Genomic DNA, 144,179 nt, shown 5'->3' with positions numbered 1-144,179 from the left:
GGAAGAAAGAATTGCACTGTTTTTTCTTACAATTCCATTGGAGAAATGAGGAAAAACTCATTTTCCCCTAATTTAAATAATCCTTTGTAGGAAATTGTTTAAGAAATGCATAAAAGGTTTCAAGCTATTCTGAAAATTAAGGTATTATTTCATCTCTCTTATCCTTTCTGTATTCTTCAGTTTACTCCCCTATCCCCAAAAGACAGGATTAAGTGCTCAGTGAGGGTAAAGTAGAAAATGCAGAGAGCCTGCATTCAAAAGGTTTTAATCTCTTGCAGCGTAAGACTAGACTCTATATTCTTGAATTCTATAAATAGTATTGGACATAATTCCATGTATTTTTTCTAGGTGCTGGGGATATAGTAATAACCAAGAGCTGTTGCTATTAGTCAGAGGAAAGACAGACAACTAGTAAACAAATAAATATGTTGCCATGTGCTTTCAAGAAAACGAAACAGTATGTTATAATAGTGAATGTAGATACTGTTCTAGATTGACCAATTAAGGAAGGTGTTTTTAAGGGTAATTTTTGAGCTGGTGCCTAGATCTGAATGAGAGCCCTATAAAAATCTAGGGGAAGGGTATCCCAGACAGAGGGGAAAGCTAGGTAATGACCCTAGCTTTCCTAAAGTAAAAGACCCTAAAGTAAAAATGACCTCGGTGTGTTAAGAGAAAGGAAGAAGGCTCATGTGACTGGAAGCTAGTAAGTGAATAAATTGGTGGAAGGGGCCAGGTCATGTAAGATCTTGTAATACATAGCAAGGATTTTAGATTTTATTTTAAGTGAAAATGGAAATTATTGGAGAGTATTAATCAGAGGCACAATGTGATTTTATTTAATAGTAGAAAGGGAGAGCCTTATATAATGCAAATGTTTAACACTGGGAGAGAAAATTTGACACTTATTTAATAAGGAGCCTTGGGTAGTAGATACTTTCTCTCATGAAAACCAGTTTCCTCATCTATAAGGTGAGGATGATAATATCTGTGTACCTTCCAGGGTTGTCAAGAATTTTATAATTGGAAAGAAATCCTAGTAAATCTCTAAGCTAAATAAATCCTCATAAGGAAACTGAGGCTCAGCCAGGTTAAGCAACTTGTTCATCTTCAGATAGCAGGGACAGAGCCAGTGGTAAGTACTGGTATATTTTTTTTTGTTTTGTTTTCCTAAATGCCATACTGCATATCCAGCATGCCAAGTGAAGTTAGCAATAGAATGAAAAGGGATTTTGTAAATGTTCAAGTACCATATGTAATGATATGAGACATAATTGTTTTCACTCTACCCTGGGAAGACAAGCTGTCATAGGAGATTGTTTATTTAGGAAGAAAGTTCTGGTAAACAAGTTGTGCTGGTTTTTCTAACACTTCAACCATGTGTCTTCAGTGGAAATTAGAATTGAAATCCAGTGAAGGGGAAATAGAAGTTATTGTGAAAATGGCAAATAGCACGAAAGATTTTGCTCTGTTTTTGTTATGTACTGCATATTTGTGACCCTCTAAAATTCATCTATCGAATCCCTGATCCCCACTGTGTTGGCATTTGGAGATGGGCCTTTGGGAGGTGATTAGATCATGAGGGTGGGGCTTCATGATGAAATTAGTGCTCTTACAGGAAGAGAATGAGACAGTGCCTTTCTCTCTGTTCTCTACCACTGGAGCAGATACAGTGAGAAGACTGCTGTCTGCAGACCAGAGAGCAGGTTCTCACCAGATGTCAGATCTACCGGCACCTTGATCTTGGACTTTCCAGTCTCCAGACTGTGAGAAATAAATGTCCATTGTTTCGGTCCCCCAGTTTATGGTAATTTGTCAGAGCAGCCCAAGCTAAGACATTCTCCTTTAGTGTCTTTACTAGGAGTGCCAAGAGGCTTTGTGCTCTTCTCAACATTAGAAGAGAAACTCTTTTGTCATTTAATTATGCTAGCAAAAGTTTCCAAGTAGGGAAATGAAGCTATAGTCTAGAGACAACATTGAGAGCACAGTCCTGGCATTCCTACTTTTTAGTAAACATCTTCCTGGAGTAGAATGAAAAGGGCATCACAGTGGGACTTCTAGTGGTATTGTAATAATCCTAGAGGGTTGAAATCTCACTGCTTTCTTAGTAGCTTCTGGATGGAAAAGAGTATTTTCTTCCAAAGGTATTCAACTAAGTAAGCTGGCAATAGAAAATACTGATATGTTTAAATGAACAAAAATGTGTATATTTGGATCAAAATGAGGAAGTTTAAAAATACTTTTTCCTGAAACTTAAGGAAGACAATTTTTCTTCTTTTTTTTCTTTGATTTTTAAAAAAACTTCTAGAGGAGGTTTTTCAGAAGGCCTGAAGGAAGTCCAGGAATGTCCTGCCATCTTGGGTCTCCCTCTTCTAGCCCAGGTTTTTGTTTTTTGTTTTTTTTTTAAAGATTTTATTTATTTATTTATCTTTAGAGGGGAAGGAGAGAGGGAGAGAAACATCAATGTATGGTTGCCTTTTGTGCGTCCCCTGCTGGTAGTTAGCCTGCAAGGAACCAGCCTGCAACCCAGGCATGTGCCTTGACTGGGAATTGAACCGCGATCCTCTGGTTCGCAGGCCCACGCTCAATCCACTGAGCTACGCCAGCCAGGGCCTATCCCAGGTTTTAGGATATTTGACCTTGGGTATAATGAAAAGCAAAATGGATTAGCTTTAATAAACATTTTTATTCATACATTATCCTCTTCTGTAGCAACATCAAAACCCTAAGGAAGTAATGAATATTAGAATTTAATGTTATAGTAAAAGCTTAAGTTGTCATCTTGGCTTGTTTCATCAGAGAGGATGTACAGTGTCTTAGCTGGCTGAGTGTGTGTGATTCTTGGCACCTCCGATGGGTCTCACACTGTTTTCGGGTCTAGTGAGAGTGTGGTTTAAAGAGAGAGATGAGATACAGTGAGGTGGACTCTATCAGTAGAAGACATGCTGAGACCTTGGCTTCTAAATCCGCGTCCTCCTACCCCTAAATTACTGTGAAACAGCATATCTCATTGCCTCTTTTGAGTCTCTATTCCTGCGAAGGAGTGGAGTTTACAGAGCGGGGAAAGGGGTCAAATTCACTGAATTTGAGAATGCAATTTTCTGTGTAATGGCTACTGCCGAATGACATGGGAAATTATCTCAAAGTACTGGTACAGGAAGGAGGCGTGAGGCAAATGATCAGTCAGGAAATGATCATGGGAACAAGTTATGGTCTTTTTCTCTAACATCTATCAGATCAAACTGCAGCTCAGTGGAAACTAAACCAACTGAGTGACTGAACAAAAACACTAAAAAACAAATTTGCTGGGAAACAGGAGAAACTGGAAACAATTTAAATGCTTTCTTATTAGTTCTCCATTTTCTTTCCCAAGGGATTTGCAGTGACTTCAGGGAATTGGAATAAGAAGTAAAGAGAAGATCCAGGCAATTATCTCATTAATTATACATACAGTATTTGCTGGATACACAGAGACTTCAGTTATCGACACTCATGAATGCTACGGCACATATTCATGCTTGCCCACAACACATAACCAGGAGCTTTGCTGTGTTAAGGCACATATGAATGCTTTTGAATATTCATTCACACTCTAAAGCATACAAACACTGAGGTTATTCTCTTACTTTCATGGTTCTCCACTAATTTTTTGGTCTTCAGACTTAGAGCGCTAGCTCCTCGCTCATGAACAAACACAATACTCCTCACATTAACATCACATAGGGGGAAATTAAGCATAATAACAAAAGTCTATAACAAAATCCAAGGTGATCATTTGTTGCAAAATATATTCACTACACTAACACCAAACCCTACAACAAAATTGATCTTCTGGGGTTTATCCTTTATCTTATTTCATTTATAGAGGCAATTCCCTTATGATATAAACTATTTCAATGTCAGACTCTACAGAGGAAAGAGTCTTTTTTCTGCTCTGATAGGTAGTCTGGGCTGTATAAAGGTTGTAAACAAATTAACTTTACCTTAAGCTGTTTCCTTAAGATCTGTTTTTTCCCCTTGTCTTATGTAAGTTTGCTGAGAACTTAGGAAATGGGAGTTTAGTAGAAAAAGAAAATAAATTTGCTATAGGCTTCATAATAGTTTATGTATTAAATGATAATGAAAAAGGTGACTGCTTCCCCAGCAGTATTTAGGTTTTTTTCTTTCAGAGTTATCTGAAAACCTACCAGGTGCTCCATTCAATCAAGGAGGAAGCTGCAGGAGAAGGTAGAGAAGTAATATTTATCTTATCTATTATATTAAGAATGCGATTACAGACATGTAGGTCAATTCTAGGAAGTGATCCATTCTGTAAGCAACAAATCTCTAGGATTAGAATTTTGAAGAGAGAATAGTTCATCTGAAGTAAGTGGTTGTTTTAGTCAGCTTGGACTGTTATAACAAAGTACCATAGACTGGGTTGCTTAAACCACGGACATTTATGTTTCACAGTTCTTGAGGCTGGGAAGTTCAAGATCAAGGTGCTGGAAGATTCAGTTCCTGGTGAGAGAACCTTCCTAATGGCTTGTAGACAGCCACCTTTGCATTTTGTTCTCACGTCTGGCCTCTTCATAAAAAGACACTGATTCCTTCCCTAGTGAGGGCCCACCCTAATGACTTCATTTAGACTTAATTACCTCCAAGAGGCCCCATCCCCAAATTCCATTAAAGTGGAGGTTGGAGCTTGAACATAAAATCTGGGCAGGGGGCACAAACATTCAGTTCATAATGATGATGATAGAGAGGGTATAAGGAATAAGTGTTTGACCGTGACATTGGGTCTCTTCATTGTTTTTTGCATCTTTCTTGCTTTTTTCATCTTCAATCTCTTTCTTAGAACCTGTTCAAAAATTTCTTGGATAAAGAGTTTTACTGGATTGGTCTCAGGAACAATTCTGGCTGGAGGTGGGAAGATGGATCAGTCTTAAACTTCTCAAGGTAAGGGGCTTCAAAGGAGAAAGAGAGAGATATTATGTGAATTAGATCACAAATAGTGGCTGAAGAAAGGGAAGAAAATAGGGAGCTGGGAAGGAAATGAACAGTGTGGATAAGGACAAAAAAAGATGACATTTAGGAAAAAAGTGTTATTTATTAATTTTTCAGAGAGAGGGGCAGGGGAGGAGAAAGGGAGAGAAACACTGATGTGCGGTTGCCTGTTGAAGGCCCCTCTCTGGGGACCTGGCCTACAACCCAGGCATGTGCCCTGACGGAGAATTGAACCAATGATCCTTTGGTTGGCAGGGCCATGCTCAATCCACTGAGCTACACCAGCCAGGGCAAAATATGACATTTTAAAGAGAGGCTAATGAGCATTTTTTTATTCTGCTGTGTTTTGGTTGCTCAGAGAAATGGGTTCTGAATAGGGAGAGAGAATTTGCTTATTGTTTTATTCTTTCATGCCTTCCAACTCCTTTACTTTGTAATTTACAATACTTTGTATGTCACCTTGATTGATTTTTCTGATTTCTTTCAGGGTTTCCTCCAACAGCTTGGTACAGAAGTGTGGTACCATTGGCAAAGATGGTCTTCAGGCCTCTAGCTGTGAAGTTCTTTTACAATGGGCCTGTAAGAAGGTCAGATTTTGACAGATTGTCAGATCTGTCACTAAAAAGAGGGAGCCACCTCTGGGATCCTCATGGATAGCCATGAGTGTATATTTAGTGAATGCTGAACCTTCTAGAATATGCCACTAGATGTAAGATTAATGCAGCTTCCTGGGATTAATGGTTTATTGCTGTGTGCTCTTGGGGAGTAGTTAGATATTATCTTAACAAATGCATACAGTTTGTTTTTAATATTTCTCATTCAAGTGACTAATGCTGCCTTCATCTCCACATCCACCATTTTGTCAAAAATTTATCTCTTCTATGTCGTTTTCTGATCTGATCTGATGAAATCTGTGCAAATATGTACTATAGCTAACGTTCTAGAGAGTTTTTATGTGTGCTAGTGGGTTGACATGTTACTTTTCCCTGGTAATACATTTTTATGTCAAGGATGACCTTTTGCAGATAAAGCTTTATTCTGAAGAATAATGCTAGAGAGGATGAGAGCAGGGTGGGGCTTTCTTCACACTTACTTAAAGATCCGCCTTGACCTAATTTAGTCTTGTTGAGTATGCATAAACCAGTATGTGACTATATTTTCCATGCTGTAAGTGTATGATTTGTATGTTAATTTACCACCGTGGTCTACAAGATAAGCCATTTTTATAGAAGAAAATTTATAGAAGCAGTTTAGGTGGTTGATCCTTGAATTATTTTGTGCACCAGTGGCTCAAAATTGAGAAAAAAAGTTATTACTATTTCTTAATAGAATTTAGACATAAATAAGTGAGAAGGTGCTGTTTAAAGATATAGAAGTGAGTGAGGAGGAAGACCACAGTCCTGTACTGCTGATGGCACTGTATTGTAATCTGTTTACTCGTCTTTCTCTTTGTAGTTTTTTTAGGACATGGACTCTATTTTATCAACCATTGTATCCCAAACACCTACAATAGTGTTTGTATCAGTGAATATTAAATAAAGGAATTAATTTTAAAATAAAGAAGAATTTAAAAATTCTTATTCACTCTGGCCTAGTGGCTCCGTTGGTTGGAGCGTTGTCCTGTACACCAAAAGTTGCGTGTTCAGGCCCTGGTCGGGCACCTATGGGAGGCAACCAATAGATGTTTATCTCTCTTTCTCTCTTTTCCTCTCTCCAAAATCAATAAAAAACGTATCCCTGGTGAAAATAAAAAAAATTAAGTATATTTTATTGAATATGCTATTACAGTTGTCCCAATTTTTTTCTCCCCTTTATTCCCCTCTGCCTTCCCCCCTCCCTCCAGCATCCCCCCTTCCTTAGTTCATGTCCAAGGGTTCTACATATAAGTTCTTTGGCTTCTCTATTTCCTATACTATTCTTTAATATCCCCCTGCCTATTTTTTGCTTACCAATTATGCTTCTTATTCCCTGTATCTTTCCCTCCATTCTCCCTTGCCCCACCCCCCACTGTTAACCCTTTATGTGATTTCCATTTATGTGATTTTGTTCCTGTTCCAGCTGTTTGCTTAGTTTTTGTTTTTTGGGTTCAGTTGTTGATAATTGTGAGTTTGTTGTCCTATTATAATTCATAGTTTTGATCTTCTTCTCTTTCTTAGATAAATTCCCTTAACATTTCATATAATAAGGGCTTGGTGATGATAAACTCCTTTAACTTGACCTTATCTGGGAAGCACTTTATCTACCCTTCCATTCTAAATGCTAGCTTTCTTGGATAGAGCAATCTTGGATGTAGTTCCTTGCCTTTCATCACTTTGAATACTCCTTTCCAGCCTCTTCTTGCCTGGCCTGTAAGGTTTCTTTTAAGAAAGCAGCTGATAGTCTTATGGGAACTCCTTTGTAGGTAACTCTGTCCTTTCCTCTTGGTACTTTTAAGATTTCCTCCTTATCTTTAATCTTGGGTAACTTAATTATTTTGTGTCTTGGTGTATATATTCTTGGATCCAACTTGTTTGGGACTCTCTAAGTGTCCTAGACTTGCATATTTAGTTCCTTCATCAGATTGGGGAAGTATTTCTTCATTATATGTTCAAATAAGTTTTCAGTTTCTTACTTTTCCTCTTTTTCTTCTGGCACCCCTATGATTTGGGTGTTGGAATGTTTAAAGTTGTCCCACAGGTTCCTAAGCCTCTCCTCATTTTTTTGAATTCTTGTTTCTTCATTATGTTCCAGTTGAATGTTCATTTCTTCCTTTTGTTCCAAATCATTGATTTGAGTCCTGGTTTCTTTCCCTTCACTGTTGGTTCCCTGTATATTTCCCTTCATTTCACTTTGTATAGCCTTCATTTCTTCCTTTATTTCGTGACCATCATTGTTGCGACTGTTATTTTACTCAATCATTTTTGTGAGCATCCTGATTACCAGTGTTTTGAACTCTGCACCTGGTAGGTTGTCTATCTCCTCACCGATTAGTTCTTTTTCTGGAATTTTGATCTGTTGTTTAATTTGTGCCATATTTCTTTGTCTTGTTGCACCTGTTACATTGTAAGGGGCAGAGCCTTAGGTATTCGTTGGGGTGGGGCAACCCACTTTGCTGTGTTGTGGAGTCGTATGTGGGGGAGGGGTTAGAACAACATCACTCACTAGGTTGCTTGGTCCTCACCCCACTTTCTGTCATTTCCCTTGCTTCCCACAAGCAGATTGTGTTCTTTCAGGTGCTGATTCCCAGGTGAGTGGTTTTGTGTATGTTCTAGGACCCTGTGGGTTTCTCCAGCTAACTCTCTTGTGAGGCTGGGAGTTTCTCCCACCCCCTCAACCCCCACAGGTTTTTGCAGCCAGAGGTTTTGAGGCTTTATTTCCCCATGCTGGAGCCTTGGTTACGCAGTCTGCCTTGCTCCTTTGTGGTTCCTCCCAGCGTATCTGCACTCAAATGTAGGATATCCCAGTTCACCAGCTGCCACCTTGCTATGTGTCCTCTCCACCCTGGCTTCCTGACTCCACCTGTCCTACCTGTCTGGATGAATGTCTCTTCTTTAACTCCTCGGCTTTGAATTTTCATGGGGTTTGATTTTCTGGTGGTTCTGATTGTTTTTTGTTTTTAAATTGGTTATTATCCCTCTTTTGGTTGTGCAAGGAAGTGAAGTGTGTTTACCTATGCCTCCATCTTAGCCAGGACTGTATTATCAAATTTAAAAATTAAAAAAAAATCTAACTCTAGTTGTTTCTGTTAGTACATGAATTAATTAGAGGGATTAAGGACAAGAAATACAATACAGTCAAACCTCAGTTCTTGAATGTCTCCCATCTCAGACAATTCACTTTTCAACCAAGTTGCTCATAGGGAAAATGTCTCGGTTGTTGATCAAAACTTCGGTTCTCCACCTGACAACTCTTTCGTGCTGATACCTGTACGGTCAGTCATGTGTCTCTCAGGTGACAAAAGACATTCGATTTTTGAACAAATCATTTCTCAAACAGCCTTCCGCAATGAATTAATTTGGAGAACCGAGGTTCCACTATCTATCCTAATCTTCCCTAGCCCCACCCATGTGAACATTCAATAGCTGACTCTACAAAGGCAAAGCATCAGCTTAATCCAGCTATAATGTTCATAGAAGGAAGTAATAGAAACTAACTCCCATTTCCTTATGAACTCTTACCTTTGGTTCCAGGGCCAAGGGGTATCTCTTGGTTATGGATGTGATGGTAGTGATTCCACTTGGACCATGGCCTGGAGGCTACCAGGTGTACAGTCATCTTGACTTATTCAAAGAGAAATAAAGGTGTACAGTAGCCTCCCAAATTCTCCTCCGAGCAGGCGGTATATGTGCAGCTCTTCTCTGTGACTAGGCTCTGTCCTCTTGTAAGGGTTTTCACCACCTGTCATCAGAATCAGATCAAGTTCTTTGATGCTTTGCTTCTTTAAGGGTGTGGCATTAGACATAGCATGTTTCCTACTAATTTATTTATTTCTTTAGATTTACTTATTAGGGGCTAGGATCAGCGATTGACTCTATTCATTTACCTTTGCCTTGTGACAGAAAGTTTGGTTAAACTGAACACTAACCTTTTTCTATCAGCCCTTACACTCCACAGCTGACCCTTTGGTGAACATTATACCCTGAACTTATTTAGAACGTGCAGTGTTTGGAATAAGACATTTATTAAAGATAATTTTAAAAAGCGGTAACAAAAGCAGAATGAAGAAAATCCAGAGAGGGAGAGAGCTCCTTGGAACTTACAGCCCTGAGGGCTCAGCCGGAAAAGTGAAAATAAGACGACTGATTAATCCTTGTGCTGTGGCAAATCCTTGGCCTCTTATCCATTTTGTCTTTGCTATTTTGTTGTTCTTTAGTCAGCAATCTCTGGACCTCAGGTACAGTGACTGAAGTGAATCGGACTCCTCAGGTCACAGGGTCACCATCTTTATGATCTGTGAATGCCTCCCTCAGGCTTATTTTCCCTTCCTCTTCTTCCCGTTTCCCTCCTTCCATTGCCCTTCCCTCTACAGCACGGGGGTCGAACTCATTTTCACTGGGGGCCACATCAGCCTCGTGGTTGCCTTTAAAGGGCGAAAGTAATTTTAGGGCTGTATAAATGTAACTACTCCTTAACTGTTAAGGAGTTGAAATTACATTCAGCCCTTTGAAGGCAACTGTAAGGCTGATGTGGCCCCTGGTGAAAATGAGTTTGACACCCCTGCTCTACAGGAACATACTTCAATGTTTGATATATAACTTGAGTTTATTCGTATCCTTATAATATAAGTAGTTTTCTTCTTTATTTGTTTCATATTTAATTAAATGCTTTTTCTATATATCTCCCTGTTTTACTTTTTCTACTAGCATTATGTTTTTGAGATCCGTCCGTGTTGTACTATGTGTATGTACCCATTCTTTTAGCTGCTTCGTAGTCTCCGTTTTGTGTATCCATTCTCTTGATGTTGGACACCTACTTTGCCTTTGTTTCCCACTCTCCCAAACAATGACGGATGAATATTACCTTCTGTATCCCTACTTCCAAGCCTTCCCCATCTCAGGCAATGGCCCCACCATCCACTCAGTTGTTCAGTTTCCAAACTGACGTATGCTCTGATGCCTCTGTTTTTCTCATTTCTAATACCAAAACACATTCTAAAGCTCACCACCTCTCTCCCTCTTCATCTTGATCTCTAGTCCAAGGCACTGTTGTTCACCTAGTTTACTATGACCACTTCTTTTGTTATCCACCCCCTTTAAAGTTTTACTGAGGTGCAATTGACACACAGTGAACTGAATATATGTAAAGAATAAAATTTGTTAAGTTTTGACGTTTGTGTATATGTCACCTGTGACTCTGTCACCACTGTGAAGATAGTTAGTACATCAATTCTTCTGAAAAGGTTTTTTATGCATTTGGTGATTCTTCTTTCCCTCTCTCTTCCTTGTTGCCCAATACTCCCCCCACCCGCAGGCAACCTCTGATTTACTTTCTGTCACTATAGAGTAGATTTCATCTTCTAGAGCTGTAGAGTGCACATTTTTACAGAGTCATTATGAGGATCACTGTTTCGAGATCCATCCATGTAGCTGTGTGCATCAGTAGCTTACTCCTATTTATTGCTAATATTCCATTATATGGGTATGTCACAATCTGTTTATCCATTCACTTTTTGATAGACATTTAGGTCGTTTCCAGTTTTTGCCTACTACAAATAAAGTTGTTACGAACATTTGGGTACAAACCTTTGTATGGGCATAGGCTTTCTTTTCTCTTGAGTAAATACTTAGGAGGAAGAATGGTGGGATCATATTGTAGTTGTATGTTTAACTTTATAAGAAACTATGAAGCTCTTTTCCAAAGTGATTGCACTGTTTTGTGGTGGACTCCAGCCAGCAGAGTCCGCCTGTTGTGGCTGACGACGAGAATGCAAAGGTGACAGCAATCCTGTGGAGAAAAAGGGAACAGCATAGCCACTCTCTCAAGGGGAGAATGCCAATGGATGCCTTTGAAAAAATTCAAATCCGTGTGAATTTGTCGCATCCACTCCCTCAAGAGGAGAGTGCCCTGACCCTTGCCTAGACATAAAATGTTTTCCTCTGGTCTTACATCAGAGAAAGATTTATTACCTGTTACATAGAATATTGTTGTCTACATTTTAGGGACAATCAAGGAAATGAAAATAACATGTAGAGGGGAATTGAGATGAGCTGATTAGCTCTGTCCTTGGGAAAATTCACACAGGCTTTGGATATTACCTTGAAGAGAGACAATACACATTTATTGTTTTAGACCAGGGTGATGGAGTTTTAGCCAGAGCAAGCCATAACAGTCTGTATGCATTTTCTAGGCCTGATTTCCATGGGAAAACTCAGTTTGAAGGTCTGGCTCCTGCCCACCACTTCGCTTCTGTAGGTTTTCCATACAGAGCGGAGTCACATTTGCCAGACCAAAACAAACCGGTCCCCTACACCATTTTATATTCCAACCAGAAATGTGTGAGAGTTCCATTTCCTTCACATCCTCAACAATACTTTGTATAGTGAGACTTTTTAATTTTAGCCATTCTATTAGGCATATAGCAATATCTCATTGTGGTTTTAATGACCATTTCCTTAATGATTAATGATATTTAGCATCTTTTCATGTGCTTATATGCCATCTGTATATTTTTCTTTGATGAAAGATTGTTAAAATATTTTGCCCATTTATTTGTTTGCTTATTCACTTGAATTTTCAGTGTTCCTTATATTCTGTATAAAAGTTCTTATCAGATATACACATTGAAAATATTTTTCCCAGTCTGTGGCTTGTCTTCTTGTCCTCTTAACAATGTGTTTCAAAGAACAGAAATCGTTACTTTTTATGAAGTCTAGTTTATCAATCTTTGTTTTACAGTTTGCACTTTTCTGTACATTGCCTAAGAAATCTTTGCTTAGTCCAAGATCACAAATATTGCCTTTGTTTTCTTCTAGACATTTACAGATTTGGGTCTGTGATCTACTTTGATCCAACTTTTATATATGGCATGAGATATGGTTTGAGTTCATTTTTTTCTTCTTACAGATGTCTAATTGTTCCAGCACAATTTATGAGTATAATTAGCCTCTCTTCATTGAATTCCCTTGTAAGGATTGTTGAAAATTAATAATAATATACATGTAGCTCTATTTATGCATTTCCTCTTTTTATTTATTTATGTGTCCTGTCCTTTCACTTCTACCTCAGTGCTTTATAGTGAGTCTTGAAATCTAGTAACATAGTCCTCCAAGTTTGTTTTTATTTTTCAAAATTGTTTTAGCTGTTCTAGGTCTACAGGGGACTGGTCCGAATGGCAATGGTGAATGTAGCTCAGCCCTGATTCAGGAAACTGACAGGCATGAGGCAGCACATGGGAGCCAGGCTCATAGGTTGGCTTTCCCATGGGGAACCAGGCCTGTACTGTATCTAAGCTGCTTTAAGGCTTGCTTTTGCTAAAACTCCATCACCCTGAATTAAGGCAGAAAATGTTTAATGCATATCTTTGAAGCAACTTCCTAAAGTATGTGCTAAACCTCCCAAGAACAGAGTGTAACCAGTTCAACTGCTTTTTCCCTTGCATTTGCAACATCCTTTCTTTGTTATCTGTAAAAGGTAATCACCTAAAGCAAATCTTTGCATATGAGGACCTCATTCAAAGATTGAATGAGCACCTTCCTTGATGTAATGCTCCCAGAAAAGCAATAAAAGCCTGTCCAGGCAGGGTTTGGGGCCTCTCTCACTCAGACAGTGGCCACACTGTCCCTTTTCTCCGCAGGACATCTGCAGTCCATGTGAATTTGTTTGTCATGTCCACAACACTGCGGACACCACTGGCCAGAGTCTGCATCATAGGTCCTATGATTTTTTTCAATAGATTTTAGATAAATGTTTATATGTTATTTTGTACATTTATGAATATATCTGTGGGAATTTCTAGGTCAGTGGGTACTTTCAAGTAGGCCTAGTTCAAACTCTCTAGCAATAAATATATAATTTAAAGTGCCTCTTTCTCTAACTCTCATCAAATAAAGGTGAAGGGAGCCACAGGCTCCTGATGTTCATGAAGACTTTCCACACCTGGCTCTGTCCTTGAAGGGTGATGATGAGATTTTACTCAGGAGAAGGTCTTTCAGGTGCTTCACATTGAATCAGCTCGAAGACAGATCCTTCCCTTGCTAGTTAGTGACACTCTTGTCTCATAGCAAACCTTGGAGGATGAGAAAATCTCCATTTCCATATTAATACCGAGATGGTGAAAGAAATAAAGAGGTAAAAAATGATGTGATGAAAGCTGAGGAGGGACTGATTTTCAAGGTGAAGGGAGCATTCATCAATATAAAATGCTAAAGAGAGGTAAAGTAACATAATGAGAGAAGAGTATTCAGTAAAATGAACCATATAGAGGTTGCCGTTCATCAGCTTTCATTGGTATGCTGGTGACAGATGTGAAATCAATAGGAGGTAAGGAAGTGGAAAAAATGAGCTTAGAAGTCTTTTTTAAGAATTTTGTTATAGCAGGAAGGAAAGAGATAATATCTAAATAGAGGGTTATACTCAGGGTCAATATATTTTCACATACATATGAGAAAATAGCTCATGTTTATAGCTTGAGGTGAAAGGTTCAGTTGAAAGGGAGAGATTAAAAATACATGCAAGACCAAGACCCTTGAGGCAGTGGATGAATGTGAGACCAAAGCAGACATGGAATAAATAACCTGGGGTAGAAAGAGCGTCTTTTTCCCAGGGAACAGGGGAGGATGGGTAAAGATTCTGATATATTTGAAAGTAATAGGGAAGAAAATGTAGACTGTTCTTGCCTGGCAAACTCCATTTTCTCGGTGAAATAAAAGACAAAGCCACATGCTACGAATGAAGGGGGAAGTGATAAGTTTGGGATGTATAAAGGTCAGAATTTTGGAATTTCTAGAAAGGGAAAAGAGAGACATCTGCTTAGAGGCATAGTATTGCTGGTCAGCACGGAGAGCTCAGATGCAGCAGGAGACCTTTATGTGTTCAGTGATTTCCGTCTGTGCAGTTGCATGATTATTGGCAGCAGCCTGTGTCAGATTAGTTGCAGTGACAGTGAAGTCAGATGGTAGGAATGGTGATGGGTGCGTATTTTTTTCTGTAATAAGAAAGGTACTTGAAAAAAAGATTTTGTTTATTTATTTTTTAGAGAGAGGGGAAGGGAGGGAGAAAGAAAGGGAGAGAAACATTGATGTGTGGTTGTGTTGGGGACCACTCTGTGTGGCTTCAGAAATTGCAGCCCCGTGAGAGCAAGCTCTGAAAGGGGCTGGTAAGTCTCCCTGGAAAACCAGGTAAAAACGCAGGTGGCAGGCATGATCTGACTCTAACACTGCGGGTTCTCATGGGAATCAGGCCTGAGACGTACATTTTATTCTTTGAAGCCTGCTCTGCCCAGCGATAAACCCTGTTGGTATAACCCAGATGTCTGAGTTCAAGGCATAAGGAGTGAAACTCCCTACTCCACGGTATACGCCTTTACAACCATCTGGTATCTGCACGTCTTGCATGATCCCGACCTGAAAAGATTTCTGTTTCTTTAGTTGTTATCGATAGATAGTGTCCGATTTTTATGATTATAGCCTTTTGGACATTGATTGATAAGCTATACATGCGTGCTATATCCCCCTGCACTTCCCAACCCTAATAAAAGATGTTTCAGAGAAGAGCTTGGGGCATTCTCCACTAGAGGGAATTACCACCCCTTTTCCCGCCAGGAAAACAAGATTGTGCCTGGGAAAACTCTTTATTCTCATGTGTGTCAGCTGGGAGGACTCTACAGGATGGAGCTCCCCCACATGGTTGCCTCTCATGCACCCCCAGCCCCCACTGGGGACCTGGCCTGCACCCAGGCATGTGCCCTGACTGGGAATTAGACTGGTGACCCTTTGGTTTGCAGGCTGGTACACTGAGCCACACCAGCCGGGGCAAGGGCGCACTGAGCCACAATCCACTGAGCCACACCAGCCGGGGCAAGGGCGCACATNGAGAAGAGCTTGGGGCATTCTCCACTAGAGGGAATTACCACCCCTTTTCCCGCCAGGAAAACAAGATTGTGCCTGGGAAAACTCTTTATTCTCATGTGTGTCAGCTGGGAGGACTCTACAGGATGGAGCTCCCCCACATGGTTGCCTCTCATGCACCCCCAGCCCCCACTGGGGACCTGGCCTGCACCCAGGCATGTGACCTGACTGGGAATTAGACTGGTGACCCTTTGGTTCGCAGGCTGGTACACAATCCACTGAGCCACACCAGCCAGGGCAAGGGCGCACATTTTACAAGGTGATTTCAGGGGAGAAAAAACATGTCAGGAAATAAAATTAGCCAGAAGTAGATAAGAAACCCAAAGAGAAGGGGACCTTGAAGCGAGGAACATACCCTAAGAACCCTGAAACACCAATTCAAAGGTACCTATGCACCCCAATGTTCATAGCAGCACAATTTACAGTACCCAAGTGCTGGAAGCAAACTAAGTGCCCATCAGTAAATGAGTGGATCAAACAACTATGGTACATTTACACGATGGAATTCTATGCAGCAGAAAGAAAGAAGGAGCTCCTACCCTTCTGGAGAGCATTATGCAAAGTGAAGTAAGCCAGGCTGTGAAAGTCAAATACCATAAGATCTCACCCATAAGTGGACCTAATCAACAAAACAAACAAGCAAGCGAAACATAACCGAAGACATTGAAATAAAGAACAAACTGACAGTAACCAGAGAGGTGGGAGGTGGGGTGGCAGGATAATGGGGGAAAGAGGGGTAGGTTTTTCAAGGAACATGTATAAAAGACCCATGGACAAAGTCAAAGGGGGGTAGGATTGAGGGTGGGGAGTGCGGGTGGTTGGGGTGGGGAGACTGGTGGGGGTTAAATGGAGACAACTGCCCTTGAGCAACAACAACTACAGTGAAACTACAATGAGAATGTTACCAGATGCTACCTGATTATTTACAAAAAGACTGCAGCAATTTTACCTCCACTAGCAATGGATAAGAACATTGGACCTCCTCTGCCCCTCTTCTCAGTTCCACATGTTCTCAGTGTTTTAAAGTTTGGCTTCTTATTATTACACGAGGGCGGGGAGAAATGCTATATCCCAGTTATAGTCTGTGTTTTCTTAACTTCTGATGTGTTTGAGTCTCTTCTCAATTATCTCTATTTTCCTCTGAAATACCTGTTTTTGCAAGCATTTTCCCTCTATCATTTGTTTTTAGATGTTATATTTTTTCTTTCTGTTCATACATTTCAAGTTTTAATAAAGTCAAATCTCTCATCCCCGCGCCCCCCCCCCCCCGCCATTGTGGATTCTGGTGTTCCCCACAGAATCTCCTATCTAGGATCATACACACATCTTTCATATTTTGTCTAATGTTTATAGTGTTACTATTTTGTTTCACTATTTCGTTACTATTTTTGAATCCATTTTAATCATGGATTCATTGTTGCTGTTTTGAGTGTGGGTCTAACTTGGAGTTGAGAAGATGACTGGGCTCTGGACGGGAGTCCTGGATCGTTGTGAGGGAAGGAGCAGGTGTGAGGATGATAGTGGCAAGCAGGAGCAGAGTCTGGGGTGGGCAGATGGCACAGGCCTCAGAGGAACCTAAAATACATGACATAAAATTGATAACTTTAACCATTTTTAGGTGTACAATTCAGTGGCATTAATTACACTCATAATCTTTTGAAACCCTCACGACTATTTACTTAAGGAGCCATATTTTATAGAAGGTTTTAAAAAAGATTTTATTTTATTTTCAGATGGAGGAAGGGAGGAAGAAAGAGAGGCAGAGAATCAGCAATGTGTGGTTGCCTCTTATATGTCCCCTACTGGGGACCTGCAACCCAAGCATGTGCCCTGATTGGGAATCGAACCTGCAACACTTTGCTTCACAGGCCCGTGCTCAATCCACTGAGCTATGCCAGCCAGGGCACCAATGCAGTTCTTCATCAAACATTTTTTTTTTTTGCTTTTAGACTTTTTTATTCATTTATTTGTTTATTTCACATAGCTAATGCATTCATTAGGGTTTAATTTTTTCTTTTTTTTTCTCTTTAAAATACTTCATTGATTATGCCATTGCAGTTGTCCCATTTCCCCCTTCATTCCCCTCCACCTGGCACACCCCCTCCCCCACCATTCTTCCCCTTTAGATTATGTCCATATGTCACAAGTTCTTTAGAATCTATATTTCCTATACTATTCTTGCCCCCCATCTATTTTCTACCTACCGTTTATGCTACTTATTCTCTCTACCTTCTCCCTCCTTCTCCTCCTCCCACTCCCCTATTGCTAACCCTCCATGTGATCTTCATTTCTATGGTTCCGCTCCTGATCTAGCTGTCCTCTTAGTTTGCTTTTGTTTTAGGTGTAGCTGTTAATAACTGTGAATTTGCTGTCCTTTCACTGTTCATATTTTTATCTTCTTTTTCTTAGATAAGTCCCTTTAACATTCGTATAATAAGGGCTTGATGATGATGAACTCCTTGAACGTGATCTTATCTGAGAAGCACTTTATCTGCCCTTCCATTCTAAATGAAAGCTTTGCTTGATAGAGCAATCTTGGATGTAGGTCTTTGGATTTCATGACTTGTAATACTTCTTTCCAGCCCCTTCTTGCCTGTAAGGTCTCTTTTGAGAAATCAGCTGACAGTCTGATGGGAGCTCCTTTGTAGGTGACTGTCCCCTTATCTCTTGCTGCTTCTAGGATTCTCTTCTTCATTTTAACCTTGGCTAATGTAATGATGATGTGCCTTGGTGTGTTCCTCCTTGGGCCCAATTTCTTTGGGACTCTCTGAGCTTCCTGAATTTCCTGAAAGTCTATTTCCTTTGCCAGACTGGGGAAGTTCTCCTTTATTATTTGTTCAAATAAGTTTTCCACTTGTTTCTCTTCCTCTTACCCTTCTGGTACCCCTATAATTAGGATGTTGGAACATTTAAAGATGTCCTGGAGGTTCCTAAGCCTCTCCTCATTTTTTTGAATTCTTGTTTCTTCATTCTTTTCTGTTTGGTCATTTCTTCGTTCCTTCTGGTCCACTCCCTTGATTTGAGTCCCAGTTTCCTTTCCATCACTATTGGTTTTCTGTGCATTTCCCTTCAATTCAATTAGTTTAGCCTTCGCCTTTATATGTTCGTCTAATTTGTGACTAAGATCAACCAGTTCTGTGAGCATCCTGATCACCAATATTTTGAACTGTACATCTGATAGGTTGGCTATCTCTTGGTTGCTTAGAAGTATTGGCTCTGTGGCTTTGAGCTGTTCTTCTTGAGCCATAATATTTTGGTCTATTTGCACCTGTTATGTATGAGGGGCGGAGCCTTAGGTGTTCACCAGGGCAGGGCGATCCAGTTGCTGGGTTGTGACACTGTATGTGGGGGCGGGGTTTGAGAGGGGTAATGGCATTTGTTTCACTCTCTCTTGGATTTCAGTCTCCTCTGCTGCTTCCCACAAGCAAACTGGCCCCCCCTGGTCCCGGTGCCCAGGTGTGTGGGCCTTGTGCACCCTCCAGGACCCTGTGGGTCTCTCCGACAAACTCTCTGTGAGCCTGGGAGCTTCTCCTGGCACCTTGACCCTGAAAGTTTTCCCAATTGGTACTTTTAGGCTTTAATTCCCATCTCTGGGGCCCTAGCATGCGTGGTCTGTCTCACTGCTCGCTCCTTTTTCTGGTTTATCTGCATGCGAATGTGTGACTGCAATCAGCCAGCTGCCTTGCGCCCTCACTGGGTCCGCCCATTGCCACCCAGTGCCTGGGATTGGCCAACCGTTGCCAGCGGTCTGGGTTGGTCCGGCAGCTTTTTCCTGCCCAACCCTGCTCCACCAGCCACTGACTCTGCCCCTCTTACCAGTCTGGCTGAGTGGTTTGTTGTTGGACTTACATACAGTTTAATTTTCTGTGTTTTTGTTGCGTTTTTGTTACTAAAACTTTGTTGTCTTTAAACTTGGTTGTGTGAGAAGGCACAGTATTTCCACCTACACCTCCATCTTGGCCAGAAGTATCTCATCAAACATTTTGATTTCTGCTGTTGTTAGAGGTAAAAATTGTTTTCTCATTGTGACTTCAATTTGTATTTTTCCTGTTAAGAATTATAGCAAGCATCTTTTTACATACTTAAGAGTAATTCGTATTTTCTTTTCTGCGAACTGACAATTCATAGCCTTTATCTTTTTTTAAAAATGGGTGATTGATCTTTTCCTAAATAATGCATAAGAAAAAATTTCTTCATGCATTAAATACATTATCCATTTGAATGTGATACAAGCTGAAAATACATTGTCTTAGTTTGTTATTTTTCTCTTAAGTGTACTTGTGTATGATGATTTTCTTTTCTAGGTAGAAATTTTGAATTTTCCATCTCAAATTCATTATCTTTTTTAATGAATTCTTAGTTTTATGTCATGAAATTCTTCATTCTCCATTCTAAAATTAAATTAGCTGGGTGTGGGGGTGTGTGTGTATAAGACAACTGACCTTAGCGAAAGGAATAATCTTAGAAGCATCAGGCACTACCTGGAATTGGCATTGTTGTGGGAGGAAAGATGAAAATCGGCGCATCTGCTGGTGAAACACTGAAATGCGTGCAGTGCTTACATCTACATGGGCCAGTCCGGAGGCTTCACGAGCCATGCACCGCAGTGACAGGCTCGTGACTCATCAAGTCTCCCTGGACTCAAGAAGCAGAGCCACACACACAAAACATTGTCAGGAGACTAAAACACCTGGGGGGTGCTCTTTAAGACATACAAAATTCTGGATGGAAGCTTTCGTGTGAATGACCAACTTTGTAAGAGGACAAAACCTGACCAGGGGTGACAGTAAGAGACTGTGAGACAGACTTGACTTCTGTGGTCACAAACTTTCCACTGAGACCTACAGCCAAAAATAGTGGGTGATAAGAAGTCTCATATTCTAAAGAGAGTCCTTGTACATACTGCACGAGCCTTTCCAAGCTGATTTAGGGACAATTACCAACAGCCCAAAGAAGGACAAAATAAAGACTGATGACAGGCGAATGCTGTGAAGGACTGTGGAAGATGAGTGGGGTGTCCCACTTGCCCACCCCCTGGCAGGCCAAATGAGAGGTGCAGCCAGAGGGCACCTGGGAGGCTTGGGACACTGCTTGCTGGAGGTGGACCCAGAGTCTTACTCCCTGACTCTGTGCGGCTCCGCTATAGGAACTGGTAGATTTGAGGCTGACTGGAGAACAAGAGAGTGCTTAGAAGAACTTGACCTAAGTCCCTGATTGTGGAAGGCATAAACCTTTTTTTTCCAAATGTTGCTCAGGGAGGTCTAATCGTGGGAAGCGAGTAGAAATTGCCCCTAAAGATGGCGTAAAAAGGCGTAGCAGCGGTGAATGTTAGCTGCCTTTTCGTTATTGCTGAATAGGTGTATGAGCTCGCATGACCCCAAAGCAGCACAAGGTAATGGGGTTTGAATGATCGACAAAAGTCTTCATCCAACATCACCTCCTGCCAGGCGAAGAGATCCCAGAAGAAAGAAGTCCGGTGTGAAATATTCCACCATAAATTGAGAGTTAAGGTACAGTTAAGAGGCCTTTCAGAGGGAACATCAACTGTATCAGGAAATGATGCTGTGCAGAAATTTCTCAGTGCTGTATCTGTGTGTGGGATCTCCTAAAACCCACAGAAGTGCCTCATGAGAGATAATTAGTATCGAATATTGTATCAGAGTTCAACAAGAGAAGCAGAATCAGTAGGTGGTAGATAGAGTATGAAATTTGTGGCAAGGAGTTGGCTTATGCAATTATGGAATTCATTAGGCAAGTTCCAAGTCCAGAGGGCAGGCTGTCAAGAAGGCCAGGTTAGAGCTCTCCAGCAGGGGCGGAAGCTGCTGTCCACAGGTGGAAATGTTTTTTTTTTACCACAGAAGCAACAAGTTTGCTCTTCTGACCTTTTGACTGATTGAATCAAGCCCACCCACATTTTCTATGATAATCTCCCTTACTTAAAGTCAACTGCTAATAGATTTTATTCACAAAATACCCTTAAAGCAACATCTAGATTAGTGTTTGAATAGCAGGGCTGTTCCCTAGTCAAGTTGACATACAAAATAATAGCCAGAGAACAACGGTCGGTAGGCTTGGTCCCTGTCTTCTAATCTCCGATCTTCTGAGGTTGGAGGGCTCCCTTACTTTCCATCTGCTGGTCTGTGGAAACAAGAACCAGAATTAAGGGAACTACAGGAAGAAACTTTGAATTGGTTGTAAGATTGACATTTTTTTATAGTTGACAGGTTTTGTTTTATTTTCTTTTTTATGGATTTCAATTACAATTGTCCCTATTTCCCCCCATTGCTCTTCCCTGTCCTACCCACCTTGACCTCCCACTTTCAACCCCACCCCCTGCCCCATTGTCTTTGTCCATGGGTCTCTTATACATGTTCCTTGACTTGGCTTTTCCCCTTATTTCCCCTACTACCTCCTCCCCTCTCCCCTCTGGTCACTGTCAGTTTGTTCTTTGTTTCCATGTCTCTGGTTCGATGTTGCTCACTTGTTTGTTTTGTAGGTCAGGTTCCACTTATAGGTGACATCATATTGTATTTGTCTTTCACCACCTGGCTTATTTCACTTAGCATAATGCTCTGTAGTGCCATCCATGCTGCCACGAAGGGTAGGAGCTCTTTCTTTCTTTCTGCTGCATAGTATTCCATTGTGTAAATGTACCACAGTTTTTTGATTCACTCATTCCTGATGGGCACTTAGGTTGTTTCCAGCACTTGGTTATTGTAGATTGTGCTGCTGTGGACATTGGCATACATAGGTTCTTTTGGATTGGTGTTTCAGGGTTCTTAGGGTATAATCCCAGCAGTGGAGTTGCTGGGTTGAAATGCAGTTGCATCTTTAGTTTTCTCAGGAAATTCCACACTGTTTTCCTCAGTGGCTGCACCAGTCTGCATTCCCACCAACAATGCACTAGGGTTCCCTTTTCTTCACATCCTCGCCAGCACTTGTTTGTTGATTTGTTTATGATGGTCATTCTCACTTGTGAGAAGTGGTATCTCATTGAAAGAGGAGAGATTACAATTGATACCACAGAAATACAAAGAATGATAAGAAATTTCTACAAACAACTATATGCCAATAAATTTGAAAATCTGGGCGAAATGGACAAATTTCTAGAAACATAAAATGGGATCAAGAAGAAGCAATAACAGTCAGTGAAATTGAAGCAGCAATCGAAAAACTCCCAGCACATAAAAACCCTGGACCAGACAGTTTCACAGGAGAATTTTACAAAACATTTAGGGAAGAGCTAACCTCTATCCTTCTCAAACTATTCCAAAAAATCCAAGATGAGGAAAGACTCTCAAACTCTTTTTTTATGAGGCCAGCATCATCTTAATGCCAAAAGCAGATAAAGACACAACAATAAAAGATTGACATTTTGGATTGGATTAAGCTTTTCTGGTATCAATTTGTATACCTAGAAATTTGAATTAACCAAATGATCTTTTTTGGTTTATGCACATGTATAACTTTATGGTTTATTTTTTTTTTAAAGATTTCCCCCCTATCACACTAACTTTTCTTCTGGTTCTTCTCTTTCCTTGAGTCATCACTTTAAGAACTGGTGAGTTGTAATCTCATTACTGGATTTAACTGCCATCCTGTGGTCAAAGCCCATGATTGCAGGGATAACATTACAGGCTAAACACTCTTCCCAAGGCTGTTTCAGAGGGTACTGAGTTAAAGACATTCTTCAGTCTTTTTCTAAAGAGCCACCGAAGGGTTCTTTCCTCTATTCAGTCACTAGAGGAAAGAACATTTTCTTATTATTTTGACTCTAGAAAAATTCATGCATTATTTGTACCTTAGATATGAATAGTTCATTTCTGGCCTGTCATTCCTTTGGTCATTACTTTTTCAAGATAGAGATGTATGATCATTTGATTGGCAAGACTTCCGAGGCACCAAATTCAAGGTCACTACCAGTTATGCACACTAGCTTTAGAATGATAGTGGGTGGGTGAGAAAGAAAAGAACCTGTTAACATTGAGTAACAAGGAAAGTGGAAATATTAGTAGTAGGAGCCTCATTAGTGAAGAAAAGAGCAAAAGAAGATAAAACAGAAACATATCATATTCTTAATAAAAAGGTGACATTTGACTACAGGGAATTAAACTTTCTGAAAAGTAGGAGAGAAAGGAGAAAAATTAGGGTAGAATCTAGTGATAATCTCATCATTTTGGAATGGTTCATGATCACACATACATACCTTCAGTACACAGCACAGAGTCCCAGACACAGTGCTGGGTCCCCAGGTTATTTGTGTCTTTAGAGAATAACATGTGACTGAAGTCCCCCCACCCTAGTGACAAATGCCATGCTATCCATTCTTCTGTTTGTTTAAATGCCTCCTGTTTTAGGGTACCCACGTCAGGAAATCTTTCCTTGGTGTTGTGTAGGAAGCATTAGATTGGAAATTGGGAGATTTTTCACTGTTTGACTGTTTTGGATCTACAAAAATAATACTTTTATACGGTTCAACCTAAATATTTATTGTCTTGTCATTGAATAGCCATGATCTATTTAGAATGTCAGTTAGCTTTTCTGTTCTGTGTCTGCCTCCCATGCTCCCCTCTGGTACTCAGTGTTCCTAAAACTTCTTTCCATGTGGAGTGAAATTCTTCTGAGTCACTTTCAGACTCTGTGTTCTAATGCACAGTTTTGTGGCCTGTGACATCACGTGGCTGTTGGTGAGACCCCGTGTCCTAGAAGGGCCTCACTATTGTCTCTAGGATTGCCGGCCAAGCTGACAACGCTGAGCAGGGCTTCATGCTAACACTTTCTCTTACCAGAAGTTGTCAATTGAGGGTTTCAAATGATAACCAGAATTCCAATTCCAATTTCATAGGTTATTAAATGATTTGGTGACTGAAACATGAAGAGATTGAAGTCATTCAATGGCACATGTCAGGGTACTCAGAACATTTCCCAAACTGAAAGAGAAGACAGACTGAAAGAAAAAAATAGAACAGGATATCCAAGAACTATGGGACAATTACAAAAGGTGTAACATGCATGTTATAAGAATACTGGAAGGAGAAGAAAGACAGAAAGGAACAGAAGAAGTACTTGAAGTAATAATGACTAAGAATTTTCCAGGAACTAACAGACACTGAGCCACAGATTTAGAAAGTTCAGAGTGCACCAAGCAGAATAAATACAAAAAATGCAGAAAAAGCATTTGAATAAAATCCAACATCATGATCAAAACTTTCACCCAACTAGAAATACAGGAGAACTTCCTCCACTTGATGAAGGACATGCACAGAAAAAGCCTACAGCTAACATTATATTACTGGTAAGAGACTAGACACTTTCTCATAAAATATGGAAGACAAAGATATCCTTTCTCTAACCATTGCTATTCAACATCATCTTGAAAGTCCTAGCTAATGCAAATAGAACGTATACCCAACAGTAAAGAAGAAATAAAACGGCCTTTGTTTACAGATTACACGATCATCTATGTAAAAAATCCAAAAGAATTGAACCTCAAGGGAAGTTTGGGGCAGGGTTCCTGGTTTCTGATTAAAAAAAAAACAAACGGGAATAACAGAATTTGAGAAGAAAAAAGCCAAATAAGAGACTAAGGCTTATGATTAAACTGGCTAAAAGATTCACATGGGTACTTGGTCTAAGACAGTGTGTCCAGGCTGGGCAGGAGGGGATCAGTGGATTCCCTGGGGACATCAGAGGGAAGGTCTGCCCGGAGCACCTGGAAGGCTAGATGCCAGGCCCAGCCACTTGTGTTTGCTCAAAGGTTCCTGTCACCAAGAATGACAAGGAGGCCACGGAATGCGGGATATGAAAGGGTCACGTGGACTACAGACTGGTGATGGCAGTGGGGTGGGATGAAGCACCCTGATCCCCTATTAGGTCACCAGGTAGGAAAACCCCAGGATATCTGAGGGGAATTTCCTGTAGTCCCACGGTGCTGTTTTAGAGTCACAGTTCGTTTGTAGAAAACAAAGAATGGGTTATTTCTTATAGAACACGCTGATTCTAAAACAAAATAACAAAACAAAACAATTTCACCTCCGCCCCTCGTCAGCCTTTCCCAGACTTGTGAGTACAGTTCTGCCCACAGGTAAGGACAATTTGTACTAAGTACTGTATTCTGTTATCTTCTTTTAAGTTTCCACGATTATTTTATTCCTCTCATTCTTTCCTTTGCCTAACTTTTTAAATTTTTACAAGTAAAAAAAAAATAATAATAAAGCAGCAGCACTCTTATTTTTAACTTTTGCTGCCATCCTCTGGCTATCTTTCATTATTGCACATGAAAAGGGCATCTCAGAACTGCTAAGTCATCAAAACAGGGGCAAGTGTAGGGAAAGCACATTAAAAAAAATTGCACAACATTCAAAATGGTGCTTAGGATCTTAAACACGAATCTAGTACATGCTATGTGTCTCTTATGTATCAGTGTTTATGCTTTAAAATCTTACCAGTCTGTGTCTCTGCTTATTTTAGTAGTTCCTCATTTCTCACCCTAGTTCCCGCTCAGATGCGCACTTACTCTGGGAACACCTTAATGTTGACCCGACTTGCCGGTTAGTGTCCATTAAGGCTGATTCTGTGGACACTTGAGTTCAGTGGACTCCAGAATCAAAGGTGCTCAGGACACTGAGCCTGTCTGCAGCAGGCCCGCAGCTTAAAATTTCTTCCTAAAATTTCATTTTGGCCTAGAACTTGTCATATTGGTGCAAAGCGTTTTGACTTTTCCTTAGTGGTAAGAATGAAAGAATACAGCTTTAAGAGGAGTAATATACTCACAGCCTATTTACAGGGCCTTATTTTTTGATGAGAAATATACGTAATCATCTCCTTGCCACCTGTCTCTACCATTCTAGCCCTTTTCTGTTACTTGTTTCCACCTTGAATCAAATCTGATCATTCCACTCTTTTCTTTCTAAATAGTTCCATCAATCATTGGTTGCTCTCGGTTTTATATACAACATAGGAGTGAAGTCACATGGTCCTAAACTTTTTCTGCCTGACTTATTTCACTTGGCACGAGAGTCCCAGCCCCATCTGTGCCGACCGACTGGCAGCGTTTCACCCTCTCTTGTGGCTGAGCAGTGTGCCATTGTCTGTGCACATCGTCTTCATCCACCCATCTATCAGAGGTCGCTTTGGTTGTTTCCATGTCTCGGCCACAGTGAATAAGTGCTGCAGTGAACATAGGAGTGTTTATATATTTGTAAATATATGTTTTCATTTTTTTTGGTAGATACACAAGAAAAACAAACCAACAAAAACTGGATACAGACAGTGGTATGGTGGTTACCAGAGGGAAGGGAGTGGGATATATAGTGATGGAAGAAGACTTGACTTTGGAAGGTGGGCACACAATGCAATGTACAGATGATGTGTCCTATGATACATTGTACACCCGAGACCCATACAGTTTTATCAGTCAATGTCACTCCAATAAATTTAATTTAAAAAATTGGGTAAAAATATTTAAAAAATTGGAAATAAAACATTGGGTTCCTATGACTTATAGGTTAATATGCAAACTTGTTTGAAGACCCTTGGTGAACCAGTCCCAACCAATCTGTCTGTACATTAGAATCAATTTCAAGATATAGGGTGCTGTTTAGATCCCATATCAGGGCACGTAAACCAAGTAAATAAGAGTATCTGGACATGGAACCATGGGGGTAGTGAAATAAAACAAACCAAAACCTCCTTAGGTGATTCTGATACTCAGTCAGTGCTGTGACACTCAGGCCTAAGGTGTAGCTCATTGGTTCTCCTAAGGTGCATGCGGAGCACATGAAGAGCTAATGAAATTAGATTGCTCAGTTCTACCCATAAAGTTTCTGATTTAGTAGGTTTGGGATGGGCCCCTATGATGAGCCTTTCTATCAGGTTCCCAGGTGATGCTGAGGTTGCTTGTCTGGAGACCATTCTCTAAGAACTGGCTTAAAGAGTGGGTGAAACTTGGCTGTGCTTTGAAAGTATCTGAGGCCCACGTTCCACAGCACTAGCTTCTGCTGATTCAACACACTTACTAATATCACACTGTCTCTGCTAAATTATTTAAAATAAATGACAGGTATCATAACAAGACTGCGAGATCTTAAGAAGACGTCTTGACCTATGTCTCAGGATGTTGACTTAATACTGTTACTATCTGCCATCACCTCTTGGATGTCCTATTTCCTTTGTAGAAATATTTGATGGATCAGAGTAAACGTGTGCTATTTGATTTTAAAGAACTTATTGGACAAAGGCTGAGGAAGAAGAGATAGTTGGGAAAAGGAGGAGAATCAAAGAAGACTCAAAAGAGAATCAGAGAAGGAAAAAGAGAAGCAAGAGAAAAATACTTTTCAAGAAATAAAACATGAAGAGTTTGGGATTGAAGACAAAGTGAAGATTATGAGGTAAGATTATCTTTAAATGTACTTTATAGAGTAAGTATTCTTTCTCCTTGTACAAATTGGCAGGTACTGAATTCAGTATTTCTTCTTAGTCTAAAGCTTTTTATTAATTGGACTTTAGTATAATTTTCAGAATAGTAAATATGTTCATATGTCTCAGTAGTTAAATAATTTAAACCAGTATTTAGGAAATAGCATTCTTCCCATCATCAAAAACTTCCACTTACTTTTCCCTGTTCCTAGAGGTAAGTACACACTTTCCAGTAGCCTTTTTTCTGGGTAGGTATCCTTCCAGACCCTACTTTATGTAAATATAAAACACATGGACACGTTATTTCTGCCTCCACCCCTTTACTGCATAAAAGAGTCCATAATCTGTACCCTGTTACGTGCTGTACAGTTTTCTCATAACATAATCTTAGATATATTTCTGTATTGGTATATAGTATGCTTTCTCATTCTGTTTCAACTACGTATTTCGCTATTGTTTAGAGGCTTCCTGATATCGTATCCTGAATTCTTGCCACCCCTTTCATATAGCAAATTGTTATCCTGTCATCTGTGTAATAGATTTTGGTTTATCAGTTGGATCTAAGTAGATTTAAGTCATTTATTCTTCCCAGGTAGATTCAAGTGTTCTACTTTTTTCTCTTTGAATTTCTATCATAACCACCAAACTCCCCTGAGGCAAATGGGTGCCTCTGACCAGCTGGCCCAAAGTGGTGAAAGTTAAATTTGGTGACAAGCCACATATAAGCAAATGCAAGAGATGATTATATTCCAAAATAAAATACAAATAAAATATAACATTTTTGATAAACTGACCCCCACACATCTCTCTTATTCCTTGTCTAGCTTCCATGTACTTTTATAAAAAGAATTTGCATAAATTCAGAAAACTAGATTTTGTTAAGACATATCACTCTTTATAATCCTGCCTAATTTTAGTTACAACATTCCCATGCCACCAGGTTGGTGGCACGCCCATTTTCAATTATAATTAGGCCCCTTCCCCAGGGTCATATCAGAATGAGTGTGGTACCTCAAAACTTGAGGTCATTTTAACTTTGGTTCAGGGTGGTAATAGATAGTTGTAGTACTTATCATGTAATATTATAATATTATAATGATCCATTACCTTTTTTTTTACTCTGCAATGAGTGTCTCTAAGGGAGGATTCCTACATTATTCAATTCTGTATCATAGCATGAAACATAAATGTTTTGGGAATAAATCTTGGTTCAGGAGATATAACTAATGATTTGCAACAACTATACCATTTGCAGTCATGATTTCCATATGAACACAGAAAAAAAAGTAACAGAATATATTATAATTCTTTGGCTTGTTTCCTTTAGCCTTACCCCTAATTTATTTCTTATTTCATGTTCTGTACTGATGCTTAATTGGCACTGATTATGTTTATTCAGCTCTGAGACATGTCTTCTCAGAAAAAAGATGCTCCCGCGTAATGCTCCTCTTTGGGCTTTGACCACCACGTTTCTCCTAAGAAAACTCTCTTCTATATGCATCACCCCTTGGACATTTTCAATCTACCATCCTTTACTGAATCCGAAACCCAAGGTTAACTGACTGATTATGTATATTAGTCAATGATAGCTTTGGTTCTAACTGAGGACACATAATTCCCAATTCAGATCATGTCCCAGTTAATTATGCCGTGTCCCTGATGTAACCAATTCCATTTTGTAGTTCATTACTTCCCTTTAGTGTGGAAAGTCTTTTCTGGTTAAGTCAGTCTTTCATTTTCTTATAAAATCCACTCTTTGACTTTTTCCTAGGGTATTCCCATAACCAAACACATTTTACACCCTTTTAGTACACAATTTAATCTTTTCTTCTTTTCCCTATAACGCCTACATGAAGCCCACTCAGAGCAACCTCACTGTAACAGTTTCAGTTCTCAAGTCTCTCAGCCCTTGAGTGCTATGAAACTCTCTTTCAGGATTTTATTTCATGAACTTTATTTCACATAAAAATGTTATAAGTGTTTATTGAGTGGCTGTGGATACAGGGATAGAGATCAACTAGAGAAAAAGGTTTATTCTTTAAGATTTTGGAGATCCAAAAACTATTTTCCTCCATGGAGACCTGAGTTTGTGGATCAGGGGCTCCAGCAAATCAGTTTTCATTGATGTTGTCTTCAAGCGTTTCCTTGATCTGTGATAGTGGAAAGAATAGAAAATTAAGATGGACTTGGTTTCCTGAGCAGTGATGATTCCCTCTCTTAGATGTGGGTAGTACAGTGCACCTATGAAACCAATCAGTATAGTGGGAAACAAGAGCCATTACTTATGATTATCAAATGAGCAATCCTATGAACTTTCTGAGGTTTAATGGTGGCCCTCTGCAAACAAATGCATTTTTCTATAATAAGTTGTACTAAGAGCAATATCGTGTCTATGAAGAATATTGAGCTAGAATTTTATGGAGGAGGTTTGAGGGACAAGACAAAGGGGTTCTGACTGCATTTGGGAAGAGTGTGAATTGCTTACCTTTGCTGCAAGGAGCATTGTACTCAGCAATTGCAAATTCACCTGAACAAAAAGAAAATTAGGTGAAGGAAGAGGGCTAGCAAACATTTATGGGATACGGGGCAGTGATAGGATATTGTGGGAAAAATTGTATTGTGTCAGAAACATCAGCATCATTCATTTGATATATTGCTGGCTGCCTTATATTGTTAACTTTTCAAATATAGTTATGTTATGTTTCCTCTTACCTTATACTTCTGAAGAACAGTTCAGTGTTGTACTTATTTAAATCTAACATTAGATTAGTTGTATAGTTGATTTAGTTCAAGAAAAGGGCACTAAGTATCCTATAGGTGTTTCGTATTAGTTGATATATTTATACTATAGGCAGTTTCTACAATGTATGGAGAGAGGACAAAAAGAGGAGAATCAGACTTGATAGAAACAAAACAAAGCTGTGAGACCTATTAATACAATAAATTGCCCCTACAGATTTCTGAAATCTAAATTTTTGTTTGTGATCAGGATTTAATTTCTATGTGAAAATTGCTCACACTCACCAGTCTCATAGTAATCGTAGACTTTCACTATGGCTGGTTTCAGATCTCTTACTGGGATATCTTGCAGAACTATGAAGGACAAGCTCAGTGTCTGATTTGTCACCTAGAAAGCAAAAGGGAATTAAATGAGCTTCATTTTCTCTTCTTGGGATGAGTTTAAGTATTCATTTGCTTTTTGAGGAAAAAAAAACTTTTTACAAATTAACTAGCAGGGACCTTAAATCTTCAGAGAGCTCCCAGAGTAAAAGAGCCCCCCTAAAAATTGCTTCTTAAGTAACTAAAACAATTCATATATTCCCATCAAAGCCAGTATATGACTTTGTTCATAGGGGGAGAATGACATATGATTTTTATTGGTTAAATAGCTATATTCATTTTCGAATTTCCAGAGATTTGGCATAGTTTCGTTTCTTTATCTTGTAGAAATACTTGTGTGTTGACTCAAAAAGGAAGATAAAAGGTCAATCATTGTAGCCTTGTTTAAGTTTCATAAAGTTGTAAACTATAATGTATTCATCAATCTCTAAATGAATAAACTCTACTACAGCGCATAACTATTAAATTACATTACCTTAATGGTAGTCTGGTCTTAGTACTTTATGACCTAAGTCCTTGTTGAGATTGACAGTATTTTCCCCTTTTATATTGTTGATGTTATTGATATAACAATTGACTAATCCCATGTTACTGTCTTACATTACTCATTGTCTTCAAGATAACTTGAGGACATAGTAAGCACATTTTCTGGAGAATTTCTTGCTGGCGGGGTCCTAGAAATATTCATACTCTGATATTATAATAAGCCACTTCTTAACATAGTCCTAGGTGAAACATATATGAAGAAGGAGAGGAGAACATTTACGGGAATTAATATTAGAATTCTCAAATATTTAGCATGGAAGTAATGCCTCCAGAATGCCTTTCTTCACTTCTCAGATCCCCTCCTGGTTTTTTGCAACTAGACTGACAGGGCTCTCACCTTATCCAGGTAAACCAGGACGTGGCTGCTGCTGACTTCTGTCCGGCTCACGTTGTTGGAGCTTTCAAGCTAAAGAAAAGTAAGACATTACAGATGAGAATGAACAGAAGGAAGCTCTGGGGAAGCTCAGAGGGAAGAACTTTTGTTACCAAATTAAACCCAAGGGTCACGTTTATTCCAATATTTTTGTAACTAAAGGCAATAATGTGGTAAAATGAAAAATAAAAGGTAATTGGGATGCAGGGCTTAATATTAGTAAAAATCATGGCCTATGAGTAGAGTTGATTTATTTGAAGAAAAGAGAACTAAATATTCTAAACTTGGGAGTTACCTCTATTTCAAGGTATAATTCACATTTTATTTCTTAATAAAGGAGATTTTTTTCTTCGTTTGCTTGCTCAAACTTAAAGCAATCTCATTTTGTCCAAACTTCTGTAATACTTATAGTTTATATCAATCTGTTGTCTTCATATTTTTTCACTGGTTCATAGGTAGATGCTGTACTTTCAAGATAAGGAAAGTAGGAACCTGCTGACCTTTCCCCCCTAGCAGGCGTGGCTTCCAGCAGGGTGTTATGCACATGGTGGGCACCAATAAAACACGCCATTATATTTCTGCATTGGGGGAAAGTGCCAGTCTTTCACAGAGGCCGATTTAATAAGATTATAATATTTACATTGTCTTAGTTTGGAGATATATAAAACAGTAAATAAAATAGGGAATCCTAGGCTCATAATAAACCTACCATCTTCACTGTTGGTTTCAGGGGAATGAAGCCAGATACCATCTTCACATCCACAATCGCCATGTTGGAGGCAGGACGTTTCCCAGTGTAGCTGAAGATCCAGGGGGAAAAGGGAGAATTGGGATTTTGTTATTAAATAGTCTTTAAAATTTTTTTCTACAGTAAGCACTCAGCAGCCCTGAAAGGTACATGGGAATTTTCCTACGTATCCTACCCAAGTGGTTCAGAAAACTGGCTCTGCCTTAGAATCTTCAGGGATCCTGTTAAAGCCACAGGGAGCAGGCCTACTTTAGATGTGACAAATTAGAATTTCACAGGCGTGGACTCTGCGGATGTGTGTTTGATGAAAGCTCTGCAAATGATGCATAACTGTGCATGAAACCTCTACTCTATGTCAGTTTTTGGTTACATGTACATTATCTTAACTTTTTACCTGAATACTGTCTCCAACCTGGCTATAATATTCTTGGGAACAGATACTTTTTTTTGTCCATTGAGGCATTTTGTTTCCATGTATGTATTATATCCCTACAAAAAGAATCCCAGGGTTTTCCTGCCTGTGTGTGTTCGTCTTGCTTCTTCATGGTCCTTGATGCCCACTGAGGTTGTCAGTATAACGAAACCAAACTGACGGGACGGAAGCAGGTTGTTCTGCCATTTTTCTGGATCTTTGAGTTGCACATCAGATCTGGGGCTGATTACTCCACACTTGTTTAACCTGCCTGTGCAGTTCACAACAATTTTTCCCAGCTCTGTGGTCATCAATAATTTTAAATTTGTCCATGTATCCATGCTTCATAATCACAGTTAGAAACCAGACAATGACTTTGGAGCACAGCCTAGTAAGAACCTGGCATTTGCCTCTCTTTTCAGCATTGTTGATACTCAGACAATATCAGCCAGGACATTTATGCACACCATTATGGTGGCATGAAAAGATGGTGGAAAAATAGACATATTTTTCTAAGTCCTGTAGCTATTTGAATGTTGTTGTATATATATTTTTTCCTAAGCTGATTTTTGGGTATATAATCTGATATTTAATTACTGCCAGTAGAAATTCTAACTAAAGAGTCATGACTAGCTTTCTATTCATGTGTTTCAAGAATTCCTCGTCTCGCTTTTCTTCCCTCGCTGCTTAAAGACTGGCCTCCATCACGAAGGACACAATATCCAGACCAACACATTACTTCAGCAGGAACAAACGGTCACTGACATCCCGCACCCTGGGAAGGCAACAGTACCTGAAACAGAAATTTGGGAAAAACTAGCCAAAATGTGTAAGACCACACCAGGTGTCATCCTTGTGTTTGGACTTAGAACCCATTTGGGTGGTGGCAAAACAATGGGCTTTGGCATGATTTATGATTCCTTGGATTGCACAAAGAAAAATGAACCCAAACACAGACCTGCAAGACATGGCCTGCGTGAGAAGAAGACCTCAAGAAAACAGAGAAAGGAATGCAAGACCAGGTTGAAGAAAGTCAGGGGGACTGCCAAGGTCAATGTTGCTGCTGGCAAAATGGGCTGGAGACTGGACAACAGAAGGAGTGAAAGTCATCGGTGACTTGATCTGTGGTGATGATGGTGCTGTTTTCATGAGAGGATTCATAAACTGAGAACTTTAAAAAAAATGAAACAAAATTCCCCATCCCTGTTCTGGATAGGGCAAGAATAATATAGTATTTCATTAATACAACAGTATTTGATTAATACTACTATAATAATATAGTAGAATAAAATTAGGGTGAATCATTTCATTGTGTTGAAATCAGAAACTCAGGTCAAAAGCAAGGAGGATATTCTTTCTTTAGTTATTATTGAGGGAAATTAATAACCTTTAGATACTGAGGTATGACAATAATAAATTCTGGATGTAAGGGATGTAGAATATAAACCTCATCACAGAAATCCTGTATCAATGTGAGAACACACGACTTTTTTGATAAATGTAGTGCAAACATTTGCCACTTCAATGCTCTGCTTAATGAGGAGGTCTGGGAAGAAGACTGGTTGTTATACTCAGAACTAAGTGATTCAGTTAAGCCAGTCTTACCTGACATTCAGTGAGATCTGGAAGCTGGTGTGGGCTTGGCGTCCATCACAAGTTTGGGGCAGAGTCTGCACCTCCAAAGCAAATGGGAAGTCTTCTCTTTCTGGGAGAATATTGTATTTCAAGGATGTCTGTGGAAGATCAAAGACAAAAATCTTGTTTCTCCCTTCCCCAGTATTTCTCCCAACTTCCTCACCTCTTTTTGGGTTGTTCCATCATTTCCTGAATTTTCAGTGAGAATGGTTATTTTGAAAAAATATTTTATTTATTTGCTTTTAGATCGAGGGGAAGTGCAAGAGAAAGAAAAGGAAGGAAACATTAATATAGGAGGGAAGCATCAAGCAGTTGCCTCTCACATGCTCCCCACTTGTGACCTGGCCCACAACCCAGGCATGTGCCCTGACCAGGAATTGAACCGGCGACCTTTCATTTGCAAGCTGGCGCTGAATCCACTGAGCCACACCAGCCAGGGTGAGAATGGTTACTGTTGACCCTCTGCCCTCATTAGAGTCTCACCTGCAGGTAGACACACCCTTCTCCTGTTGCTGCCACGCTGTATTCTCCAGGCACCTTTGGCAACGCGATCTGCTGTAGTAGCAAGCGGTTGTTGTTGTCTACTTGGAAATCTGTGGAAAATGTCCCTGAAGATCGGATGGTTACTTGTACAGCCTTCCCAGTCCTGGTGAAAGTGGCGGCTCCATATTTAGACAAAGCGTGGAGAGCCACCACTGTGTCCTGAGGGAGACAAGTGAGGAACCACTTAAGTATGATGAAGCTTCCAGGCCTCAGAGGCCCATGTTAGTGGCCACACAGGGGCTTTGAGTTCCAATTTTGGATTTTCCTCACTTCTTAAACATTGGAGTTCTAATTTCAATATTGGTTATAATCCTCAAATAGATGACAGCACTGTAACATTCACATATCTGCCTTGGACTATACGCCCTAAAGCTTGTTTTATTCCCCAGAAAATTGATCCTTTTCTCTGTATAAATATACATGGGATATAAATGTAGAAGACATATGTGAATGGGAATCATTTATTGGCATTAGCTGTTTGCCTGATATATATATATATATTTGGTGAATAATGATTTTTCTTCATCAGACCAAAAGTTTTTTGGGTCAGAAATATTATAAAGCTTAGTCATAACTGTGCTGTGCATTTTTCTTTTGGATAATTCCTAAGTATTAATTACCTTGTATATTAAAAATCTAGATTACCTACACAACAATTTTCTTTTCACTTTCAATATACATATTGAGAAAAAGAACGAAAACAGGTTCAGCTGCCAATCTGTAAGCACTTGAACACTGCACAGCTGTGGTCATACCTGCCACCACCCAGCCAAAGGTCAGCCGGGCTCTCACCCTCAAATTAAATTCTGCCCTGCTGTGGAGGTCAGTGCCCTGAAAGAGCCCACTGTTTTTTGCAGCCATGATCAAGATCATGTTTCAGTTTCCCCCAAGAAAATAATAATTAACAATAATTATAATGATCTCCTTGGTATGTTGACATTTTTATTTGGCTTTTCCTTTTTTACTGGAAGTTTGAATTCGTCTATTCATGCTCCTACTTTCAATTCTCATCAACACTGAATGTATATGACATCCTTTAAATAACATATTTATAAGAAATGAATGCTAACTATTCTAACAACATTATTCAGTTTTTTTCCCATTCATATGGAGAAACAAAACATCAAGTACAATGAAGAAAGGATGGAATGCCATCTTTTCATAGGTGTATAGGCTAACGCCTAAATTCCCTGAAGATAAATTCCACATATTGATGAATTTTTTAGGTATAAAATTCATACCTAAAGTTAGGCTCAGGAGATTGGGTCAACAAAGACACTTCTTTATGCTTCCATGAATAAGTAGACAGAAGAAGCATGAAATGTATCTGTTATAGAAGAAACCAGTTAAAGGAGACCTAAGAATGAAGGGATTTTCAGGGAGAGATTATTGGGAATAATATTTTGAGTAGTATTCCTGGGAATATTTTGAAAGAACCTCTTATAACTTCCAAAAGATTGATAGATTTTAAAATTCATTCTGCTATGGCTACTGATAGAGGTGCCCTGTTATTGCTATAGGGGGTAGAGTTGTTACTGGGAAGAAGGCACTGTGATAGTAACACAGGAATGTGCACAGAATTTTTGGCATTTTCTTTGTAGCTCTCTTTGACTTTTACTTTTCTTTACTTTTTAAAATTGAAATATAATAATAATAATAATTTTTTAACTTGTTAGAATATTTTTAAAAATTTTAAATTTAATTATTGTTCAAGTACAGTTTTTTGTCTTTTACTCCCATCCCAGTCCACCCCCCTCAGTGCTCCCCACCTCCCTCCCATTTCCACCCCTCTTAGTTGTTGTCCATGTGTCCTTTATATTTGTTCCTGTAAATCCTTCCTCTTTTTCCCCTGAAATTCCCTCCCCTCTCCCCTCTGGTCACTGTCTCCCTGTTCTCTATTTCAGTGTCTTTGTTTTTATTTTGCTTGCTTGTTTGTTTTACTTTTCTTTATTTCTTACTCTCCCTGAATTCTAATAATATTTTCCTCATTTCAAGTTATTCTCACCTTTACGTTTTATTCTTAGGTATGTTTTTCTCTTGTTCAAACCTTCTTATATCTAAAGTAAAGTAAGATGTTCTGGGAAACTGTTGTACTAACCTGGGTGGAGGAGAAGCCCCCCTGAGAGTTCTGTTGCTTTGTGATCCACTTTACAATGCGCGATGCAGAAGTCAGGTCCTCCGAGGTTGGGGCAGGGTTGGCCAGTAGGTGAGCGAGGAGCACGTAGGACGTCATCTCCACCTCCGCAGAGGGAGCCTGGGGTTTGTAAAAATACTCCGCTGGTGCCTGGGGTTTCTGAGGGCGTGCCCAGTGAACAGAATTATCTGGGGGTGAGAAAGATAGATTTATAAAGGACTACATATTCACATTTGATTTAAGGTGAAAGTACCTCAGCCAGAGCTGAAATGAGGGCTGCATTGCTATGATCCCCTCTTGAACTTTATCTAAATGATTTTCTTCTCTGTAAACACGAACATGGCTTGTTTCAGCCAGGCAGGTTAAGGAAGAAGATGTTGCTGGAGTCAGAAAGCCCACAGCCACCTAAGTTTTCAAACGGTTGCAATCGCTGGGTTGGTGACAGAGCAAAAGAGCAGAGCAAGTTCTCTCACTGGTGGTTGTGCTTTCTGATTTCTGACATTTCCCAGACCTAATCTGAGGTTCATTAAGTTTTTTATAAAGCTTGCCTTTGCAGGGGTGTCCAACCTGGGCTGCACGTGCCCCAGGATGGTAACGAATGTGGCCCAACACAAAATCGTGAGTTTATTTTAAACTTTTTTTTTTTTGCTCACCAGTTTTCATTAGCGTTTGTGTATTTAATGTGTGGCCCAAGACAACTCTTCTTCCAGTGTGGCCCAGAGACGCCGAAAGGTTGGACACCCCTGCTAGAGGCTTCCTGTGAAGATTACAGATCACTTGAGGTAATGGAGTTCATGCTCATTAGGTTGGAAAAAGATGGAGTGATTCTTAAAATACCAAATATTGACAAGGGTGTGAAATAATGGAAAGCTGTTTAACTGCTGTGGGAAATAAACTGCTCTTTGGAAGGCAATATGGCAATATCCAACAGAGGGGAAGGTGTGCTTAGCCTACCATTCAGCAATTGTGCTTCTTGAAGTATGACTTTGAGAAACTCACGTGCATGCACAAGGAGACATGTATGTAGTCATTGCAGCATGCCCTGTCATAGCAACAAATAAACAATAGCCACAAGGAGAGACTTCATATAAATTATGACCTTTTATATCTGGTAATATATTATGTGGCAGAGAAAGCTAATTAACTAGAGTTACAGGCACCCGTGTAGGGGACTTCTGGTGGCATAATGCTGAACTTAAGAAAAATAAAAGACAAACAAACAGATAAGAAAACAAGATGCAGAAATACTCAGAAGTATGATGCTGCTTTATCTAAAGATTGAAAATGTAAGAAATCGGAATATGATTTAGGGATACACACACAGTAAAAATATTAAAGAACTCAGCAGAAAGTGTGATGACCAGTTCAGGATAATGGTTCCCTTTGGGAGTGGTACACAGGGAATTTTTCCTACAGTGGTAATATTTTATTTCTTAGTCGGGAAGGGTGGATTAAGAGGTTTGTTAATTATTCTTTACACAATTTTATGCATCTGAAATATTTTCCAGTGCGCTTTTAAGAATAAACCATTAAGGGCACTTTCAAGGGAGAAAGGCAGAATGTTTCACTGGGTCTCTTATGATCATTTGCATCTTATTTCCCTTTTTCTTGGACCCCTGCCTTCCACATAGACTACTGTTTACATAGAAGTATTATGTGGATATGAAAAGATTTGTCAACATCACCTGTATGATAAAATGAGCATAAAATACCAGGATTTTTTCGTGGGGTTACTTTCTTCAACACTTTCTTCTATTTAAGATGATATGATGCATTAGGTAAGGGTTTTGTGTATATTAAGAACTGATATCTTAATCTTAGTAGCTCGTACTTTTATAACACCTACTATGTGCCATATACTCTAGCCACTGCTTTACACGTATTCTCTCATTTAACTCTGGCAACAACCCTATGAGGTATTATCCCCATTTTACCGGTGGAGGAACTGACACACAGGTAAGTGAAATGACTAGCTCAAGGGCACGTGGGCAGTATGTTTTGGAGCTGTGTCCTGAGGCCAACCTTCTCACTACCATTTACTGCCTCTTATCTTTTGACATGTGACTTGACTGAGAAATGTTGGAGTTCATAATGACATAGACATGAGAGGGGAGAAGAAAGGGATCACAGGAGGTAGGCGTAGGGGATTTTTGCAGTGTAGTAGTGCGTGGTACGGAGAATGTGGGATGGGGGTTTCAGGTTCGCTCTCACCTTCCTCCACTGCTTCCTCATTAAGTGACTTGAGTACTTCGCTCCTTTTTTCCTGGTTACCTGCCAGGGCAAAAGCATAGGCCAACAGTGCCTTGGTATAGACATGGCTTCCATGGGGTCCTTGCTTTGCTGAATTCCAGGCTGACTCCAGGCAGAACAGGGCATTGCGGACAACAGGGTGCTGTGAAAAGTGAACAAGAAGGGAACTGAGTTACATGAACAAGAGACTAGCCTTCCCATGTGAACACACGGATGGCAGCGCAGGAGATAAAAAAGGATTCCAAATGCATTTGTCCATCTATTCTCATTCTTATAGAGAGAATAGTATTTTTTTACCTGTTATTCTCAGACTTACGAGGCAGGAATATAGCCATATCTGTAGAATTTATTGTGTGTGTGGGTGTTTGGGGGGGGGATGCTGTCAGGGAATCCTAGGAGTATCACTGGAAAAGTCTAACGGGTGTCCAACAAGTGGCCCATGGACTGCATGCAGCTCAGGATGGCTATGAATGTGGCCCAACACAAAATCGTAAATTTACTTAAAACATTATGAGATTTTTTTGTGATTACATGCTGCAATGTATATAATGTGTGGCCCAAGACAACTCTTCTTCCAATGTGGCCCAGAGACACCAAAAGGTTGGACACCCCTGGTAACGGACTGACCAAATTCTTTATTGATCTGGGAAGCACTGCATTGCATAGAAGGAAAGCGGACGCTCGGCTTCAGCAGAGTGACATTTCAGACAGGAGGTCAGCAGTTTCATTGCAACCGGAATTATGCTTCAGCAGAGAAGGAGGTGGTACCTACAGTGATGGGAAGGGGGATCTCCAGGAGGGCGATGGTGATGTAGGCAGAGAGGGTCTCTTCATCTTCTACTCCACCCTGTAGATGTGAGTGGGAGAGAGATCTGAGTAACTGAACTGCGGTTTCACGGAATTTATCCTTGCCCATACTCATCCCCAGGGGGCAAATTACGACAGTCAACCTAAATGCCATCCCCTCTTTCTTGGTGCTCTCCAGGTTTTATTTTTGTTCTGATACTTTCCCCAGAGAATTTCTTCATTGTTACCTCCTCTTCTCACCCACATACACACCATAACTGACGAGTCAAAGCTCTGAGAACACTTCACCTTAATGGCATTGTTGAGCAGTGACCCAGAACTTCTGAAACAGCCATTGTCCTTCTGCTTATGGGACAGCCAGGTGAGGGCTTCCGTAATGTGTGCTTCATCAATGAAGATGTAAGTTCGAGCCTGGGCCAAAGTCTTCAGTACAAAGGCGGTGAGCCTGAGGGTGGAAGAAGGGATGATAGTATTTGTGTTGTCCCATAACGGGTTTTACAAGCACTTTGCAGCAACAGGCTTCACAGGACACTTCTTACATTGATATGAATCATCTAACAGGAATTCTTGTGTACATACAGCTCCCATCTCCTTTGGACTATTGGATTAACTTGCTAGATGTAAAATTTCTTGGTGGACTCACTTCCTCTCTGCTACAAAGAGTCTAAGTACTTCTACTGTTACTTGAAATAATTATTTAAGTTTTAAAATCTTCTCTGTACAGATTTCCTCCTGTAGATGGAAGAATCTCCTCACACAGCTGTTACATGCAACAATACCCTCTAATATTGGATTGCCTTGGAGATTTTAAAACTGTTTCATATTACTGGGCCCTCTCACTTCTTTCCTCTTATTGGTGAATTTATTCTTAGTTAAGTTGAACATGATCTAAAAAACATAACCTGAAGTGAACATGGTTTATCTAGAAGTTATATGATATGTTCATTGGCCAGATCATTAAAATGCTCATGGTAATGGGAGTTATTTTAGGGAGAAAATAGCCATTTTAGAAAGAAGAGCTTGATGGGTCATTAACGGGATGAATTTTGGGAATAAATATAACATACATGTATTTGAACCTCAGCTTTTCTGACTGTTACCTTCATAATCTTGTGTATGTATCAAGTATAACCAACTATATGCATCTGTTAGGGTTATGGTAAATATAATTATGCTAATATATGTAAATGAGCTGGTACATAAAATAGGAGCTGCAAAAACTCTCTTTCTGTTACCAGGTGTTGCCCGCAGTCCTGCCATGTTTCTCCCCAAAGGTGCTGTAGGAGCCATCATAGTGCTTGTAGTTCAGCTGTCTCTGGTAACCTGCGATGGAAGGTTAATGAGACAGCATGAAAGGTCCTATATGCTGCAGCCAGGGAAATACTGAAGTGCTTGGCTTCTCTTGTGATATTTCCTGAATGATGCTGTCATATGTTGGAAGGTTCTGAGTCTTCAATATTTTATTGGAGATTGGACGCTGGGTAGTTATTGTAAAATTCACTGTCTTATCGTAAGAACAATCATAGTATGGCAAGCATAGTATTGGTAAGTAACTCAAGCCTATTGGGGAATCCAATCTATTGTTAAAGTAACACTGAAGTTTTCACTCACTCAGTCCATCACTCACCAGTATTGAGGTAGCCAATGGCTTTGGACTTGAGCTCTGGAGTCAGTTGTTGTGTTTCATTCAGATAATTCAGAACATAGATGTTAGGAGCGAAGAGGACCATATTCTGTTCTCCACAGCCATAGGGCATTTGGAGGAGATTCTGTGTGTTTCTCATGGCAGAAGCTAATATGTCTCCTGGGGAATAGGAGAGATTATAACCTATCAGAATCGTTAAGAAGAGATAAATTATTAGCTGAGGTAAAGAAATGAGGATTTTTAGGAAAGGTGAGTCTTCCAGGGACAAAAGTATATTGGAATCAATAAATAAGCCTTAAAAGGGAGAGAAGAAAGAAGTTTCAATTACAGTTGTTATTTTGAGAAAGTCGTTATGGAAAAACATAGTAGAAACTATCAGGATAGAGTAATCTATGGGGCTAGAGGCTCACCCAAAACTGAGAAGGAGGCTCGGGCAGATTCTTCTACCACATTTGGCGGCAGCTTCAGAGATAATTGATCAGGCACCTCAGCACCTAGAGAAAACAACAAATAGCCAGAGTTAAAATTATTTCTGCTATATATCTTCCTGAAGATCGCTAAGACCAAGAAGTCAGAACTATGCCTTATACTTAAACTTCTGAAAAGTTGTCTCTCAATATTCCAGATTTTTGTATCTTAAATGTGTATGAACAGGATTCAGAGATTTCCAGAACTTCTCCTTCCCCAACCACGTTGTTCTCCCTATGCACAGAGTTGCATTCCAAAAGAAGTCTACACATTTACCAGTGCCCCTGATGTCATCCTACAGCTCACACGAGATGATTATCACAAGATGATATATTTAATGCTCATCCCCAACCTCCTTACTCAACAGTTGTGTGAAAAAAACACCTTATGTATACAGAAGCAAAATTAAAATATCCCACAAGTTCCTGTATTCTACAATACATGCTGTCTTAACTTCTATCCAATTTCACCAAATACAAAGATAGTATTTTTATGGAGACTCTAAATATGTGGGTGAAGAAGAACAGTATCTGTCTCATTGAAAATTAATAAAATAATTGCTGCTGATAAGCGTACATTTATTGCCATTTTAATGTTTGTGAATTATATGAAGATAAAAAAAGAGAAATGTTATATTTATCTTCATACTACATCTGTTGCTCATAAAATTAATACGACTTTTGTCAAAGGGTATAAAGTTTTGGTTATGCCAGATGAGTAAGTTCTAGAGATGTATTGTACAGCATAGTGCCTACAGTTAACAACATTGCATTTTGTACTTAAACTTTTGCTAATAGGATACATCTTATACTTAATATAAGGTATTGTAAAAAATAATAAATAGAGAGTGGGAGGAAACTTTTGGACATGCTGGTTAGGTTTATGGTGTAGATTATGGTATATACATAAGTCTCCAAACTCATTAAGTTGTATACATTAATTCTGTATGTTTTTAAATTATATTGGTTACACATGGTTATGCAATTAAATTTAAATTCAATCATATAATTAAATATATAATATAATTATGTATTAAATACCATATTTTGCTGTGTATAATGTGCACTTTTTTGCCCACATTTTTGAGGGAATAATAAGGATGCACAGTATACATGGGAAGTACCTGAAATACCTTGTGTCTGTTCTTGTGTTTTGTGATCATTTGTTACATAAATTTCTTGTACTATACTATGTTACAAAATAAATGCTAAAGTTCCTTTATAACACAAAAAACAAGTATCTAAATATAAGTAAATAAATAATTGAATTAAAAAATTAACACAAAAGATTTTTTTTCCTGAAGGTCTGGGCCAACAACATGGATGTGCATTATACACGGGAGTGTGTTATACACAGCAAAGTATGGTACATACATGTTATACTAATTATAAATATATTACTCATATGTCAGATATGTCTATTACCTTGCAAAACACATTGCTGTAAGAAAACAGATGCCATAAATAAAGTAAAAAGACAAATTACCATTTGAAAGGAAATATTTGGTAAGATATTCAATAGATAAAAACTCAGTGTCGTATAGTTGAATCAGAGAAAAGACCAACTCCTCCAACATGGATGGTCAAGGATATAAAAGCAATTCATAAGCCCTGGCTGGTGTAGCTCAGTGGATTGAGCGTGGGCCTGTGAACCAAACGATTGAGGTTCAATTCCCAGTCGGAGCACATGCCTGGGTTGCAGGCCAGTTCCCAGCAGGGGATGCATGAGAGGCAACCACATATTGATATGTCTCTCCCTCTCTCCTTCCCTTCCCCTCTAAAGATAAATAAGTAAAATATTTTTTTTAAGATTTTATTTATTTATTTATCTTTAGAGGGGAAGGAGAGAGGGAGAGAAACATCAATGTATGGTTGCCTTTTGTGTGTCCCCTGCTGGGAGTTGGCCTGCAGGGAACTGGACTACAACCCAGGCATGTGCCCTGACTGGGAATCGAACCGCGATCCTCTGGTTCGCAGGCCCGCGCTCAATCCACTGAGCTACACCAGCCAGGGCTAAGTAAAATATTTTTAAAAAAGCAATTCATAAATATGAACAAATAAATTCACCCTCATTTGTGACTATAGAAATATGTTAAAACAACAATATATTGTTTCATCTAAATATTTGGTTAAAATGAAAACTTTCATGACAACATGATGGTGATCATCACGGGGAATGCAAAGTGGTAGAAATATAAATTTAGGTAATAAAAAGAGAGAATGTTTTAATTCCATTAAAACTAAGAATATATATATATATACACTGCTTTTAACAAGAAAATCACAGTTTGGTATCAGCTTTAGGTGTACTTGTGTGCTCACACAAGGGCCTGGCTGAGAAACCAGGAAGAACTGTGATACTGACAGTGTGGAATGAAAGGGAACTAGGAGGAATTACTCAGAACTGGAGGAGAAACCATGATAAAAGGCTTTGGTGATAACACTAAGTCCACTTAAATGTAGAAAGAAAGCTAAACAACCAGGCAGTCATGTGTTTGGAATGCTTCATGTGTTTGAAGTCTTGACAATGTAAAAATGACATTGGACAGAAATTGGCAGGTAGAGAAAGGCCAGGAACGCATATATGCTGTTTTGGCATTGGCTTGAGGTAAGAACACATCGTGTTGATAAATTTCTTAGTGTACGAAATTTCTATAAAAGTTTCCGTTTAGACTAGAAAATTCTTCACCAAGATAAAGTTATATCTTTTACTGTAAGCTTCTTCAGTCCCTGGCAAATGACCGAGAGAGCATCAGGTATTGGCTTGGCATCAAACAAATACTGACATGACAGTAATGGTACAAGCTGCCACAGCTTTTGGTTTGGGGAAATAGCATGGTCCCATTATCAAATGCTGTTGGTTCTGCATGTATAAGGGACACATGGACAAAGCCAAATGGGGTAGGATCAAGGGTGGGAGGTTGGGATGGCTGAGGTTGGGGGGAAATAAAGACAACTACACTTGAACAACAGTGTGTGTGTGTGTGTGTGTGTGTGAGAGAGAGAGAGAGAGAGAGAGAGAGAGAGAGAGGTGAGAAAGGTTCTTAGTTTTTTCCAAGGAAGAAAATAAACCATAGTGAGAGTGGATCAATAAAAAAAACATACTGTAGGTTCTGAAAAACTCAGTGGTGGGCTAACCTGAATTTAGCTATCCATATATTGTATTACTAAGTATTCAAGGAAATATACCATTGGCAATATTCTGATTCCACCCACTTTTTACCTATAACCACATCATATATAACTGGTCAGAAAGACATTTTGGTGGTTGCATAGATGCTGAAATAGAAAATAGATTCATAATGCATGAGCTAGGAATATTCTCCTGATCAAATTACCTGGCCTCGCTAAGACCAGTTTTCTCATTTGCCAAATGCGAACCATCAGGTTCTTTGGGTCTTACTGGCCTTAGAGGGTTGTGTGTAGATATAATATATAAAATTCTTTGATCTTCATATGTTACCCAAACTTTAGTCAATGTTATTTTAATTATTAAGGCTGATTCTTACCTGATGGGCAAAGCAGGGAGTTGAATGTTATTTCCTTCTCTAGTCCTTCAGGCTTTGTGTGGACAAAAAAAGAAAAGTCAGAGGTGAGAATGGATTCACTTTCAGAAAAATTGTATTGATAGGGTAACCACAAACTTGTTGATAGTAAACAGGAGAAGTGGAACTGATTTCTCAAATGTAGTATATAAATAAATTTTATAAGTAAAACAAATATGAAGGAGACAGGTCAATAGATGAAAAAGTGAGGGAAAAATGAGAAAATAAATTAAGAGGAAAAAGAGATGGAGAGACAGAGGTAGAGACATGTACAGATATTGATATTTATAAAGTAAGATTATGAAATATCTTACAATCATATATTATTTAGCCATTCTTACCTAACATTTATAATCTTAACTGTCTTCACTGTTGTTTTTATGAACTCATTGCGGCCTATTAAATGGGTAGGCTTACTCACTTCAACCAAAAGAGGCTTGATGATTTTGTCTCTCATTCCATATTCAGGGACCACAGCCACCTCAGACCCACACGGTTCTGGAGACTCCACTGCTTCTGCACTCACGGTGAAATTCACAAGCCCTGAAAAAACGGGCCAGTAGAGATGAGCACCGTCCCCTCTTTCCTCCATACCTTTAAGCTCCAAGATTTATAACTGTTCTGTATCCCCCCTTTTTTTGGTTATATAAAAACACAAGACCAGAAATGGAAGTGGTATAAATTAGAGAATAATGACACTGAGTATCCAAGGTGGTAAGGAGGTAAGGGAAATAGGAATATCCTTCTAGACACCCTAAAATAAGAAACAAAACAATTCTACTATCTGGGAGAAAAGGCATCCCTGCCTGAGAGAAGTAGAAGTGGATATAAGAATCCCACTGCTATGCAAACTTTGAGCAGGATTGAGTAGTTCCTAGGAATCTGTCTCTTACCTAATGACTTGGGGGTTACTGCCCAGGATATGGTTTGTCGTCCACTCTTACAGATGCAGTAAGAGTCTTCTCCCTTCTCCACTGGGACAGCTTGGAACGCAGGAGAGGCTTCTAGGTGCACACTGACCTGAAACCACATGTGAGACCGAGACAAGAGATCAGAGGAGGAAGAAGGGGACCGAAGTGAGAATGGCTTGGAATAAAGCATTTTGGAGATGGGGTTAGATTTCAGGTTGTTTAATTCTGAAGATCTTATAGGTAGATTTGAACCCTAAATATTAATATTTTGGTATAATCTGGTCTTTCATGTGGTGGGACCAGAGGTGAGGAAATGTCATGATGACGAGATTCCTTTGGCCAGGAATCTTAACCATTCTTCAAGCTTTTCCAGCAGAGTGTATAAGATTTATAAATGGTTATTGTTTCAGCAGCAATAAGATGCTCACAAATACTTTTTAATGAATGATACATGAAAAGTTAAATACATGAAAATATAGAGGTTGAAAACTTGAAGACTTTAAGACATATAAATGGAACCTAATAATTTCGATGTCCATATCAGAACTCTTCATAAGATACAAACTTCCTAACCTTAGAAGATTGTGATAAGAGCCAGTAACTTGTGACAACATGAATGGATCTGGAGAATAGTATGCTAAGTGAAAAAAGTCAGTCAGAAAAAGCTAAGAACCATATGATTTCACTCATTTGTGAAAGTCATGGACACAGACAATGGCATGGTTGTTTCCAGAGGGAAGGGCAGATGGGGTGGAAGCAAAGGGTAAAGGGGGCTAAATACATGGTGAGGAAAGATGATCTGAGCTTGAGCAGTAGGTACAGAATGCAATATATAGATTATGTATCATAGGAATAAACACACGGAACCCATAAAATTGTATTAACCAATGTCACCCCAATAAATTCAATAAAAAAATCTTAGAAAAGAAAAAGAGTCAGAAACTTATTTTAAGTTGCAAGCTGGTATTTGGAGATAACCGCAGCTATAGTGATGAATATGCATATGTTATAAATATCTGATAGTATTCTTCCTCTGGTGGGCACATTTTACACATAGGAGTTTGTTAATATTCCTGGGATAAAATTTATAATTTAAGTAACCTTGTGTTTAATTTAGGAGAGAGAATCCTTACCCGAATGCATTTGGAAAGGTACTTTAAAACAGTGGCCTTGAGTGTGAAGGCTTCTCCACGGACCACAGAGTAGGGCATTGTGAGCTCCACAAAGAAGGGCTGGAAGGCTCGGAGAGAGGCGGGAAGAGAGAGACCAAGTCCAGTGTCATTGGACAGGCAGAGGGCCCCTGCCTTCCACTCAGTGATGGTATCAGGGACTGTTACTCCTACTTCAGCCACACCCGATGAGCTGGGGAGGACGGTAGGCAATGTGAAGAACAGAAAGTAAGCAGTTAAGTAAATCCTTTCAAGGAAGAGAACTCTATAAATGATTCTGTTATCATAATTTGTATGCACTCAGAAGAAATGCCAATAATGAGTATAAATAAGGCTTAATATAGGAATATATAATTACTTTTCTTCCAACTCCTGTTTTCCATTTCAGTCTATATCTGAATTTCCTATAGACATATAGCTATAGTAGAATCTATTATAGACAATATCATTATAAGCTAAATTTGTAATTTGAGATTGTTCTTATATTTTCCTCTCTAAAAATTGTTCTACTGAGGGCAGATTTATACTTTTCAGCTCTATTACTACTTTATATCACTGGTCTGACTGATTCTGTGCTTAATTCAAGTCTGTTGACCCATGAAGGATCACTCCTAAGTGTTAATCTATGCAGTGCTTGGTTATATTTAGTCCCTATGCCTATTTCCTGGAAATCTTTGGATTAAATTTATGCAAAATTTCTTAGCACTGATGTAATTATATCAATGAGATGTCATAGCAGAAGCAGTTACATTCAACTTCTCCTGAAAACAGCAATGTGTCTAAAAGAAAACTTGTGGATGGTGACAAATTAGCTAAAAATGGAAAATTTTGAGGAATCTCTATTGTATCTTATATAAAAAGGCAGTTACTTACTCTACTACCACCAAGTCCCAGATCCACGTCTCAGGGAAGTACTTTCGCACAGTCTCTGTGAGGGGCTCTGAAACATGGACTACAGAATCACCATAGTCACTTTCCAATGCACTTACATCTATGGTGGGTGAGGGATGGAGGCAGAAACAATAAATATAAAGATAAAGCTAATAAGAGATCGTAATAAGTGCTACAAAAGAAAGAAACAGGGTGATGAAGTAGGAACCAGGAGAGCACACTTGGGTGTTAGGGAAAAGCTTCTTTGAAGAGGCAGTGTTTTAGCTGAGTTCATAAGGATTAGCATAAGCTAAGAGTGAGATGAGGAAAGAGAATCACAGAGACCATAGAGGCCCAGAGGCAGAAAGAGGCTTGGATTGCCTGTGGGGTAGAAAGGAGTCCTCTGTGGCTACTGTACATTATCTAAGGGGGGATTTCTATGACATGGGAGTGGGAAGAGGGCAGGAGTTAAAGCTTTCATTTGGTATGTTTTTCTGTGGGAGCAAAAAAATATCATATCATCATGACTGTGGCTTTGAGAAACACTTCACAGAAATGAAAGGATAAAATATTTAAAAAGCTTTTTATTCCCTTATATGTCAAAAGATCAGAGTTAGAATCTCTCATTTTATTTACCTTCTGCTAATGGTGTGCTGGTAAATATTTAACAATGAGCTCTCTGGAAAAAAATTTGTGTATATATATATATTTATATATATACACACACACACACTTGTACATATATAAGTTAACTATAAATCTGATAAAGGGCTATAGAATATAATTTATAAATAACAATAAAAATATACAATAATTTTTGTTTAAATTCCACATAAATTCAATTGATTCTCATTGAATGTTTTCCTTGATTTTTCACAAACTCTTTACTTTGTATTAGGTATTTAACCATGATTTGACAATTGCAGACAATAAGCAAATGCTTGATTACTATCTGACTCACTCATCAAAGAGGTAGCCCTTATCATTGATAAATGATTGTGATTTCAACATGAATATTGGCTAATATTTTGGAAACATTAAGGGGCTTCTTTACTTGATTGGTAAGAATGTAGTCTTTTTAAAACATATATTTGATTGATTATTACAGTTGTCTCAATTTTTCCCCCTTTGCCCCCCTCCACTTGGTACCCACTTTCCCTCCAGCAATGCCCTTCCTTAGTTCATGACCATGGGTCATGCATGTAAGTTCTTTGTATTCTTCATTTCTTGTACTCTTCTTAACATCCTGCTATTTTGTACCTACAAATTATGCTTTTTAATCCCTGCACTGTTTCCCCCATTCTTCCCTCTCCCAGCTGATAACTCTCCAAATGATCTCCACACCTACAATTTTGTTCCTGTTCTGGTTGTTTGTTTAGTTTGCTTTTTTAGATTCAGTTGTTTATAGTTGTGAATTTGTTGCCGTTTGAATGTTCATAGTCTTTTCTCCTTTTTCTTAAATAAGTCCCTTTAAAATTTCCCATAATAAGGGCTTGGTGATGAACTTCTTTAGCTTTACCTTATCTGGGAAGTTCTTTATCTGTCCTTCCATTCTAAGTGATAGCTTTGTTGGATAGAGCAATCTAGGCGGTATGTCCTTGTTTTCATCACTTTCAATACTTCTTGCCAGTCTATTCTTGCCTGCAGTTTTTTTTGAGAAATCAGCTGATAGTCTTATGGGAACTTCGTTGTAGGGAATTCTCTGCCTTTCTCTTGCTCCTTTTAAGATTCTCTGTTTATCTTTTACTTTTGGCATTTTAATTATGATGTGGTCCTCTTTGGGTCTAATTTGTTTGGGATTTTCTGTCCTTCCTGGACTTGTGTGTCTATGTCCTTCGCCAGATTAGGGAAGTTCTCTTTCCTTATTCTTTCAAATAAGTTTTCACTTTCTTGCTCTTCCTCTTCTCCTTCTGGCATCCCTATGATTCAGATGTTGGTACACAAGGGGATGTCCCAGAGCATCCTTAGAGTATCCTCAGTTCTTTGAATTCTTCGTTCTTTTGGGTGAATGCTTATTTTTTTCCTCAAGTTCCAAATTATTGGTTTGATTCTCAGCTTCCTCCCCTCCTCTGTTGGTTCCTTGTACATTTTTATTTCACTTAGTGTAACCTTTACTTCCTCCTTTATGTTGTTGCTGTACAAAAGGAATTCTTTCAGTATCCCAATCACCAGTGTTTTGAATTCTGCATCTGCTAGGTTGCTTATCTCCATTTTGTTTAGTTCTTTTTCTGGAGTTTTGTACTGTTATTTCATTTGTGCCAGATTTCTTTATCTCCTCAATTTGGCAGTTCCCTGTGTTTGTTTCTGTGTATTAATTAGATAGAGCTGCTTGTACTCCCTGTTTTAGTAGCATGGCCCATTGTAGAAAAGGCGCTCATAGATTGTGTGATAATTAGGTAATTGCCAGGATGGGGTAACCCACTTCATTGCTTTGTGGCTCCGTGTGTCAAGAAGGCTGGAGAGGGTACAATGCTGCTTCTTGGCTTCTGGAGGTTTGCCTGGCACTCGCCTTGTTCCAATCACTTCGCCCACTTCCCGTACATGACTGGTACCCTTCCAGCTGTTGCCTTGGTGTTGAATCCCAGAGTTGGAGGGTTGGTGTTTGTTCTAAGTCCATGTGGGCTCTTTAAATAGAGTTTCTTGAAAATCTGGCAGTTTCTTCCACCACCTCAATCCACACTGGTATTTACAGTCAGAAGTTATGGGGATTTATCTTCCTGGCACTGGCTTCCTGGGCTGTGTGGTCTGGGTTGGAGCTGGGATCGCTTGCTCCCAAGGCCAGACTGTACAGCGCAGGGATCCAGTGCCTCCCAATTTTTATCCACCATATGTGAGCGTGGGACTGTCTGTTTTGTCGCTGCTGCTTCTCCACAGCACACCGCATCTCTGCACCTCTGCCTATCTGCGTGACTCCACCCCTCCAACTCTTCCAAAGGGATGTGGCTTCTTTAAATCTTTGGTTGTCAAATTCCTACACAGTTTGATTTTCTAATGGTTCTGGGTGTTATTTGTTTTGAGATCTAGTTGTAATTCTTTCCATGGTTGTGTGAGGAGGTGAAGTGTGTCTACCTACACCTCCCCTCTTGCCTGGAAGTAGAATGCAGTCTTGACTTACAAACATTCTGTTTCTGTTTCTATAGATCATATGCCTAAAACTTTCTCAAGTCTACGTATCTTTATTTACTAGATACAGATTCTTTATGGCTGGCTTTTCTGATTTCTCAATCAGAATTAACTTGCCCTGTGTTTCAACACTGTTCACAGTCTGACTTTTGTTTGCTCCCCTGACACACTCAGAACTTTGGGGTTTATGTTGCTATGTGACTTTCAGCAAGACCTTAATATATCTAAACACAAGATTTTTTTTGGTAGATTTTATCATAAAAATTATTTCATTTGTTTCAATATATTAGACAATTATTATTATTATTATTTTACCTGAATAAGATAATAATCTTGGAGAACTCATCATTGAATAGACTGGATGGTGTAAGCATATCTTGGGTTTATGAATCTTTGAGTTGGTAAATACCTTTAAGCCCATATCCTGTGAAGAAAATGATCACCTACTCAGTACATAAATATTTAAAAAAATACATAGGCACATACTTTTAAAAACTGAAATCAATAAACAATCCAATTAGTTTCATATTAAACTTTTAATGGTCAGATCTGTAGAAGGGACATTGATATACTTACAGAGGTAATTTCACTCCTTTTTTAAAACACTTTCAACAGTAATTATTTTCTATATGTGATATATATAAGTAAATAGAAGGAAACTTGATTAATAGCCCAGAAAGTCACAGTACTGGCTCTTTGCTGTTAGTAGGTCTGCTATTCTTAATGACCTTGGATGAGTCACTTTACCTCTCTATGTCCCATTACTCGCAACTCTGATACGAAGGCATTAAAAATAATTAAAAAATATATAATATTTTGTAAACCCTAAGGACCTCCCACCTGCAATATAAGGAACTTACCTGCAGGAAGCTGTACATATCTTTTTCGTTTGTGTTGGAGACTGGGGAATAGACAATTCCGTTGACATAGACATGGTGGCTGACACAGTCTCTACCGTCTTCCTCTGGCTGATTCAAACCCGCCGGGAAACCAGTGAGGTCCTTTACTGGTAACAGGTTATAAACCTGTACACATGCAAAGACAAAAGGGCACACTTATTTGTGGTTTATTTTTCTTAAATGTAAAGATAAAAAAAAGAATAATCACCATCAGTGCTAGAGTGTCTCCATTGCTTACATATTTTATAGAGAAGATGATCTTGAAAATGCTTGACAATTTTAGGGAAAAAACACTAAAATATTCCCATCTAAGCCAGGATCACAATACTTTGCTACATAGTTCAGAGACAAACCTTGGACTCCATACTAGAATGAAATATAACTGTTAGGAGACATTGTACAAAGCTTTCAGATGATAGAATGATATGATAGTTTTGTCTCTACCTTGAGGTTGGCAACTGACTCAGTGTATATGCGATAAAGTTAATGGACATATTCTAAATAGGTACATGAATAAACATATATCCCTGTTAAACATATCTACAGGATAGTATTTTCTTAGGTATTATTCACAGGAACAAAATACTCCAGATCTCCACAAATACATAAAACTTTAACTGTGAATACTGGAAATGATTATTTTCAAATTCATTGAGAAAGAAACAGCAAGACAGGCATATAAATGCTGGCAGGGGCCCTGCATTATATTCACAGAAGTATGAAACTGATTGATAAGACCAGATCAGCAAACTGAGTGATGTAATGAAATTAGATATCTTCTCAAAGGCAGCTGTCTCTTACTATTCTGTATCTTCCTTCACTGCCAATTTTTCTCCAGAGCATATTATATAATTATTGTCTTTCTAATCTATGAAAATGTTAGTTCCACATAAGTGTGGATTTTTGTCTTTCCAGTAGTTCACTACTAGATACCCAGAACTTCAACACAAAGTAGGCACACCTAGAACACAGTAGGCACTAAATAAATGTATTGAATGAATGGCTTATGCTATTTGGAGCAAAGTGTTTCATTAGTAAAACATTATCAAGGGTTGAGAGGAACTAGTGTGGCAACCCAGGTCTACTACTAAATACTTGTAAGCTTTTGCTTAATTAGTAACATGTTAATGGGCTTTTCTGCCTTTTTTTACCCACTGGGGTTGTTATAATAAAAAAAACCCTCTGAGGACTATAAAATTTTATTATACAAACACAAAACATCAGTGTTATTTTTCCATATATCCCATTACTCTCACTATTAAAATGTTCTCAATTCTTTCTTTAGAGGTATTCTAGATTGTTGGGGGGGGTGGGGACAGGGGTATAAGGGGAATAAATGGTAATGGAAAAATACAATAAAAATGACAAAAAGAAGTATTCTAATACTTTCAATAGAGAAGGAATGTTAGAATTTTTCAATTAAATTCCACTGGAAGGACTAAAAAGTAATCCTTCTGATAAGTTTTTCTTTTAGGAAAGTAAAAATATAAATTTCTCCTTGTAAAATTTTGATGGTAAAAAACATCAGCAAAAAGCTATTTCAATTGGTGTCAGAGTGAACATTTGAAGATATGAGCAAGTGACTTTAGAACATGTTGTTAACAGTTTCTTATTGTTCCACCCCAGCATACCGTTCTGCTATTTCTTGTTAACCCAATGTTAAGAGAATTCATTTATTAATGTCATTTATCGTATAGTAATTCATTTTTCTTGATTTTTACTCATCAGAAACAATACAACATCTTCCCTCAGAAATTGTGTTCATCTTGGGATATCCAGTATTTCAACCAACATAATTCAAAGTGCATATGAAAGAGCTCAAAACTATTCACGTGTAGGTAATTGTAATTGTAACAGATCCTGTCCGACTCAGAAGGCATTTCTTCTTGCTTGGAGCCCCTCACCTGCCCCTCCTGACCCGAGGCTGGGGGCACTCACCGAGGCCGGGGACAGCTCTGCCTCCGGCTTCATGAGTAGCACGCTCTGGTCCACCGCGCGGAGGGCACAGAGGGACTGAGGGGAAGCTGCGACGCGCAGGTGGGCGCGCGAGGCAGGAAGGCTTTGTGCTGGGCTGAAGCTCAAATCCACCTGTGAGATTAGAAAGACCAGAAAAACAAATGTCCTGACTTCATCGTGTAGGCACCAGCATTTTCTGCATGCTGCTCACATCCAATGCAGTAATCACCGACTTAACCGGGGTGAGTACTGTGTGAGACCTGACGCTTTTTGTCCCTTATACTTCATTTTGATTTTTCCAAGAATTCGTGGAGCCATTATAATGACATCTAATTATTTTTATAACTTACTAAACTTGAGATGTCACGTTTACCTTTGATACGTGGTGAAGTGTTCATTAACTACAAAGTAGAAAGCATGGTTGTAGTCTAGATGCTCTTGTATTTTTCTTTTGGCTCTTTAGTAGTCTTAAAAACTTACACATTTCCCAACATTTCGTCATAGAAGAAGGGAACCAGGTACTCTGAGTCATATCATACAGGAGGAGACAATGCCTGAGAGTTTTGCACTAGGAGTCAAGTGACATAGTTTCTTCGTGTGACCCTGCCATTACCTCGCTGAAATCCTCTGCAAAGTTCCCTTAACTCCTTGGGTCCCAATGCTCAAATGAAGGAAATAATTAAGTATGATAGTGACTTCTAGTTTAAGGTTAAAACATTTATGGGGTGAAGCACCCACCTTGTTGGCCAGACAGTTTTCAACCTCATATTTCGCAGAATCCCCAACCACTTCCCCATCCGGTAAAATGGCGTAGATGAGCAACCGAGCGACTGGAGCAATGTCTGATTCCACAGGGAATGACACAGAAAAATGGCCTTTCACTGGGGCACAGAGACAACGAGGAAGTGATTATTGGTTAGACATCTCCCCAGGGCTAAAATGAAAGTTTCTATCACACAAAGCCATTTTAGGAGCCTGGTCTGGTTAATGGCTGTTTCTAATAGTACGTGTAATAGATATAATAAACAATATGTAACAAATGGATGACTGCCCCTAAGAACTCTAGTTTTAGGGGAAAATGCCTTCTTGAAGCCCTTCTTGGCTGCCATTTGATCCAGAACTCACATTAGAAAAGGGAAATAGACCCTGAAGAGGTGAGTTACAATATTAAAAGTTTAACACATTGGATTTATCCTTACACCCTCTCCAATCCTCTATGAACATAATATTGTTCTTAAGAAGAACGCTGCTTCTGGGGGAGTTATTTTTTGAGTCGCCATAGATTCTTTAGAGGTTGCATTAAACTTTGTAAGTCTAATTACGGTGCTTCTGTGCTGCTGTGAAAAAGCAACAAAAGAGTAATTCACTGACAGTTTTCCGTAAGTGGTACTTTAGACTTTCTTAGAAGAAACCATCAGAGATTATATTGTTCCATGTTTGTTCACGAGGGGAGTCCAATTCAGTCAGACTCTTCATGAATCATAACTATCGTTAAAAAGGAAAAAATGATGTACAAATATACATCAATCTGCACAAAACCCAGTATACAGAAGGCACTGTAAAATTTTTACCTTCTCTACATTGATTACAACAGTTTCGAAATGTCATTTTGTGAAGATGGCCCATGAATATTTGTAGTTTGAAAATTTGGATAAGCATGGACTATAAAAACACGACATCTACATTTTAAATAATCTGAACAGAATACACTGAAAGAAAAAATACTGGGTGAAAAAAAGAAACATTGCTTTCTCCTCTCAACTTCTTTATTGGTGTTAGGTGGAAAATTTCCCTTTATTTTAAACTAGTCCTGGTATCCCTGCAACATAAGGCAGAATGTGTCAGAGTGGGGAGGGAATGCGGAATTAGGGAAATACTCACTGTCTCCTTGCTCCATGGGCAGTACGTGAGTCCCAGTTCGGACAATGCCTCCCTTTGCCATTATCTGAAAAAAAAAAAAGAAAGAAAAAAGGCAATGAAAAGCTTCTTATCTCAAGTCTTGCCCTACATGTGATATGCTTGTTTTCTTGCCCCGCTGCTGGCATTAAGTAGGCCTTAAAAAAGTCAAACTTTCAAAAGAAAAACAGACTTTCTAAAGAACTTCAGGAATCCTTGCTCTACAGAGGGTGTTTGTTTACAGATGAGCCAATGCAGTGGCCTTCTTCTCACCAGGTAATAGAATGACAGCTCCTTTAGCTCCTGCAGAACCTGTCCATTCAGAACATAATGTGCTTGGATGGTCTGCGTTTGGCCGCAGGGCAGTCCACGGGACAGGGGATCAAGGTGGACAAAGCTCTTGCTTGGAGAGAATACAAGATCAGCAGTGTGATGAGCTTCTTCATATTCTCCTGACAGCCATTGGTAACTGTAACAGGGGCTATGATCCTTGTGTTTGACCTAATGAATTAGAAAAACAATGTTACTTTATGGGGTACATCTCACAGAGAATCCCTGTTCTCACAAAACTGCATTAGTTGACTGTACTGCCTACACTGGTACCTAGGCATCTTCTGCTCATAGTAAAAAGGGACAGAGAAAGCTCCTTCCCCTTTGTTTACCTGTATTTCAGGCGTGGTTTGTGCCCTCACACTGAAGAGGTTCCTTGGGGTGGTGTTCATAGTTTTGAAGCGCATCAAAGGACAAAACCTTTGCTCTGATTAGCTCGCCTGACATTTCTCTGGCCCCTTTACTATGGACACTGGAGCTATGAAACCTCTTTGAGGAGACTAAATAATCTCCGAAAACTGAAGAATTGCATTTCAGAAAACCAGTGCCTCATTTGTGATGAGTTTCAAACAGGCATTACGAGTAAATGTGATATTGCACCCCGAGGAGTCAGAATACTTGCTGTATCCTGGTTCAAGAGCTGAGCTGGGGAATTGGCTGAAGTCCACTTCTCCTGAGCTGTCTTAGGCTGATTCTTTTAATGCATCCTGTGATTCTGGATTCTTAAGCTCCAAAGGCTCTATTTGGGTTGTATTTCAATTTTTCTTCATGTAAAATTGTTCATTAGTTTTTTTTCAGGCTCCCCTTACCCTGATCTTCACCTCCCAAGTGGTCTGAGTGAATTCCTGTGTCAACAAACTACATTGTTCGTATATCAATGTATATTCTAGCCATATAAATGTTCATCAAAAAGAGTGATGATTTACAAATAACATTTTCATTTCTCAGGACTAGCACAGTGCCTAGCACATGGAAAGTATTCAAGATAATCCTTGAAGAAATAAATGAGTAGTTATTTAATTTTTAGTTATTAGAAGTATAAGCTTTTATGCCTACTATTTGAAGATTAATCAATAAAATATATGATTTATTCTTTTTTAGATTTATATGAAAAATTCCAAGAGGCAGGGGTTTTTTTATCACCGTTTTATGTAATATCTATTGCGCAGCCATATATCAATAAATGTATATCTATATCTCCACTGATACATAGAGGACTGTAAGTTATACAAAACAGATTGCACGGGTAAGGACAGAGTCTGGAAAAAATTAGAATAGCAGGGCAAAAATAAAGTAAGAACAGTAATTTATAGAGTGTATATAACTAAAACTAAATGCTAATGATGTTAAAGATGGGCTTTTACTGTAACAATATCTAGCAGTTAAAGGGGGCTCACCAGGTGCTTTAACGCGTAATATCTCTAACTGGCACTAATATTGCACTCATTTTACAGATCAGAGACTGAAGAATGGAGGTTTTTAGTTATCTGTTCTTACAAAGAGTCGAGCCAGGATTTTAATCTAATTTATTTGATTCTGGAAGCTGTATCTTTAAAAAAGTTGTGGGAAGAAACACACAACATAAAATGATAGCGTTAAGTAGTGTGCAACAGATTTTCAGAATTTTTCGTCTTGCAAAACTAAAACTCTATAGCCATTAAACAACAATTCCTCATTTTTTTCCCTTCTTTCCAGCCCCAGGTAGCCACCATTCTATCTTCTATTTCTATGACTTTGACTGCTTTAGATACCTCATGTAAGTGGAATCATACACTTTGTTTTTCTGTGACTAAGCATTTCATTTAACATAATGTTATCAGAGTTCACCCATGTTAGAGCACGTGACAGGATTTCCTTCCTTGTTAAGGCTGAATGCTCTTCCATTACATGTATATACCATATTTTGCTTATCCATTCATCTGTTCAGATATTTGGGTTGCTTTCACGTCGTGGCTATTGTGAACAGTGCTGTTATGAACATGGTGTGCAGATATGTCGTTGAGGCCCTATTCTCAGTTCTTTTGGCTATCTTCCCAGAAGTGGGATTATTGGATCATATGGTAGTTCTATATTTAATTTGGAAGAACTGGCATCCTGTTTTTCATAGCATTTGCACCATTTTATATTCCCAGCAATAGTATACAAGAAGAACTCGCACTTCTAACCACATACCTTACACTGCCTCCTTTTACATAAAAATTTTCAAAGTTGATCTTGATTTGGTTTCTAGTTTTTAGAGTTTTTTTTCCTTTTCACTCCATAGGGCTAGACACAACGTGGGGATTTCATCACTTTTAGGCTGCAAACATTTCCCGAGGCTACTTCATGTTTCTGGTAACCTCTTTCCAAGCTTACCCTGATAGAGAGGGAGGAATCCTTAATGTTGGCGGTGTCGATGGAGAACTGCACCAGGCCATGCTCATCAGTGGTGGCATTGGAGTAATAGTTCGCCGCATTTGCTGCGATGAAGATGAGTTCGTTTGGCATGGGGACACCTTTCCCATTCACTAGGCGCACCTGAAGATTAAGAGCTGTGCATCAGTTACATGGCTAATCCCCAACAGGCACCAAACAAATTCATTTTATTAGAAGTATTTATGGAGTGCATCCGATATGTTGAACATGGTTCCAGGCATTGAGACATAGCAGTAAACAAAGTTCCTTCCACCATCGAGCTTACAGTTAGTGACAGACAGATATTAAATGGGTAAACAGTATATACTAATTTAGTAGCAATCAGTCTCAAGAAGAAAAACAAAGTGATGTATGGGGCCAGGTAGATGCTTAAAATATCAGGGAGACTGCTCTGTAAAACTATACTGTACATCTGAAACTAAGACATTACTAAATGTATTAGTAATACACCACTAAAATATTACTAAAGTAATGTTGAATGTAAACTATAATTAAAAATTTTAAAAAATAAAGCAGTGTAAAAAGGTAGAGAGTGATGGGGATCATAATAGGGTGTACTGAAAAACGTATTCTGTGGATATTTCCGAAACACTGTGTATCATACATTTTTCTTGGGGAGTCACAGAGCACGAGAGTCATAAAGTAATGACAAATTTTAACCCATTAGCCAGATTTAATCGAGCCACTCTTATTGTGTGGCAGACAACTTTCTGAGGATTAGTGTCCTAAAGTATAATAAGTGCACAAGCAAGCAACTAGTACATTGTTTGGTGTGAATTTCTGGTTGTTTTATGTATGATATCTGCTTCTCAATACAGATTTTCAATCTTTTGGAAGTGAGGCAGATTTCATGAGGCATTTCCCATGGGAAAAATGTAAAACTGAGAAGCACACAGTATTAATAAAAACTTAAAGTCACATTACTGCTAGTATTAAACTCAGCAGATGATTAGTCTAGTTCCAACCGTGAAGATGGTGATTCTTTTTCAGGATAAGCTACTTCTCACAGTAGAAAGCAGAGCAGTGGCCTAGGGTCAGTGTTTGTAACTGATTAACAAGATCTTTGTCACTGAACTGTTGGCTGCGCGTACAAAGATAAGGATAAGCACAAAGTTCTGACTTTTTCCTCTTTTGATGAGTCTTCTGACTAGAAGAATACTTATTTAGCAGGAACACATGATCAAAAATATACAATGTACCTCTGAGACGTTTAAAAACATGGAATATACTTTCATTTTAGGATGTGACCAAAGTTTCTGGCTTTGGTTTGCTGTCATAACATAATCAAAACATTCTAAAATGGACTCCACCACTCATTGGTTGAGTCTAGTCCCTTTGTCCTTTACACTTCCCACCACTGAAATCTTATAGCATTTCCATTAAGAATATGATGCACAGGAATTATACACTGAGATACATGTGACCATCGCTTCAGACCTCTAGAGTCAGAAAGGCCCACTGCACATCTGTTTATAATAGAAAAATAACAATAGAAGATTTTTTTGTAGATCTGTGAGAAAACTTACATTTTTAAAAGCTGAGTACCTTAAATAATAGTGTTTCACCCTTGTGTGTACTGTGTTTTGAAAAAGTACTTGCTGTCATAAAAAAGTACTATAAATATACTATCTATAAAAGAAATACTAGGTATGCTAGAATGCTGTATGTCTCAAAGTAAAAATTAAAACCACCAACCCACTCACTTCCATGTGAAGTTAGTGTTAGAAGATAATATATGTGGCCACTATGAATTTTGAGATTCTTGTGAGAAAATATCATAAAAATATAAGATTGCCTGGTAAATCATGGAAAGGACATTCAGTGATGTCATACAATGCTTTTCTAAAAGTGAAAAAAAAAAACCCTTTCTAATTTTGCTGGTCCTCTGGAATGACTTCATGGATAGCATATACAAATTTACAGAGGAGCAGATTCATTTTTATGTGGTTTTATACCTTTGCTTCTATTAATCAACAGGTAACGATAATCAGGTATAGTTTTAGCAAATATGTTGTGCTTATTAAGTGATGGATACACAGGCTGATTTGTGAACTGAAAAATACTCTACCTGTCCAAAGAAGGGGATCCCTTGTCTAAAATGTGGGTCCACTTTCACAAATGAGAGTTTGGATATGGTTCGTGTTATCTCACTGGTCCCTTTTCCAGTAAACTCCACCTCTGAAAAAAAAGGAGGAAAAAAGTTTTTTTGAAGGATGAACTCCCTGAACTTCTTACACTACCTCTCTCCTTTCAATTCATATATTGGCAAAGAGAATACATCAGTGCCCACTGCCTTTTCTCCCAGACCCACGTGGGACACAAACCTGTTCCTTCTTCTTGGATCTTGGCTTCCACTTCAAGTTCCATATTATACCCTTCCCTCTTCAGCTGGAAGGGCTTGGTTTTTACTTGCTGGGAGAAGCAGCCCTCACTGTTTAGCTAGGAGGGGGTAAAATAAGATACAATACCATAATACTAGGCAGGTCGGTGGTCAGTCAATCTGGTGGGATTTTGGTGAGGATCAACCGAACCTAGGTATTTCCTATAAGAAATTCTTATTCTCTAGGGATTGGTTATTATCACATTTCACAACAGTATCTAGTTTATAATTGACAGGTATATGCCTTAGTTTTTGAGTGAATGTGCTAGAAATGTCCTAAAAATTTGGGGGTCATTTTACTATAACAGGCAGCTAACCCTTCGTCAAAGTCTGGCTCTGCTGCCATTGTGAACAGTGATAGCTGGAAAGTGGCAACCCATTTGGGGACTGTGTTTCCTACCTTCCTGGTACCTGTGTGAGGCCACATGACCAGTGCTTGCTCAAAGAGTAACACTAACACTCTTCCCAGCAAAGGTGGTTAAGAGGTATATGGTTTTTTCTCCTTCCTTCATACGAGTGGATGCCAAAGATGGCTTGGATGCCAGGTATTGGAGTTGGCTCAGCGTCCACCCTTCTGTGTGGCTGGTGCACCAAGAACACCCACAATGGACAATTGTAAGAAATAAGTAATTCCTATTGTGGTAATTCACTTATTTTTAAAACGATTACAGGTAGCGTAGAATTCTTTTTTAAATTGCTCTCTTCCTGAGTTAGCACCATGTTGTAACTCACTGCTTATTGACGGCACCTTAGTTGTTAGTCTCTAGAAGCATTTTCCACCTACCTTCTCACTGAATTTCTCACAGACAGCCTGTGACTCTCCACCATAGCAGCTAGAAGGATTATTATACTTTCTGCATATGCTCACAGTCACATGTCCTGGGACTGGTTTCCCATATGTGTATCTGTCATAAGACATTGCCAAGTGAATCACAACAAACATTGAACATACACATTTTCCATGTATTTACATTTCCTCTTTTAGCTACAGCATATTTACTCCCTGAACTTCCCATCTGCAGGGCTCAAACAGTGTTGAGCACAGGTAAGAAATGACCTTTCTTTTCTAGAACTCTCCAGTCTTCTTTTAACATGTTTTTTTCCTTAATTTTTAATTTTCAGTTTCATCTTTAAATAGTACCTTTTGTATTACCAAAGTCCCACCTGTCCTTACAAGAAAAACCAACACCAACAAAACAAAACAGAGGGAAGGAACAAACACCCTCAATTCTACGTAGGAATACAAACTTAACGTGCTGGCATCTCTCCTTCCATCATCCTTTCCCCATGTGTACCCATTTTAGTTTACATAGGATTTCACTTGCTTACATTTTACAAAAAAAATGGATTTTGCCCTAAATATATCATTGATAATTGCTTTGTTTTCCAAAGTATGTATTGCCCCTATTTAAAATTTCATCTAGATTTCTCTTTGTAAGAGCATTGGCTCACCAGGTATGTAGCTCCAGGAACCTGGTGGCCATCACTCTGAGACAGTGCTGGGGCAGGGACCCAGCGGAATGGTGAGTGCATTACATAAGCAGGACTGGCTACATCACTGTCTGCTCTTTCTGCTAGTGCTACTGTTGGGCTACTGGAGATAGGAACGTAAGCTCCTGGGAACACAAATTTTCAAAGTTGGAAAGGACCCTATTGGGAGAGGTATGTAACATGCCTTAGGTCGACTGATGAGTTAGATGAGATTTCTGTGTGTCTACCTCAACAAATTCTGAATCTAAGTTATTTTTGCACCAGGTATGCAGGGTCAGGTAAATAATCTGATTGGATTTCCCCTATAATCCAATGAAAGCAAAGCCACTACCCTTCGATACCATCCTGTTTGTGTGTGTGTACACGTGCATGTACACATGCGACTCTGTTACTTCCAGAATCCTAGGAGCATAGTCTCTCCAGGAACAGTTGCCTGTGCCATGAGTTGGAATAATGCTGGTAAGACTGTGAAAGAAATTCAGAAGGGAAAATAGGAAAACAATAGTAGAGGAAAGTTCTAGAGACGAGATGCTCTCATTTATTTAAAGGATCTGTGCTGCCACTTTTCCTAGAGGAATTAGCCAAAATATCCCAAATAGTGACTCTTTTAAAGATGATTCCCCTCCAAAGAGTAATAAAGTATAAACTCACATGCCGCACACGGACACGTTCACCACTTCTTCTACAATAGTGATGATCTTTGGCACTGCTACTTGTACTTCAAACTTAGGAAGCACTGTTGATGGGAGATAAAGATGGTTTGGGATTAGTTTCAAATTTGGGGGAATTAGTATTTTCATGTTATCTGTAATAATTTTTTAGGCCACTGAACAGGCAGCTCTCTTCTCTAGTATTTCTATCTTCCTCTCAAATGGAGACTGCTTGAAGGGTTAAGACAGACCACTGCAACCTTAATGAACAAGGGAAAATTCCACTAACACAAGTACAGTATGCATTTTTTGAGGTTGAAAATTGCTATACAAATAATTAAGTTATAGGAAGCCCTATTCACAAATCATTGTCCTCACTGGAGTTTGGTATACAATTGGTTCTACTCCAAGCCCATTCTCACTCAGGGGAAATGAAAACACTCCAAGCAAGCTCAAACTCTAGGCCCTGAAAATTTAAATATGAAGAAAAATGTTCCATGACTTTCCACAAGCCGTACCAAATTCCTCCACGGTGAAGGGGTGCTCTGTGATTTCACCTGATTCCTTCTGCACCACCACCTTGTAGGAGCCCTGAAATGGCTCTGACGAGAGGGGAAAGGCCAACTGCTTGAGACCACTCTCTAACTTGAGATTCTGCCATTGTGCGATGCGATTTCCTTTAGGGTTCTACAAATACAGTGATTGAAACTTACAAAAGAGCTGAGAGCATTGGCGACAATATAAGAAACCTATGAACACTCCTATGTTACTCAGAGAGGAAAATGGGGTGATGATAACGAGAGGAGAGGGGAGATGAGTTAGAACCATCTGAGCTGTGCGGTTTGAAGGCTTCTCCCTTAACAACAAGTTTCTGGGATGCAGTAAGAATCTCTCAGATAAGAACATTTTCCCTAAGTCGATTACTTGACATGTAATTACGGAATGTTTCATTTTGCTTACCTTAATGTATACTAGTGGAATCTGAAAGATGAAAGAGAAGGAAAGGAGTTTAGAATTGTTCACAAATGTTTTCATCTTTGATTTATAAGCAAGACAGTTTAATATAAAGTAACTTTGCCTGTAGTAAAACACACAAAAGTGACAGGTTAAGTTTTACAGAACTTTTAATTAATCATCATAAGCAGTAAATAAATAATAATAATAATTTAATTGGCTACATTCATTAGGAGTGGGATTTACTGACATTACTGAAATTTGTATACCACCCTAGTGAAGAACACTTTTTAAAAAATTTTTATTTATTTATTTATTTATCTTTAGAGGGGAAGGAGAGAGGGAGAGAAACATCAATGTATGGTTGCCTTTTGTGCGTCCCCTGCTGGGAGTTGGCCTGCAGGGAACTGGCCTGCAACTCAGGCATGTGCCCTGGCTGGGAATCGAACCATGATCCTTTTGTTCGCAGGCCTGTGCTCAGTCCACTGAGCTACACCAGCCAGGGCTGAAGAACACTCTTTTGTCCTGAAGTTTTACAGACTGAGAAATAAAATACTAACAGAACTCTAAGTAACCATGGTCAGACCTACCTAGTAGGATGGGTAGTTCTAGGAATAATGGGGGATGGAAATAGCTCCTCCACTAGCAATGGTTATTCATTACTAAAAAGTAATATTTATTAAGTGCCTACCATATGCTGTGTGTCACTCAGTTCTAGGAATACAGCAATGTACGAAAGAACAATATACCTGCTTCCCTAGAGCTTACCTTCCAATAAAGAATCACTACATAAGAAACACACATACCTGCATATATGGACATAGAGTTGAGATTTGTATTTTACATATATATTTGAGATATGTATTTGACATGTCTATATATTTGAAATCTATATCTACATCTTTATCTATATCTATAAATATCAGGTAGTTGTAAGGATCAGGATATAAAAATAAAGTAGGGTTAAGCTGACAGAGTAATGAATGAGGTATTTAATGCTAAACAGAGAAGTGAGAGTAAAAACCTAGACCAGTTTCAAGGCTTGTTCAGAGGTGATGTTGGCCAGGAAGAGGTTGTTGCGTACAGATGGAAAGAAGTAGTCTGGGCACATTTTAGGCTTACATGACTTTCTGATGAAGTAGGATTATGCCACAACTTTTTGCCTTAGGGACTGAAGAAAAAAAATTGCCTTTTTTTGAGATAGAAAATGTGGAAGAATAGATTTAGGGGAGAATAATTAAGGCTTTGGTTGGATGTCTTCATTAAAATTAAAATAGCTCTTTTTCATCATAAATAGCAAGTATTAATTTTAAGAAAAAACACTGATTTCATTCATCTTCCTTTTTAAAAGAGGTTTTGGTAGGTATGTTAGACAAAATTCTAAATCTTTGAGGGGTTATCTGAACCTACATTATTTGAGGATTTAGGTGTGTGTTATTTAATGCATGTTTCTAATTTACTTAATTGATAACTTTCTAAAGAGTAAGTTTAAGTGGGTGACAACTGCCTGAGTATCAGTACAAAGACAGAAAGACTTTGCTGTTCTCCTGACCAGGGTTACTGTTTAACATAAGGCTCTTACATTCCCAAAACACCAATAACATTATATATGTATACACACACATATATGTATATATATGAATATGTATGAGTATATATACTGCTATGAACATATATACTCATTTTATATATATGAGTATATATATGAGTATATATATATTCATATATATATATATTCATAGCAGTGCTATTTACTATAGCCAAGATTTGGAAACAGCCTAAGCACCCATCAGTGGATGAGTGGATAAAAAAGCTGTGATACATTTACACAATGGAATACCATGCAGCATTAAAAAAGATATAACTCTCACATTTTGCACAGCATGGATGGACTTGGAGAAAATTATGCTAAGTGAATTAGGCCAATCAGTGAAAGAAAAATACCACATGATCTCACTTTTATGTGGCATCTGATGAACACAATAAACTAACGAAAAAGATAGTAACAGAAGCTTAGATACATAGAATGGACTGACAGCTGAGGGAAAGGAGGGAGTCAGGGGAAGGGATGAAAGATGGCAAAAAGATTAACCAAAGAACCTTCATGGACATGGACAACAATGTGGGGATTGGCTGGGGGTGGAAAGAGGGTAGGTTTGGGTGAGGGAGGGAAAGGAGAGGAAAGTGGGAACAATTGCAGTATTTTAAACAACAACAAAAATAATAATAATAACAAAATTTAAAAAATAAAATAAAGATCTTACATTATTGTAATGTCAGAAATTACTGTTATTGACACCAGATTCTTTCTCTGATCCTCCCCAACACCAAAAACAGGTACCACAGAAAATAATGATTCTGTGTGGATATTAGGAAACTCACCAACTCATTCAGGGGGTGAAAATTTTCATCCAATGAGACGACACGAAAGTTTACTGAAACAGAAATATTTTCCATCAGTCCCAGAAATCTTAAACCACGCTTATAGGATTGTAAGAAAGGTTTATTAAGGAGCCAGAATTACAGGGATTTAGACTGGGGAATATATAGGGGAGGATCTTTCCTTTTTGAAGTTGTCCTGACTGTAGGCCTCTTTGTACCTGTCTGCCCAGGTTTGTAGATGGGTTTGTCTGTCTGCACAAAGACCAGGCTCTCTTGGTTTTTGACCATCACTGTGGTCCGTCTCCTGAATTCTTGGGTTGCTCCTTTCACTTGGACAGTGAGAAACATAACCTCTTCAGAGGATGAAGACCTTGGGATCTGAAATACAGAAGAAATCCCAAGAGCTTGTTCAGTCTCCCACATTTCCTCCCCCATCCCTGTTCTCCTCCTCCCTGGAGATCTTGCCTCTTTTACTTAACTTCACTCCCTAATTCTTATCATAGAAAATTGGTATGGCTAGGAATTACTTCTGTCATGTTACCAGTAGGGAGACAGAACACAGGATGGAGGAAAACACATCAGTAAGAAAAGTCACCGAGAGTTGTATCATCTTATGGATCAGTCAGTACAGTCTTGATTCAATTATACACTGACCTTTGCGAAGTTTTTGTTATGTACCAAAAGGGCATCATAGGAGCATTTTAAGGCTATGAGAAAGAAAAACACACCATTTTATTGCTATAGGTTATAAGGGTTTTACATATGGGCAACCCTGAAAAGCTATTGGATATTTGCTCATGGTAATTTCGACAACTTTCACTCTTAGAAAGAATATGGGGTGATATCTTCCTGTCATCTCACTACTGGGTGCTTATGTTGAGTATTGGCCTCATTTGCTTTATTAAGCTAATAGGAATTTTCTTTGATCATTAAGTTAATTCTTAATATGTTTATAACTATATGCCTCCCATGGTTGGAAACTGCTGCATAGCCTCTTAATTTCTGCTATATTTAGATTTCTTTCTGAAATCCTTGCCAGCTTCTAAAGCCTTATCTTGACTGAATTCTGGATCCCAATGGCCCTGAACTGAATTCTGGATTCCTGTGGCCCTGACCAATAGAACCAAGTATATTAAGTCAAACAGTCATACTCACAGTGAAGGAGACACAGTGGAATAAGTCCTTCTCTGCCACCAGGTCAGTGAAGAGGCTCCTGTTCTCCCTGACAGACTCCAAGGAAGCACTTACAGTCACTGTCTCATTCAGGTGGCTCAGAAGGAGACAGCCCTTCTCCGGAGTCTCAGTGTGGAGCAGGGAAGGCACCAGCACCATATACTGCCTGGAAATGGGAAGTCCAGTTACAGGAGAGTGTACAAGCAGAGGCATTTTATTCAGAAGCACTGTTTTCTATAAAAATTATTTATACTATCATTAGTTCTATATCAAGAGAAGATATATTGATAAGCATGAAATTAATCATGATTGATATTGATATCTGTTGAATGGTGTGTATGAAATTTATTCAAATTCTTCATACTATCATTAGTCCTATATCAAAAATTATTCATACTATCATTAGTTCTATATCAAAAATTATTCATACTATCATTAGTTCTATATCAAGAGAAGATATGTTGATGAGCATGACATTAATCTTTGCTGTTGAATGGTGTGTATGAAAATTATTCCTTTGTCATCACCAGTGCCATAGCAGTGACCATTTTGCTTGAAGTGAGGCTTCAATAGATTAAAATCTGCAGGTTTGCCTTACTTTAAGAAACCCCAAAATGAACTTCCAGACAAGATGGAGGCATAGGTAGATACACTGTGCCTCCTTGCACAACCAAAAGCAGGGCGACAACAAATTTGAAAACAAGAAACAACCAGAACTGCCAGAAAATTGAACTGTATGGAAGTCTGACAACCAAGGAGTTAAAGAAGAAACACTCATTCAGACCAGTAGGAGGTGTGGAGATGGGCAGCCAGGCAGAGAAGACTCCTGGCAAGGGGGTACTTGGAGGACTGGGGTGGATGGTGGCTGGTGGAATGGGCAGTCCCACATTTGCATGCAGATAAACAAGGAGGAACAACTGAGGAGCAAAGCAGATTGAGCAACCCAGGATTCCCGTGTGGAGAAGTAAAGCCTCAAAACCTCTGAAAAAAACCTGTGGGTGTTGCAGCAGCAGGAGAAACTCCCAGCCTCATAGGAGAGTTTGTTAGAGAGACCCACAGGGTTCTAGAATGTACACAAACCCTTCCATGTGGGAATTAACATCAAAAGGGCCCAATCTGCTTGTGGGTAGCAGCAGAGGTGACTGAAAGCCAGCAGAGAGCTGAGCAAGTGGCATTGCTCCCTCCTGGACCCCTCCTCAACACAGAGCCACAACACAGTGATGTGGGTTGCCCTGCCCTGGTGAATACCTAAGGCTCCACCCCTTACTATGTAACAAGCATGCAAAGACATAAATAATATGGCCCATCTATCAGAACCAGAGTTCAAAACACTGGTAATAAGGGTGCTCACAGAATTGGTTGAGTATGGTTGCAAAATACAGGAAGAAGTGAAAGCTATGAAAAGTGAAGCACTTACAGGAAATAAAGGAAAATGCACAGGGAACCAACAGTGAAGGGTAGGAAACCAGGACTCAAGTCAATGATTTGGACCAGAAGGAAGAAGGAAACATTCAACCAGAATAGAATGAAGAAATAAGAACTCAGAAAAAGAAGGAAAGGCTTAGGAACCACCAGACAACTTTAAATGTTCCAATAACCAAATCATAGGACTGCCAGAAGAAGAAGAGGAAGAGCAAGAAATTGAAAACTTGTTTGGAAAAATCAAAGAAAAACTCCAATCTGGCAAAGAAAATAGACTTTGGCAAAGGAAGTCCAGGAAGCTCAGAGTTCCAAAGAAGCTGGACCCAAGAAAGCACACACCAAAGTACATCATAATTACATTGTCTGAGATTAAAGATACGGAGAGAATTTTAAAAGCAGCAAGAGAGAAGGAGACAGTTACCTACAAAGGAGTACCCATAAGACTGTCAGCTGATTTCTCAAAAGAAACCCTTCTTTCCAAGAAGGGGCTGGAAAGAAGTATCCAAAGTCATGAAAGGCAAGGACCTACTTCCAAGATTACTCTATCCAGCAAAGCTTTCATTTAAAATGCAAGGGTAGATAAAATGCTTCCCAGATAAGGTCAAGTTAAAAGAGTTCATCATCACCAAGCCCTTATTATATGAAATATTAAAGGGACTTATCTAAGAAAAAGAAGATAAAAATATGAACTGTAAAATGAAAACAAACTCACAACTATCTACGACCAAAGCTAAAAAACAAAACAAAACAAACAAACAAAGCAAACAACTAGAACAGGAACAGAATCAGAAATGGAGATCACTCGGAGGGTTATCAGTAGGGAGCTAGAGCAGGGAGAATGGGGGAAAAGGTACAGGGAATAAGAAGCATAAATGGTAGGTACAAAATAGACAGGGGCAGGTAACTCCAAGAAACCCCAAAATAAACTTTCCTAGTATAGGAAATGGAGAAGCCAAAGAACTTACATGTACGACTCATGGACATGAACTAAGGGGGTGGGGAATTTGGGTGGGAGGGGGAGTGCAGGGCAGAGGGGAATAAAGGGGAGAAAATAGGACAACTGTAATGGTATAGTCAATAAAAATATTTAAAAGAAAAAATAAAAATAGAAAAGAAGCTCTAAAATGTAAGCACCTGAAGCCCTGGCTGGTGTAGCTCAGTGGATTGAGCGCATTATAATACACAATGTTGTATTATAAACCAGGAATTAAAAAATCTGATTCCAGCCCTGGCTGGCGTAGCTCAGTGGATTGAGCACAGGCCTGCGAACCAGAGGATCGCAGTTTGATTCCCAGTCAGGGCACATGCCTGGGTTGCAGGCTGGTTCCCTGCAGACCAACTCCCAGCAGGGGATGCACGAAAGGCAACCATACATTGATGTTTCTCTCCCTCTCCTTCCCCTCTAAAGATAAATAAATAAATAAATAAAATCTTAAAAAAAATGTAAGCACCTGAATTCAAAGTATGCTAATTATATGTAGTGATGTTATAAATCTATTTTACATTAAGATTGCTGTATAAAGCATGCAAACTCTCAGGTGAGATGCTGAGAAAATCAATTTATAAAACTTTCATTGAATTTTTATATTTATATTTAATGTATATCATATATATATATATATATATATATATTCAACAAATCTGAGAAAATGGCATGGCAAGCACTTACTTTCTACTTTACAGATGTGGAATCTGAGACTCAAGGCAAATGAGTCATTGGTTTAAAGTCTCAGTTGTGGTAAACAACTAATGAACTCTTAGTGTGTTACCTAACCCTGTATGTTTGCTCTTAAAATATTTGCTTTTCATTCCTGGCTAGACAATGGCTCCACTCAGAAATGGTCTTCTAGTGATTGAATTTTGGGTCTTGGTAACTAGTCAGCAACATAGAAACATTTCCAATACCCTTATATAAACCTTTATTGACCCTGTAGTTTTCAAACATTTTTTTATTGAGTTTATTGGGGTGATATTGCAAAACCGTGCGGGTTTCAAGTGTACAAGTCAACAAAACATCTGCCGCTGCATCATGCACCCATTGCCAAAGTGAAGTTGCTTCTCACTCCCATTTACTCCCCCTTTGGCCTCTTCTGCATCCCTCCAACTCTCTTTCCTCTGGCTATCAGCACACTGTTGTCCGTGTCCATAAGTCCTTCTTCCTTTTTGCTCAATCCCTCTACACCCTAACCTCCCCACTGTCCCCCTAGCTATCATCTATTCTCCACCTATGAGGGTATGTAAACTTAACTTTAACTCTTCTTTTAAATTTAATATGATGATAACCATGGCTCATGTGGCTCAGTGGATTGAGTGTTAGCCTGTGAACCAAAAGGTTGCAAGTTCAATTCCCAGTTAGGGCACATGCCTAGGTTGGAGACCAAGTCCCTGGTTGGGGAGGCAACTGATCGATGTTTCTGTCCCTCTCTTTCTCTCTCCCTTCCCTCCTCTCTAAAAATAAATAAATAAAAATTTCAAACATTTTTAATGTGACCATAAAGTTGCAAATGTTGAACATTTTCTTCTGGTTTCAGTTATTTTCAAAAGTCTTATTCACGTACAACTGATCAAAACAAAATAAATATATTTCAAATTATAATACATACACATTAGATACAAAATCAAAATGCTTTTTAAGCACATCTTAATTGAATGATGCACTTTTTTATATATCAATGAGTGGCTATTCCCTATTGCAAGAATTAAACAAGGTCTATATTATATTTTTGGTTTACATAGATGTAAGTGCCATGAAAAATTATTTGCATAAAAGTAAGTGACAAATGAAACAATTATATATCATTATTATTAATTTTTGTAATTTGCAATTAATGTGCCAGAAATCACCCAGTGCTCTACTATCAAGAATTGTTTCTAATCAATTAGCTGGTATTTTCTTTAGATCTTCCTTCAATTTTGTTGAAACAATAAAATTTTTCACTACACAATTTGCAAAGGATTCTCTCTCTTGTCCTTAGAATCCATCACCTTTCCAACATCAATATCAACATCAATCAGTATTTCAAATTGTTCCTTTCTTTGGCACCCTAAAGATATTTATACTCCAGGAGTTCCGGCCAAGATGGAGGCATAGGTAGAAACCCTTTGCTTCCTTGCACAACCAAAAGGAGGATAACAACCAATCTAAAACCAATAAATGGCCACAAGTGCCAGAAAATCAAACTGCATGGAACTCTGACAACCATGGAATTAAAGAAACAGTCAAATAGAACTTCCAGACCAGTAAGGTGGCCAATGGAGAGCACCCTGGGTGAGGCGGTGGACTGTAGGGGCGGGGCTCACTGCAGCTGGTGGCAGGCTGCCCAGGTGGGGCTGACTTAAGGGGAAACTGAGACTCAGAGGTGGCCTTGGACTCTGACAGTTGCCTCAGTGGGAGAAACTCCCAGTCTCACATTGGAAAGCGGGTCTACAGCCAAGCAGGGGAGTTGCATTGTTCCCTCTCTGGCCCCTCCTGGACAGGCAGTGCTGCAGCACAGCAAGGAAGTTTGCCCTGCCTGCACCAGTACCTAAGGCCCCGCCCTCTTACAACTTACCAGGAGCCCCAAACAAAGAAGTCGGGCCAAAATGAAAGAACAGAACAAACCTTAGAAAGAGAGCTAAGTGAGGAGGATACAGCCAACCTATCTGATGGAGAATTTAAAGCCCTGGCAATCAAAATGCTCACAGGACTGATTGAGCTTGGTTGAAAAATGAAAGAACAAATGAAAGACACCCAAAATGAAATAAAGCACGATAGATATTCAGGAAACCAACAGTGACAGGAAGGAAACCAGGACCCAAATCAATGATCTGAAACAAAAGAAAGAAATAAACATCCAACTGGAACAGAAAGAAGAAACAAGAATTCAAAAAAGTGAAAAGAGTCTTATAAACTTCTGGGACGACCTGAAATATTCCAATATATATCTGAATTATAGGGGTGCTAGAAGGAGCAGAATAATAGCAAGAAATTGAAAACTTATTTGAACAATCAATGAAGGAAAACTTTCCCAATCTGGCAAAGGAAACAGACTTTCAGGAAGTCCAGGAAGCCCAAAGAGTTCCAAAAAAAAATTGGACCCAAAGAGGAATACACCAAGGCACATCATAATTACATTAACCAAAATTAAAATGAAGGAGAGAATTCTAGAAGCAGCAAGAGAAAAGGAGGCAGTTACCCACAAAGGTATTCTCATAAGGCTATCAGCTGATTTCTCAAAAGAAGACTTACAGACGAGGAGGGGCTGGAAAGAAGTATTTGAAGTCATGAAAAGCAAGGACCTACATCCAAGATTGCTCTATCCAGCAAAGTTATCATTTAGAATGGAAGGGTATTTAAAGTGCTTGCAAGATAAGGTCAAGTTCAAGGAGTTCATCATCACCAAACCCTTATTATATGAAATGTTAAAGGGACTTATTTAAGAAAAGGAAGATAAAAAATGTGAATAGTAAAATGACAACAAACTCATGACTGTCAACAAATGAACCTAAAAAAATAAAAGAAAGTAAAACAACAAAAACAAAAACTAAGTAAACAACTAGAACAGGAACACAATCAGAGAAATGGAGATCACATGGAGGGTTTTCACTGGGGAGCGGGAGGGGAAGAATGGGGGAAAAGGTACAGGGAATAAGAAGCATAATTGGTAGGCATTAAATAGATGGGGAGGGGTCAAAATGATACAAGAAACAGAGAATTCAAAAGACTTATATGTACAACCCATGGACATGAACTAAGGTGGGGGTGCTGGAGGGCTGGGGGTGCAGGGTGGAGGGGGGATATAGGGGGGAAAATTGGGAAAACTGTAATAGCATAATCAATAAAATATACTTAAAAGAGATATTTATACTCCAGACAATGCTCCATGGTAACATCTGATTGAGAGAGTGATTTTTCTTTCTCTTATAAAGTGGAAGATGGGCAATTAAGACAGGGGAAAGTAAGAAAGGACAAATACCATGGTCTCAAGCAGATCAGTATGAATGTGAGAATCTGAAAATTGATTCCTTTAAAAGTATCCACTTTTAATGCCCCTTAGAAAGTCTTAGTATATCCCCAGATAATTTAGAGATTCAGAGATCCAGAGAATTTAAGAAACATGGTTAAGAATAAGTAAAGAATGAATAAACCAGATTTATGATATTTCACCATTGGATGAAACCTTAGATGTAAGAAGATGGCAGTTTCATAGAGAAGATGAATGATACAATGGGGAATCTAAAATAAAAGATTCTTTTTCTTAAGTCTTAAAGATGAATTTTAAAAAGCAAGCAAAAATTTAAAACAGATAACTAAGTGGTTACTCTGCAGAATATTTCAATTCAAAGCAGAAAATAAAGTAAGGAAAGGAGTCTTTCAGTTTATGCTCTGTGGAAAACTTACGGTTGTCCAGAGGCCGAGGCATCTGCAAGCAGCAAGACCAGAAGGAGAAGAGTCAGACTTGGATGGAGTTTGTTCTTCCCCATGCTGCAGGGAGAAGGGGCCGAAGGAACCAGCCTGGGCTGCACTCGACTCCCTGCCGTTGGTCTGGGACCAAGCATTCCTCAGAGCAACTAAGCTTTATGCTGCTTCTCTGAGCAAACAGGAAGTTCCTCCCACACCAGGTGTCTAAACAAAGTTGAGGTCTCTGAACATTCTCTGGAAAGATCATTGCTCTCAGGGGCCTCATTACGGTCGAGGTTAATTCCTGGTGGGCCTAACTGTCAGGCTAAATACAATTCCTGGAGGGATAAAATCCGCATTCCTGTAAGTACTCACTCTCTCTGGGTTTTACTATAGAGCAGCTAATCGGCTTTTAAACCCCTTCTCTCTCCGATTTCTGCCTTCCACCTCCCATGGCACATTTTATGGCTTTCCTTGCATCTTTCGCATGAATAGTTGGTAAGGGAAGCTACAATTTAAACAATACTGCACAGGTTCAAAATAGATATTTTGCTGTGAGCCTGCAAGTTTTCCCTTAGATATGCCTACCTTAAATGTTGAAGCTGTTTCAGAATTCAGTTGTCTTCTATGGAAATGATACCGGACTAAGCTATTAGGTTTTTGACCTTAGGGATGTTACTGGATTGCAGATGAAGAGCCAGCCCCTGGAAGAATGATAATTGAAAACATTTTCCTGTATTAAAAAATGGAACAGATGAGAGGAGAAGCAGCAGAGACCCAACAACAAGCTTTGCCCTACTGTGCCTAACAAAGAGCCCAGGTGCCTTTACCGTATACTGAACAAATTTTGTTACTGACTTTGAAACATGCTGCTCCTTACCAGTCTTCAATCATATAAACTATGTTTTCTATCTCTCCACCCATTTCTTTATCCAACTACTGGACTTATTTTATGTCATGTTAAATATTTTAAATATAATAAATATTTTATTTATTTATTTTTGGAGAGTGGGGGAAGGAGGGAGAGAAACGTGGATTGGTTGTCTCTCACACACCTCCAACTGGTGACCTGGTCTGCAACCCAGGCGTGTGCCGTGACTGGGAACAGGCAACCTTTCAGTCCGTAGGCCAATGCTGAATCCACTGAGACACACCAGCCAGGTTTTTAAAATAAGTATTTTAGAGCCAAGTAGGGCTAGGTATCATGTAAAATCATGGAGATAGAATGTGAATTGGTACAATTATATAGGTGAGAGATGAGAGTATTTTGAACTAGGGTATTCATAATAAGTTTGAAAAGAGGTTGACAGATGTATATTATATATAAAGGTAAAATTAAAATGATCATGAATATATGAATGTGATGGGTAAAGGAGAATGTGGTTTTCAATTTTCCTGCCTGTTGACTGAGTTAATTGTGTTGTCTTTCACCGAGTGAGCAAAACAGAGGAAACAGGATGGGAACAAAAGGACAGCAGAGCTGAAGGTTAGAAAGAGTTGTTTTAGAATCTCTCTGTGGGAGTTTCAAGAATTAATGTTCATACAGAGTATGTCATTTTCATCTAGAATTTAGAGCAGTGTTACGTAATAGAAATAAATCTGAGCCTCCTATGTAACTACTTTTTCTAGTAGCCACATTAAACAAAAGAAACAGAATAATTTTAACATTGTTTTACTTAGCGTGCCCAAATATTATCATTTCCACCTTTAGTCAGTATAAAAGTTATTAATGAGATACTTTACTTATTTTTTTGTACTAAGTGTTTGAAATTTGGTGTGGATTCTATAGTCACAATGCATCAATTTAGACTAGCCACATTGTAAGCACCTAATTGCCCTGTGGCTACTGGTCACTATATTTGACATAGTCGGCCTGGAGCAATGTTTTTCAAATTATGGGTCAGCATTATAGTGAGTTATGATATCATGATCAGTGAGTCATGACCAAGATTTTTAAAAATGAAACAGAATATAATAAAATAGAAAATACAGTGTATCGAAAAGGGTAAGCGAAAATATTGACTTTTGGAAACATCTGTTTCACATAATTTTAGCAGGAACTGCTGGTTGTGTCCTCTTCCCTCTTCTCCAATTTGATTTTTCATAATAGAACTCACAGAGTGTCTTTTATTTTCCTCTGGAAGGGTTGTGGCTACGTTCTGGTGACTGGAGTGGGAGTACAAGTGATGTATGCAACTTTCAGTTCATGACTTAAAAAGGAAGGGTTAGATTTCGTGCTATCCCTTTCTTCCTTACCCCAGGTTGGAGTACAGACATGATGGCTGTGTACGAGCTTCTGCCAGAGACCATAAGATGGGAGCCTTGTGACGAGGAAGGCAGATGACAAGCGAGACACAGCCTCGGTCCCTGAATCATCTAGACTGGACTTTCACTTAAGAGAAAAGGGAATTCTCTTATTTAAGCCACTGCGTTTTGAGGTCCCTTTGTTGAAGCAGTAAAAACTTGTATCTTAACTAATAAAATTTCTCTTTCTTTATCAATTTCTCTGTCTTGATCACCTATATTCGTAACTATGAGTGTCCTAGGTTACAATGTACAAAATTGACATTGTGAAAATGTGATTACAGAATGTACAAAATTATTATTGTGGGTCAAATTTAAAGCAATGTGAGCACTACAAGTTTATGGAGATCTGGCCTACTTACATGGATTAAAGGTTTATCAGCTTATGGAGAAAGCTGATGCTATTGAAGTAGATGATAATACCCTGGTGGGGTGTGTTGATGAAAAAGAAAGAGCCCAGGGCAGAGCCCCGAGGGATGCTAGTATCTGGGTGATGGACAGGGTCACTCAAATGGAAGAGAAGGGGCAGAGAGAGAAAGAGAGCAATAACCAGGAAAGTAGAGATCTGTTAGTACCAAGGAAGGAACAGTTAAGAAAAAATAGTCAAGAGAATATTTTTACTAGTCATAATGATTGGGGCTTTAGCCAAGACATCAATATTAATAGCATACAAAATAAAAAATAATAATTTCAAAAGTTTTCATGATTTTTTAACATGTTGATTCAAAATATAACAGAACTTAAATTGACTTTTAAGAAACTGGAAATAGTTAAACACTAATTTGTAAGCTAATGACTTAAAGTAGGAGAGGGACAATAGCATTAACAGCATTTGGTTGGTGCCTTGTGATGAATTACAAAGATAATCTGTAAGTATTGACATGGTTAACAATGCTTGTGGGGTGAATTTATACTGTGACTTTCCTATGTCAAAACATAAGCATTAAAACTTTGTATAGGTACTGTCACATTGCCTTTTAACAATGACTCTGCCAGTTGTCTTCTATCAACAGGACTAATCCTTGAGGATTAGTGGTGTTGAATACCTTCTCATATAGCCATTGGCTATTTGGATGTCTTTTTTTTTTTTTTTTTGAGAAATGTCTGTTCAGACTCTTTGCATATTTTAAAGTCAGATTATTTGCTGCTTTTTTTGCTTTTGAGTTAAATCAGTTTTATATATATTTTGTGCATTTACCTCTTGTCGTTTATATAATGCACTGATATTTTCTCCCATTCCATAGCTTACCTCTTCTGTTTGTTTTTGTTGTTTGTGCTTTTTTTGTGTCATATCCAGGAAATCATTGCCCAGTCAGGCGTCTAGAAGCTTTTCTCCTTTGTTTTCTTTGAAGAGTTGTATTATTTCAGGTTTCACATTTAAGTTTTTAAGTCATTTGAACTGATTTTTGTGTACAGTGTAAGATAAGGTTTCAATTTCATTCCTTCGCATGTGTGAAAAATTGGCATAGGTTGAACCACCTTCAGACGGAGTTGGGCAGCCATTCCAGAGGAACCGCATCGCACGTCTTACTCCTTGAACCTTTGGAATGTCTGAACTGGCCAGAGCAACCTTTGGAATGGGCCACAGCTGTACTGTGTTCTCAACAATTGTAAAGTTAACAGAAAAGCAGACCTTCTGTCTATGAGGAATGGTAATTGAAGTCATTCTTCAGAATCAGCAAATAGCCTTGTATATCTAAAGAGTAACAGCTTATTAGCATTCAAAAATTTCATTTCTTCTACTTATGTAATTGTTTTTCTCCTTCCTTTCTATTATAAACACTCCTTGCCTTTATCCCATAACAGAACACTGTTTGGATTTCTGCCTGAAACACTTGTTGCCTCCTACTTTTGATTTTTAAGGTTAACATGTGTTTGTCCAATTTCTCCAACATCATTTATTGAACAGACTACTTTTCCCATTGTAAAGTCTTGGCAATGTTGTTGAAGATTTGTTGACCATTCATGGAGGGATTATATTTGTTTCATTGGTCTCTGTCTCCTTTTTTTATGCCAGTGCCATACTATTTTGATTACTATAGTTTTGTAATATGTTTTGAAATAAGGCCTTGTGATACCTCTAGTTTTGTCTTTCTTGTTCAAAATTCCTCTGACTATACGCAGTCTTACGTGGTACAAAATGAATTTTAGGATTGTTTTTCTATTTTTTCAAGAAATGTCACTGAGATTTTGATGAGATTGCATAGAACCTATAGATTACTTTGGGAAGTATGAACATTTTAACAATGTTAATTCTTGCAATACAACACAGGATGTGCTTCTATTTACTTGTGTCTTTTAACATTTCTTTCATCAATGTTTTATTTGTCTATCTATTTATTGAAAAGATTTAATTTAATTGTTGTTTAAGTGCAGTTTTCTGTCTTTTACTCCCATCCCAGCTCACCCCCCATGCTCCCCCACCTCCCTCTTTCCAGTCCCCCTAGTTTTATCCATGTGTCCTTTATACTTGTTCCTGTAAACCCTTCCCCTTTTCCCCTGAAATTCCCTCATCAATGTTTTATAGTTCACTGTATAGATCTTTAACTCTTTGTTTGCGTTTATTCCTAAGTATTTTATTATTTTTGATGCCATCTTAGTAACCTTTCAGATAGGCTGTTAGAGTTTAGGGTGACAAGTGACTTTTGTATGTTGATTTTCTATCCTGCAACTTCACTGAATTTATTTATTAGTTCTAACAATGGGTGTGTGTGTGTGTGTGTGTGTGTGTGTGTGTTGTTTGGAGTCTTTAGGGTTTTCCACATATAAGATTATGAGATCTGTAAACTGAGATAGTTTTATTTTTTCCTTTCAAATATGGATGCTTTTTATTTCTCCTCCTGCTCTTCCCGATCCTCCCCCTTCTTCTTGGGTGATTGTTCTGGCTAAGACATCCACCACTGCGTTGAATAGAAGAGGAGACAGCAGGCATCCTTGCATTTTTTGTCAATTTAAGAGTGGAGTTTTCAACATTTTACCATTGAGTATTATATTAGTAGTGAGCTTTTCTTAAGTATTTTTTTGTATGTGTGTGTTGGGGTAAATTTTTTCTACACCTAATTTATTGAAAGTTTTCAACATGAAACAATTTTGAATTTTGTTAAATACTTTTCCTGCATGTATTGAGATAATCATGTGATTTTTATCTTTTATTGTGTTAATGTAATGTGTCACATTGATTGATTCATGTGTATGTTGAAGCACCCTCAAATATCGGGGATAAATCCAACTTGATCATGATGTTCAATTTAGTTTGTTAGTTTTTGTAAAAAAAATTTGCCTCTATGTTTATTAGTTTTTGTTTATCTGGGAAAGTCACATTATTACTGATTTTTCATGATCCTGTGAGCCTTGCACTGGTGTCCCTGCATTTGAGTGAGCAGTCTCTCTTTCATTCTTTATGGACTGGTTTCGGAAGGTTCTTTGTCCCGCAGGTTCCTAGACTGGCAGGACTGCTCCTGGGCGTCACAGATCACCGTCCAGGGGGTGGAGGCAGGTTCTCACGGATGCTTTGGATCCTCAGTTGGTTCAGTGGACTGTGGGGGCAGATAGTGTCGTTTCTCCAGCGTACCTGGAGGACAGGACTGCCTTTGGGGCTGTGGTTGAGTCGGGTCAGGTCTGTGGTAGACAGGTCTGGTATTGAAGTCACAGATGGACATGGTTCCTGCTAGTTCCGTGGACAGGTGGGCCTGATGGAAGGGCCGAATATGAGCAAGGCTGAAGCCGAGTCCACAGGGAGGTGGGGCTACGTTCAGAGTTGCAGCCAGATTCGTGATTGGTTGGTTTGCTAATGGGACGTATATCTGCCTTCTCAAGGCAGCTTTCTTCAGTCTTGGGCGTCATTAAGGTCAAAGATTTACACCTGGATCTCAAATCCACAATAAAGACATTTTGTATGTACACACTTGCCAAATTGGAATTTATGTGAGAGGATAAATTCTAGGTACTTCTTATTGTGCCATCTTGCTGATGGTACATATGTCGATTTTTATTAGAAAGTAAAAAGTGTTCATTTTTATTAAATGAAATAAGTTGAAGATTTCCTGTAATTGGAATAACTATTTTATGACACAGTTTTTATAAATGGAGTTTAAATGACCTGATTAAACCTTGTGCACTCTCTTTCCTTCCTGAAGCAAATCTCCACACATGGGCACATCTGTAGTTTCAGGTTCTCCCTTGTTTGGGAAGCAATGGGAGTTACTAATCTTACGAGATTCTTTAACCTTTTCTTTAACATTTATAGTTATTTACTGCAAGTCTAACTCAATGGCATTTTTAAATGATTCATTTACTCTGAGTTTTTCCAGCAACTTCAACATAGTTTTATATAAAAACTGAAACTCTTTTCTACATTTATATCATTTGTGTGATATTGCTAAAATTTGTAATTATAATAATGCAACTGCACAACTGCGTATTTGGCATGATACCAAATGATTCTGAGTAAGCCTATAACTCAACTGTTGGAAACAAAATTGTTTGGGGGTATTAGAGATTATTATTAACCACAAGCATTTAATATTTCATTGGTTTTATTTCCTGAAATGGAGAATATTATTTCAAATGGTAAGTGTCTTATGTGAAACCGAGGTAAGAAAGTTTCTCCTACAATTCACCTAAATGTTAACATAAACGTAGTATCCTATTGAAACTATTTTGAAGGAGTAACAACTGTTACTTTGCCATGTTTAAGACAAATCTACTCTGTGAAACAGCTCCTCTTTGTGACATAGAATTCTCTGGGAGGGAAATTCCACTTTTGTCTGCTGTTCCTCCTGTGACTCATCTTTGTATGAACCAGGCTTAAAAAAGAAAAAAACATTCTGTGGCATTCTGTCACATATTGCATTGTACATTTATATCGCATTTTGTTTACACGTTCACCTATCAATGCACACTGAAGTTGTTTCTGACTTTTGGGTATTGTGAATAGTGTTGCTCAGAACATGAGTGTGCTAATATCTCTTTGAGACCCTGCTTTCAATTTCTGGGAATCCGTATCCCGAGAGGTAAGGATCATATGATAGTTCTAGTTTCAATGTTTTGAGGAGCCACCAGACTGTTTTCCAGGGTGGTTGCACTGTTTTGCAATCCTACCAATAGTGCACAGGGTTCCGATTTCTCCACGGTTTTTAAAATTTATTATTTATTATTTATTATTTTTATTTAATTCTTGTTCAAGTACAGTTTTCTGTCTTATATTCCCAGTCCTGTCTGCCCCACGCCCAGTGCTCCCCACCTCCCTCCCATTTCTGCCTCCCACCCTTAGTTATTGTCCACGTGTCCTTTATACTTGTTCACGTGAGTCCATCCCCTTTTTCCTTATGATTCTCTCCCCTCTCCCCTCTGGACCCTGTCAACCTGTTCTGTATTTGAGTGTCTTTGGTCATATTTTGCTTGCTTGTTTGTTTTATTGTTTAGATTCCTGTCAATGGTGATATCATATGGTATTTGTCTTTCATCGCCTGGCTTATTTCGCTCAGCATAATGCTTTCCAGTTCCATCCATGATGTCGCAAAGGGTAGGAGCTCCTTCTTCCTTTCTGCAGCATAGAATTCCATTGTCTCCATGGTTTTTTTGATAGTAGCCATCCTAACGTGTGTGAGATGATATCTCACTCTGTGTGTGTGTGTGTGTGTGTGGCATCTTATGCTATTTATTTCTGGTTTATTTTTTATTTTTCAATTACAGTTTATATTCAGTATTACTCCGTATTAGGTTCAGGTGTGCAGCACAGTGGTTTGACAGTCATGTACTTTACGTAGTCGTCCCCCTGCTATTTCGAGTACTCACCTGGCTCCATACCTATTTATCACAGTATTATTGACTATATTCCCTGTGACCAGAAAGAGTCACATCTCTGTGACTATTCTGTAACTACCAATTGTACTTGTTAATGCCTTCACTTTTTTCCACCAAACCCTATAACTCTGCTCCCCTCGTAGCTCTGTGAAACTAGAGTCTATTTAGTAAATTTATTTTGTTGTTTAAATTCCACATATAAGTGAAATCATATGATATATGTCTTTCTCTGTCTGACTTATTTCACTTAGCATAATACCCTCTAGGGCCATCCACGCTGTCACAAATGACAAGATTTCCTGCTTTTTTGTGGCCAACTGGTTTTCCATTGTGTGAATGTACCACAACTTCTTTAATCCACTCACCTATTGATAGTTTGGCTGCTGCCATATGTTGGCTCTTGCAAATAACACTGCACTGAACATGGGGGCATATATTGTTATATTGTTTCACATTAGTGTTTTGGGTTTCTTTGGATATACATCCAGAAGTGGAACTCCTGGGTCCTAAGGCAATTTCATTTCTGATTTTTTGAGACACCTCCACATTCTTTCCCATAGTGGTTGTACCAAATTGCAATCCCGCCAACAGTGAGTGCTCTAGGGTTCCCTTTTCTCCACATCCTTGCCAATACTTGTTGTTTTATTGATTCATTGATGATAGCCATTCTGGCAAGTGTGAGGTGGTGCCTCCTTGTGGTTTTGATTTGCATTTCTCTGGTGATTAGTGATGTTGGCTTAACTAACTGTGCAATATTCTTTTCTCTATCCATCTTGAAGTTATGGGTGGCTACTTCACTACTCTGGCCAGTGACATATAAATGGAAAATTTCTGAGTAGGCTTATGGATAACTTTTGCTTTCTTAATAAAAAGAGGAAAAATGTCAGTGGCATGCTGTTGAATGTCCTTCATTGTTCCAGCATAGAAAATTGATGTAATGTGTGATGTTTCAATGGCCATCTTGAGATGCTGAAACAACAACCAGGAATATGAAGATCTGCATGCTAAGCCAGTCCGAAAGATGGAAAGGGCCTTAGTCTCAGCCAGCATTATTGGGCAATGGCGTTCATTAACCTTGGAATGTCAACCTGTCCACTCCTCCCTTATTTGTTTAAGTAAACTTCAGCTGCTTTTCTGTTATTTATTGCCAGAGGGGTTCTTAGCTGATACACAGGCATTTGCAAAATATATTCTAAATAGATAGTTCAGTGACCCCGAAGATGTGGGGGTGGTAGGTGACCTGCAAGTGCGGAAGTTAAGCTTGGCTGGGACTTAGGGATAAGACTAGAGAGAGGGAGAGGGAGGATTAGGACCTTGTGTGCTATAAGAAAGAATTTGGATTTTATTCCTTAGGCATGTACATAGACAGTGACGTGAGTTGGGCATGGGAGAAACATGGTTATTCTGGTAGGAGCATGGCATAACATTGGGAAAAGGCAATTTAGGAGGCAAGGAGACCTTTCAGGAGCCCATTTCAATGGTTGGTGAGAGAAATGAGGCTTTAAATTAAGGTTGCAATAATGGAGAGAGAGAGAAAAAATGGATTCGAAGTATACTGGGCATGAGTTTAGTATTAATGGGTGTATTAGAGAAATTATATTACTGCACTTTATCACATCCAAGACACCATTGATATAAAAGACAGCACTATCAAATAACCCATCTAATTAAATTATGATACGTGACCGATGGTCAAAAACATCCTGATTAAAAAAATGTAAAAAACTGTGTATCTTAGAATCAGTGACAGCTAGTAATAGCTAATTTTATAGACACTATATGTTTTGATTATTTCACTTAGTGTTCTCAAAAATTTATGAAATAGTTATGTACTTTTTCATTTTAGAGATGATAAATAGAACATGACTCTATGTATAATAATGCTAATAAAAAGAGAAAAAGTAGGTACAGAAAAAGTAGGAAATATTAGATACCTTGAATTTGAGCCTATCTAGAAATAACCAGTGAAGCTGTTCAATAGGGAGTCAGTAGAGAATTGAGTATAAAGTTCAGAAGTTAAGGGGAAAAAGGATTGATTGGTTGGGTCATTCAGTTATTTAGTCAATATTTAAGGGAATGCTATAAATTAGGCTCTGTATTGGGTACTGGAGATAGAATGACAAGCAAAGCAGTCAAGTTGAGATGATGGGCGTTGTTTACTCAGTCCACATGTATTTTAACGCATACTCTGTGACAGACACTGTTTTGTGGTTCACAAAAGCCATATATCTCTGCCACTGGGGAGTCTATATCCACTTCCATCAAAATGAAAGAATGTGGCTACCGAGAGACATGTGAGCCTGCTGACAGATTCAAATTCATGATTACGAACTTGGGTACAAACACAGTGCCCCCCCCTGCAATGCCACTACTGTATGGCTGGAGTAACTTTATTCTCCCATTCTCCCAGGTCAGAATTTTACACCTTTTGTTATCTCTTCAATATTCCAAGTGCTTTCCTTCCTGCTTTCTTTCAACTAATGTCACTGTTTATTTCACTGCAAGAATAGAAATGACCAGAAGTCAAAGTTCTGATCTTCCCCCAGTGCAGAAACTGCTGGCTCCTCTGCATCAGTACCTGGGTATTCTGCCTTCTCTTGTGTTATCTTGGATGAGCTGTCTGTGCATCTAAATCAAAACCGTGATTTTTATTTCTGTACTGGACCTTATCTCTGTTTCACACGCTCAAACACTTCAGAACTAAAATTCCTACCCCTCTCTACTGCACCAAAAAGTTTTTCCTGTTAACCTTATCATTCTCATCAGTGTATAAATATATATATTTCATCCAGGAAAACCCAAAATCCTTGTCTATACACTTTCCTCTATGTACCACCTAGTATTTTTGCTCCCTTTGTCACAGTATTTGTCCAAACTTATCTCCTGCTTCTTTTTTCCCTGTTGTTTCCTAAACCACTCCCATCAGGCTTTATCTTCTCCATTGAACCTAAACAGTTTTTGGCAAAGTCAAAAATGTTGCCATGTTGCTAATTTCAGTGGTAAAGCCTCAGTTCTCTTTTTATTCTGTCTTTCAGAAGCAACTGACATATTTTCTGACTCTGTCCCTGAAATCCTTCTTGAAGAAATTTCTTTACTTGGATTTCAATGCCCCATACTCTGATTTTCTGTCAATTATTTTCAGGATCCTTTGCTGACAATTTGTCTTCCTGACACTTAAACATTGCTGTGTCTCAAAGTCCAGTCCTCTGACTTCATTTCTTCTTAAGTAATTTCATTGTAAATTAGGCGATGAACTCACTAACATATATGTGACTCACATTTCTCAAATATTTTTGCATAAAGATATCATAATTTCTCAAGATTTTTTGCCAGTGTTGTGTTAGAAAGTGGCTGCCTCTTTATCTATACTACTAGTAATTGATTCTTTTCCTCTCCTTTCATTTACCCATCTACAGCATTGGTTGATCATGCATTGAGTTCAAGGTGAACAATTCTTCCTCAAAATACAGTGAGTTTCGTTTTTTATAAACTCTTGTGGATATACATTATTGGTATACACAGAGCATTGTACTTGAATAAACAATACAGTCAAGGTGGCGTGGTGGAGCAATTTCTCACAGCAAAGCACCAACACCAATTCCAGTGGTATCAATGATGTGTCTAAGTACAGAGAAGAAAGGAACTCAAAATTCTTCTCATGAATTGAATGTAGCATCCACATCCAAACCTGGCAAAGGTAACATGAAGAGACTAATCTCACTTATAAATATTGATAAAATCTTAAATGAAGCATTAGTAAACATAGTCCAGTGGCACATTAAAGAATCACCAATTTTGCACTGTGACCAAATTGATATCATTTTAATAGCTGTAGGAAGGCATGTAACAAAATTAAACATCTGTTCTCCATAAAAATGCCCAGCAAAAGAGGAAACAATGGGTAGTTTCATAATTCTGTAGTATTTTATATATACATACATTCTTCCCCTGAATGCCAGTAATGTGCTTAATCAGGAAACATTATTTACATTTAAATCAGGACAAAAATGTTATCTTCACTTCTCTTTAAGTTTGTTCAACAGATTTCCACCAATAAAAATAAAATAAAATAAAATAGAGATATTAAGTATAAAGGGAAAAGGTAAAATGATTTTGAAAGTGAAGTAATTTTATACATGGAAAATATAAGAGAATCAACCAAGAAACCACTTTGTAAAATAAGAGAACTCAGTGAATCAGCTGGACAAAAAATAATATTTGGCAATATGTCAATATGTACAAAATATATAACTTACAAAAACTCAATAACAGAAGAAGAAAAAGAAAAATCCCACAACTACACAAGTCATCTGATTCAACAATTACATTTCTAGGAACTCAGTCTACTGGCATACTAGCACCTTATGAAAAGATTACGTTCAAGGTTATTCATTTCAGTTGTTTGTAGTACGATAGTCTGGAAACACTCAAATTTAGATCAATAGGGAGCTGGTTAATAAATTATAGGACACTCATACAATTCAATGCTGAGAAACTCTGGAAAAAAAAGAAAATCTCTATGCACTGACGTGAAAGCACGTCTAAGGATACTATGTGAAAATAAAAAAGTATGTTTATGTTGCCTTTTATGCTATGGTAGAAATAAAAATTAATAATAATATTGTTGGGGTGTCAACAAAGAAAGTTTAAAAAATCATGTAAAACACTAAGAAAAAAGTTGCCTGGTTGGGTGGGGGGTTGGTCAGTGAGAGTGAGAAGTGGGTAAATTAGGGTCAAGGGTGAGAAGATGGTTTTTCACTGTGTATGTTTGTATGTGTCCTAGTATTTGAGCCTTGTGACTGCTAACCATAAAACACCCCATAAATCAAAGCATTTTAAGGAAAACAAAGTGATTTGAAAAGTTGGATGAGTCCTAAATTTTTTTCAAGTGATCTGAAAACATTAATTGCACAATTTTAGACTCTAGAGAATTCTTAGATTCTCAGCTCTTTTTCTGGAACTTTGATTTGATCTTTCATCTGGGCCATATTTCTTTATCTCAGTGCCTAGATCTTAGGTTTTATTATGGCTTTCCTCAAACTTGGTTTGTAAAGCAAAATATTTTGTAAGATTGCTTTAGTCTTTGCTTGAAATGGGTTGCTCCTAATATCACCATGTCATTGTGATAATGCTCTACCAAGAGCATTAGCATTAAGAGACAACCTGTCAGCTACTTTGAAATCTGGTTGTTTGGCTTCTTTTACTCTATATTTGGACACAGGAATGTTTGCCTTCTTCAGGAGGTCTTGTCCCAGAGTCTGCCTCACACAGTGATTTAACTCGGAGGTCCTGTTTTTGTCCTCTGGGTGCAATGATGAAGGGGACCCCGGGTGCCATTATCCCAGGTCCTACAAACCTCCATTCACCTCCTGGTTTTGGATTCTTCCTGCCACTTAGGCTTCCGTTCTTAGTTCCCTATGAAGGATTTCCTTCCATTTTTCAGGAGAGCCTAGAAAAATTTGCTCAAGGAACCAGGGCTTTCACAAAGTTATTTTAAAGCTATCTCTGCTTCTAACCTTGAAAATTCTTAAGGCTAAAGAACACAAAGGCTTGGCTACATTTTTGAAATAGGAAAGGGAAAAATACCAGAGGATCAGAATCAGCACAGATCACATTCTTTCCAAATCCTTTTCATCAGTAAAAACAGAACACCAGTCAATGTTTTAATACTTTCTCCTTCCACGTTAGTCAAGGAAGAAAGCTTAGAAAACAGAAATATTTCACTTATTTTGGGAAAAGAAAAAGGAGCATGTGTAGTTTTAGTTAGATTATAGTTTGTAACTTTTTTCTTCTTTTTTTAAAAAAAAATAGAAGAAAGGAAAAGATAAAAAGGGAGGGGGAAGAATAGGCTAGTCTTACTATAATTTCGGGAATTCTCATTCTCAGCTATCTCTGCAACCTCACATTATTGAATAAAAGCATGCAGACCTTTCTGGTAGTAGGATCCCAGGTCATGATTTTCTTATACGGCAGTGATAAAATTACCCTCCTCCTCAATTTCTTCTTTGGTCCCTAATGCTAATGTCATTACTACCCCATGCAGGTTTTATTTTTTTTTCCTGTTTGTGCAAGTAAAAATGTGGTCCTGGAAATCTGGAATTTTAATCCCAGGATTCTACCAAGAGCATTAGCATTAAGAGACAACTGCTTTCCTGGAAGCAGTGAGATATTGGGAAAATATGTTAATCTCTGTTCCTGTTTTTTTTCAATTTTTTCATGTGAAAACGGATCAGCAATACTTAACTTTATGAAAAAGGGATCAAAATGCATCATGATAAGTAATACTCCATACATCATTTGAGGAAAGGGGAATAGTAAACAGTTTGTTCTCTTCTGTTTGGAAAACATGAAGATGAAATAAAAACATGATCTGGATTAAGGAGAGCATTTCTTAGGCTTCTTGCTGACCGGGCCTCCTGTTGCTCCTCTTATCCCATCAAATCCCTATGATTGAGTAACCCCTTGTTTCTTACCAAATCCTTTCTCACATTCTAATTTAGATTTTTTTCTGGGATTATCTTTAAAGATTTCTCTTAAGTTTTTCATGGTGAAGCACTCTCATTTCACTCTGGTCTACAGAAGGCCAAGGAGCGCAGTTTCTCACGCTGCTGGCCTCAGGGGTGGGGAGATGTGTCGTCCGTGTGCGTGTTTGCTCCCCCACACTCCTTGCTCTGTCTGTGTTTGTGTCATGATTAGATCGTATTTCATTAATTAAATACAAAATTATATGTCTCCAACATATAATTTGAGTGGTGAACTCATTCAGATATTATAAAACAATTGAAACTGTTTTACCTTTATTTGTCAAAATATCCTCCCCTCTTTTTTTAAGAGTCCTTGTGTTCCATTACCCTCATCCATCAAGACTCACATATTGGCTTTCTAGCTCCAATAATGGCTATTCTCAAACCTTCTTCTACCGATCTGGCCATGTCCCCACCGTAAAGTACGTGGTAGGCACACCCTCTATTGCTTCAGCCTTTCCTCTATCCCTGAAAACTCATTTCATAACTAAAAACTGTGTTGCTTCAACTGACAATATAAAAACTCATAGTTGGGTAAAATAATGTTACACAATATGTCTATTCTGTCTTCTTCTAGCTCCTTTATAGTTTTTAAAGTTAAATTCTGGCCCAGGCCAAAATCCATGGTTTTGTGGAAATCGTCCATTCTGCATGATTCTATTGTATGAAGTTTACAAATGAGCACAGCTAATCTATGGCTGTTCAGGTCAGAATATATTTATTACCCTGGGTGTGGAGATGAGTACTGACTGAAAGTGGGTACATATGTGAGGACCTAAGATTCTGAAAATGGTTTCTAAGGTTTAATCTTAAGTAAAAATTCATCAAGCTGTGCCATCAATATTTGTGCACATTTTGGTATATGAGTTATATCTTAATAAAATAGAAGTCCATAATAAATCTTCTCATAAGTAGTTGTTTATAAAGAGACCCCATATACATTTTCAATAAGAATACAATGAACTACCTAAAAAGAGTACAAGAAATGTGTATATTCCATATGAAAAAAAAAACTTTAAAGTAGCACTGAAATACACACAGGAAGACCTGAAAAAATGAAAATTAAAAGTAAAACAAAACACCTTGTTTTTGGACAGGGAGGTCAATGTTAAAAAAGTTGACAGTTTTCCTTATGTTAATGCATATATTTGTGAAGATTTCAGTAAAATATCCAACTTCTGTTTTATTTTTATTTTTATATATTTTTAATTTTTCTTTCCTTTTTATTGACTTATTGGGGATGACACTTGTTAACAAAATTATACAGGTTTCAGGTGCACAATTCTACAACACATCATCTGTGCAGTGTATTGTGTGTTCACCACCTCAAGTCTCCATTCATTACCATTTATACAACTTTTGTCTTAAATAGAGATGCTGATTCTGAAGTTTACATAGAAAAATAAATAAGGAGACAGCAGGGAAAACTCAGAAAAATATACGCAGTAAGTGCGAACTAGTTGTTTGAGATGTTGTTAAGATACATTGTAAAGCCTTGATAGCTGAAAGTGTGGTCCTAGCACATGAATACACAGAGAGACCAAAGAAACAGACTAAAAATTCCCAGGAGTGCCCGTCAAGAACATGTGGGAATATGGTTTATGTTGTAGGGTGTGATAAGAGTGGTCTTTCAACTTAGTGTGCCAGAGATGAACTGCTTGGTAAAAGCTTCTGGGACAGTTGGGTAGATTTATATCTGTACTTTACCTCTGTGTGAGATTGTATTATTTTTCTTAATTATTTTCTGTTGTTCCTGTAAGAGAACTATATATTGCTTTACATTGCTTTGAGGTTTGTGTGTTTCCTGTGGTAAGAGTCTCAAACCTACAACTGAGGTCAGGCTTGGTCATGTGAGTTGCTTTAGCCAATAGAATTGTAAATGGATGTTATATACATCTCATCTGAGCTGAAACTTTAAGAACCATTGCTTGATCCAGCTGTTCTCTTTCCCTGCTACCAATAAAATAGTTTGTCCTCAAAATAATTTGAGATAGGATCTGTTATTATCCCCATTTCTTTGTCAGGAAGCTGAAGCTGAAAGTCTAAGTCACCGCCCTAGTCATTCAAATGGTGAGACAGGGATGGAGTCGACATTCGAATCTAGACAGTCTGGCTCCAGTGTCTAGACTTAAGCCACTGCATAATGCTGTCTGTCTCCAACACAATGTTTAACTTTAACCAGTTTAGTCTCTTGTGAGGTCCATTTTATTCTATTAGCTTAGGGACAAAGACAAATGCTTTCTTTTTTCTCCAAAGAAATATTTATGCCTTCCTAGTTTCTTTTTTAATTTTTTTAAAGTTTTAAAATATATTTTACTGATTATGCTATTACAGTTGTCCCATTTCCCCCTCTTCATTCCCCTCCACCCTGCACACTCTCTCCTACCCACATTCCCCCCTTTAGTTTATGTCCATGTGTTTTAAGTTCTTTAGCTTTTACATTTCCCATGCTATTCCTGCCTTCCCTCTATTTTCTACCTACTGTCTATGCTACTTATTCTCTGTACCTTCTCCCCCCTTCTCCTTCTCCCACTCCCCTGTTGCTAACTCTCCATGTGATCTCCATTTCTGTGGTTCTGTTCCTGTTCTAGTTGTTTGCTTAGTTTGTTTTTGTTTTAGGTGTTGTGTTAATAATTGTGAGTTTGCTGTCATTTTATTATTCATGTTTTTTTATCTTCTTTTTCTTAGATAAGTTTCTTTAATATTTCCTATAATAAGGGCTTGGTGATGATGAACTCCTTGAACTTGACCTTATTTGAGAAGCACTTTATCTGTCCTTCCATTGTAAATGAAAGCTTTGCTGGATAGAGCAATCTTGGATGTAGGTCTTTGGCTTTCATGACTTGGAATACTTCTTTCCAGCCCCTTCTTGCCTGTAAGGTCTCTTTTGAGAAATCAGCTGACAGCCTGATGGGAAGTCCTTTGTAGGTAACTGTCTCCTTATCTCTTGGGGTTTCTAGGATTCTTTTCTTCATTTTAATTTTGTTTAATGTAATTGTGATGTGCCTTGGTGTGTTTCTCCTTGGGTCCTACTTCTTTGGGACTCTGAGCTTCCTGGACTTCCTGGAAGTCTATTTCCTTTGCCAGACTGGGGAAGTTCTCCTTTATTATTTGTTCAAATAAGTTTTCCACTTGTGGCTCTTGCTCTTCCCCTTCTGGTACTTCTATAATTCGGATGTTGGAACATTTAAAGATGTCCTGGAGGTTCCTAAGCCTCTCCTCATTTTTTTGAATTCTTGTTTCTTCATTCTTTTCTGTTTGGTTGTTCTTTCTTCCTTCTGGTCCACTCCATTGATTTGAGTCCCAGTTTTCTTCCCATCACTATTGGTTTCCTGTGCATTTCCCTTCATTTCACTTAGTGTAGCCTTGATTTTTTCATCTAATTTGCAACCAAATTCAACCAATTCTGTAAGCATCCTGATCCCCAGTGTTTTGAACTGTGCATCTGATAGGTTGGCTATCTGTTCATCGCTTAGTTGTATTTGCTGTGGATGTGTTCTTCTGTTTGGGCCATTTTTTTTTGTCTTGTCCCATCTATTATGTATGAGGGGCGGAGCCTTAGGTGTTCACCTGGGCAGGCCAACCCATGTCACTGGGTTGTGATGCTGTATGTTGGGGGCAGAGTCTGGGAGGGTACAATGGCACTTGCTCCACTCTCTGTTGGACTTCAGTCCCTTCCACCACTTCCCCCAAGCAAACTGGGCACTTCTGGTGCTGATTCCCATGTGGGTGGGCTTGTGCATGCTCTAGGACCCTGTGGGTCTCTCCAACGAACTCTCCTGTGAGGCTGGGAGTCTCTCCCTGCACCTCCCCCCCCCACAGGTGTTTTCAATCAGTGTTTTGAGGCTTTATTTCAGTGCTAGGATCCTGCTTTGCATGATCTGTCTCACTTCCCAGTTATCTGCGAGTGAATGTGGGACAGCTGCCTGGTCAGCCAGCCACCTTGTGAACAGTGCCCCGCTTCTCAGTCGCCTCCTTGCTGGGTCTGCCTGTTGCCACGCCACACCCCAGCTCTGCAAGCCACCACCTGCAGACCCAGGGTGCCTTGTGCACCCGCCTGGTGTCACTGCCTCCTGTGCTATGACCCCTCTCCGCTCAGCCACCTGATTCTGCCCTGACTACGGATCTGGATGAATGTGTCTATTTCAGCTCCTTGGCTGTCCAACTTCTATACAGTTCAATTTTCTGTTAGTTCTGGTTGTTATTTTGTTTCTAAATTTTTGTTGTCCTTATTTTGGTTGTGGGAGGAGGCACAGTGTGTCTACCTATGCCTCCGTCTTGGCCAGAAGTTGCCTTCCTAGTTTCTAATCAGCACATTTCTCCCCAGCTTCCTAGACTATTGGATGATTTTTTCCCTAAGGTTTTTCAGAGCATAAGTTATTTTCAGTTATTGTCTATTTGACTTTATATGTCATATTCACAGCTGGAATACATGCAGATATGTTACAGATTTGTACTATTTACATACATTATTTAAAACAACATAACTCTTATGCAAGCATGCAATTAATGTTTAATGAATAAATGATGGAACAAATAATGGCTTGACCAGAAATATATATTTATTCAATAAGCCATTTTGATGTCTGCTTTATAGAAAAGAACAACTTGATTCCTTCTAAACAGAAGTACAGGACAGTGAATCCACCAAAATATGTAGTCTAAATATGGTCCTCAAACATTTCCTTGTTCTGCACCTATAGTGGGAAAAGAAACATAAAAGAGACATGGCCTTTCTCAGGAATACTCCCTTAGTTGAGTCAGGATAGTGACTGTGGGCTAAAGAAGAGGTCGGCAAACTTTTTCTGTGAAAGTCAGATGCTAAATATTTTGGGCTTTGCAAACCATATGGTTTATATCATAACTACTCAACTAGTGATAGCAGCCATAGAAACTAGTGATATAATGAGTCAGGCTCTGTTCCAATAGAATTTCACTTACAAAAATAGGTGTTGGGTTAGATTATGCAAAAGGAATCATAATAGTTGGCCCTTGGATGAAGGAAACCAATGAGCTGTGATGTGAAATGTTGCTCATTAGTGATGGGTATCCTACAAACAAGTAAAACTTAGTGACTTTTCTGATAACAGAATGGATATGTTAAGTTGGAGAGTCCACCTACAGAATAAGTACTTTTCTTCAGGCTTTTCTTTGTGTGAGAATATGCCACATGAATTGTCTCAGATCTAGAAGGAGACTTGTAAAGAATTTTAAATTTAGAAGAATGTTTAGGGAGCAAAGTTGATGGGGTATGATGTTGGTCATGGCATGTGACCCCCTTACCTGTGGTGCAGGGGGCAGTGTACTCAGCAATAGCAGACTCATCTGAAAGAATTAGGTGGAGAGAGAAACAAAAATAATCTATGAACCAGAGGCCATATTAGGTTTGTTCACTTTACTTTTGGCAAAAAGTGCATCAGGATTTTTTTTATTGTAGTTTAAGTACAGTTGTCTCCATTTTCCCCCTACCTTAACCCCTCCCTGTCCCACTTATCCCTGCCTCCCACCCTCAAACCTACTTCCTTTGGCTTTGTCCATGTGTCCCTTATACACGTTCCTTGATGGCCCTACCCCTATTTTCTCCCATTATCCCTTCCCACCCTCCCTTTGATTACTGTCAGTTTGTTCTCTATTTGAGTATCTTTGGTTATATTTTGCTTGCTTTGTTTGTTTTGTTGATTAGGTTCCTGTTAAAGGTGAGATCATATGGTACTTGTCTTTCACTGCCTGACTTATTTCATATAGCACAATGCTCTTCATTTCTACCCATGCTCTAGTGAAGGGTAGGAGCTCCTTCTTTCTTTCTGCTCTGTAGTACTCCACTATGTAAATGCACTATAGTTTTTTTGATTCACTCATTTACTGATGGGCACTTAGGTTGCTTCCTGCACTTGGCTATTGTAAATTTTGCTGCTATGAACATTGGAGTGAATAGGTTCTTTTGAATTGGTGTTTCAGGATTCTTAGGTGTATTCAAATGGAGTTTTAACAATCCATATCCATACCAGGATTGTTAGAACACCATTTAAATAGATCAAAGTTAAACAGAATAGTTTACATATCTATATTTTTCCTGCTATGGAGTGGAGGAAAGGGGTTGAAGCCTGTTCAGATAGCAACTGTTCAAATTTTAAATTCTTAGGAAGATGACCTAAGCATTAGCTTATAGCTCTCTCTTCTCTTGCATGAACTTTGCTTCTACTCACTTTGTCCAGCTTGTTTTCTGAATCCTTTTTCTAAGATTATTGCTCTAGCCTAAACTATGTCCTACTTCTATTTACTTTAGAAGATGTTCTCATCTGTTAGGATCTAGTTCAGATCTTTTTTCCTTAGTTTGGCTTTCTGTTTTCTTTTTTGTTTGTCCATCTTAAGTACTAGCCTTCTGTGCTATTTTCACTTCCCCAACTTCTTATCCATTAGCTCCCTAATACTCATTCATAATTAACTGTCTTTCCATGTATATTATGTTCTCTATGTCTCTAAACTATTTGAGAGCAGTCACTAGATATTTTCCTTTAAATAAAATTCTTAAGTTTCTGACTCAATAAATATTAATTGATAAATTTGTTCATAGGTAGTTTCTATTTTATATATCTTGGAGGAAAGAAACAAATAAACCTAATATTGACTGAGTGGTCTGAAACCAGGATTTACTGTCATCATAGAATCTGTTTCTTAGTTCTAGGTTGGGACTATTTGTCTCCATTTTCTCTCACTTACCTGTCTCATAGTAATCATAGACTTTAACAATTGATGGCTTTAGGTCTCTTACTGGGATGTCTTGAAGAACCGTGAAGGAAAAATTTAGTGTCTTATCTGTCACCTAAAAGGAAAAGTGGAGTAATAAAGAGGCTAGAAATTCTCCTCTTTCTTCTTTGAGTATAACATATTCTTTATTGTTCTCAACTCTTATTCACCTGCGTCTTTCAGGTCAGCAAACATTTGTGGATGTCAAGATGGGTTTAAAAGGCAACCTTAAAACTCTTCAGTGAACAAAATCTCCCAGATATTCTCCCAAACAACTGAGACAATTCATATGCTATTGCAGTCCTCTGTAAGAAATTAACTCTCTGAGTCTATGTGAATGTTTTCTAAGATGCAGAGACTTGGCTTTGTACTGTCTGTAATTATAATATCAAACAAGACTTTTTGTGTGTGTGTTTTGTTTGTGTAAAGCCATTCCCTTGGCTTTACAGTTGAATTGGAAAATATTAATGACATCTACATTTAATTTAATTTAATATTGTAATATATTAGGGTATTAACACTATCATTAATTAACCACAGTGGTATATTTATTCTTTTTAAGTGGGTCTTTTATATATATATACACACATATTTTATTGATTTATATTTAGAGAGAGGAAGGGAGGGAGAAAGAGAGGGAGAGAAACGTTGCCTCTCACACACCTGAAGTGGTGACCTGGCCTGCTATCCAGGCATGTGTCCTCACTGGGAACGGGACTGGTGATGTTTCAGTCTGCAGGCTGGTGCCCAACCTACTGAGCTACATCAGCCAGGGCTTGTAGTGGGTCTTTAAAATAACACACACGATAGCATTTTATTCTATTGCTTGTATACCGGAAATCATAGAAATACTCATATTCCAATTGCAACATAATTAAAAAGAGAGCAGAACATTCTGTGGATTTAAAAGGAAGTTTATCTTTTATTCTCTTTAGAGTAGAACAACTTCCTGGAATGGAGCTTCTAATTATTGTTTTGCTCACATTACTCATCTTATAGTGAAGAGACCCACTTAGAAAGACCATGATGTGTGTAGTCTTGGCTGAAATGCCAGAGTTCTCACCTTTTCCACATAGATGATGACGTGGTTATTGCTGACTTCTGTCCTGCTCACCTGGTCAGATCGTTCAAGCTGAAGAAAATTAGAGAACTCAGAAAGTTAGACAATAGATATGAGAACACCGATCTAGGACAGAGTAGTAAGGGACAAATGTTTACTCTTCAAATACTGTGAGGGCTAGGATGTCTGTGCGACATCTTCAAGGTGAAATAGTCAAGGTGCATTAACCATGCAAAAGATGGGTGAGGAGAAGGAATCACATTTTGCCAACGAGCTTCATCGTTGTCATGTTTTGATTGTGAAAAGCATCACTTGGATTTCTATCAGGAAAAGGAAGCCAGGTATTTTCAGGTCAAGATTTTCACTATGTTTCAATATCCAAGTAACCTATTAGAACTTCTGGCATCTTTGACGATTCTAGCTCACATTCGTTTTATTGTTGCCAATTTTTTGTGTGAATGTCAATTTGGTACTGAATCATAGTCTTTCTTTTTTGCTTGTTATTTTGCTGTCTCATGCCCATGTGCTTTAATTTTCTAACTACACCATGAGTGCCCGATAAATAGGGACTCCCCTTGTATTTCTCTAGCATCACAGAGGTCCTTCAGCTTAGAGCCAAAGAAGTAGTTAATGTATTTAATTTCCTGGGTTTGGGGAAAACACTTTTTGAGGCAGGATGATATTGATAGAGATTTGATACTGGTATGGTCTCAGTTTAAAGATACAGAGCATCTTTTTATACGAGATCTAGTAGGCTTAAAATCCACCTACCATTTTGACTGTTGGTTTCGAGGGACTAAAACCAGATACCATCTTTACATCCACAATCACCATATTGGAGACAGAGCGGCTCCCTCTGTAACTGTAGTGCCAGAGAAAAATGGTGTTAGGGCTTATCATGTGAAAGAAAGCCAGATACCCTCCTTCAAGATCTATCATGAACCTGTCCATCTTCACGAAGTTTTCCCTGAGACTATTACCTACAGGGATCTGTGTTTCCTGGACATGTGTGATATTGACATCTAGAATCCTGTATGTGCATCAGGTCTACAGCTCACTAAGGTCACAGATGGTCAAGCCCCGGTCCCAGACCATCAAAACAGAATCTTGGGGTGTGTAGCTTGCTAATCTGCCTTTGAATACATTTATACTCTTACTTGTTATTTGATATATCTTAATTTATATTTTCAGTTAACTTCAGAATGTATCACGTCTTCCAAAAGTGGCTCCAAAATGTGAGGTTAGATAGATTTTTGTGCTTAAACTTCAATTAAATTGATGTGTAATTGGTTTGGCTGTCTGAAATATCATTTATTTTGTAATGTTGATGTCAGTATTACATACAAAGCAATATCATTTGGGCTATGTTTTCTCAGGACTCTTGTAAAGTTTTTTGATGGTGTATGATAGGGCAACCTCTATATGTTATACATAACTTATACTTTGTATTTAATATTAGCATTTATTATATATCATTTGATTAAAAATAATAGAATATAATCATTCAGAAGGGGTAAGAAAGGTTTATTTCAACTTAAAATAAAAATATTTGAGGAAAGTAATTTATTCTTTAGCAATAAGTTCAATAAAAATTAGTGTAAAAGATAAGTCAGAATCAATTAGAACATATGAAAATGTTTTTATTGACAAAGTTAAGACTAGACATTACTTTTAAATGCTTTCAAGAATTATTGAAACTGTAACATAAACATTTTACTGGAGAAAAAGATAATTTCATAATGATAAAAAACTAACTGCCTTAATAGGTATATTAATTTTAATTTATATTTATCTAATAACTTCCAAACACATGATTAATTACTGTTTGTTCCAAGTAGCTTTTAGATCTCAGGATTAGAAGATTCAGTCAGAAGGTTTTTTGTTTTTTAATTAAAAATTTAATTGAGAAATTGTTGACATTCAACATTATATTAGTTTCTAGTATACAACATAAAGATTCAAAATTTGTATATATTGCAAAATGATCACTACAGTAAATCAAATTAACACTTATCACCATAATTACAGAATTAATTTTTTCAAACATAGAGAAGGTCTTACCTGACATTCAGTGAGATCTGGAAGCTGGTGTGGGCTTGGTGTCCATCACAAGTTTGGGGCAGAGTCTGCACCTCCAAAGCAAATGGGGAGTCCACCTTCTCAGGAAGAATATTATATTTGATGGATGTCTGTGGAGCACCAAAGGCATCATTAGTTTCTCCATTTTCTTGGGCCAGTCCCTTTTCAACAGAAGAGGTTAAAGTTGACTTTTGTCCATACAACTCCAGAGTCTCACCTGAAGATACACACATCTTTCTCCAGTCACTGTTATGACATATTCCCCAGGCACCTCTGGCAAGGAGACCTGCTGTAGTAACAGGAGGTTGTTGCTGTCCACTTGGAGTTTTGTGGAAAACGTCTGTGAATCACGAATGGTCACCTGAGCAGTTTTCTGACTCCTGGTGAAAGTGGCAGCTCCATATCTAGACAGGGCGTGGAGAGCCACCACTGTGTCCTGCAAAAGATGAGTGGAGAACCCACACCCAATGAGTAAGTTTTTGGTGGCTGGGGCTTTCCTCAAAAGTCTGCGTTAGCTATCACAAAAGGACACTGGTTTTTTCCCCCCTAATGCTATTGTTTTTCTTTTTCTCTGCCTTTAAGGCATAATCAAAGTCATGCTATAGTTTCTCCAAATGAAGTAAGGGATTATTGATGCAAATTAACCTCACAATTTAATTTCACTTGTGTTTGTGTTGTCCTTGGGACTTTTTCTGTGCCCAGTTGTGCTCTACCTTTTCTCATCAATAGTCCTCTCCTCCATATCTTTCAAAGTATAGGTTTACAATGAAGAAGTTAAGACAAAAAAAGTGACTGTCATTTACTAAATGGTTGTTTAGATGGGGGAATGAGAAAAATTGGCTGTGAATAAAAAGTGTAGTAAAAGACAAGTTGCACTTTCCTGAGTTTCCTTTTCCCTTTATATAGTTTTTTATTTGTCTCATGTAATGTCCCTAAAAAGACAAGTTTCATTATCTATGTCCTAAATATTGAAAGAGGATGTATAAGAGGAACAACACAGATTCTATGGATGTTTAACACATTTTTACACTCAACAAAATATTTTCAAAATTGTGGTAGGGAAAAATAATTTAAGAGCATCAGCTTAAAAGCAATCAGTTTAAAGGGGGAGTAAAAAGGGAGGTCTCAGGGTAGTTAGAAAGGAGTGGAAAGTCTGAATTCCTTGGAGCAGTTGAATAGAACTTGTCAATCATTCTATGAAGATCAAAATAAGGTCTATGTGACCACTTTTCTTTTGATCACACAATGTTCTGGTCCACCTTAGAGAATCTCTTGCAGGACTCCAAGGAGGTAGTCTTTAGTCTAGAACACTTATTCAAAACAAGAGTTGATTTTTGTCTTGTTTCAACCGGAAGTAGTGTGCTACTGGCATCTAGTGGGGAGAGACCAAGAGGCTGTTAAACACCTTCCAATGGAGAGGACAGCCCCTCACAACAGTAATATCTGGATCAAAATGTCAACAGTGTTAATATTTAGAAACCCTGGTCTGTAGTGTGGCCATCGACCAATGTGTGCTAATGATATAATACAGCTTTAGAGAGGAATGGCGTTTATGATGAAGTAGCCAAAGTGATAGGATAACATAGGGCTTAATGAAAATTATTTTGGGGGAATGTCTCAGGTTTTTTTTCTTTATTTTTTTACTGTTTACAAATGCCTAAATAATTCTTCCAAGTTTTAATGATTTATTTAATATTTTCTCTTTCCTTTGTAACCGGTCTGTTTTCAAACGTCCTAACTGCCAGGTGGACCTAGAGGAGATTACTTGGGAAGTACAAACCTGGGTAGAGGAGAAGCCCCCATAAGAATTCTGTTGCTTTGTGATCCACTTCACAATGTGCGATGCAGAAGTCAGGTCCTCGGAACTTGGGACAGGCTGGGCAGTGAGATAAGCAAGAAGCACATAGGACGTCATCTCCACTTCAGCAGAGGGCGCACGGGGCTGGTAAAAATACCCTTCTGTTGCCCTGGGTTTTTGAGATCGCTCCCAGTGGACTGAGTTATCTTGGGAGTAAGAAAAAGAGAGAATTAAAACTACTGGTAGATAATAAGTGAATATGCATTCATATCATATAGAAAACAATATCAAGATGAAGTAAGGTCCTCTCTGTCATAAGTCCTCAAAACCCACTAGCTTACATTACATTGCTGAACTTGGTTTAGCTCTGTGGGCCTAAGGTGGAGAATCCTGTTGGAGGAATAACCACAGTGCACACTTATCAATCTCTCAATTTTTTTATTGGATTGGTAGAAAAGGAAAGTGACAGAGACCATTCTTTAATTGTTTGTTGTATTTCCTGGGAATTAGAGTATAAATTGATATAAAGCTTACTTATCACATTTCCCCAAAGAGAGCATATAGCTGGCCAATAGACATGGAATGATGCTCAACATTACTATGCATCAGAGAAATGCAAACTCAAACCACAGTGAGATATGAACTTGCACCTGTCAGAATGGCTATCAGTAATAAATCAACAAAAGAATATTGGTAAGGATGTAGAGAAAAGGGAACCCTTATGCATTGTTGGTAGGAATGAAGACTGGTACAGTCATGGTGGAAAACAGTATGGAGGGTTCTCAAAAAATTAAAAATGGAACTGTCTTATGACCCATGGATTCCACTTCTGGGAATACAGCTGAAGAATACAATAATTCAAAAGAATATATACATCTCTATTTTCATTGCAGCGTGACTTACAATAGCCAAAATATGGAAGGAACCCAAGTGTCCATCAATAGACAATTGGATAGAAAAAGCTGTGGTACATAGATACAATGGAATGTTACTCGGCCATTAAAAGAAATGAAATTTTACCACTTGCAACAGCATGGATGGACCTAGAGGACATTATGCTAAGTGAAATAAGTCAGTTGGAGAAAGATCAATACTGTATGATTTCCCTCATATGCGGAATCTACAGAACAAAATAAACAAATAAACAAAATTAAAACAGACTCATAGATACTGAGAGCAAACTGATTGTTGCCAGAGGAGAGGGGTGTTGAGAGGCTCATGAGAAAAGTGAAGCTATTAATAACTACAAATTTTTAGTCACAAAATAGTTCCAGAGTAGTAAAGTACAGCATAAGGAATACAGTCAATATTTTAAGGACTATGTGCAGTGCCAGAAGGGCCCTTGAAATATCAGTGGGACTGCTTTATAAAGTGTATGACCATCTAATTACTATGCTATACACCTAAAACTAAGATAAAATAATATTAAACATATTATTGAAAAATTGAAAAATAAAATAAAAATAAAACCTACCTATTAATCTCAGAGGACTTTTGTAATAATTTATCTCACAAAAATGAGATAAAATCACTTTGAAAATGTTATTGCACTTTCTTCAGTATGGGTTTTTGTTTAACCATTTTTCATATAAGTATGTAGGCCCTTATGTAAAAATATATTTCTACATTTTCTATTTTAAAATGTTTATTAAAAATCAAAAAGTATATTTTATTAATTAGGCTATTACAGTTATCCAATTATTTTTCTGCCCTTTTTCCCCCTCTACCTTGCATCCTTTCTCCGACCTGAATTCCCCTTTCAGTTCATGTCCATGGGTTGTACAAATAAGCTCTTTGCCTTCTCCACTTCTCGTACTGTTCTTAACCTCCCCTGCCTATTTTGTACCTACCATTTATATTTCTTATTCCCTATACCTTTTCCCCTGTTCTTCCCCCTCCCTCTCCCAGGTGATAACCCCTCCATGTGATCTCCATTTCTGTGATTCTGCTTCTGTTGTAGTTGTTTGCTTATCATTGCTTTTTTTTTAGGTTCAGTTGATGATAGTTGTGAGTTTGTTGTCATTTTACTATTCATAGTTTTGATCTTCTTTTTTTAGATAAGTTCCTTTAACATTTCATAATAAGGGCTTGGTGCTGATGAACTCCTTTAACTTGACCTTACCTGGGAAGCACTTTATCTGCCCTTATCTGGTGGGGAAGCACCAACTGCGATAGCTAGCTGCCCAGAAACTTCTGAGACAGGCTGCGACTTTGGATGATAAGGAGGACTCTCACTCATCCAGGGAGTCATTGTCCCGCTCACCAACCTTGTTGACGACGAACGAGGTGTCGTCCCCAGAGGCATCCTCTGCCTGGCCCACATGCATGGTGTGGCAGAATTCACCCAGTAGGGCACCGATTATCTTGGATCCAGGTGCCAACAGCTATTGGAGTGCATTGTGCTGGGCACTAGCTTGAGGATGGGCATCTTGCACGAGGGGAAGGGAAGCAGGGCCTCCCAAGGGAGCGAGCAGGTCTGGAGTAAGATGTGAAGTCTGGCAGGTGGAGGGGGTGCTAAGGAGGAGCTCAGAGAACTGGGTCCCCAGAGACCCAGTGACTGGGGTGTACAGCTGCTCTCTCAGCCGGGTGAGCTCCATGCGTAGCCAGATAGGCGGCCCATGTCAGTGCCGGTGTTGGTTTCCCTCTCTCTTTCTATGCATATCTAATAAATATTTGTTTAATATTTTGGTCTCGGCAGGTAGGAACAAAATTCCATAACTGGGCTGCAGCATTATGTCTGTATGGTATAACATATGCAATTGCAGATAAGATATTTTTATAAAAGGTGCCCTGATCTCAAAATACATGACTTGGCTAAAGAATTCAAGACAAACCTTATTGCTTTCAGCAGGAATATGCTCCTCCTCTTCTTAAAGAACCCGTGTAAGTGGAAGGAAATTTTTTTTTTTTTTACTGTTTGCTCTCACCTTCTTTCACGGCTTCCTTATCCAGAGAGTTCAGTATTTCTCTTCTCCTGTCTTGGTTTCCCAAGAGGGCAAAAGCATAGGCCAGCAATGCCTTGGTGTAGGTGTGGCTTCCTTGGGTCCCCTCCTTCACTGTGTTCCAGGCAGACTCCAGACAGAGAAGGGCCTTTTGCACCACAGGATGCTGTGGAGACAAAGAGGCGATGGTGTCAAACTAGGGGAAGCGGAGGGTGGAGCACGCACATACCCACTGTGCTGAAGTTGAGAAACATTTTAAATCTCTTAACTTTATCATTGGTTCTCAAAAAATAAGGGTGGAGAATCTGTGTTTTAGGATTAGTTTTGGTACATAGTCCAAGGGCATTACTGCACGAGTATAAATCCCCCTTAACGGACTGACCGAAGAGCTCCTCTAGCTGAGAAATGCCTCATGACTGAGCAAAGACACTTGGCTTTTACTAGGGCGGCATTCCAAACATCAGGTCTGGGGTTTTCAAGGTAGGAAATGGGAATGAGGTGGGTCTTACAGTGACTGGAAGAGCACTTTGCAGAAGAGCAATAGTGATGTAGACAGAGAGGGTCACCTCGTCTTCCACTCCTCCCTGTAAACAGAGAGAGAGAGAGAGAGAGAGAGAGAGAGAGAGAGTTTTGATTAATTGTACTTGATTAACTCTACTTCTAAATTTGAGTGTATTCTCTCCTATATTTTTTATTCAAACTGTCCTCAGTATCTTTTTTATCAAACAAAGTAACACCCTCATGCAAAGCACTATTTCTTTATCTTTATAATTCTTTTTTCAGGTTTAATACTCCTTCCTGGATGTCCTCTCACATTACCTCAGATTTCATCTTTGCAATTTCTCTGTGTCTTCTTTCTCCCTCGCTCTTGGAGAAATGTTAATATTGATGTATCGTGAAGTTTAGAATAAGTACTCACAACTCTACCTTCATGGCATTGTTGAGCAGTGACCCAGAACTTCTGAAACAGCCATTGTCCTTCTGCTTTTGGGACAGCCAGGTGCGGGCTTCGATAATATGTGCTTCATCAATGAAGGTGTAAGTTCGAGCCTGGGCAAAAGTCTGCAGTACAAAAGCCGTGAGCCTGAAGGGTGAGGAATAGTAGAATGCTAAGACCGTTTTTTTCATACAGCACCTTAATGTTCTGTTTTGAACACATAGATCCCCTCTCCTCCCAATTCACCCTCATGGGAATCAAAAAGCTATTACTTGGTTTGGAAACTTTTTCTGTTAACTTGGCCATCTTTATCTCTATCTCTATCATCTATATCCATATATAGTTTTCCTGTGGCACATTGTTAAATGCACTGCCAAGAATTCTTGCTTCTGAAAGCATTTCTGCACCACTTTAGAGATTTAGGTTTCTCCTAGTTCTCTTGGGTGGTTAAGATATTTGCTCTCACATTCTGTACTTTCTATATTTATTTCTTTCCACTGATGTCTTACTTTGTATTCTGCAGCTATTCTTTTTTTTAATATAATGTTTATTTAATTCTTGTTCAAGTACAGGTTTCTGTCTTATATTCCCAACCCTGCCTGCCCCCTGCCCCATGCTCCCCGCCTCCCTCCCCTTTCCGCCCCCCACCCTTAGTTATTGTCCATGTGTCCTTTACACTTGTTCATGTGAGTCCATCCCCTTTTCCCCTATGATTCTCTCCCCTCTCCCCTCTGGACCCTGTCAGCCTGTTCCCTATTTGAGTGTCATTGGTCGTATTTTGCTTGCTTGTTTGGTTTGTTTAGATTCCTGTTAACCGTGAGCTATTCTTATATTGGACTGACTTCTTCTAATGTTCTGCCTCAGTAAATATTTTCCTCTACATCATCCTTCCTCTTCACTACTTTTAGGGTCCTTGATTTACTGTTGTTGTTGTTGTTGTTGTTTTTTGGTGTGGTCACACTTAGTCAAGATAGATAGACAACAGATAGACAGATAGACAGAAAATAGATGGATAAAAAGATGAATAGATAAAAAGACGAATGGATGGGTAGGTTCTTTCTATCTAGGTAGATGAAAGAATGGGAGGATAGATGATAGATAGATAGATAGAGAGAGAGAGAGAGAGGGAGGGAGAGACAGAGACAGAGGGTCATCCAGTAGAAGGTGGTAAAGTACACACTGTGAGTAATGGCTGATATTTTTCTGGCTAATTTTATCATTTTTCAGCACTAATCAACAACTTATGAGGGCAGATCACAAACTTATTATGGCCCTTTAGCAACAGGAGAAAGAAGACAGGCTTGGTGTGTTGGATATAAAAAGAATCAATTTCAAAGTCTCCTCAGTGTTGCCACTTACTCATTGTTTCTACTAGAGGCATTTATTTATCTACAATGGATGTCATTTCCCCCCCTGTAAAATGAAGCTAATAGCTCTCACTTCACAGGATTGTCATAAAAGTTAAATAGGCTAGTATACAGAGTTGGATGAAAGTAGGTTTACAGTAATGAATACACAAATGTTTATTCTTATGTTATTATTAATTATTGTATTATTTTCTTTTCTTTTTTTAAAAAATATTTTATTTATTTATCTTTAGAGGGGAAGGGGAGGAGAGAGGAAGAGAAACATCAATGTATGGTTGCTTCTCGTGCATCCCCTGCTGGGAACTGGCCCCTCCCGGGAACTGGCCTGCAACCCAGGCATGTGCCCTGACTGGGAATCGAACCGTGATTGTCTGGTTCACAGGCCCGAGCTCAATCCACTGAGCTATACCAGCCAGGGCCCTAATTATTGTATTATTTTCCATACAAACAAGTGTAAAGCTACTTTTTTGCCTTACCATCTGTATGTATATACTTTGAACTCATAGTTGAAACTCAGAATGATTTTCTTTTCTTACCAAGTGTTTCCCTGTTCCCTGATGTGTTTCTCCCCAAAGGTGCTATAGGAACCATCTTGATGTTTGTAGTTCAGCTGTCTCTGGTAACCTGGAAAAAAAAGGTTCAAGTAATTTAAGAAGTATTGTAGAAAGGCAGGGTATCTGTAGGTGCAAGCTGATGTATCCAGCTGCCACTGACATTTCACAGTTTCACATACAGAATCTGCCCCAGTCTCACGGCTACTATGGATATGCCAGAATACAGCATCCTATTAGACGGTGAAAACTTTTAATTTCTAGGAAAATCATCATATTAGCTTAAAATCTGGCGATAGGTTGCACACTTAGTGAGGAAAACTCATGAGAGTAACACAGTAAACTTTGTTGTCTCACTTACCACTCACAAGATAGCCAATGGCTTTAGACTTGATCTCCGAGGTTAACTGTTGGGTCTCACTCAGATAGTTCAACACGTAGATGTTAGGAGCAAAAAGAACCATGTTTTGTTCCCCACAGCCATAGGGCATCTGGAGCAGGTTCTGTATATTTTGCAGAGCAGAACCCAGTATGTCACCTGGAGAACATGAGATTAAATATCAGAATAATTTAAATTCATGTGTAGCCAACATTATTAAAGACAAACAATGTTTATGTTGAAAGTCATATACTCTAACATGTAGGCAAGGAAAAATTTGTATTTAGATAAAGTGGGCCTTCCAGGACCTTATGTAAATAGACACTATCAATAAGTTGGTATTTGGAACATAAATAGACAAGTAACATGCATGGTGGCAGTTCTTTTGTCCCAAGTTTTCTAGATGCAAGATGACTCACCCAAAACTGACAAAGAGGCTCTGGCAGATTCTTTGACAACATTTTCTGGGAGCTTCAGGGATAATTGCTCCAATATTTCAGTACCTTTGGAAACAGACAATTCCCATCTGTCACAGCAATACAATGTAGTGGTTAGGAACGGGGTTTCAGAGCCACACGGCCTCAGTATGATACTGGCCCTGCCATCAACTAGCTATGGACCGTGGACAGATTGCTTAACTTCTTCCTGGTCTAACTTGCTCACATGAGGATTCAGTAAAATAAAACATAAAGAACACGTATGAATTAGAAAAGCCTCTGCAACATCTTCAGTCTCAAAACACGTGGACAATTATTATTATTGTTACCATTCCATTTAGCAGTAGCATTATTATGTCTTTTGGAGGAAACCTGTGTTCAAGGAATAAGAATTTTGACTTACAATGAGATTGCCTTTAACAGCCCAGCTTTTCTAGGCAGTATGTGACGTCCTGAGTCTTCTTCCTCTCATTTACCTTGTTCCATTGCTGTGCACTGTAGCTCCCTAAAAGAATGCTAGGAGCTGGTGGGAATCTACAGTTCTCTGAATCGATTGTACCATTCTCTGATTTTATTAGTGTCTGATTTTATGCCTTAAATTGGTCCTTCTCAAATGACAAGAACATTGTTATATATACTATGGACATAGAACTTGTACTAATGTACCAATGTAACTTAAAAGCTACAACTGTTTCTTAATGATATGGTGAAGTCCCAATTCAAAGTGGAGTTTTTTTGTTTGTTGGGTTTTTTTTGCCATGAGAAACACATTTTTGGTTAAATGCATAGAAAGCACTGAATGTTTTGTTGTCAACTATTTTAAAGAATATTGACTGTGATTGAAACTTATCATGACTCTGCTTTCTTTCCACCTAGTCCTGTTATTCTCTAAGCTTCTGCATCCTGGTTTGTTAATGAGCAGCCCCTGGGGTGTGGCAGTGAGCGTAAAACTGAACCAGGCAAGTCCCGATATTAGTCTTCTGTGCCCACAAGCCATGTTAATCCACTCTCTTGGGCTTGGCGTTCCTATTTATAAAAAGTGTATAAAGAAATACTCAGTATTATGCCAAATTGAATAAAACATTCTGAAAATCACGGGAGACAATATATATGAACATGTACGGTCACTTGAAATATATACCCTGGTGAGGTGTTGTTCTCACGATGACTATGAAGATGGACTTTTACCTGAAGCACAGGTCAAAGAGTTGAAAGTCTTTTCTTGCTCAATACCTTCAGGCTTGGGTGAAAAGAAAAAAAATGGAGAAGAGGGGTAAACATCCAGGTGACTGAGGGACAACCCTAGGTTCATTGCTTTGAAGGGTGGTGTTTACACTAAATGATGTTTAACATCCTGATTATCAAATTACTATAAATCTATAAAGCATTGAACAACGTGGGATATTGGCTGAGGGGAAAATGACACATAATAAGAGCAGAGAATCAAATGTAATAGAGGTTCAAGGAATATATGCACTTTACAAGAGAGGTCGAGATCAAGAAAGGGGAAAGTGTCCACATAATGTATTAAACAACCATTTTCAATATGCTAACAGGTGTATCTAGCAAGGTTTCTTACATACGTTTATGATAGAAAACTCCATTGGTCTTACCAGATGAATTGTGTGAGCGTGATAGTAATTATCCTTTGCTATCTCAAGGATGTCCATACTGTGTTTTATTGTTACTACTGTTAGGGGCTCAGAAAACTATGTCAAAGTGACAGAAACTGACTTACCTCCACCAACAGGGTTTTGATGACCGTGTCTTTCCTCCCTGTCTCAGGGACCTCAGCAAGCTCATTTCCACACAGCTCCAGGGACTGCACTGACTCTGCACTCACTGAGAAGTTCACATGCCCTAAAAGAAAGAAGGTAGAAAATACGAGTATTCATCTTGACAGAAGTCCAAGCCATCACTAATAGCTGAAAAGGACTATGCTCTGTCATGGTCTTAAAGGGCTGCACCTTAACCTTACAGTTGGCTGTAATAGGAAAGAAAGCGGAAAACAAAACAGAACAAAACACTCTAGGCTAATGCGTGCAGAATAGCCAGTGTCCAAGTAGAGTGATTGTGGGGCCCAGATGTCATGGGAGTGGTGGGAGGGGGCCGATTTGGGGAGCAAAAGAGAGCATATGATGTAAGCACTGTTCAGGGATCCACCACCCTTGTTGATTGGCAAACAGTTGGAGGAACCTCACTCACCCAGAGTTTTAGGAGTTACAGCCCAAGACACGGTTTGCCGCTCATTCACACAGATGCAGTAGGACTCTTTCTCCTTTGTGTTTGGGACTGCTAGGAAGGCTGTAGAAGCTTCCAGTTGCACTCTGACCTATCATCCACAAGTGAGGCATAGAGATAGGTGTTATCAGAATATGGAGAGAATTTCCGAATGCACAGAAATGAGATGCTGCACTAAACTAGGATTTGGAAGAAAAAAATATGGCTTTCATGTATGCTTTGAGAAGCATGAACATAGGAATGACATAAATCAAGACTGATTCTTTAGTAGGAGGAGCTGGCACTTAGATTAGGGAAGATCAGGGACATCTGCCGATATTGTCCCTGGGAGCACTGTGACCTGGTTTCTATCTGCTGGTTCTTAGCTCCTTGTAGATTTTCTTCCTACCTCTCCTACTTCCCCCAGTACATGTCATGTCTATTCTTTGTGAGACATAACAAATTTTGAAGGGAAGGTTCCTACCTAGAGGGTATTGTATTACCAAAGGGATAATGTCTCCATAAAATATGACATAATTGACAAACATTATAAGAGAAGTTAAAAGTACATATTGTGGGAGTGTAGAGATGAGGGCTTAAAGAATGACACCAATGAAATTAAGAAAACTGATCTTTGTGTCAACATCAAGAATTCTCCACCAAAAAGTTTATCTTGTGTCAGGATTCTGCAAGATTCAGGACACTTAAAAAATAAATGTGGGTTGGAGATCTATGGTTTTTCAGTACCTATAGCTCACAAGTCATTGTGTTATCTTTCAGATCTTATCTCGAGTTGATTGGCACTATTTATTTGTAGTGCTAGCTCATAATTCCTAGAATCACTCACTTATCCAGTTTGGGGAACAAATCAGGAGCTGACTGACCAAAGAAATTCCATCTACCTTTCCAACTCACCCTCATTTTTCCCTTACCCGGATGCATTTGGTAAGGTAGTTGAGGACAGTGGCCTTGAGTGTGAAGGCTTCTCCACGGACCACAGAGTAGGGCATTGTGAGCTCCACAAAGAAGGGCTGGAAGGCTCGGAGAGAGGCAGGAAGAGAGAGACCAAGTCCAGTGTCATTGGACAGGCAGAGGGCCCCTGCCTTCCACTCAGTGATGGTATCGGGGACTGTTACTCCTACTTCAGCCACACCCGATGAGCTGGGGAGGACGGCAAAGTGAGGAACAGAAAGTAAGCAGGTAAAATGTCTTTTTTTTCAAATGAGAATTCATATGGGTGAAGGGACTTTTAGGAATGAAATCCACTCAGGGATTCCTGTGCAAGGGTGCATGTGTGTACTAGATTATGTGCTGGGGACTGAGGTGGGAAACAGAAAGAGATTAAATGGCATAGATCTGTATCTTTCCCTTACCAGTATACGGCCACATCACATGTGTGTATTTTGAAAAGAAATATTTGAATGTGATTCAATTTGGTCCTTAAGATACCCTCATTATTGGACAATCCCATAAAGCGTGTTTAAGATTCATGATCCAACAAATAAACCATCATATTTATATAACCTGATTTGTTTATATGCTTATTCCAATCTCGTTTATGTAAGGCTTTCTGGATGGCATTAGGCAGCATAGAATTGGAATATTTTAGCTGCTCCATGTCTGTTTTCTGGCAGGAATAATTATTTTAGACTCATTCAGCTCTGAGAGACAATTATGCTAGCAAACTTACACAATAAGTGTGTTTTTCTTAGGTCTCTCATGAAAGGGTAAAGGGTTAAGACAATTATGTGAAACTTCCCAGAAAGATTATCTCAGAGTTGAAAACGCTGGAGGGGCCACATAGCCTCACCCATAGCAAATGGAGGAGAGAATGTCACTTACTCCACCACCGCCAACTCCCAGATCCAGGTCTCAGGAAAATAACTCCGCACCGTTTCAGAGACTGGTTGTGGACTTTGAATGTTATTTTCAGGCATTGCATTATATCTAGCAGATTGAGGAATATATAGACCCCCTACACCGGCTAAACCTATCAAAATAAGAGAAAATAATAATCTAGTTAGGGAAAAAGCATTCATTTATTTTATGGTGGATGTGTCTGTGAGACTTAGAGCAAATTTTCAGTTTTCCTAAGAATTGTAGAACTTTAGAAATAATTTCTTGAGTCCATGTTATTTGAGCAGAGAGGACTCTTTTTTTAAAGGTAGACATTCTATGTATCCTAGAGATAGCGTACTTTTATGTGACTGGAGGCTGGAAGAACAAGATTTCTTAAAGATAGTTTTTTGGTGTGTGGTAGAAATGGCAGGTTTTCAGAGAGTACTGTTTTCTGCATAGAAAAGCTGATCATAAAAGGTAAAGCTCTCTTTAGGCAACATGAGTGGTTGCTATATTGTAAATTGAATTACCAATGAAGTGAACAGAATTTAATAATGTCAATTCTGTATATTATACTGAAGCTTGGAAATTCATTGCTCTCTTGGTAACAAGGCTAGATCATTAGACTTTATTCTATTTATTTGATGGAAAGGAGAAATGAAGAATTCAAGACGCCAAAAGAGATATTTCCATGGAATAGCTCCGTGGCCGAGGCAAGGAAAATATTTATGAGAGGGAGAGGGTAGAGAACTAAAGCATAAAGGTTACTGGTTCATGTTGTGCCCCAAACCATGCTTATAAATTGAGTATCAATTAGGTTCTCCACTCAAGTATCCCCTCTTATATTTCAGAATCACCTTGTGAAAAAATATTAATAAGAGAAGGCATATTTCCAGGAACTTTCCCTGAATATTCCTCAACTGTTAAAAGCATCTATGGTAATTTCTTTAATAAATATCATAGTTTCTTCCCGTCAGGTCCTTATTCCTCATCTCCTTCATGTCAAATGGTAGCCATGTCTGTCGCTGACTTTGATTTCTCACTGATGCTCTATTATCTCTGTCTTTACTCTTCTTTTTAATTATAAGTATATAAGAGGATGATACATGCAAATGAACTATTTCCCATTTCACCCCTTGACTCTCCAACTTCTCCAGCTATTACAGTTAACAAACCATGGCAGGATGTGTCATTTTAACTTCGGTTATTGGATGACAGCTATTTCCTCCTTATTGTCTCTTATTCTCAATGTCAATTTGACTCTCTACCTATTCTTTTACAGTATCTATGTTAAATTTGAGTCTTCCTCATGGTACAATAATGAATTCCACTTTAAAGGTTTTCAAATTCATTTGCCAAGACAAAATCTTCCCCCCTCCCTCCTTTTCCCATCTGACTTCATTAAAATGGGTTGATCCCCGGACTAACCCACTTACCATCTGTTCCATTGCTGATGACATATGTTCAACTGGATGTTCTGTTCATGGCTTAAAAAGAAGCACCTAATCTAGCTCTGTAATAGTTGCATTCATTTTTGACCTTCTTTATTCCGAAGCAAAAAGTATAAAAGTTATTTTCTTCTACATTTAGTGTCTAGTGTGATCCTTCTGAGCAACGTTAGATCATGTTGCTCCTCTTCTGAAAGTCTCCCCATCTCACTCCCAGCAAAAAGTCAGATCCTTACAATGNTTTGACTCTCTACCTATTCTTTTACAGTATCTATGTTAAATTTGAGTCTTCCTCATGGTACAATAATGAATTCCACTTTAAAGGTTTTCAAATTCATTTGCCAAGACAAAATCTCCCCCCCCCCCTTTTCCCATCTGACTTCATTAAAATGGGTTGATCCCCGGACTTACACTTACCATCTGTTCCATTGCTGATGACATATGTTCAACTGGATGTTCTGTTCATGGCTTAAAAAGAAACACCTAATCTAGCTCTGTAATAGTTGCATTCATTTTTGACCTTCTTTATTCTGAAGCAAAAAGTATAAAAGTTGTTTTCTTCTACATTTAGTGTCTAGTGTGATCCTTCTGAGCAACGTTAGATCATGTTGCTCCTCTTCTGAAAGTCTCCCCATCTCACTCACAGCAAAAAGTCAGATCCTTACAATGATCTACAAGGCCCTACAAGATCTGACAGCAATTATTCCTCTGGTTTCTCTCTCCAAGTGTTCTCACTTTATTTACTCGGTTCCTCCTACACTGGCTTCCTCACACTTTTTATATTCCAGACAATCTCTTGCCTTATAGATTAGAGCCTTAGAGAGGCAGAATAGTGTGTTAGTTAAAAAAACATGGACCTGGAGTCAGACCACTTGATTGGAATCCCCATTCCTCCATGTGTTTACTGGCCGAATTACTTAATCTTTCTGGGTTCAGTTTTTCTGTTTCAAAAATGCTGATAACCACACAAAAAGACATGGTGATAGGTGAGGTGATGGAGTTCTACAGTTCTAGGTGATGTTAGCTAGTTCTACAGTGGTAGTTGTTTCACAACACGTATCAAATGGATACATTGTATACCTTGAACTTAAACAATAGTGTCAATATATGTCAATGGTATCTCAATGAAGCTGGAAAAAACAAAAAAGAAGAAAATGATGATAAAAATATACACTTACCTTAAAGGGTTGTTGTAAGAATTAAAAAATTCTATTATCTATCTTATCTATCTATCTATCTATCTATCTATATCTATCATCTACCTAGCTAATCTAATTTCTTAAAATATAACAAGCACTCTGCAGGTATTTTCTATTACTGGAGTTGCCTTTTATGGCTGCAGTATTCTGCTTCCAGGTAGTCATTTAGTTGGCTCTCTTTCTTCAAATCTTTGCTGAAATTTTATTCACTTGGTGAGACATTCAATGATCACCCTATTCTCTGTTTAAATGTTTTCCATAGAATCTATCACCTTCTAATAAACTGTATAATTTACTTGCTTATTTTATCTACATTCTCTTTGTGCCCATTAAAATATCATTTTCATACAACTGAAGATTTTTCTTCTCAATATTTGTTATATGTCCACAAACTAGGCCAGTAAGTATTCAATTAATATTTACTGAACACATGAATAATAATAATTTTCATATTCATACCTTAGTTTTTATCATTCCAAGTACTAGTGATTTCTATCATTGTCCAGCATAATTTTACTCCTTTTTAGATTCACCTTCCTTTTCCTTATTCTCTCTCTCTGTCTCTCTCACTAGCTCTCAGGTCCTAGGGACAGTATTAAAGTTATATTCTCCATATTTACTGTTCTTTGCAATCAAACACTTTTTTAAAAAGACTATTTATTTATTTATTTATTTTTAGAGGGGAAGGGAAGGAGAGAGGGAGAGAAATATCAATATATGGTTGCCTCTCATGTGTCCCCTGCTGAGAACTGGCCTGCAACCCAGGCATATGCCCTGACTGGGAATCAAACCTCAGTTGTTTGGTTGGTAGGCCTGAGCTCAATCCACTGAGCTATACCAGCCAGGGCTGCCATTAAACACTTTAAAGGTGCAAGATCACTTCCCAAACAGTCATGGGAATGGATTTATGTTCTTCAAATTATTTTCAAGAACTTTCATGACATATCCTATTTTTCTTGCCTTTTCCATTGCCTCATAGAACCAAGTCATTTATATATCTACTCATTTCAATCTCACTGTGTACTTATCATACATTTTAGAAGTTATTTTTTCTGAGTTATATTATATACCTAAAATTCTTTTCTTATCAACTTCCAGAAAATTTTTTTCCCCTTAAACTTTCATGGTATAAGCTCAAATTTCTTTATGTGTAACTTTCATGACTATTTTCTTTTCCTTAGTATCTCTTATCTATAAAACATCTCAGTTAACTGACAAAAATCATGTTTACCATTACTAAGAAACTGTTTGGAATTGGTTTTGCTGTTGAAGGTTATACTTGGTGACAACTGCCCAAGGTTTTTAAAAGTGAGTTAACAGCATTGTTTTCTTCATGATAGGATTGGTTTGTAGCTGGGTATTGACATCACATGATTAGTACAATAAACTTGATGTCAAGGAACATGGAAAACAGATTTTAGAGAGTTAAAATTTTTTATTTGTTTTTATACCTGGTATTTATTTTAGTGCATGTCTTAATTTTGAAGACATTTTGAAATGTCTTGCGGTGCCTTTAAATTGCTTCAACTTATTAATGAAGGATTTGAGGCTTAGAAGAAAGGCATTACACACCCACTTCACATATAGTACCTCTGATTCATAATCCCAAACTCAAAAGATATTAATATTTATTAACAGATTGACATCAAGAATATTTTAGGGAAAAGGATAACCAGAATTCCCTGAGAGAGGGATGAAAAAGTGTTGGCTGATGTGCTGCAAGTTTACCTGGAGATTGGACAAATGTGTCTAAGCAGCAATTGAAGGGCCTAGAAAAGGGCTTCTTCACTGATACTTTACTTTGGTGTTTTTTGGCCCTGGGTTATGAGATATTTCTGCCATGTTTACATTGTTTCTTTTCACCAGTGATGCTTTTTCTCCTCCTTTCTATTCTGTAAGGTAAAGCATTTCTATGAATGTCTTTTCTGATTTCATAATTAGAATTATTGCCTTTTCCTATTATAAACATGTTTTTCCTCCCTCATAGTGTATTAGAATCTTGTATTTCAGCTGATTCTGCGCCCTGAAATATCTTACTCATCTAAAACAAACAGACAGAAAAACTCTGATCAGTTCTGGCCATGTCATTTCCCAGCTAACTGATCTCAGCAAGAAGCATTGTAAGTATACATATCTCATGGTACTTTTTTTTGTTTTTACAAAGTACTATTGTTGTATGTGACACCTAATTAAAAGCAAATTTTTCTTTTTACCTCTATATGGCATAGGCTGTCCTGGATCTCCTGCAGCTACAAGGTGGAAAGGCATTGAACATGACTGTGGTTTTTGGACTCTAGAGTTGGTGAGCACCTTTAATCCCATGCCCTGTAAAAATGATAATTCAATAAATTTGTAAACTTGACTAGATGGCATGAAATATATTTTCCTTAGAATTTCTCTATGTAATTCCAATAGCCTTATTGTTATATTAGTTCCATGGACAAGAAATATAAAATGGTGATTATAGCACTTTATGCTTATTAAAATTGTGTAATTTATCACCTTTTAAAAATACCATAACTAAATATAACTAAAAATGTCTCAATGAAATGGCAGAGATTACATCTAGCCTTGGCTTTGACTTATTGTCAGGCTAAATAATTTAAAAAAATTATATATATGTATAAAGTTTTACTAACATTGAGACTCTCATAATAACTAGTAAGGATTTTACCTTTAGAAATCCATAGATATCTTCTTCAGTGTAAATTCCTTGACCAATGATATAAGAATAACCACAGCGTGCTGGTCCTTCTTCCTGCTCTTCCAGATTTTCAGGGAAATAAGTGAGGTCCTTCGTAGTGAGCAGATTATATACCTGTAGCAGTGGAGAGATTAAAGACAGAATTTTTTACCTGCTTTTGTTTCGAAAGGTCCAGTGAACTGAGAAAAACATGATAGTTGTCATCTCTTTTCTGAGTACCTTCATGTAGTTAGTACCTTAGAGAGGATAAAACATTTGTTTAGCTTAGTAGTGTGTTTTGTTCTAAAGATGTAAAACATACTTGGGAAAATACTTCCATTGAATAAAATCTTAAATCACCAAGATTAATGAACACTTCACTGTAAAGTTTAGAGGTAAAACTAGACCAGATATAGCAAGGAGACCTAGCTTGCTTCTGGGTTGGATGAATCGTTAATGTCCTGAGAAATTTAGGTAGGAATGGTTGGCATCTGTTAAGCTTCTAATTCTATTTAGCTTTATTCTTGGATAGAAGAATCACATAGGTACATAAGTGACTACATATCATCTCTATTCAGTAGAACAGGATGACAAATGGAAGAAGCCTAGTTATTTATTCCTTCTAGAGTTAAGACTGAGTTCTAATCAAAGAACTTCCAACATTTGCTTGACTGGATCTCAGAATTGTTGTGGATCAGTAACTCCTGTGTGCCTCTTGTTTTCCCACTCTTATAAACAGGAGTGTTCTTTAACAGATGATTGGATAAAAAAGATGTGGGGCATATATGCTATGGAATGTTACTCAGCCATATAAAATCATAAAATGTTGCCATATGTGACAACATGGATGGATCTTGAGAGTATTATACTAAGTGACGTAAGTCAAGTGGAAAAAGACAAGGACTGTACAATTTCACTCATATGTTGATATAAAACAAATAGCAACAAACGAAGAAACAAAAACCATACAAACAAACAAAAAACTAGACACACAGATACAGAAAACAGAATGGGAGTTACCAGAGGGGAAGGAAGGTGGGGGGACAATAAAGAGGATAAAGGAGGTCAATTACAAGGTGACCAAAGGAGAATAAACTTTGGATGGGGTGTACCAAACAGAGTATACAGATCTCATATTTTAAAGTTGTGCTTCTGAAATTTATATAATGTTATTAGCTAATGTTATATCAGTAAATTTAATTAAAAAATAGAAAAAAAACATTCTAGGAGTGCCAGTATGCCACATTTACCATTGTATGTTGGGTGGGGGTGGTGGTAAATAACTTTTGTATACTTTTGTTAAGGTCTTTATAGCTAGAGAAACGGTACTAGAGGATCTACAGGCAAGGAGCACCACATGTACCTAGACTCAAGTTAAAGAATGAGGTCCTGTCTTTGAGCTGTTGCTATTTTGAAATGAGCCTTTTAGAAATTTGGGGCAGAAAAGTGAGCATAGGGTTTACATGTGGCAGGGTCATGAATCACTGGAAGTCAGAGGGTAGACTGTGCAGACAAGACAGCCTTCCAAATAGCCCCCAATAATCTCTGCCTTCTGGTATTTCCTCCCATAATAAGTGGGGTTGACATCTATAACTAGTAAGATTTTTGTAGAAATGATGTTATATGAATTCCAAGGCTAGCTCACAAAAGATGCTTTAACTTCTCTCTTCTAGTCACTTGTTTTGAAGAAAATCACCTGTTATGTTATGAGGACATTCAGGCAGCCCTGTGGAGAAGTCTGTTTAGTGAGGAACTGAGGCTTCCTGACAGCTGTAGGAGAAACACATTTTAGTAGTAGATTTTCCGACCTCAGTCAAGTCTTCAGATAACTAACGCCCTGGCCAACATGCTGACTGCAGTCTCATGAGAGATCACCAGCCAGGGCCACTGAGGTATGTCACTTCTGGATTCCTAATCCACAGAAACTTCTTGTGGTAACAAATGTTTATTGGTTTGAACCAATAATTTTGGGGGGAAGTTGTTATGCATCAGTAGACAGCTAACACAAACCTCCTTCAAACTTCTTTATCAATCTTTGTTCCTGAGTAGAAGAGTCAAACCGGTACATAAATGAGCATGCCCTATCTCTATTAGCCGAACCAATGTTTTCCAGGTTATCTTCCAAACAAGCAAGCTTAAAGATTTTTCCAGCTCCAGGAGCCCAAATATTCCATTTTGTTCATGATTCCTTCCCACTTCTGTAACACTCAAAGCTTCATGATGCAACTGGAACAACTATTAAACTTATGTTTACCCCACTAAACAGAATAGTGTAGACATGAAATATTTAGCAGCAGACCAAATTCCCTCAATAGAAGCTGAAAAACCAGCTTAGAATAGACTACCATAAATAGGGAATGTAAAAAACAAGGCATGTCTCCAAAGAAGTCACCCAGAGAGAAAACTCCCTTGTTTCAGGTTAGCTTCCTGACGCCATCTTCTAAGTGAAATAGAGAAATATGGTCATTGTCTTCTGTGTAGAAATTATTATGCTATGAGGAGATATTTTGACCTATTAATAAAATATTTATTAAGGTTGCGGAGAATTTTGGTAAAAACCTTCCATTCTGAAGAATATTAATTTTGATTATTAAAAACAGGATTGTGATCCTTGGTAAAGCAATCTCACAGATTTTTTTAGGTGAACACAAAGGTTCTTTTTTTTAAAAAAGATTTTATTTATTTATTTTTAGAGAGAGGAGAAAAGAAAAAGACAGAGAGTGAGAAAAACATTGATGTGAAAGAGAAACATTGACCAGCTGCCTCTCACATGGCCCCAACTGAGGACGTGGCTTGCAAGCCAGGCCTGTGCCCTCACCAGGAATTGAACAATCAACTTTTTGGTTAGCAGGCTCATGCTCAGTCTACTGAGCCACACCAGGCAGCACTAAAATTTAATACAACCAAAGTTTGAGAAGTAGAAACTATAGCACACTTAAAAGAACTGCAATATTACTGATTTATCTTCCAACACTGATAATTAACAATACCTCCCAAACAAGAAAGTTAATTGTTGCTTTCAAATATTGATGCATGAGGCAATGAAAGTTATAAAATTTTCCAGTGATAACCTTTTGACAATGATATACTCCTAATAACATACCATTTTACTTGAATTATATTGAAAAATTTCAAAATATAAGGAACCTAGTTCTAAATAGGTTAGAAAAGGAGTCTCTGAATTTTCCCATTTTGCTGATAGGTTTCCCTTCAAAAACCCCATGTTTGAGAAGGGATCAGCCAATGAACATAAATGCATGATACATAGACACAAACAACAGTGTGGTGCTGGCCACACTGTTGCCAGGAAAGGGGAGTGGGGGCTTGGTGGTGGTAACAAAAGGGGGCATGGGGACATTTGTAATAGTGTCAACAATAAAAATAGTTAAAAATATTTTCTCCCAATGCCAATTATTAACCAATACTTCACCTTTTATTTTTCTGAGCTATATATAACCTTATATTATATATTCTTTTTATTATAGTCTCTCTAAAGTCACTGCTCTACAAGGACAAGGATGTGATATGTTTACTGCTATTTTCTTAGTTCCTATAGTGGACCTAGTAGATAGTGTGCTTACAATGGTGGTAATGATGGCAATAAAAACAGTGAATTAGCGTGACACTCCAAATATCACCAATATGAATCATATAATTCTAGAAAGAAACAGAGACTTAAAATTTTAGTCCTTGAATCGTTGTTTCTGACAAAGTTGTGATAGATAGGTCATGTTTTTTTAATTGAAAATAACTTGTGAGTCACTTATCACCACTTTTACAGATCCCAAGAACTCTAGAAACATACATTGTTAGAACCATTGAAAGTTCCATGAATGAGGACTTCCGCCAGGATGGAGGTGTAGGTTGGAAACACTGTGCCTTCTCCCACAACCAAGTTTGAATACAAAAAAGGTTTGGAGAACAAAGACGCAGCCAAAGAACAGAAAATTGAACTATATGGAAGTCCGACAACAACGAACCGTTCAACCGGACCAGTAGGAGGGGCAGAGCCAGCAGCAGAGCGGGGACAGGCAAGAAGACCACCGACCCCAGGCGCCCAGGCAACTCCGTGTCGTGCTGACCCAGTGAGGGTTCGGGGCGGCGGGCTGACTGAGGTCACACATTCATGCGCAGCGGGACAGCCTGCCTGGCCCTCAGTGGCGGCAGGAGGCAGCAGAGGGGGCCCGCCATTGCTTTCCTTTGGCCCTGCCCTGCATACATTTGTCACAACCCAGCGACTGAGTAGTCCAGCCCTGGTGAACACCTAGGGCTCTGCTCCTCATACATTACAGGCACGAACAGTCCAAAATATGGCTCAAGAAGAACTCAAAGCCCCAGAGCCGATAACTCTAAGCAACCAGGAAATGGCAAACCTCTGAGATGCACAATTCAAGACACTGGTGATCAGGATGCTCACACAAATGGTTGATTTTAGCTACAAATTAGAGGAACATATGAAGGCTAAACTAATTGAAATGAAGGGAAATGCACAGGAAACCAATAGTGATGGAAAGGAAACTGGGACTCAAATCAATGGAATGGACCAGAAGGAAGAACAAAACATCCCACCAGAAAGGAATGAAGAAATGAGAATTCAAAAAAATGAGGAGAGGCTTAGGAACCTCCAGGACATCTTTAAACGTTCCAACATCCGGATTATAGGGGTACCAGAAGGGGGAAAGAAACAGCCACGAGTGGAAAACTTATTTGAACAAATAATAAAGGAGAACTTCCCCAGTCTGGCAAAGGAAATAGACTTCCAGGAAATCCAGGAAGCTCAGAGAGTCCCAAAGAAGTTGGACCCAAGAAGGAACACACCAAGGCACATCATAATTACATTAGCCAAGACTAAAATGAAGGAGAGAATCCTAGAAGCAGCAAGGGATAAGGGGACAGTCACCTACAAAGGAGTACCCATCAGACTGTCAGCGGATTTCTCAAAAGAGACCTTACAGGCAAGAAGGGGCTGGAAAGAAGTATTCCAAGTCATGAAATCCAAAGACCTACAGCCAAGATTGCTTTATCCAGCAAAACTTTCATTTAGAATGGAAGGACAGATAAAGTGCTTCTCAGATAAGGTCAAGTTCAAGGAGTTCATCATCACCAAGCCCTTATTATATGAAATGCTAAAGGGACTTATATAAGAAAAAGAAGATGAAAAATATGAACAGTGAAAGGACAGCAAACTCACAGTTATTAACAACCACACCTAAAACAAAAGCAAACCAAGAGGACAGCTAGATCAGGAGTGGAACCATAGAAATGAAGAACACATGGAGGGTTAGCAACAGGGGAGTGGGAGGGGGAGAAGGGGGGAGAAGATACAGAAAATAAGTAGCATAGATGGTAGGTAAAAAATAGATAGGGGGGAGGGCAAGAATTAGTAGGGGAAATATAGAATCTAAAGAACTTGAGACACGTGGTCATAAACTAAAGGGGGGGAATGGTAGGGGAGGGGATGTGCAGGATGGAGGGGAATGAAGGGGGTAGTAGAACAACTGTAATGGTATAATCAGTAATATATATATATATGAAGAAAGTTCCATGACTCACGCTCATATTATTAATTTTATAAGTCTTAATTGCTCCATTGATCAAAAGTGATTTTATTTTAGCAACCTATTCATTCATTTTCTGACCTACATAAGCGGTGGATCTTAACAAAATTTAGCTTTCATTAAGATTATTATACAGCATGAATAATTGGGGTTTAGACTGGATTCCTTATAGAAATAGAAGTTCTGGCATGGAAGAGATTAAAGTTTGTAGGCAATTTCAGAATGACATCTCGGTATGTCACTTACTTCTGGGTAAGCTTACACAAGTCTCTCAACTGTTACAAACCTCTGTTTTTACATCATAAAATGCAGAAGTTACTTATTCTGGGATGTTGGAAAGACTACATGAGAAAATGTGTGAGAGAGCTTGAGAAATCATAAAAAAACTAGACAAATGGTAAACATTTTAATTATATTCTTGTATTTTACTCTCAACAGGGCCTTCTTCTCGCTCTGAGCCCCTCATGTGGCCCTTTCTAAGCCCCGAGGCTGGGGGCACTCACCGAGGCCGGGGACAGCTCTGCCTCCGGCTTCATGAGTAGCACGCTGTGGTCCACCGCGCGAAGGGCACAGAGGGACTGAGGGGAAGCTGCGACGCGCAGGTGGGCGCGCGAGGCAGGAAGGCTTTGTGCTGGGCTGAAGCTCAAATCCACCTGTGAGACATAAAGTAAAAGTCATCCAGTGCTTTTATTTGTGTGATCCTGCAGAAACCCACATTTTTGGAGTCATCCTAACACTCAGCTTTAAATGACTATGTTTGGGAGTCAGTCAGGAAGCAACCTCTTTCCTCATCTTTCCTTTGCTGCTGAAAAGCTGTGTTGTCCTAAGGGGACCATGGATGATCGTTAGGGAAAGGTAACTTGTTTGAATTTTAGAAATCCATTTTTATCTCTAATGCATGATAAAGCATTTGTATTCTTCGGGTTTTTGAGACTTGTGAGTCATAGCATCTTACATACCTCACACAATTGAATCAATGGAGCAGAGCACCATGGACACAAAAGGAAATTATGTTTTATGTTGAAGGAATTTTGTGTAATTAAAAATTATTGTTAGCTGACTAGAGATGTGGTTGTGCCATTAACTTGCTGAGAAACTTTGGACAACTGATTTTACTTTTCTGCATTCATTTCTTTTCCCTCTGAGGCGAAATAGGTGGTGCCTATAGTACTATTTATTTATTATGTCTTATGTTAAAGACACTCACCTTGTTGTTTAGACAGTTTTCAATCTCAAAACGCTCTGAATCTCCAATAACTTCTCCATTTGGTAAAACGGTAAAGATGAACAATCGTGCAATGGGAGCAATGTCGGACTCCACAGGGAAGGACAAGGAAAAACTGCCTTTTGTGGGGCATGGAGAGAATGACACAATGTGGTCATAGGTCAGGATGCTATTAGTAGGTCTTGTCCAATTTAGAACTATGCTTATGCATTCAAAGGCTTAATCTCTTTAATGCCATTCTAGTTAATTGGTAAAATTAATAGGCTAATGTCTCCCTTCACAAGTTCAATTGTAGAATGAGTTAAAGTTCCCTCCACTCATGATTTTCTTTATCTGATTTTATAACCAATTGATACTTAAACCAATACCTAAACCAACTTAAATCTGAATAACTGAACATTATTCTGCTGATATATATATATAATTTCCTTTATGTCCTCTTAGTATAAAGAGATAATGGAAGTGATTTCCTCATTTGTGAACTTTCACTGAGATATAAGGGTGGGTGTGTTGGGAGGGAAATGGGGACACTGATTGGGAGGTACCCACCATCTTCTGGCTCTACAGGCAGTACGTGTGTTCCTGATCTGATAATGCCCCCCTTAGCCATGATCTGAAAAGAAAAATTGTCAAAAAAACAAACAAACAAATTCAACAAAACCTTTTCTTGGGCCTGACAGTTTTCAGCTTTATTCCCCACACAACCTATTTTTGATTGTTGAGTCTTTATTGGAGAGAATCAACTGCGTAAAAATCAAAGAATCAGGGAAACACGGATGAGAAACAAGATGGTAGTGCCCAAGTAATTTTTATATTACTAGCCCCATTCGCCACTTTTGCCTACTGATAAACTTCAAATACATTCCATGGCTTTAATCTTACCAGGTAATAGAAAGTGAGCTCCTTCAGTTCCCCAATGGCTGCTCCTCTTAGTATGTAGTGTGCCTTGATAGTCTGTGTTTGGCCACAGGGCAGGATACTATCCACAGGCTCCACCTGAACATAGCTTCCACTTAAGGAATAAACTTGACGAGCAATGTGAAAAGCTGTCTGGTGCTCTTCTCGTAGAAATGCATAGCTAATACACATGTCAGGTTTCTCATGGTAGGCCTGATTAAAAACAGAAGAATGACGAATTAATATTGTCTTGAAGTTCTTCATGTTAGCCTCCCACCAAAAGGAATAGTTAAAATTTTGTGTCTTCTACTCTAAAATATACGGTGCATCTTCCTTGGCCCTGTTGACCACCCGCTAAACATATTGTCAACCTCTAAATTTGCACAGATTAAAAAAATTTTCTACAATGTATCTCCTTTAACCTGATTCTTCCAGCTCATCACTCGTCTGACTCTCCTGTAGCTCAGAGCCGGAGGAAAAATAATGCCCCAATTAGAAAGATAAAATCTTCAGATAATGGGAGTCCCTTTTGAATTGGTTTAATTTAAAGTCACATGATATACAAACCAAATATATTATTGCACTAAGAGTCTCAAAATTGTTTATAAATAATCCTTAGCAAATTAGCATTGATGACTCATCATTGCTGTGACTTCTTATTGTTAAGGCCTATGTAGTTTATGGACCTATAAATGTCTTGAAGATATTGCTTAGCAGATATTTCTACTTATTTCCTCCACAGCAGTTGCTCCTCAGATCTTTTCTGGGTGCACTTATACTTCTTCTAAATTTATTAGGTGTATTTTGTGGACCCTATTTGCTCTCATGGGAAAGTTCCTATTTTTAAAATTATTGCACTTAAATAAATCAGACTAATAATTTACAGTTCTGTTAACTTCATAGAAAATTTTCAAGTAAAGGGCACTGTTTATTCATTTTTTCAATCATAGGGAAGAATAGGTATCTATTACACAGAAAACAAACATCATTACATATTTTTAAATTGACAACATATGAACCTTGGAAAATGCAAAAAATGTATATGCCATTTATACAAGCTAGAATCCATAAATCATAGTATTTTTAACATTTTTGGCTTGAAATTGAAAGCATGGAAGCTTTTTAGCTACAGAAATTTTATTATCATATTCATTAGGCAATATATAAGTGTGCATGTGTAGGGGGACTCTAATCATTTAAAAAATAAAATATAAATAAATAGATGTGGAAAAGCAACATAGAACAAATTACATGAGTTACCCACTGAAGAACTGATATTGTTTAGAAAAATAATCCAACCAGTTTTTGGATAACACATAAAATTTTAAAAATAATTCTAATCAAATTATCAGGCACTGCTACCATATCTTTTCTGATATCTTTATTATTTTCTATTAATTATTCCTCACGTTTATCCCAAGTTGGACAGCTTTTTAATCTGTGTAGTTCCTCACTTTTGAATGCGTGACTAAGGTTTTTCTTTGGTCTCGAGTTTTTTTTTTCCTTTCATACTTACGGCAATAAAAAGTCGGCTACTCAATATGTTGGTAGTATTGATTGAAAACTGTGCAAGACCCTGTTCATTGGTGGTTGCATTGAAAAAATAATTGGCTTCATCTGAGGAGATGGAAACGAGTTTATTGGAGATGGGCACATCTTTTCCATCCACCAGAAGCACCTAAAGAAGAAAAGTACTAGCTAAGTTATGTGGACAATACTGAGAGAGGATAGAACTCATGGGAACAGACTTCTCTGCTGCCCTAACTGAGCACCAAAACCAAAGACCAAGAATCAGATTTTCTATCTTGACTGTAAAGCTGTTTCCTTCCATTGAATCCTCATGTCTTTCCAACTCCTTTTTATAATTTGGATTCTCACTCTATTTTTATTTTCTGAAGCAAATTCACACAAAAAGGTTTTTTTGAGAAAAATTAAATAACTATAAAACTGGCAAACTTAACAGTTAATATGAATAAAATAGTAATTATTTTTATTTATTATTTTTTATTGTTCAATTACAGTTGCCCCACTTTCTCCCATTACTGTTTATTTTGTTATTCTTAAAGTATACCCTGAATGTGAAAATAATACAAGAATAATAACCATAAACTGCACACTATTATGTTTAAAATGAAAACCACCTATTCACTTATTTTAAACAGAATAAAAGATATAAAGAAAGATACTGACAACCATAATGAGAGTCATTTGTGAGAAAGTCTGATACTGGCTGGATAATGGCAGAAATATACTTATTATGAAATGGGTGGGACAAAGGGCTTGGCATAACTAACTTACATGACATGAATCATCTTCATTAGTTACATGTTCAACAAAGAAACAGTGCCTCTGATTCTCATAATAATGTATTGTGTGTTTGTGCATTTTATCAGTGATATTATGAGGGAAAGTATCTACTTTTGTTTGGTTCAATGATTTTGGTCATATTAATTAATTGATAACACTAACCAGGTACTGACTACATCAGTGTGTCCTTGACCTAGGTACAACTAGACACTTCATTTACCTGTAAAATTGCAATATACTCTACCTGTCCAAAGAAGGGTATTCCTCGTCTAAAGTGTGAATCCACTTTCACAAACTTGAGTCTGGTTACAGTGTTTGTGATTTTACTGGTCCCATGTCCAGTGAACTCTAGTTCTGAAAAATATGTAGAAAAGAGTAAGTACTCTTGAAGTTACTTTAGCCCTAAAATTCATTTTCTAGTGCTTGTGTTATGACCCCTGTTTCATTATGGGAAATAAATTAATGTCTATTGCTTTATCTCCCATGTTAATTTGGTACTCAAACCTGTTCCCTCTTCTCTGATCTTGGCTTCCACGTTAAGTGCCATTTCATAACCCGAAGATTTAATGTGGAACAAGTTTGTGTTTACTTCTTGGGTGATGCAGCCATTGCTGTTGAGCTGAGAAGAATATAAGAATTGGTGAATGTCATACTGATTCAGGCCAATAGTCACTAATCCACTATTTTCTTTCTGGTGCCAGGACAACTTTGGGTTAAACAGGTGAATCGACTTTTAGGAATTTAATTTTCATATTTGATTTGTAATCTGTATGATCAGTCATCAAAATGAGAATTTGTTGACTAAGAGTAAATATTTTATTTTTGGTGGGGAATATTTTGGGATCAGCTTATTCGGACACCCTTCAGTAAAATGGGGTAGCTCACTGGTTGCCAACAATGACAGTCTCTAGAGAGAACACTGTATACTAACCTGTTGACTAAATTCTTCACAGAAATCTTTTTTACAGTGAAAAGATTGAAATAAATTGCGGCACACACGCACAGTTGCAAGTCCTGGGACAGGTTTCCCATAGGTGTATCTGTCACATAAGAAATAAATCAGGAACTGAGGAAAGGTACGTACATTTTCACTACCAACCCAGCACAGCACAGTTATTCTGTACAGTTCCTCGTATAACTTTGTTTATTTTAGACTCATATCAAATAGAAACATGTCTAGAACATGCCTCCATCAATATGTTACCCATTAAGACATTTGAAACTTTACTTCAATGTACAACCAAGTTGCTTTGGGATATTTTTATTTCTTCCTTTTAGCCTATTTATTTTTCTTATCCTTTTCATTTTGTCATTATAAATCAAAACTTGCTCTTTCTACCAAACAAAAATGATGTGATAAATAAAAAAATAAGTAATAAACAAACAAACACAACACACAAACACAGAAAGAGAAAGAGAGAGAGAGAAAAAGTCCTGAAAAACCAATCATGGGGCAGATAAATTTTTGTTTGTTTGTGTGCACTCTATACTTACATTAGTTACTCTTCTTTGTTTTTAATACAACTGAAATAATTGATAATTCTTTGGGGGGAAATCATCAGTTTTCTTTCCTATTTGAAAATGCTTCGTATATCACTTAAAGTAAACAATATAATCAGAACAACCACTATGGAAACCAGTATGGAAATTCCTCAAAAAATTAAAAATAGAGATTATTTTAGTGCTTAAAAATTTGTTCTTTTACTGCATCCAGAGGATCAATGCAAAACAGTCAAACTTTTCTTTTAAAACTGGCTAGAAGAGAGAGCAAAATTAATTAAATCAATGTACCATGAGGGACCAATCGGGCAAACAGAACAAGTGTCACATTTACAGGCCAATGGACCCATCGTTTTTCATAAGCTAATGCTATGGGAAAAAGCAGGCTCAGATTTTTAAAGCTTTGAGGTATTTATGGATTTCCTAAGGCAGGTTTAAAAATATTAGGACAACACTTTAGGGGAATAATCAATGGAACAAAACTGGCAAATTTTATAATTTTTATAACAAGTGATGGGCATATGCAATTATGTTTTACTGTTCTGTCAACTTTTGTATGCAATTGAAAATTTCCGCTAAGTTCAGGGGTAGGTTAAAGGGTGGAGGCATTGAGCAAAAAGGAGAAAGGACTCATGGATATGGACAATGGTCTGGTAGTTGCAGAACTAAATGGTAATGGGAAGAATACAGTAAAATTTTTTATTGTAGTTCAGTTACAGTTGTCCTGCCTTTTCCTCAGTTTCTCTCCCCTGACCCAGATCCCCCACTCCCACAGTCAATCCCTCTCCATTGTCCATGACCGTGAGTCCTCTATTCATGTTCCTTGACTTGACCCTTCCCCTTTTTTCCCTTGTTATTCTCCTCCCTCCTCCCCTCTGGTCACTGTCAGTTTATTTCCATGCCTCTGGCTCTATTTTGTTTATTTGTTTCCATTGTAGAGACTTGGAAAGAAAAGGTATATATATGAGTCATCATAACCAAAAGCTATGTGTAAAGACATTTTTAGGAAAATATGAGACATTTTTATGAAAATCAAGGGTACTTGAGTATAAGTTCAAAATTGGTATTGAATAATTACCTTTAAGTTTATTAAGTGTGATAATGGCATCATGATTACATAATGTCACTATTGCGACAGCATGGATGGAACTGGAGAGTGTTATGCTGAGTGAAATAAGCCAGGCAGTGAAGGACAAATACCGTGTAATCTCACCTGTAAGTGAAACCTAATCAACAAAACAAACAAGCAAGCAAAATAGAACCAGACATATGGAACAAACTGACAGTGACCAGAGGGGAGGGCTATAACAGGGGGAAGAAGGGGAATGGTCAAGTTAAGGAACATGTATAAAGGACCCATAAACAAAGACAACGGAGTGGGGGGATTGAATGTGGGAGGTAGGGGTGGGTAGGGCAAGGGAGAGGAATGGGGGAAAAATGGGAACAACTGTAACTGTACAACAATAAAAAAGAGAAAAAACATTAAAAAAATAAATACATAAAATGTCACTAATCTTTAGAAGCCCATATGTTGCAGCTGTGTCAAAATGTTATGATTTTTGTCATTTATCCTGGACTGTTAAAGGAAAAAAGATATAGCAAATAAGGAGAGATGTTATTTGTTAAGTCATGATTATGAGTGTTTCCACTCTTGTGCACTTGAAAAATTGAATGCTAAAAATAAAGAGGAGTCATTGAAATAAGTTTCAAAAAGTGCTGAGGAAAAAAGTAACTTATAATTGTGTATGTAGGTAAATACTCAAAATTGAGGCAAAATATGAATTTCAGACAAAAACAATTTAACTCACATTCCACATACTGATATTTTTACTTTTTCATCCACAATACTGATTATCTTCGGGACTTGAACTTGGACCTCAAACTTGGGAACCACTGTTGACAGAGAAAACAAAAATAGGGAGGCTGGTAAACATTTAATGGAAGTACAAATATTTTTATGCCTATAATTTTTTCCACAAAAATACCATAGAAAGTTACACTCCTTTTTCAATGTAGAGTATCAACTTCAAGATGATTAAGTTTCACAGTTTATGCAAAAGTTGACTTTGTGGTCACCACAGATCTCCATAATGTTAACAAATGATGATGCTTCCACTGAAATAAGAATTTTAATACTTGTCAAAGTGTAACTTGCTACTGAAAATCATCAAGCTCTTGCAAACTTCTGTGTTCACAGAATGATGATGGCCTTAGAATATGATATAGTTGACTCTACTCCAAGTTAAACATACTTGTGGAAAAGTCAAAGGACCTAAGTGAGTCCATACTATGAACCAAAAAGCTATGACCCTTTTATCTTTCATAATCCATACCAAATTCCTCCACAGTGAAGAAGTGCTCTATATATCCGCCCGATTCCTTCTTTACCACCACCTTGTAGGAGCCCTGAATTGGCTCTGACGAGAGGGGAAAGGCCAGCTGTGTGAGACCACTCTCTAACTTGAGACTCTGCCATTGTCCAATTCGACTCCTCTTTGGGTTCTAGAGATAAGAAAAGAGCATGGGGATAATATTAATCATGACATCCCTTGACAAAATACATGACTTTTGGATTGGTAACTGACATTGCCTTCAGGGAAGACACACAGAAAGAAGGTGAACCACAATAAACCTGACATCTGAGAAGAGGAAAATGCAGATCTGAAAGTTGTTTTAACAGCAGTGTGCCTGTCTAAAATATTATCAGAACTTCCTTTTTCTTAAATGCACTGACTTCCTTATAAGATACCCTTCCTGTTGCTTACCTCAAGGTACACCAGTGGAATCTATATGAAAAAATGAAAGAAGAGATATAATTAGAATTTCACCAAAGACTACAATTTCAGACTTATGATGAAACAGCTTACTAAGGAAAAATAATATTTGTAATAAGATATATCAGAATTTAACCTGAAACGTAAAGTAAGTGGAATTGTTCAGATAAATCAATAAACAGTTCTGAGAAAGTATGGATATATTTCTTCAAAAATCATTGTGTTATCATTTCCTTGAAAAATATTATTGTTGAATAATACTTGTTAATTTTTATCAATTTATTAATATTATTCACCAATAATATTATTTAGGTACTAAAAACTCTCGTTGTGAAGAATATAACCATACCATTTACTTACATAAATTAGAAATGGATATTCATAGAGTTATATGTCCTTATGATTTAGCCATAATAAAGAATTCCCAGAATTATTTGGTTAAAAGTAAACCAAGAATATTTCTTCTAATTTTAAAATTGTTTAATATCTAACTTTTAAAAGTAGTCTTGCTCTTTGCCTTCATATTGAAAGCTAGCTGAAGGAAGGAACACACAATTTACATAAGTGAAGACTCCATATATAATGTACATTACATATGTATAAATATATATCATACAGTGGAACCTCAGTTATTGAACTTAATTTGTTCTGGAAAGCTGTTTAAGAAGTGATTTGTTTAAAAACCAAATCTTCTTGGTTACCAAAGAGACACGTGACAGGTCATACAGGTATCAGCATGAAAGTGTTGTCAGGTAGAGAATTAAGATCAACAATTTTGTGCCCTGGCTGGTGTAGCTCAGTGGATTGAGCGCGGGCCTGCGAACCACAAGATTGCGGTTCGATTCCCAGTCAGGACACATGCCTGGGTTGCAGGCTAGTTCCCAGCAGGGGACTCACGAGAGGCAACCATACATTGATATTTCTCTCCTTCCCTTCCCCCTCTAAAAATGAATAAATAAAATATTTAAAAAAAAGACCAACAATTTTGTTAGACAACTGAGACATTTTTCCCTTGAACAACATGGACAAGAACAACCAAGACATTGGAGAACCTGGGTTTGACTGCATAATAAAAAAATATGTATATATATTTAGAAGAAGTGAAACTCTTTGATGTTTTACTTAGTCATAAGCTCCTTCAGAGTATGGATCTGGATAGCACATAACTTTTTTATTGTGCATCTTCATTTTGCTTAATGTAGTGTTTTGAGAGCAATAATTGTAGCTATTTCCAGACTGATTAAATACTGTTATAAGAGAAAAGAGCTTCCTCACCTCTTACCCCTCAATTATGCCTTACAGAAGACTCTAGATTTGTAGTAAAGTTGGAATCTAGGTTCCCAAAAGAATGTCTTTCATCTCACTTTTCCTGCATAGTCCCATCCCGCCTTGGGTGAGTGCTGTCATTCCACCACCCACCACCCACCACCCACCCAAATTATAAATATTGAGATACTTACCAGTTCATTCAGGGGGTGAAAATTTTCATCCACAGAGACAATACGAAATTTTACTGGAAAAGAAATTCTCTGTTGAGTCTCAGACATGATAAAGCAGGTAATTTGGGTAATAACACAGAGGACCAAGAGATCAGGATAATGGTGACTTTGGCTGGAAAACCCGTTGAGGAGGTGGCTCTGTTTAGTGTTTCCCCAAATGGTGGACTTTCCCTACATACCTGTCTGTCCTGGTTTATAGATGGGTTTGTCTGTCTGGACAAAGACCAGACTTTGATCATTCTTTACCAATACTGTCTTTCTCTTCCTGAAGTCTTGTGTTGGTCCCTTTATGTGGACAGTGAAGAAAACCACCTCTGAAGAGGATGAGATCCTTGGGAGCTAAAGAAAAAAGAATGCTACTGAGGAACAGCTCAATCATCTCCCTCTGACTCCTTCAATGACTACTTTCTCTCTTTTCTTCAGCTTCACCAAGGTCTAGGTGAGTATGAATATTTCTCCAGGTATAAGAGTGTAGATGTTAATATGAGAACTATACCAGAAAGAGCAGCCATCAGTGGAACTTCACATAGCTCATTTGGAACTCTACTTATTAAATTGTACTTTTTAAAAATGACATTGTGTATTCTTTTTTTCCCCAATTTTTTTATTTAATTATTTTTCAAGTACAGTTTTCTGTCTATTACTCCCATCCCATCCCACCTCCATGCTAACAACCTCTGACAATGTGTATTCTGAATAAATGGAGAGAAACATCTCTTAAAAAGTATGGGACAACATAGGAGCTAAGTATCCTAAGTTGAGCAACCTCACAAAAGTACTGTATATTTGCTTGGAGACTCTTGACCATTTATACATTCCAAGGACAAAGACACCTAATGTCCCTCTGTAAGAGAGAAGTTCTGCTACACACTGTCCTATAATGAGGTATTTGTTTAAGCTGTTTCTAGGCATTGCCCAACTCTGGCCCAACAGAGATGGTTACATAACAAAGCAAGAAAACTCCTCTAATTATACAATTTCTGTGGCTAATACAACTATTAACTTTTTTAAGGAATTAAATTAAACTTTAGTATGTACAAAAAATTTCTCCCCTACTCTGGTGAAAAAATTCATGGTTCATTCCTCAATAGCTAAAAACTCATTCACTTTGGCTCTTTCTGAATTTTTCAATAACATTCTAAAGTCATTCTTTGGGACTGAATACTAACTGTCCACCACCATGACTCAATATAATGTACCAAACAGAGATAGGCAGCTAGTACTCACAGTAAAGGGGACACAGCGGAATAAGTCCTTCTCTGTCACCAAGTCAGCAAAGAGGCTCCTGTTCTCCCTGAGAGACTCCAAGGAAGCACTAAGAGTCACTGTCTCATTCAGGTGGCTCAGAAGGATACAGACTTTCTCAGGGGTCCCAGTGTGGAGCAGGGAAGGGACCAGCACCATATACTGCCTGGGAAGGAAAAAGGCCAAATCAGAGAAAAGTACAAGATAGCAAGCTTTTTCAACCATAATTGTGTTTTCCATAACAATATATATTTACTTCTTCAATCAATTCTATACTGTGACCTCCATCTTATTAGTATAAGAATACCTTTTACTGATCAGTAGTTCCCCAGGCACACAGTCTGCTGGAAGTTGACACCAAAGATGTTTCAATTTTACAGACATTTTTTGTTTCAAAGAGTCAATATCTAAATTCTTTTCTTTTATGTACTCATAAAAGTACACATATATAGTAAACAATGGGTGATTGCTCACTTTATAAAACAATTTACATTAAAATCTATCTAAGTAAACATCACCTGTGCATGAACACCATGACTGGATTTATATAAATTCAGCAGAAAAACTTCAGTGACCATATATTCATTGTGTAAAGTAATACATATGTATATTGCAAAATAATTTTCTTAATGCAGAAAAAAGAACATATGTGCTGTTTCTTTAGGTTCCTCAGATATAGCCTGCCCGAAATACAATAATTTTTTTAATCAACAAGTTTTAATTTTTATCAATAATTTTTATGTACATATACATGTCATACAAGTCCACAGAGCACTTGATTTCCAGTCTCCTTCATTCTCATTCTACTGAGGTAATCAGTGTGAATATCTCAGTATTAATATTTCTATGTTTATAAATATATGCTTGTGTTAAGAATTTATCAATGGACAAATTATCTTTTTTATTAAAAAGCAAGTTCTTGTAATATGTATTTTGCAAAATCTTTCCGACTTAAATTCTTGAATGTATTTAACCATTCAGAGATGTGAGGAATTTTTTTTGTGTGTGAGCTTTGCCTTTTTGTCTTGACTTCATCGATGAGCTTCTTTTGTCTATGACATACTCATATTCCCCTGTCACAGTCTGATCCATTCTTCAGAAACCATTTTCAGTGACACTTTGCCTGCAGCTCCATATAATCTCTCCATACTCTGAACCTCCATGGGCTGAAAGAGAATCTGTGTTTCCTAAGTATTTGCTGCTTGCCAAGGATTGTGTTCACCGGTCTCTGTATTAAGCCATTTAATTCTCTCGACAATCCTATCAGGTGCATGCAATATGGCCTCATGTGCATGAGAGCTAACACATGTGATACTCATTAATTCCCATGTTTGAATATATATTACAGTGAGATAACATCTCTGCCCCTTCACTAAATCAGTATATTAGACATAAAATGTGAATCCTCAAAACTCTACTGATTTAGTAGTGCCTGTGGGTTTAAGCCATTTATTTATAGAGTATCTTTGCAATGAAGATAGCTATTTTCTATTATTTTATTGTCCTTTCCTTTCTATCACCAACTGAAACACAATTTTAGTACTTTACAAAGTTAATAGGTGTGAGACTAGGAGTAGAGAATCACAAAGACCATTAGGTTGTTGAATCTGGAAGTCAAGTACAGTCTCCACATAGTCTGGTCCAGCAGTCTTTCTGTATATGTTTTAAATGGTTCCTTGGCAAAATTGTATGCTGTGAATCTTTAGAGCCTCTTTAAATCATTAAAACCTCAGATTGCTTATTGCATAAATACTAACGTTTTGTTCTAAAGCAGAGAGACTCAAGAGCAGTTAAATAAACTACCCAAGGTCATTCAGATAGTACCTCTCACCGAATCCCTTTCTTGCGTATGAATATTTCTGATCAACTGAACATCTGCTCTTTCTAAGATGTGATAAATAATAAAAAATTTTAATTTTCCCAACAGCAACAGCCTTTTACAAGCCTTACTGCATTGATAGCGGTAAAAACAACCATATGGGAGCAGGCCGTTCCAGTGTCCATTTCTATACATCTTTCTCCTATTCTGAATTGTGTCCTGAGCTCTTTCCATCCAACTCAGGAAGAACAAACTAGGGTCAAACTTCTAGGATGATTACTTTACGATATTTCTCTGCAAGTTTTTCTATTTCCCTCAAACTCCTAGTTAAACTCCTCATTTGTTAGTAACTCCTGACCATATGTAGGAAATAGACGATTACCAGGTGTCACCTGAGTGACTTATACACTGGCCTATTGCTATATCTCCTCCATCTTCCCAAACTGAATTGTAATATTGTTCTCTGGACTCTGTTTACACAAGAGACATATAGACCAAAGTTATGACTACCTTAACCCTTCATTTCCAAAGACTTATTTTCTCTACATATTTTAAAATTACTTTATTGAGGTATGATTGACACATAAAAAGTTGAACATAGTATGTAGTTAAGTATATACCTGTGAAATCATCAGTACAATCTTTGCTATCCATCATTTCCAAAAGTTGCCCCGCTTCAACTATTATTATTATTGTAATGAGAACACGACATAAGATCTATCCTCTTAGCAACTTTGAAGTGTGCAGGCCAGTATTAATTATAGGCTCTATAAAATAATAACTACTTTTTAACCTCCGCATCTCCTTCCCCCTTTTATTTCTTTGATATTAATAAGAAAAATCATTAGTGTATTATAATTTTATTCCACATGCTACTTTTATTTTTATTAGCCTAATTGAGATCACAATTAAAAATTTTATCTCACATATGTTTGATAGTTCAGACAACTATTTCGCAAAGGTTCGGTTAGTATTCATTCTACAAATATTGAAATTGGGACTTGTCAAGGTTGACTCATTTGCCTACGGTTTCACTTGAACAGGGCAAATCTTTTGAAGTATTACTTAATCATGAATGTTTGAATTTTAACTATCTGCCTCTGCAGGAGTGATTAAACTTTGCAGATATTAAACTGATCCCCTTTAATTTTCTTTTTTCATCATGTTTTGCTATAACCTCTATCTCCCTGAAGTTACTGACAGAAGGCAGGGGAGAACTCAGTGTCTAGGCAATAGCTCTCATTTGTCACATCAAGGGCTAATGCTGGAGGGTTAAGGTGAGGTTTTCCACAGACTGACAACTAGGCCACAAGGCTCAGTCTTGGTTAAATGGTGAGAAAGATGTAAAGCAATGGTTTTCAATGGGCAGAATAGTTCTCTATTGTGTTGGACTGAAAACACAGACTGCTTAACATCCAGACTCCCCAAAATGCCACCTGCTTCTTCTATTCAGCCTATACTCAGAAAACTGAACAGCCTCTACATATTTCCAAGTGCTCTGTGAGTGGAATCAATGGAAGATGGAACCATCCACAGTTGTAGATGAGGTAGAAGAATTATGAAAAAGAAATGTGCTCCTTCTGGTTGCTAAGTGATCGTGCATTAACAAAGCCTGAGGAATGAAAGAACTTCAGTTGGTCAGAGTTCTGATTTCTGTTTCCTGTACTTTGACCTGGAGAAGACCAACTGTGATAAGTGGATAAAGGTAACACACTGAGCAGAAGGTCTCTTTACTCCTCTCCCCATTTGGTATGCTGGAGTCTACCCTTTATCAATCAGGGATGTAGCTACATTAGAGTCATCTAGGAGTACAGTGTGGGTAGGCAAGGGAGGCGTAGAAGTTTAACCTTTCCAGGATGCTTTAGTGCCTACATGTTGCTGTTGGATCCAAGAATTGTGCAGCCCTCCAGAAGAAATGTAAAGACAGCTGGGTTGAGGTCAGAGGTCTCAAATGGGTGACTGGCAAAGGTGATTCTGCAGCATGGGCTGTGTTGGAACAGCTGCCATGGGGTTGGAGGCAGAATGATGTAGAGTTGGTAGTTCTATGTGACAAGAAAGAGCTAATGTGAGTCAAAGTCAGCTAGAGAGAACTTCTGAGACTCCTCAGCAAAGGGATCAAACTGAGACAAACCAGATGGTTAAAGATTCCAGTGATAAATGTTGGCAGACAAGGAGAAGACAGACAGTGGCCGAGAAGACAGAGAACTCTGCAACAAAGGACCCTGACCCCTCTTCTCCATCAGTAATTAACGAAGATCACATTCCTTGGAGAGAAATGGAAGAGATCTCTTAGTTTTTAGATTTCACCAACTTTATAACTAAATAAGGTTAAAATTACTTTTCCCCTGCATTGACTATTTACTGAAGGCTCTTGATAAAGACTCAATAAATTATTGAAAAACAAAGGAGCTGTATTTTTTCTATGCATGTGATCTACAATGTGAGTTAAATTGCCCCTCACTATACACTTTAAATATTTTTTTAGTCAATGCTTTCTATCAAAAAAAAGGGTCTTGAATGTGAAGTCTGAGGTTTCAGTTTATAATGAAAACATGCTTCTTAGTGTTGATTTACTGTGTTGATGACTATTATTTTAAGAGTACAAAATAGATAAATGAAAAAATGTATTAACCATTCATAATAAATTTCTTATAACTAGAAGGTATCATAAGAAATGAAAAATAGCATTTAATAGGAAAAAGAAAGCAAAGATACAAACGAGAGATTAAAATAGAGAACAGACCATTGAGGAAAGGACTTTGAGTGAGACTTACGGTTCTGCAGAGTTTAAGCCATTGGTAGAAAACAGAACAAGGAGAAGTAACATGAAACTTGAGTGAGGAAGTCTGTCTTTCTCCATAGCGAGGGGCCAAACTCGAAGACTATTATGCCTCCCTTCAGCCAGATCTTTGATATCTCCCACATTTACCAGGCTTTATATGGCTGCTATTTGCAAACAAGCCCCACCCTTAGGCTTCAAAATAGAGTTCAGAGTTGGGCACAGATTCCCTAAAAGGGTAGTTGCTCTCAGTGATTGCTTCATTACCCTCAGGCCGCATACTTGCTTTCCAAGGGAAGAAAAGAGAGTAGTTTTGTTTTAAAGTTCCTGGTTCTTTCAAAGTGTGAAATAAAACAGTGAAAGAAAAACCTGATGGTGATAGAATAAGGTCTGCAGGAAGTGATTTTTTTCCTTTATTTAAGTCTGAGAAAAAAATACAACTTTTTCCATAGCTGGCACATGTTTAGCAATTTTTTATTTAAATATAATTTACATAACATAAAAGTCTCCATGTTAAAGTGTACAATTAGGTTAATGTTAGTAAATTTATGGTGTGATACAACCATCATCGCTATCTAATTATTGAACATTTCATTGCCTCCGAAACAAATGTTGTGTTTGCTCCCAGTTCCTTCCTCTGTCAGCCCCTGACAACCAGTGATCTATTTTCTCTCTACGGATTTGTCCCTCTGGATATTTCATATAAATAAATAGCACAATACCTCATGTGGCCTTCTGTGTCTGATTTCTTTCACTTAGCATTATATTTTCAAGGTCCATCTGTGTTTGGCATGCATCAGTACTTTCTATGAGTGACAATTATTTCATTGTATGACTGTACCATATTTTGTTTATTCATCAATTGCTAAAACATTTGGTTTGTTTTCACTGTTTGGCTATAATAAATAACTCTGCTATGAAGAGTTGAGTAAAATTTTTTTGTGTGAATATACATTTTCAAGTCTTTTGGATATATAAATAGAAATGGAATTTCTAGATCATATGGAAACTCTTGTTTAAAATTTTGAGGAACTGCTAAACTATTTTCCGCAGCAGCTGCAGATTTTTACATTGCCACCTGCAATGTTATGAGGTTTCTGTTTTTTCCACTTTTTTTGCCAACACTTGCCATTCTCTGTTATTTTATTTGTTTATTACACCAAATCTAGTAGAAATGAAGTGGTTTTGATTTTGCATCTCTTTTATTAATTATGTTTAGCATATTTTATGAGCTTATTGGCCATTTGTATATATTCTTTAGAGAGATTTCTGTTCAATTCTTTCACCATGTTTTAATTCAGTTGTCTTCTTATTATTGAGTTGTAAGAGCTTTTTACATGTTCTGGGTCCTATATGCATATTAGATAAATGGTTTGTAAATATTCTCTCATTATATGGTTTGTTTTCTCCATTGGTATTGTTCTTTGAGGCACAAACATTTTTAATTTTGATAAAGTAACATTTATCAACTTTTTCTTTGGCTGTTTGTGTTTTATGTCATATTTAAGAAATTATTGCCTAAAGTCACAAAGACTTACACTTGTGTTTCTTCTTAAGAGTTTTATCATGTTAGCTCTCATATTTAAGTCTAGGATCTATTGGAAGTTAATTTTTGTATATTGCTTAAGTTAGGGGCCAGCTTCCTTTTGTATGTGGATATTCAGCTGTCCTAGAACATTTTCTGATTTGCCTGATTCAGTTTTGGAATATTATATGTTTTTAGTAATTTATCCATTTTGTCCAGGTTGTCCATTAATTGGCATATAGTTGTTCATAACATTTTCTTAAAATCTTTTGTATTTCTTTGGTGTCAATTGTTATTTTGCCTTTTTCACTTCTGATTTTATTTATTTGGGTCCTCTCTCCTTTTCTTGATGAGTCTGATTAAAGGTTTGTCAAGCTTGTTTATCTTTTCAAAGAAGCAGCTTTTGATTCATGGATCTTTTGTATCATTTTTAAAGACTCTTCCTTATTTATCTCTGCTCCAATTTTTATTACTTCCTTCCTTCTACTCACTTTGGGCTTTGTTTGTTGTTCTTTTTTAGTTCCATTAAGTGTAAAGTTAGATTGTTTATTTTAGCTATTTGTTGTTTTTTTGAGATAAGCCTGTAATGCTATGAATTTCCCTTTTAGGATTGCTTTACCAATGTGCCAGAAATTTTGGACTGTTGTGTCCTCCTTTTCATTTGTTTCAAAGTATCTTTTGATTTTTTTCCTTGGTCTTGTTTTTGACCCATTCATTGTTAAATAACATATTATTTAGCTTCAATGTTTTTGTATTTTTCAGTGTTCTTGTGATTGATTTCTAGTTTCATCACATTGTGTTCAGAGAAGATGCTTGATATGATCTCAATCATCTTAAGTTTACTGAGACTTGTTTTGTGTTGTAACATGTGATCTATCCTAGTAAACCTTTTATGTGCACTTGAAAAGTATGTATATTCTGCTGTTTTGGGATGAAATGCTCTGAAAATATCAATAAGTACATTTGATCTCATGTTTTATTTAAGGCTGTTATCTCCCTGTTAATTTTCTGCATGAAATATCTACCCATTGAAGTCAATGGCATGTTAAAATCCCCAACTATACTGTATTTCTGTTGATCTTTCCCTTTATGTCCATCAAGATTTGCTTCACATATTTAGGTGCTCCTATTTAGGTGTGTAAATGTTTACTAGGGTTATATTCTCTTGTTGGATTGTTCCATTTATCATTATGTGGTGTCCTTCTTTGTCTCTTACTATATATAACCTTGGTTTGAAAATCTATTTTGTTGGATAGAAGTACAGCTACCCTAGCTTTTTTTTCTTTCCATTTGTATGAAATATCTTTTTCCACCCCTTTACTTTTAGTCTGCATGTATCTTTTGATCTGTAATGTGTGTCTTGGAGGCAGCATATATATATATTTATTTTCTTATCCATTTTGCTATCTTATGTCTTTTGGTTGGAGCATTTAAGCCATTTACCTGTAAGGTGATTATTGATACACATGTATTTAGTGCCATTTTATTGTTAGACTGTTTTCCTCTTTTTTTTCCCTTCTTCTTCATGTTAAAGCAAGATGTTTAACATTTGTTGCAGTACTGATTTGGTGTTAACAAACTCCTTTACATTTTTCTTGTCTGGGAAGCTCCTTATTTCTCCTTCAATTTTAAATGATATCTTTCCTGAGTAGAGTAGCCTTAGTTGTAGGTCCTTGCTTTCAAGGACCTACAATCTTTCAATCTTTCAATTGAAAGGTAAGACCTTTCAATCTTACCTTGAAGATTTCACGCCACTCCTTTCTGGCCTAAAATGTTTCTAATGAGTAATCAGATGACAGTCCAATTGGTGTTGCTTTGTATGTAACTACCTGCTTCTCTCTCATGGCTTTTAGGATTCTCTCCTTGTCTTTAAGTCTTGTCATTTTAATATGGTGTGCCTTAGTGTAGGCCTTTTTTTGTCCAAATGTTTGGGACTCTCTGAGCTTCCTGCACTTGTCTTTTTTCTTTATCAGATTAGGGAAGTTTTTAGTCATTATTTCTTCAGGTAGTTTCTTGATTCCTTGTTTGTTCTCCTCTCCTCCTGGTATTCCTATGATGTGGATGTTGTTATGCTTCATGCTGTGTAAAGTGTTTCTTGAGCTCTCCTCATTTTTAAAAAATTCTTTTTTCTTTGTGCTTCTTTGCCTCAATTTTTTCTGCTTTGTCTTTCAAACCACTGATCTGATTCTCTGCTTCATTTAACTTACTGTTTATTCCTTCCAATGTATTAACATTTTCAGATATTGCATTCTTTATTTATGACTGGTCCTTTTTTAATGGTTTCTATGGGTTCCTTTTATTTTTCTATTCGGTTGGGTATCCTTATAATCATCACTCTAAACTCTATCTGATAAATTGCTTGCCTCCATTCTTATCTAGCTTTTCTTCTGGAGAATTCTCTTGTTCTTTCAATTGGTTCTATTTATTTGTTTTCTAATTTTGGCTGCTTCTTTTACTTGTTTCTATGTATATGGTAGATCTGCAAAGACTCGGTGTAGGCCTTTGTCAGGTGCTGCTTGTGACTGGCCCTGGTCAACCTGTTTGAAGCTATCAGTGATCCATAGTGTGTGGCTCCCTTCCTAGGCCTGTTTGTATGCAAAATGAACCAGGCTGTTCACCAAGACCAACTATTACCAGCACCCACCCAGGTGAGGGTCAACTGAAGTCTTATACAGCTCCCACAGATCTACTGAAGTTGTTAAGATAATTAATGGTATAGCCTCAAGCTGTAATCATCAGCCTAGCTTAAGGTCCACAGAGTGGGGCAAAGTAATTTCTGCTGGCAGGCTATTGCTTTCCCTCAGGCTGATGCCCTTCAGAGAGGAGTGCTCTGCCTGAAAAAGGTGGCTTCTGCAGTATGGAATGCTTCAGCACAGGGATCCTGGTGGCTGTTCTTTCAGGTCCCTCCCTAGAGCCTCCAACCAAGCCTCTTCTCAAGTGTCTCTAGCCTACTCTGCCCTCTCTCTGCTGTAGCCCAGGGAAGTGGCTGCAAATGAAATTTTGTGTGTTGGCCCTTTAAGAGGTTCTATGAGTGTCCAGCTTTCTCTCCATGGCAGATAGAAACCATGCTGTTTTGACAGCTGGATGTTATCTGGGTTCCTTTCCAACTCTGGTGCTGTAGTCTAGAGAGCCTAACTTGGGATTTAGACCCCATACTTCTCA

At 38.1% G+C, this 144,179-nt stretch overlaps 3 protein-coding genes and 1 pseudogene across 3 annotated transcripts in view; 1 reads left to right on the top strand and 3 right to left on the bottom strand.

Moving 5' to 3' along the window:
* Nucleotides 1-5,582, top strand: part of KLRG1 (killer cell lectin like receptor G1) — a 16,395-nt gene extending 10,813 nt beyond the window's left edge. Inside the window, exons 4-5 of the mRNA XM_037068344.1 lie at nucleotides 4,835-4,935; nucleotides 5,471-5,582. Of these exons, the coding sequence (XP_036924239.1) occupies nucleotides 4,835-4,935; nucleotides 5,471-5,582 (213 nt within the window). The remainder of the gene's footprint in view (nucleotides 1-4,834; nucleotides 4,936-5,470) is intronic.
* A 24,325-nt stretch (nucleotides 5,583-29,907) lies between these two features.
* On the bottom strand, nucleotides 29,908-75,757 carry LOC119002132 (alpha-2-macroglobulin-like). The gene is made up of 36 exons (XM_037067801.1): nucleotides 75,571-75,757; nucleotides 68,751-68,934; nucleotides 67,814-67,973; nucleotides 67,596-67,648; nucleotides 65,220-65,240; nucleotides 64,778-64,946; nucleotides 64,261-64,345; nucleotides 62,903-63,023; nucleotides 62,063-62,177; nucleotides 61,807-61,916; nucleotides 59,679-59,840; nucleotides 57,267-57,494; nucleotides 56,979-57,042; nucleotides 55,836-55,978; nucleotides 55,080-55,229; nucleotides 53,103-53,267; nucleotides 52,558-52,666; nucleotides 49,123-49,240; nucleotides 48,214-48,442; nucleotides 47,063-47,189; nucleotides 46,591-46,712; nucleotides 46,134-46,185; nucleotides 42,568-42,651; nucleotides 42,140-42,316; nucleotides 41,748-41,835; nucleotides 40,801-40,957; nucleotides 40,478-40,552; nucleotides 39,667-39,847; nucleotides 37,420-37,643; nucleotides 35,262-35,480; nucleotides 34,749-34,876; nucleotides 32,693-32,783; nucleotides 31,948-32,016; nucleotides 30,969-31,071; nucleotides 30,430-30,471; nucleotides 29,908-30,094 (listed from the first exon to the last, which is right to left on the bottom strand). Exons 1-36 carry the CDS (start codon nucleotides 75,726-75,728, stop codon nucleotides 30,078-30,080), a joined length of 4,500 nt encoding a protein of 1,499 aa, XP_036923696.1. The 5' UTR covers nucleotides 75,729-75,757; the 3' UTR covers nucleotides 29,908-30,077.
* On the bottom strand, nucleotides 32,809-33,628 carry LOC119002134 (40S ribosomal protein S15a-like; annotated as a pseudogene).
* An 18,986-nt stretch (nucleotides 75,758-94,743) lies between the features above and the next one.
* Nucleotides 94,744-139,639, bottom strand: LOC119002135 (pregnancy zone protein-like). The gene is made up of 36 exons (XM_037067803.1): nucleotides 139,488-139,639; nucleotides 134,877-135,060; nucleotides 133,829-133,988; nucleotides 133,611-133,663; nucleotides 132,142-132,162; nucleotides 131,710-131,878; nucleotides 131,185-131,269; nucleotides 128,808-128,916; nucleotides 128,381-128,495; nucleotides 128,121-128,230; nucleotides 127,086-127,247; nucleotides 125,555-125,782; nucleotides 125,222-125,285; nucleotides 124,655-124,791; nucleotides 123,951-124,100; nucleotides 117,881-118,024; nucleotides 117,420-117,531; nucleotides 112,563-112,710; nucleotides 111,653-111,881; nucleotides 110,706-110,832; nucleotides 110,239-110,360; nucleotides 109,689-109,740; nucleotides 108,483-108,566; nucleotides 108,046-108,222; nucleotides 107,670-107,757; nucleotides 105,757-105,913; nucleotides 105,339-105,413; nucleotides 104,815-104,995; nucleotides 101,870-102,093; nucleotides 100,307-100,525; nucleotides 100,072-100,199; nucleotides 98,782-98,872; nucleotides 98,014-98,082; nucleotides 96,924-97,026; nucleotides 95,487-95,528; nucleotides 94,744-94,900 (listed from the first exon to the last, which is right to left on the bottom strand). Exons 1-36 carry the CDS (start codon nucleotides 139,571-139,573, stop codon nucleotides 94,878-94,880), a joined length of 4,428 nt encoding a protein of 1,475 aa, XP_036923698.1. The 5' UTR covers nucleotides 139,574-139,639; the 3' UTR covers nucleotides 94,744-94,877.
* Between the last annotated feature and the right edge of the window lie 4,540 nt (nucleotides 139,640-144,179).

Source organism: Sturnira hondurensis, unplaced genomic scaffold (genome assembly GCF_014824575.4).
Source record: "Sturnira hondurensis isolate 20B ecotype Veracruz unplaced genomic scaffold, ASM1482457v3 Scaffold0017436, whole genome shotgun sequence".
Lineage (NCBI taxonomy): Eukaryota > Metazoa > Chordata > Mammalia > Chiroptera > Phyllostomidae > Sturnira > Sturnira hondurensis.
Note: the sequence above shows the minus strand (reverse complement) of the source record. Positions and strands in the feature narration are given on the sequence as shown.

Coding starts and splice junctions, on each gene's coding strand:
- LOC119002132 (XM_037067801.1), bottom strand. CDS start 75,728: ATGCTTGGTCCCAGACCAACGGCAGGGAGTCGAGTGCAGCCCAGGCTG. Junction 41,836..42,139: donor CATTGGCTACCTCAATACTG/GTGAGTGATGGA, acceptor CTTCCATCGCAG/GTTACCAGAGACAGCTGAAC. Junction 31,072..31,947: donor TCCTGGTTTACCTGGATAAG/GTGAGAGCCCTG, acceptor TTTGCTTTCTAG/GTGACAAATCAGACACTGAG.
- LOC119002135 (XM_037067803.1), bottom strand. CDS start 139,573: ATGGAGAAAGACAGACTTCCTCACTCAAGTTTCATGTTACTTCTCCTT. Junction 133,989..134,876: donor TCCGCTGTGTCCCCTTTACT/GTGAGTACTAGC, acceptor TTTTTTCTTTAG/CTCCCAAGGATCTCATCCTC. Junction 100,526..101,869: donor GGGGCTTCTCCTCTACCCAG/GTTTGTACTTCC, acceptor CATCTTTTGCAG/GACACAGTGGTGGCTCTCCA.